General features: G+C 37.2%; 6 protein-coding genes across 7 annotated transcripts in view; 4 read left to right on the forward strand and 2 right to left on the reverse strand.

Annotated features, from left to right (window-relative positions):
• The first annotated feature begins 5760 nt into the window (after positions 1 to 5760).
• On the forward strand, positions 5761 to 30055 carry LOC139118368 (F-box/LRR-repeat protein 18-like). Its single transcript, XM_070681662.1, has 10 exons — positions 5761 to 5881; positions 10560 to 10699; positions 11629 to 12490; positions 13046 to 13199; positions 21785 to 21915; positions 22273 to 22433; positions 23352 to 23594; positions 24719 to 24817; positions 25587 to 25706; positions 26823 to 30055. Exons 2-10 carry the CDS (start codon positions 10560 to 10562, stop codon positions 26989 to 26991), a joined length of 2079 nt encoding a protein of 692 aa, XP_070537763.1. The 5' UTR covers positions 5761 to 5881; the 3' UTR covers positions 26992 to 30055.
• Positions 28354 to 35326, reverse strand: LOC139118369 (metallo-beta-lactamase domain-containing protein 1-like). 2 transcript variants are annotated; one of them, XM_070681663.1, is made up of 5 exons: positions 35146 to 35326; positions 31147 to 31390; positions 30503 to 30666; positions 29808 to 29922; positions 28354 to 29063 (listed from the first exon to the last, which is right to left on the reverse strand). In XM_070681663.1, exons 2-5 carry the CDS (start codon positions 31328 to 31330, stop codon positions 28888 to 28890), a joined length of 639 nt encoding a protein of 212 aa, XP_070537764.1. In that variant the 5' UTR covers positions 31331 to 31390; positions 35146 to 35326; the 3' UTR covers positions 28354 to 28887. The 2 variants fall into 2 exon arrangements, with proteins under 2 accessions (XP_070537764.1, XP_070537765.1); XM_070681664.1 differs by lacking the exon at positions 35146 to 35326 and adding an exon at positions 34390 to 34501.
• A 3795-nt stretch (positions 35327 to 39121) lies between these two features.
• Positions 39122 to 107189, forward strand: LOC139118370 (acyl-coenzyme A thioesterase 9, mitochondrial-like). The gene is given in 14 exon segments (XM_070681665.1): positions 39122 to 39201; positions 43869 to 43972; positions 45612 to 45657; positions 46252 to 46361; positions 46364 to 46444; positions 48046 to 48129; positions 62152 to 62255; positions 62966 to 63042; positions 74923 to 75102; positions 76158 to 76248; positions 81808 to 81893; positions 83059 to 83146; positions 83847 to 83997; positions 106485 to 107189. Coding segments are annotated over 14 exon segments (1317 nt in total). The 5' UTR covers positions 39122 to 39151; the 3' UTR covers positions 106550 to 107189.
• Positions 107190 to 113588: 6399 nt separating this feature from the next.
• On the forward strand, positions 113589 to 127080 carry LOC139118372 (thialysine N-epsilon-acetyltransferase-like). The gene is made up of 5 exons (XM_070681668.1): positions 113589 to 113692; positions 118522 to 118743; positions 119989 to 120186; positions 121541 to 121581; positions 126608 to 127080. The coding sequence occupies exons 2-5, from the start codon at positions 118629 to 118631 to the stop codon at positions 126776 to 126778; spliced, it is 525 nt and encodes a 174-aa protein (XP_070537769.1). The 5' UTR covers positions 113589 to 113692; positions 118522 to 118628; the 3' UTR covers positions 126779 to 127080.
• Positions 127081 to 132342: 5262 nt separating this feature from the next.
• Positions 132343 to 138728, forward strand: LOC139118371 (uncharacterized). Its single transcript, XM_070681667.1, has 5 exons — positions 132343 to 132904; positions 135690 to 135802; positions 136005 to 136180; positions 136891 to 137011; positions 137487 to 138728. The coding sequence occupies exons 1-5, from the start codon at positions 132406 to 132408 to the stop codon at positions 137865 to 137867; spliced, it is 1290 nt and encodes a 429-aa protein (XP_070537768.1). The 5' UTR covers positions 132343 to 132405; the 3' UTR covers positions 137868 to 138728.
• A 5077-nt stretch (positions 138729 to 143805) lies between these two features.
• The window catches only part of LOC139118373 (uncharacterized), an 8016-nt gene continuing 7642 nt past the window's right edge, over positions 143806 to 144179 (reverse strand). Inside the window, exon 3 of the mRNA XM_070681669.1 lies at positions 143806 to 144179. This exon is cut by the window's right edge and continues 255 nt beyond it. Within this exon, the coding sequence (XP_070537770.1) occupies positions 144025 to 144179 (155 nt within the window). The 3' untranslated portion in view covers positions 143806 to 144024.

Genomic DNA, 144179 nt, shown 5'->3' on the forward strand with positions numbered 1-144179 from the left:
AATATCTCGCTATGATTTATCCTCCAGAATTGGAGATTAAAGAAACTACAGAAACGGCCTTTTCTGCTTCATATCTGGACATTTTACTTGAATTTGACTCTAATGGTCACCTTTCTACTAGGCTATATGACAAGAGAGATGATTTCAACTTTAGTATCATCAATTTCCACACCTCATAAGTAATATTCCACTCTCACCAGCTTATGGGGTATACATTTCCCAGCTTATTCGATATGCTAGAGCATGCAGATCATTGGTGATTTTGTAGAGAGACATGGCCATCTCTCTTACAAACTATTAAATCAAGGTTACACCAGAGCAAGACTTGTCTCTACATTCAAACGCTTTTTTGGCAGGTATCGCAAGCTGGTAGATAAATACAATATCTCTCTTCGACAAATGATCACTGATGGCATCGGTGACATTGGGCCTTAGTTAGTAACCACTACCTATCTGACTTATAGATTGATATATGGCGGGTGCCACATGTGGGGCAGGATGCGCTTACTATTTTCGAAACACCTGACATCACTTCTTGGTCTTCTGGCCAGAGGTCCATATATCTTTCTTTCATGAATATGACTTTGTTTGTGTATACCGTCTATTTACTGTCTGTTCTGTGCTGTCTTGTGTCTATGTTTACAACTATTGTCTTGCGAATTCTGACCTACTGTCATTGGATTATGGATTGGTATGATTGCGATTATTATACAACCATTAACTCAACAAGTCATTGACAATGGCATAGTCCCCACTTGTAATAGGAGTATTAGTCTTGATGGGGTAGGGAAATGTGGTCATTAAGAAGTATCATTGGAGAGTAAATGTTGAGATCTATGGGCACATAGGTCTATGTCGTTGTTCCCAATTTGAAACACATGAGGCATGTCTAAGTTATGGTTCTAAATCGGGAAAAAAGATCAGACCTCTAGCAGTATTGGCCAGCCAAGAAATACATATGTGCATAATAAATGAGGTACAAGATGTGACATCTTAAGGTCTAATATCCTATCAAAATTGGAGGGTATAGAACTTGTGGTTACTGAGATATGCATATATATGTATAATCAACAGGTGCCGCCAACTAAGCTGTTCGTGCAAAAAGGTGTTCGTGCGAAGTTTTTCAGCGGGCGGGCAAATTTCAAAACTAATCAGCGGGCGGGGAGAAAAAATCTATATTTACTGTGGGCGGGGAAGAAATTTCACTATTTTCAGTGGGCAGGGAGAAAATTTTTGACAGTGGGCACCAGAAGATACGTAGAGGGAGGGGAAAGCAGCGTGGTTGATAGAACTTGAGGGGAGATTTAGCGCCTAACTTAGAGGGGAGCAATGTTCCAAGCTATACTGCCAGCTGCTCCCACGGTTTGCGTTGATCTGGGTTGCCTAGTAGGCATCTAGTTGGCAATGGGAAATTTCAGTAGTGGGGAGAGGGCAGAGGGGAGCTTGAAATGTTGTGGGGAGTGGGGAGCGGGCAGACTATAGATACTGGAGGGCAGCGGGCATCAAAATTCAGTGGGAGGGCATATTTTCCGTGTATGCCAGTGGGAGGGCAGTTACGAACAGCTCTACTTTCCCCTCCAAATTTTGGGTCAAGGTCAAAAATACGAAAAATCGGTATATCAGCCTTCAAAACATGTTTTGTGATGATTTTGCGAAATTCATGAAATTTACCAGTTGGCGGCACCTGAATCAAGGTCATCGAGGTCACATGACATTTTGAAAAAAATTATATTGCTAATTAATCCCTATATGCCAAAAATCAGACCTCTAGCTCTATTCGCTTGCCCAGAATTAGATGTGTGCATAATTAATGAGGTAAAGCGTGTGTTGTCATAAGGTATCCCATCCTACTAAATACAAAGGACATAGCACTTGTGGTTACTTATTTATTGACATAAACATATATTTTAGGTAAAAGGTCATCGAGGTCACATGACATTTGGTCAGAAAATTTCTCTCCTATAGTTATCCCTATATACCAAAAATCAGACCTCTAGCTCTATTGGCTCGCTCATTAATAAGATATGTGCATAATTAATGAGGTACAATATGTGGCATCATAAGGTGTCCCATCATACCATACATGAAGGGTGTAGCACTTGTGGTTACTGAGTTATGGACAATATAATTGAGGTCAAAGGTCATACCAAAAATCAGACCTCTAGCTCTATTGGCTTGCTCAAAATTCGATATGCGCATAATTAATGAGGTACAATATGTGGCGTCATAAGGTGTCCCATCATACCATATATGAAGGGTGGTAGCACTTGTGGTTACTGAGTTATGGACAAATATGTATATTTGAGGTCAAAGGTCATCAAGGTCACATGACATTTTGTCAAAATATCTGAGATATCTGCGTGAACAGATGGACTCACGGATGGACGAACAGACGGACATGACCCAATCTATAAGCACACTGGACTTCATCCATGGGGACTAAAAATTGTGTCACTGCATCCTTTTTGCAATATGAATACGATGAGAAACTAGATTTTCATTTTTCGTGGCCCTATACATGGGAGTCTATGGAGATCTGCCTTATACATGGGAGTCTATGGACGTGTAAACTAAAAATATGCAAATTTCACCATGATTTGCCCAAATTTGGAAAGGTCACTCCTATGCACTTCCATACCAAGTTTCAAATCAATCGGACTCATGGTTCCAGAGAAGATTTTTTGACCAAAAATGGGAGAAAATTACATAAAAATTCATGAAAAATAGCAAGTCCAACATACTGACCCAAGATGTGCACAATCTTTTCAGGTCAGCCTAAAGTACTTACATGCTAATTTTTCATGTAATCTGCTTAGTGGTTATTGAGTTTTTCAATTTTGACTGTTTTTACATTTTTTCACTCAATTTGCATATTTTTGGCAATGACAACTTCATTTGAACAAAATCTCATCTACAGCCCTCATCCATGTACACACCAAATATCAAGATGAAATGTGCAGCGGTTTTGGAGTTTTTGGTGTTGACGGACAGACATACAGACATACCGACATACATACATACAGAGAGTTTCCTAGCCTATAAGAATAGCTTCCATTGCCATATGTACATATGGCTATGGGAGCTAAAAACAGGGTGGAACCCCCCCCCCCATGAATCCACCGCCCCCCCCCAGGCTGAAGAAACTGACCAGTCCCTAAAGTTTGCCGATCTCCTCGGTGGCGTATCCAAATTTGTTGCTTGCATAGTCGCTGAACACAGAAATTGCATTCCTTGTTGCCATTTTTGTTCGTTTGCTGTTTACTTGCATCAAAATCAAAAATCAAAATCAAAATCAAAATATCGTCTAACTGTGCCGTGATAGCTCTGCATGATGTTTCGCAGCCATAAGTTGCCAACTGCAAAGTACAACGAGCGAACGACAATTTTTTTTGAGCAGAAAGGATGTGCAGTAAGTAAAATGACGTCACCATGTAATATCAAATGCAGAGGGCATCATCACATTCGCAGAGGGCATCATCACGTCTTTTACATGTCACGTGAGTCGTTTTTACCCAATGGCAGTGCACGCTGAATGAGTGAGGTGTAATGCGGGACTGTGGTCACGGGCAATAATTAGTAGGACCGAATTGTAATAGTCGCGCCAGCGGCTTACTGACTACGCATGCGCTTATTCATAATATACTATGCGAGTAACCGGAAGTGTACCCTTCTTTCATGGGCGCCGCCATGTTTTTTTTTTGAGTACTCGTAAATAAACAAAAACAAAACAAATTACTATCATATAACATGCTTTTTATAACATATACCTCTTTTATTAGCCAGTAAATGTTATTATGCACCTTGTCGCTGATACAAAATATCGTTAATATAGATAAAGGGAGAAAACTGTCGTGCATATGAACGGGAGCATACGCAAAGAATGCTGGGATTGAATTATAGAAGAGCGCCCCTTGTGTCAATAATTAGATTCAAAAATTGCCAGTTTTTAGACGGAACGCTATAGTTTTCAGCTTGCATTGCATGATACGTCCGTTGTTTATCGCAATAGGCTGTTATCATTGTTTTGTCCAAAATTTTTACACGCTACAGAAAATCTATACCTGCCCTGCTGCAGGGTTTGACGTCGTGTACGTACGTGAACTGCTTTCATCAGAGGGAAACTGGGCATACCGGTTGTTGTCATATAAACGTTTATGAAGTAACAATTACAGTTTATCATGAATCAATACAAATAACATTGCCAATCTTTAATAACCCCTGGCGCGACACCAAGGGCTGAGCCCTATATAATATTAATCTTTACGGCCCTGATACGGGTTTTGCGGACCGAGGTTGTACGGCGGAAGGGCCCGAGCGTGCCCTCAGGGCCCGTACGCCGTACGACCGAGGTCCGCAAAATCCGTATCTGGGCTGTAAAGGTTTTATCATATACCTTATTGGACGGTTGTGCAAAACATTGAGAGGAGACTATCAAGCACTTGTTTTAAACCAATTTTGATAAGATTCGAACTGTCTTCAATTTGCTTCAAGACTACGAGCGAAGCGCATAGAAACGGGTTCGAATCTCGCGCTGACGTGCTTTCGAATGGAATGTACGTGGATAGCAACGCGCGTAGCAACGACAACGAAAAGTTCGAAAAAGCGCGCACACTACCTTATTTGGGCAAAGTGTGCCTGGGCGTGATACGGCAACTTATTACACACCTGTAAGAGCGCCTTTTCCCATAGGTTTACATGGGTACGTGAATCTAGGTACATGATAATGTGATCTAAATTCAACATAGGTTGCAAATTATAGAACTCCAAAACCAGGCTCCAAAGTAGCTGTGGGTCCATAGCTGTGGTGTTTTCAGACGGGATTCCTGCCTTTTACGGGCTGGTTTTGACTTTTACGATTTTAACCCCGCAAATCATAAAAGTCAAAACCAGCCCGTAAAAGGCAGGAATCCCGTCTGAAAACACCACAGCTATGGACCCACAGCTAGCTCCAAAGCACTGGCGCTCCTTAGCTGGGTCGTCTGCTAAGTAGATCGATTTTCGGATCGATCTATTGATCCCGTAGTCGATATGCCCGCCACTGCAACCTAAATACTCACAGTGGCGGGCATATCGACTACGGGATCAATAGATCGATCCGAAAATCGATCTACTTAGCAGACGACCAAGCTAAGGAGCGCCTGTGCTACAAAGCTTCCAAAGAACAAACGTTGAACAATTCTGATAAGTTGCAATGTTAACAGAAGAGGAAACGCGACATGCACGACAGTTATGCGAGTATTACGACAAAAATCTTCACTTTGATCCGAACAAGTGATGACGCCTACTACAAAAAAAACCAATAATAAATAAATACACAGATAAATAAATAAATAATAGCTAAAACAGTTTGAATGCTGTGCAATATCCCCAAAAAATAATTTTGCAATTTTTGGAGTGCGAAAATCAATACAGAATACCGGATCCAGGCAGGTTGGTGCCCGGGGGTACTCCCGTAGTAAAGGTGTACGACTATATGCCGAATAGGTCACTTTTTCAAGAAAAAATCCCAAACATGGGTCGATCTTTCATCCGAAAAAACCTGAACAGCGGTCGATAACAATGCAAATGTCCCATGCTTTAGGTAAACCCTCACAGGCAACAGAAAAAAGATGAACATTGCCCAAATTTGTAAAGCAAACCCATTAAACAATGGGTCATATTTTTGGAACATACATTAGAAGTTTTCGACCTTGGAGGTACACCCCCTGTATGAAAATATCTGAGTACGCATCTTCAACTCCGGCCGCGTCGCGACGTCGAACTCTGGTACCCCGGAAGTAATGCTGCTCAGAGGTCAAACGAATGCAGACAACTCCATGATACACTCCTGATCCTGAAGTTTTGGAAGCTACATCTTCTTCATTTTGTGCGAACCGTAAAGGTATGACGTAAGTCGCGTCGGAAAGCAATCCAATGCACATTCCCCTTTCCTCGATCTCAAACGTCCTTGACTGGATGGAGCAAAAGACTCCGCACCACGGGCGATTCGATTGTCGCCAGGCTGTAGCTGTAGACTGCAGCTCGAGGTTTTGCCTTGGTATTTGGGTCGGACGGCATGCAAAAACCAGACCCGGATCGAATTTGCCGTCCTACCAAAATACCAAGGCAAAACCTCGAGCGATTGCACTGCAGCTAGTTGGGAGTCCTTTGCTCCAATCCATGCTGGGACTTTGCTGCAGTACTGCACACTGCATACTGTTGTTCAAGGTTTGCCTGGGTATTTAGGGAGCGTTCAGTTATTACGGCCGGGGTGGGCCGGCACAATCCAGGGGGGTACCTTAAATTTGAAAACTGCAAAGAGGGGGGGTCATGTATTTTTCAAACAGCTCAGAGGAGGGGGTCACTTAATTTTCATAAGTATCCATGCATCCTTTCAAAAAGCAGTTTCAGTGTTCAAAAAATTTCGGAATAACGCATTTCAATAACGAATGATTGATACCTAATGGGATCATGGTTTTTTATAAGTTAAATACCATTGCCGCATCCACTCTGAAGTATTATTTTCTTTGCGGGGGCCCCCAGGGTGCGCGTTGCAGAACAGGACATTAGCAATGATTTTTTGATACACATGTTTGATATATAGCAGTGATATCGCAGCAGTACTTGTGGCGTGTATCAAACGCGCTCGGGTTATTGGGGTCATCGCCACAGTCCGGCTGCGAGCCAAACCATAGGCTTCGTTGGCAGTTTACGAGGAGACCGACTGGTGTCCAAGATTTAGCTCACAAAATATTAAAATAGATGAAGCTTGGAATAAATCAAATTATACCTACTGTATCACTGACGATCTACGACTCATCTTCTCCTCCTGCTAACGAACCTGATTGTGACAACATGTATTTTCGACGGTTTTTCGGTGAGCCGTCGATGGTTCCTGCTCGAATTTGAACTTTTGACCTCAACGTATTCAGTGCGTTGTACGCGCAATCGGGCCAACATCGCAGAAACTGAAGACGGCTCACGAGAAAATGGTCAAAATTACGTGTTCTTATTGTCAAGGTAGTTAGCGGGCGTACAGAATGAGTCTCAGATAGTCAATGATAAAGATGATACAAGTTTATTTATATTCAAAAGCTAATATAGTTCATTATTTTGCGAGCTAAATCTACGACACCGGTCGGTGTCGTAGTAAACTTCCAACGAAGCCCATGCGTTGGCTCGCAGCGGGACTGTGGCGATGACCCCAATGACTCGAGCACGTTCGATACACGCCACAAGTACCGCTGCGATATCACAGCTAATGTTTGATCAGATCGGTACTTTGACAAACTCCCCTTCAAAAAAAGGTGTAAAACGATTTCCTTTTGCCATGACCAAGTGTCACTGTCAAGATTACGAAGTGTGAATGACCTACCATGTACATTTTAATCATGGCAAGTACGCAAGTTGCTTGCTAACAATGAACTACGAGCTTCATTTCCATCAAAAACAAAGGGGCGGCGTTTCCAATTGCAGGGGCGGCACATTAGCTTGAGGGGCGGTCACCAAAAACAGAGGGGCGGGCCGCCCCTCAAAAAACCCCCGTGGAGAACCCTGGAAATATTCTGAGAGATGAAAATGATTCGCTGCATGAGTTCAATCTCTGAAGTCATTTAACTGTAAATGTGAACAAAAGTATAATTATTTGTCACATGAACATCTTGACTAGGCAACTTTGAGGCTTGTCTTATCGTAAATCCAGCTCACTGAGGGCAATGAACAATTCCTATTACTTACATATTAGAGGTATAGCGAGTTTTGTCAGGAAAATTATTTAACAGTTACCTGTAGACTACTAGTACCATGAAAAGTGAAATTATACTTTTCGGTGAAATTCCAATATCATAATTGTTGTCAACATCTGAATTTTCAAATACCCTATTTGAATCAAGTATATTTGTATCAATTATCAAACACCTATAAAAGCACAAATTAATTTAGTCTAGCATTGTAAAACAAATTATTCATAGTTTTTTCAGAGACTCCAATGTATAGTGAATCAACGCTTTGGTGAAATTCCAAAATCCAATTTCTTGCACACATATCAACCTTTAACCATCCTAGTCTAACTAAGTACTTTAAAATGAATTATCAAATGTCCATAAATACACGGATTTAGATAGTTTTGAATTGGAAAAAAATTATTCATAGTTTCCCCATAGACTACCATGTATGGTGGATCAACATTTCAGTCAAATTCTAAAATCTAATTTCTTGCACACATATCAATTTGTAACCACCCTAGTCTAATCAAGTACATTAATATTAATAATCGAGAGTATATAAATACACAGATTTACCTATTTTTGTATTTGAAAAAAAATCATAGACTCCCATGCACAGTGGATGTACATTTTCAGTGAAATTCCAAAATCAGATTTCTTGTACAAATAATATGCACCTTTAACCATCATATTCTAATCAAGTACAATTATGTTAATTATTCAATGTCTCTGTATATGCACAAGTATAGCAAGTTTTTCATTGGAAAAAAATTATTCACAATATTATCATAGACTCCCACTTATAGTGGATGAACATTTTTGGTGAAATTCTAAAGTCAAATTTTTTGTCCACATACCAGTTGTAACAACCCTATTCCAATTAAGTACTTTTATGTCAATTATCAAATATCTATGAATGCATAGATATAGTTTTGTATTGAAAAAGTATTACATAGTTTTCTCATAGACTACCATGTATAGTGAATCAACATTATCAACAGCTGATTATCAATTAAATCCAAATATCAAGATTTTGTACGCACACACTTGCGCAAAAATATTGCAATTCACCTGTAATTTCTGTTCAATCCCTTTGAGGGGTAATTTCAAATTATAGCAAGTCAGAAGGGGAAATTTGAACATTAAGGGAGGGTCAGGAGGGTCATTTGAAAAAATCTGAGAATCTTTTTTGGGGGATTCTATCGCTCCCCCCCCAGAGGTGTATGTGTGTGCAGCTTTACTCAAGCAATGTGAGGGGGGGGGGGTCATGAAATTTTTATCATCTTAAAAGGGGGACATCAATTTTTTGGTGCAATGGGTAGGGGGATTCACTTATTTTGACTGATGCGCAGGAAGAATTTGTCGGCCCACCCCCGGCCATAATAACTGAATGCTCCCTTAGGTCAGACGGCATTTTTTTCAATCCGGGTCTGGTTTTGCCGTCCGACCCAAATACTCAGACACACCTCAAGCTACAGTACTGCTGCTAGTTGGGACTCATCAAGAGAACAATGACTCTGAAATCTAAGGAAATCATATTGCATACAGTCCCTGGGCCTGGAAGGACTGTGGTCTATACAAACCACAGGGGACCCCAAAGTCTGGTTGTTGTTGTTGTTGTTGTTTGTATTGTTGTTTATTTATTTATTCAGGTAAACCAAAGCCCATTTACAGGCACTTTTAGAGAATATAAAAAAACAGACGCATAAAAGAAAAAAAAATAAAATGCAAAACATAAAAAGTAACATCACAATCAAAATAAACACATAAATAAAAACAACAGTGCAGGAAAACTAGTAAAAGCACACACTCTGTAGCACACGCTGAAAGGTAGAAGCAGAACTAAATAAATCAATGTTTGGATGAGCTTTAAAAAACATTTACAGTGGTTACACATCTTAAAATGGGGAAAATTGTTTTCTCAGATTAATTCTAGACAAACAACCAAAAAAATGGTCATCTGCAAGCTATACCACTTTACATGTGAAATAAGTTTTTGGCATGGAAGATTTCGTGGGCAATAGCCATTGCAAAGATTACATTATGAGTTTGATGAAAACATGGATGTTAAAAGAGACTTTTTACCTCCATGATGAAAACAACTAGGTTGTAAGTTGCGTTGTTCTTTCCCGCCATGACTGCTATATGCACAAGTACACCAGCTCTTTGACATTTAAACACTTAACCCAATCAGCAGACAGGGAAATCGTTTTCTTTTTTCTCAGTGGGCAACTTAGAAAAGCCAAGGATAGATTTAGCTGTTAGGGTGTCAATGGTCAAGCTTGACACAGTCTGTCTATAGAGGGACAGTGAGCTGGATCACAATAGGGAATCAGGGTGGACTTGTATATCAACAGGAAAGGGCCAGTGGGGAATTCCTACATGGCAAGCAGGAGAGGGAAAGTTATGGGAGGGTGTGTGGAACACCAAGGACCTCTGGAGCCAAAAACTGGCTTGCTGGCTACCCCAGCACACACTTGTGCATGCCATCAGATTGCAATCAAATGTTAACATTACATATATGTCATAAATATACCGGTACAGGTGTATGAAGATGAGAAGTGTATCAACATAGTTTTTCAGTCATATCAAAATCAGCAGTTGATGTTGTGATGAGAAAAGTGGATCAGTATATCTTTGCAAACGTTTGAAAACGACTGTCTGCTGAATTTCAATCAAAAATGTACATTCTCTCTCATTATTTAAATTTAATCGGCCATCATTGGTTTCAGATTGATTTGTTGGATACAAACTTTAATGAGACAAAACCCCTTCCTCCATCCCAAAACTAAAAGTTACATTTGACATCGAACTTTTAACATTTATGAGTTGTTTTGATATTTCAAATTTATCAAGATGGAAGACTATGGACTTGACAAGTTATCAGATGAAATCCTTCTCCACATATTCAAACATCTTGGATATGTTGACGTTCTCGCCATACAGAATGTATGCCAGAAATTCCAACGTTTAGCCAGTGATCGACATGTAGGCAGGTAGGTTGAAGTCTGATACAGTCTTATAATTTAGATATTTATGGAGTCATGACAACCAATACCATGGCAATGGCTATGGATAATTGACTTGCTGATTGCACCAGGCTGCTTGGTATTGTCATGTTTAACAAGATCTGAGTAATGATCACTGTCAAGAGCTGTGCAAGTCTCTCTATTTGTTTTTTTTATCAGAAATTCAATATTGTGCTGTTCCACAAAGAACCATTCCTTTATGGTGGATATGCTAAAAGTACTACCACTGTAGAAGTTTTTGTTTTACACATATATAAATATATGTTTTATTAAATGTTTTTGTTTTGTGTGATACATATACATTGTAACTTACACAACTTCTTGTTTTTATTAGCACAGAATTAATTAAATGATAAATATCATGTGTAAAATGAAATTTTACAAACAATTACTAATTTAAAGATATTTGGAAGAAAGGAATGTGAATAAAATCAGTTCAATGATGTTTGAGAATGTGTAGATGGATATAGACCGGTAGAAGTTTTCAAAAAATGTAAGTTTCCTTGGAAACTGAAGCACTCACATTGACCGTACAATTATATCCCATTCAAAATACTAGTAATTGAATGGAAAAGAAATTGAAACAGCAGTACCAGTATAGAAAAATACTATTTTACATAAACTTTGAGATGAGAAGTAAAAGGAGTTTTGCTGGGTCTCTCTAGCAATACAATACCAGTATAACTAACCCTAACCATAGATAAATGGTCAATACAAAATACTGTGGCCATCGGTCTTTTCCCATGATATCAATAATCAGCAAAGTAGTATAATGATAAGGAAAAGTACTGGTACATCTCTTTGTTGAACAAATAATTCAAAAGATCTTTACAGGTAATTTATTCCAGATACTCATATTAAAGTAGAATGTATATGACACTTTTCTCAAATTTCAGGAAAGTTTATTGTGATTGGTGGAGCAGTGGAACCAATCAGCAGTTACAAAGTTTCCTAAAACACCATTCCAAATCTGTTGAGATTTTGAATATACATCAGTGCTATTGGCTGAAATCTGACATGTTGCGAAACCATCTGATTCAATGTAGCAATCTACTGGAAGCTGACTTGTGTGGAGTGCAGGTTTCACCAAAGATTTTGGCAAATTTCCTATCCCGTGCAACACGGCTTAAAAGCCTAGGATGGCTTGACATGTGTAAAGATGCTGCAATGGCTTCTGCATTTGACAGTTACTTTGATGAAAAGAGCAGGAAAACACTGCAACAATTAAAGAAGTTGGAGTTAGTGTTTGGTGGAGGACTGGAACACCAATCCCTGTTACCTTTGTGTAAAGATCTGGAAACTTTACAAATAGATGCTATCTGGACCAACAAAGATGCCAAGTCATATTTTTTGAAAGTCAAAGAACTGGAAATAAGTGGCTTACGGCAGTTATACATTTCTCGTATATATACAGTGTTATATCGATCACTTGGATGTGTGAATTTGGTTTGCGGGATGGCAAGAAATGGAAAATTGAAAGGACCACTTGATGTTCTTGTGATGGTATCAGGATGCTCTCGTCTAAGTCCAAACTCAGCAAAATCACTAAAACCTTACTTGTCCAGTCTACATACGTTTTATTGTGATATGATACATATTGAAAGTCGGCTCATGAATTCAAAATCCACTTTTCAAAATAAGAAATACATCAAAATTAAGGCTGCAAAAATTGGAGCTGAAGACCTGAGTGATATAGCAGAGTGTAGTCCTGAACTTGAGGGGCTGTCATTGCAGAGATGTGAATCTGCATTGTCATCTGTAAGTTTAACAAAATTGGTTACTTACTGTTATTAAAATAGTTGTTCAATCTCTTGAGATCCGTACTTCCTAGCTCACATTAGAAGATTCCTAGTGACAAATGTTTAATCTTCAGGAGAGAAAAATTCTCTTGGCCATCAAACAAGACTTTTAGACAAGAAGCCATATATTTTTCATCAGTTTTGTGTTATCTAGGCATAACTGTAATGGCAGACAGTTGCCAAATGGTTAAAATAATGTGTAAAAAATATTACAGATGATCATGGCACTCACTTAAATCCTTTGGTGTCATTGTTGTACCATAAGCATGTTACAGAGAAAAAACTGCTTTAATATTCATCCCAGGTTTTCACAGCTCATCATATGTAGTAAGTTTTCAATCACTCTTCAGTGGTTTCCGGGTTTGTACAGTTTTGTCTTAGGTATTGCATTTCTGACATTTGCAACTTTGTTTATCGGTTTACTAAATTACAACCTAATTTGAGACTGACATGTATGTTATACTACCTCTATAATATATATGTGAACATGATGAAACCTTTCTTATCTCTATAGAATGGAGTGTATGATGACAGTGGATTGCACGCCATCAGTGAGCACTGCAAGGGACTGACTAAACTTAACCTTAGTGGTTGTGATTTCAGTCAAATCAAGGGCATGAGTGCAGACAATAGCAAAGATTTGGCTTCAATCATTGGAAATATGAAAGGTAATGTATCATTTCAGGATATGACACCTCACTGTCCTACATCATTCACCATAATAACATATGGTACTACTGTACAGTGAAAATGAGTTCATATTCAACCAACAGGTCATGTGATGGATGAAAAACACCTGAACTGCAGCACCTACTGTCTTAGTATTTGGTGTACAGGTGCACCTAGGGGTGGAGATGTGAATTTGTTCAAATGAACTTGTCAGTGTCAAAAATATGCAAATGAGGGGAAAAAAGGAAAAACCCTGCAAATTGCTAAAACTCTGTAACCGTTGGTCAGATAGGGTTGAAACTTGATGTGCAGGTTCCTTTAGGTATTCTAAATTAGGTGTTTAAAATTTGGGATGAAATTTGCATGTTTCTATTTTTGGGGTAATTTTTTCAGTTTTTAGTCAAAAAATATTTTTCTCTGAGTCCACTCATCTGATTGCTTTGAAAGTTGGTATACATGTTCCTCAGGATGACCTCAGTCAAGTTTATACAAATTGAATTGAAATTTTCATATTTGTAATTTTGGGCAATTTTCCGAATTTTTGATCAAAAATTTTTTTATTCAAAAATTACTAATCTCATAGCTTTGATATTTAGTGTACAGGTTCCTAAGGTTGATCAAAATCAGTTTTATGAATATCGTGAAGATATCTCGAATTTTGTATTTTTGCTGACTTTTTGGTTATTTTTCTCATTTTAAGTAAAACTTCTTCTCTGTAACCGGTAGCCCAATTGCTCTCAAATTTGGATTGGGTGGTTGCAAGGGTGTTACCCTTCTAATTGTTGAAATTACGACAAAATTGGAAATATTACTGTTTTGGGGCAATTTTTGGTCAAAAAATCTTAAAAAATATTTACTTTCTAAAGCCCCTGGACAGACAGCTTTTATATTTGGTGTACAGATGTCCAGATATGTTAGATATGTGGAAATTGTCCTGAAATATACAAATTTGTATTTTTAAGACAATTTTGTCATTTTTAGTCAAGAAAACTTGTTCTCAAAATAACTTGTCTGATAGCTTTGTAATTTGCTACAAAAGTCCAGAGGGATGTTATTAGATAGATTTTCTGCTCAAAGTGTTGGGAAACCCCAAAATTTTTATATTTTAGGTAATTTTCTCAGTTTGTGACCTTAAATGACCTACACCAACCCAGGATATGTTGTGAGAGTTTCGAAGGCTGTGAACATAATTTTGTCATATTTAAGGTGAAGTACTACGAATTACGTCAAAATTAGGTTGTGGTGTCATTTTTTTGAAACTTTGCACAAATATTCTTGGAGGTTGTGCAAGTGCAAAAATGAAATAAAAAATGGGGGTCACCACGCTCGTTTCCATGGAAACGGACGATAAAATGGCGTCGTTAGAAATAAATAAAAATGATATAATTCACTTAAACTAAAGAAAGCAATTATAAAACGCTTAGCAAATGAGTTAATTTTAATAAATACCAAGACTTAAGATCCATATCTATCGAATGTATAGTTTTCATGATGTTTGTAAAGAAATTTAACATAAGTATCGATTACAAAATGACGATATCGAAATTATATCACTACATAATTTTCGAACTTTCTTCCTGTCGCTTTGAATGGTGTCATTTTGACCAAACTTGGCGAATAAAATCCTGATATAATACCATTTAGTTTACACTTTTAATAAAAGGGTGTCACCACGCTACTTTTTACAATATCTCCAGGTGAATGGGTAATATGCGCCATGTAAATTGGAGAGAAATGTTAATTTTTCGCTAATATTGAATAAAAACCAGCTTCCTAGGGGGTCAAAATATGACAAGGTTATAGGTCACATGTATTTCTAAGAGACTGGGTCAAAAAATTAGGTAAAAGCGCTATTTCAACAATGACAGGTGATGTTAAATACATGCGCTACAAAATAACCATTTGCGGCAGGCTGGAGTTAAATCTGCGCAGAAACGTTCTAAAGCGCGTGCGCATCCGAATTTATCGCCCTTTACCTTAATATCAATTTGTAGTAAAATTTGATCCAGAAAACAAAGCTGAGGTTATTTTTTTCATTGTGAACCAATTTTTGCAACTTTTGCATATAAGACACACAAGAACTGATGAGAAATTTTGATCCAGGATAATTCCAGATGTCGTAATCCCCCCACAGTGGAAGGCATTTCACTATCTGTAACTGATTTAAGTGCTGTTTACATTCTAATGATAGCACTCATAGCATTAATTAAAACATCCCCAAGGTTGTTAATATATTTCCTGCCAGCTGGTCTTATGTAACATGATCAACAAAGGGATGGAACATTTGATATTCAGGAGGGGGTAGGGGCTAGAAGATTGATGAGGTAGCATTACTTTTTACCAGATCCCTTGTACATTTTTTCCCACTCTTTATTTTTTCCCCACTCTCCAACCTTTTCTTTTGGTCAAGCTTCTTTGGCTCATTCTTTTGTTGACATTTGCTTATGTATGTAGGATCTGCTTGTCCCACTGCTATAGAAGTTGTTATGCATGTTTCTAAAGTTGACCCCCTAATACCTAAGTTGGAGACCTTATTTGCTTTTGTCATTCTTGTTTTTCTGGTTTAAATATTTCTTGAATTTACCAATTCAAACCGAATGTGAGCACACTGTCCTTGACGGTATTTTTGAATTACCTTACCATTTTAACCCTTTCCCTGCCAGACAGTTTCACTTCCCATCAGTCAACTCAGTGAAAAGTGGTATTGAACCAAAACCATACATATTTCCACCCATTTGGCTTGGTCTATTCAAACAGCTTTAGTCCATAAAAATCAAGTTTGTAGTATCTGCGATTTCAGGGGCCTTCAAATGTTCAATATTCTGTTAAAATGCATCAAATTGGACATAATGTACTCCACTAGTTTTAACAAACTTGACCTCATGGTGAAATGCCAACTTGGGAGGAAAAGGGATACATCAGTCCTACATTCAACACACTTGAGAGGAAAAGGGATACATCAGTCCTACATTCAACACACTGGAGAGGAAAAGGGATACATCAGTCCTACATTCAACACACTTGAGAGGAAAAGTATACATCAGTCCTACATTCAACACACTTGAGAGGAAAAGGGATACATCAGTCCTACATTCAACACACTTGAGAGGAAAAGGGATACATCAGTCCTACATTCAACACACTTGAGAGGAAAAGGGATACATCAGTCCTACATTCAACACACTGGAGAGGAAAAGGGATACATCAGTCCTACATTCAACACACTTGAGAGGAAAAGGGATACATCAGTCCTACATTCAACACACTGGAGAGGAAAAGGGATACATCAGTCCTACATTCAACACACTGGAGAGGAAAAGGGATACATCAGTCCTACATTGATTCAACACACTTGAGCATTACTGGCCAATTTTTCTTCAGATTTCCACTGCCAATATTAAGTGTGCAACGTGCTCCACATGCAGAATGTGAGACAAAATCCTTGCATGAATTCAGCCAAAATCATTGGTCCTTTGAAATTGTTCAAAAGTGAAAATACAGAGGCAACCAAGATAGACACTCTGCTGGGGGAGGGCTTTGAAGTCGTCTTCTTGTCTCTGTTCATCACCTTCTTTGGGTAAGTTCACCTCCACTTCTTTTTCCTTTGATGTTTCATTTGTGGGAATAAAAGCGAGCTTTGGTGTACTTGTTCTCGGCGGTATGTTTGGCGGAATTATGTCCGTTGACATGCTAGCTGCATCATCCAAAGCTTCATCAGTGGCTGCCCCTGTTTCTTTCACTGTTTGCTTCTTTTTGATAGCCTCAGTGTTGGCTATTGACAATCTCAATTTTCTTGTTTGGGCTGCCACCTTTGCCCTTTCTTTGATTCCCTTTGTAAGGGAATAGTATGCGGCTTTGGTGGTCTCATGGAGACCCATGTAAGAAGCTAGAGGTTTGGCCAAATCTGGTCTGAGATCTAATACCTGAGTGACGATGGATTTCCTCGCAATTGTGGCAGTTAACATCTTTCCAGAAACTTTGGAGGTCTTCCATGCAATATTCAGCAATTTAGCAAAGTTGGAAGAATCGTATTTCTGGCCGTTGTACATGTGGAAAAGGTCTTGTTTCTCACTATTTCCAGCCCGTGTTCTTTGCAACACCTTGATGATATAAGTTTTCAATAATAGGTGCAGCATCGGAGTCAGTGCAACTCTTGCTGCACCGGATGTTCTGGCAGTCTTATGTCTCAAAATAGTGGTCATATAGCCTTCCGATGTAGGCGTTGCTCAGCGGACATCTTGTATGGTTATGTTATTGTATACGCCCGATCTTTGGGCATTGTCCAGGCACATCTGCACCAATACTTAGTGACCTCTCATTAGTGTCAGATGAGCCTCTGGAATAATGTTTTGAGATTTGCTAGCTTTATACTTTCCAAACAACTTCATGACAATTCTTGTTTGAGGGCATGTTTCATACAAAAGCATTTCTCTAGCTGTTATCAGTTTTTTAGCTACTATAGACTATAGTCTATAGAAGCTATTGGGATGGGTATCCGTCCGGCGTCCGTCGTCAGTCTGTATGTATGTATGTATGTATGTCCGTTTGTGAGGCGTCCGTCCACTCAAATATCTTGAGAACCGCAGTACTTACTGATTTGATATTTCTTGTGTAGATGAAAAATATGATTTTGAGAAACTGTTTTTTTTAATTTTTTGATATTGTTGAAAATAGGCAAATTAATGCCAAAAAAGGTGTTTTTGGTAAAAAATCTTCTTCTTCATAACCGCTGGTCAGACAGCTTTGTTATTTGGTATACAGGTCCCTAGGGATTACCCAACTTAGATTTGTTCAAATTGTGATGAAATATGCAAATGTGTATTTTTAAGGAATTTTTTTGTCATTTTTGGTCAAAATTTGACTTACATTGTATGTAATTCTTGTACTGTATAAACCCTATCAATTCACCCAGAAAAAAATAATATGATTTTAAATAATTGAATTAATTAGGAAATCATCAAAGCCAAAATAATTTTAGTGTGGAATTATCGGAAAGTTCAACTTATTTTGACAGTTCATAGTGAATTGAGGATTAAAACATGTAAGGCAACTTTCCTGAATCCCAACTTTGATATATTCTGAACCACCATTTATGTTATCTAAAAGAATTGCTCATAATAGTTTGTCATGATAGGTGGTTAAATAAATAGAGATAGAGAAAGTTCTAATTTCCATTTATGGTTGACTTGGTAAGGATAAAATAAAATTACTTTTTGAGGAAAAAAAATAGAGTGGTCAATTAAAAGAGTGGTCAAAGTGATAGGGTTTTTATGGTAAAGCTGGGCTGTAAGATTCCTCATGTGCTATTTATAGCAATTATGCAATCTGTGTAAACAGTGCAATGAAAGTGTTACATGATTCCTTAAAATGCTTTTGATGACCTTGAACTTCTTAAGTTTCAAACATTTGTCTCTTCAGTGTGCTTTCTCTGAGTACGTACAGTCTCAACTTATTCAACAGAACTTACTTGCAATGTTAATTTGAGAGTTAAAATGTGCTTGGTTAATAGGATGAAATTACTGACAAAGATAACCAGCTTAAGATTCTTTATAACCTGACAGATATGCTGTTTTTTTATGAGGTATATCTTGATTTAAGCAAGTCTTGTTTACTTTAATTAGAATGTAATTAACTCTCGTTTATTAGCTACTATAGACTAATATAGTCTATAGAAGGTATTGGGATGGGTATCCGTCCGGCGTGCACCGTCAGTCTGTATGTATGTATGTGTGTATGTTTGTGTGTGCGTGTGTGTGTGTGTGTATGTATGTATGTATGTATGAATGAATGAATGAATGACAGCTTTGTTATTTGGTATACAGGTCCCTAGGGATAACCCAACTTAGATTTGTTAAAATTGTGATGAAATATGCAAATCTGTATTTTTACGGAATTTTTTTTCCATTTTTGGTCAGGCCATCCTGATATGAGCTATCAAAGATATCCACCTTCTTCATCAATACTTGTGTCACAAAAGGTTATTCTCTACATAACACAGCAGAGCTTTGTCAACTGTTGAGTCGCTTGTTTTTTTTGAAAACCACTGGTCAGACAGCTTTAATATTTGGTTTACAAGTCCCTAGGATGACCTTAGTGAGATAATTTCATACAGTCAGGAAATACTTAATTTTGTATCCATGTCTATAGTAGCTTCAGGGACTTTGGCCAGGGCTATGTTTATCTATTTGTAGCATGCCCTTCTATATGGCTTTTTTTCTCCCTCTCTATCCCTTTCCCTCTCTATCTTTTCTTCCTCTTGTATTCCCCTGTTCCCCCACTTTGATGTTCTCTCTCTCTGTTATCATCATTGTCGTCTACAATACGGCCACGTGATGCATCCCATCAGCACATTTGGTCCATTATTGTGTTGTGTCTGGCCGTACAGTGTAGTATCTTTTGAAACTCTGGAGCGCTGTGTGCTATTCTGTGGACTTGCACTGTTTGTCCAATCTCTTGACCTGTGCAGTGCAATTTGCTACCAGACATTTTTATAAACAGGGTCCTCCCCGCCTGCTTTTTAGCCCTTTCAGCCTGAGCCCAATGGTACTCTGCCATTCTCTCCCCTGCTTCCTTGCCTGGAAGGTCATGATATTGCTCAAAGTGCCTTTTCAAATTATAAACTTTCGCAGAACATATTGCTGCGTATGTGCACTGCATTTTTTTCTAGTTTTTTATTCACTTTACCCCCTTCTTCTTTACTAACTTCACACTGTCTTTGGCCAACTTCTTTTTTTAGCAGCCTTGTCGCTGAGGCCAGATGACCCAGCATGCGGGTTTTTATCTGTGCTTACAAGAGGATAGCTCAAAAGGGTCAGTAGTCTGAATCAATGCTGGAATTATCAAGTGAATCTGAAGAGGACATTTTGAGAAGGGGAAAACCAACTTTTCTAAGGAGTTTAGAATGAGAAAGAAAAAACGATGTTTCTGAAGAGTTCAGACAGATTATGGTGTAAATAAATGAATGCAAGTGCACAAACTGTTAATACTTAGCTCAGAAAGGGCTTGGCACTTGTGCCAAATTGTGGTTTGAGACAGACTATATATCCTACGCAAGTAAAAGTCTTACTATGGTTAGGCACACCCGTAATGCATTGTGATTTCAAAGATTGACCTCTAACTGTGAAGCTTGTATACAGGCCAAGAGCAACATTTTGACATAATGCTACCCAAAAGTTGGATGGTTATGTAGTTTTGCGGCTTAATTTCCCCGCATAAGCTGCGGAAGATTGTCTTAGTCGAAAATTTACATATTGGTAAGGGGTTGCCCAACCTGAAAACCAGATGCAAATACTTGTGTCACATCTTTACATAGTAGACATAGATAGAACACAATATCATAGACTTTTGTGAAGATATGTTGTAATAGAACCATCTATTCATCGACAATAGACCGGATGCGAAACATTGGGACGTACACCGTTACGGTAATAATCATATGCCCAGTTGACTCTGCAAAACCATGAAAAATGGGTCTAAACAACAGGGTTTGCAAAATTTAAACGCTAGGTTGTACATACAGAATTGCTCTAAAAAGCCTGCAAGTTTGATAAACAAATAAGAAAAAACAAAAAGGAAATAGCAAAATGAAAATTTTTATCAGGTAGCACATGCCCAATTGATAAAAAATCAATGCCCAAATGACGTAGCACATGCTCAATTGATAAAAAATCAATGCCCATATGACGTAGCACATGCTCAATTGAGGTAAAGCAAATGCCCAATTGAGGTAACAAAAATGCCCAGTTGAGGTAACTCATATGCCCAGTTGAAGTAAAAAAAATGCCCAGTTGACGTAACCGAAATGCCCACTCACCCCTAACCCTAACCCTAATTAGATATATATCAGATCAATATTTGTTGCATGTATCATCAAGTTTGGTGCAGGAATTTCAAAGTTATGTCACTAATAACAAAAGTTCATTAAATATCCAAATGAGCAGATAATTGACATGACACTTACAGTATCATCATAATGTTCTGAGATTGTCATCTGTGAAAAGTTTCATGAAATTTTGTGCAGTATTTCTTGATACATGTCTACACAGTCATTACCGTCTCCATAGGGAAACCATTGTACGGAAAAAAACGATATTGCATAACTTCATTAATATGCAAGCCACACTAACCAAAATCTAGTCATTTCTTGCAAGTAGCATATGGTACCTGTGTACAAAATCTGACTTGAATCTGTTCAGGCGATTTTGAGTTATCGTGTAAACAGACAGACAGACAGACAGACACACACACACACACTCACACACACACACACACACACACACACACACAGACCTCGCTATTACATTAGCTCATGTGTGTAAACACGTGAGCTAACAAATAATAAAATACTGTAGCAAACTCTGTACATATGATAACACATGTTTATCTTTCATAAATCTATTCACTGTCAATCATTTTGTTAATCAATGTAATTCATGCTCAAACATAATGTAGATAATTTGTGTCATTCTTCTTTAAGAGAAGACATCAACACTACAAAATGATTTGTTACCAAATCTGTTCACAATCTAATTTCTTAGTTCTACAAAAATACCATGAGAATTTTCAATATTTTGTAAAATTGCAGGTATGATATCATTGTCTATATCACCACGTATGTTCCTCCAACCTTCATCAATCAGATCGGCTGAAATCTCCAATCAAGGTGTGTTCACTCTGACAGGTCTTACGAAGAAAACGCGTGTTAGCTTGGCAACAGTAAGTAACTATCTTGTTCAATATAATTTCGTACACAGAAGACACTAGCTTCTAGGGACATATATTACTGTACGTATCATGCAAGCTCTGTTCACTTTAAAATTTAGATACTTTCTGTCACTAGATCACATTAGTTTTACAGACAAACTATACTATATAAATCTATTTGCCAGTGTACCATAGGATCTCCTAAAATCACAAAATGCTCTAGTATAGAGAATTCAGGTCTACAAATAATTCTGTGCTATACGTGTGCTAGCCTTATACAGTTTTATATAGAAAATAAATGTGGGAAGAACATACTCAAGATTTAGCTTCAAAAACAGTTTTTAGAGATTCATTCTTTATATTTTACAGGAGTCCTGTACAACAGCTGATATGGATAGTGGATTGCTGTCAGATATAGTGAATGGCTGTCCTGATTTGGAAGAGTTTGAACTGATGTCATTGGTGTATCTAATCAATAGTCATCCATATTACTACTACCAATATGGATTGCCTAATGGACCAAATGACTTGTAAGTTTGGACTTGAAAACAAAATTAGAATTTTATGAATAGGAGCCTCAGGTAGAGAGTAACAAATCTATGGCAAAACACATTATTACATGCCTCTTATATCAAATATGTCAAATATTTCCCCATGGGATTCAATGGTAAATGGTTGATGATGTAGCTAGCTGTATAGTTATTATTTTACTGAAAGTGACTTTGAACTACTTTCAGCTTGACCACTGCAGAATTTAACAATGATCAAATTATATGTTTTACAAAGGAAATACAGTTTTTACAGAATTATCCGTTCAAAAGTTAAAAAAAAACTTCAACTATACGTTCAAAAGTTAAAAAAAAACGTTCAACATTGCGCACCATTTGATGATTCGTTGCATTGTTTTATGGATTTTCATTTGATGTGTAAATACAGCATGTTATTGTCATGGGTTGATAAACCCAAATTATTGGAGTGAGAACTATGTACTAAGAGACATGTAATAAAATAGCCCAAACAAGGGACTATGTACCTTTGAGGCAAGAGACCATTTGTGTTCCTGACTTCTGGCAAATGGTCACCTGCCCTCACACACATAGTCCTTTATTTGGGCTGTAATATATAGTACTACAAAGGATTGGCACTCAGTGCTGTCTCAGACTTATGCTAACATGTACATATTAATATAAATATCCTATCAGAAGAACACTGTAAATCTTTCCAATCAGATGTACACTGTAGTTTATTGCTATTTATTTATTGCTAATCTGTCAAACTACTAAAAGACCCCTCAGACTGTTTTTTTAGCTAGAAAGTGATTGAAATAGTTGTTGAATGATATTAATTGTTATGAAATTATAATTTTTATCAGTTCTTTGATGTTAAATTTTAAATATTTTACAATAATTTGTCACTAATATCCTACTTTTGTGGAACAACATTGACAGGAAGCCTGACAGCAATATCCGTGACGATGATTTAGCATCCATTTCAAGATGGCAAAAACTTTGTAAACTAACTTTGGCCTGGTTGCCTGGTATCAAACATGGAAGAAGTCTGGTTACCATAGCTACCAACTGCGAACAACTGACTTCTCTATCTCTGGCTGCTATTGGTTCATCAGCTTTCTGCGTTTACTCAAAAGCACTGACTGAAGCCCTTCCACATTGTCACAACTTAAAGGATATGAGGTATGTATAGTGTGTAGACTGACTTTGTTACTGATAGCAGGTAATTATTTGCCATTGTATGATTTGGCAACTGGTCTGCTTTCCCTTGTTAAAGATAAGTATAAATGAATGAAAGCTTTTGTATTTGATGTATTAATGTATCGTGCATATGGGCACTGAATTGTGTGCGTGTAAACAACAATGGACTGTGAACAAATAATGTGAAAGTAATATTATGCAATTTATGTAGCATGTTCAACATGAAATGCACCAAAAATAAAACAATTAAAATAAAATTACTTTTATTTGGTTGAGGAGGGTTTTTGAATGTGGTTTTTAGATGCTGAAGCCTGAGTACATATTATTACAGGGTTTCTATACGCTGGGTTTTGCTACTTTCTTTTACAGATATATAATATAAAACAGAAATGCATTGTTTTAATAAAGACAGACATAGAGACAAAGACCTTACAGTTTTCAAGGGCAGACTAGTATTCAAACTTCTTTGAAGATTTTTTTAGTGAATGGTTAGTTTGCCATTGATTTGTTATTTGAGCTACATTACACCGTAAAGATTCATACACCAAGTAGAAAACCGCAAGTAAACTCCGTGTAGTGTTCCAATTTCTTGAGAAAAACAATGAGAGCCTTTGATCAGTATTTAAGCTTGTACAGTCACTGAATCTACCATGTGCTATAGTATCAGCCATCATATCTGTACTATCAGTTATGATTGAGTCTTCCAGTAAGGGATATTCCATCTTCAATGAATTGATTCAAGTTCAGCTAAGATGTGGCATTGCATCCTTTCTTGATTACAATGATGGCTATACTCTCTTACTGTAGATGTTTAAAACTTGTTATAGGGGACTGCAGTGCTCGGTAGGAATTAGTGTCAAACACCATTGAAAGTTCCTTGCTGTTCTCCATTTAAACTTTTCAAAGGATATTGATAGGGACATACAAACCTTGGTATATGAATCACCATGGCAGCTACTGTAAGCGATTACCATTGTTTGTACTTAGTACAATATAGATATTTTGATGATATGTTTCTAGAGACTGACTGACTGACTGTATTGAAATAATAAATTTCTTGTTCATATAACATCTTATACTAACATGATCTGTCATCTCTTTTACAGACTTGAACAAAGGGATTTCAATGCTACAGCAATATTTTGGTCTGCTCTAACCCAGTGTCATAAACTCCAAAGACTGTGTCTTATTAGTCCCAGAGGAAGGTAAAGTATCATACATGCGTCTAGTTCCAAAAAATCACAGCAATTAGTGCAATCAACTACAATGGATCATATTTCAAACGAAATGATGTAGTGTTTTATTCAATATACATGAAAGTGAGTATTGCTGTTTTGATCCATGATCCAGATGGCTGACTTAGTCATCACAAAATGTTAGAAAGTCCACAACCTGCAGACTTATACTTTGTATAATCATTTCAAGAAGTGCATGTACAACTAATGGTACCTGGTTCACAGAGACTAACCAATGAGTGTTTTTATAAATTATCAGCTGCATACTCTGAACAAAGCTCATAATTAAATCAACTTTTAAAGTGTGAAACCAAGTTTGAAGATGTGGTAAGCCTTTTAAGTTAGGTGCAACGAACCGAATTCCTAAAATTATACTAAACATTTGGTCACCAAGATTCAGCACTGATACCCATATTAGCAACAGACTGAATATACAGTATCTACAATATTGAAATATCAATCTCTTTTAAACTTTGGCCAGTGTGATTGCATCAATATACCAATGAAAACCTTAATGAATTGACCAGGGAAGTATATGGTATTATTCACCAGTCGATGACTGTAGACAAAAACACAGCTGTATGCTATCACAGTGCATTGATCATATATGCTATGCATTTGACACAATGTGTGTACCAACACAGTAGTCTGTATTATTTATGATTCAAATTGTTTTATTAATACTTTGTATCAGTACATTTTAAAGACTGAATCTTGAATGATTTGTATTTAATTGCAGCATTCAATTTAGAGGTCTTGAAGATCTCTTCCTTGCTTGTAAAGAGTTTGTTGTGTGTTACTTAAAGTGTAATGAAACTGCCACAGAATGTAAGACTGTTGAGACAAGAATTAGAACAAGGTTTGTAGTGTTATTTTTCATATTAACTCTGTGACAGATAAACTTTGATTTTTTGTATTTTGACAAATGTAATCAGACCTTGCTTTTTGAGTGTGTTGTGGTTGCAAGTGAGTCCCTGTATCATTCTGAAGGCTTGTTTGTATTTCCACAATTATTCATTTTTTTACCTGTCCGAGCAGATTTCAAGAAAAGCTTGCTTACTTGCTCAGACCACGGTTCCCATGCTCAGACCTTGCTCATACTTCACCTTGATTATGATTACAAGAATAGAAGAATAAAATGTCTATTGTATCCATGGTGTAACAACATTCTGGTCATGTCAAGATGTACATTGTTCCTTTGCATGTGTTACCCTGTCAGATATTAAGCAATTTTATATCTAACTAGAGATTCTTTAATACACATGTAAATATTGGTATATATCTTCTCTTATGTCTGTTTGTTTGTTTCTGTGTGTGTATATTTGTGTATGCAGGCTGTATGTATCTTGGAGATAATGTCACAAAATTTCATTCACAGACTAGTGTGACTAGTTTTAGAGATCCTATGAAAAATCTCATTTGTACTATTTGAAGAGAATAAATTACTGAATTGTATTTACAAATCTAGTAAGCATAATGTATATGTATCTGTGACTTTGGTGAGGCTCTAGATCGTCTTCCGTGATGTGACAGTCTTCCAGCCAGTGATTGATCCCTAGTCTAGCACCTTTAACAAAAAGACAAGGACAGAAAAAAAGAAATCTGAGACACACTTTTCAAGTTCATTAAACTATTTCATGCACATGGGTGCAAACTAATCCCCTAACATCTCATATCAAACCTTTTCTCCTAGGCATTTTGAAAATTATAACTGATGACACACAAAATACAACGTGATGTAAATTCCATATACTGCCATAGGCTTGAAAATCCCGGCTCTTCTCAAACAATCCCATTCAAACAGTGCATTTTATGTACCCGGTAACATTGAATTTTGTGAAGTGATGTCTGACCAGTAACCTGTACTCGGTTAAATTTCATTCATTATTTAGGAAAATGTCATAATACGTCTCATAAAACAGGAATACAGGGTTGTTTTATCTATTCATCACGTCTGTTTTTTTACATATAACAGATACTCTGAGAAAAGTCCTGCTCTGAGTTTAGCTATCCTGCCTGCTATTGCTGACGATGCTGATTTCTATCAACGCATTCCAAAAATCCACCTGGAAGGATTTGTTTTGTTTCAAAGCAGAGTGATGGAGTCACCAGCCCCTTCCATTATACACCCAGTCTACCATTAATAAAGGGATGGAAGGGATGGACAATTCATGGCATTCACAGTACTGCATCAACAAAGTTAATCAGGAAAGTGAAAAAAATAACAGTAAATATGGAAGTGTTTGGTGTTGAAATTGTGTAGAATTTAACAACAAACTAGTATTGGAGACATTGGGGAAGTGAACATCAGCTCTTCTGAATAATAAGACAGCATTTGAAGCAGTCTGGTTATCTGCATGCTTGTACATGTATGTATCAAGATTAGCATACTGGGCAGCATAGTACACTTATATTACACTCAGATCAAGTATTTATAAAATGTATATACTTTTCCTATCAACAAACCCAAAGTCTGTCAAGTAAGTCATTGGTGGAAATGTTTTCACAAATCTTTTGCCTTTGGTTTAACCAACTTTAATGTTTCACCTTGTGATAAATTAGTATGGTAAGTAATGTACATTCAGGGAGTTTTCCATCATCTGAAAGGAAATTTCTTTTTTTGAGCCACTCATTCTCCAGATCTCACATTATTGTTCAAGTTCTAAGTATTTTTATTTGAATTGTAATTAAGTGATTCACACTGCATTTATGAAATTATTTTAGGTAAAAAAAATCAGAAAAACTTTTGCAGTCATGGTGATATGTGATTTGTATGTACTGTATACAGTGATTTACTGTTGAAAGGAACCACAACTACAGTGTAGTAATTTCACACATATTTTGATGCACAGAAAGAAATGGATTTTTACCCTTGGTTGATATGAAAAGATAAGCAGAGTCACTGCTCCAACTTTTACTGCTTTTCATTCCTCTTGTGAAATCAGAAATTCCAGAATTCCAGTAATACAGTGTCCTTTGAATTTTATTCTGTTGAATTATTTTTGAAACATGTATCATATGCAACATTTACAAGAAACTAAGTAAGATCATTTTCCCCAGGGTAATTATTTGTGTTGTGGTGAATACTTGTATGAGGGGAGTGTAAACTTTTCCCTGGTTACGTAAGTCATTAAATTACCCTGACAATGGAAAGAGTACTTATATTGTATATTGATCAATCTCTGAACATTTCGCTGAAAAAGAATTTGGTTTATTTAAAACTGAGCAGAACTATTGACACATATCGATTTGCCTTTACAGGAGCTTGCACCTAGCTGTATAAAAATAAGTTTCTGGCATAATGAATCAAAATTGCAGTAATAAAACAGATATTAAAGTATTGAAGAAAATTTCAATATTTGTACAATCAGATCCAGCCCTAATGAGGATTGCTGTGAAAGCTGTTCATGACCAGAGTTCACATTATCACCAATCTTGATAATTCAATGTCACAGAAATATTCCAATGTGATGTGGTGGAAAGAATCACTATCAGAAGTAGACAGAAATGTTTGAACTCAAGATATTTATTTTGTTAATACATACATGTAAGAGATAGTATTAAATACAACCAGCCATTAGCAATACCAGAATAGATAAATAGATACAATATATCAGGTGTTGTGTCTGGCCCTTCAAACTTACATTTTAACAATTATAACATTTACGTGATTTCAAAAAAATTTACAAGATTCGCATAATGTTATATTTCAGTACATTCTGCATTGTCTTACAGTCATTTTATAGGTGGCAGTTGACTGCTGTATTTAATCGTAAACATATATTTACAAAACAAAGTACTGTTACACCAATTCTGTATTGCAGGCCCTATATGCATTTAATGTCTTATTCTATATATCTCTATGTTTGTAGCTCAGCAGCTGCGACTGCAGCATAAAAACATGCACAGTTAATTTATCTCCATTTGTTTACTTCTCAATGAATTCCGGCCTTTTCATTGGTCACTACATGGTACAGGCTGTCTAAGCCTATCACAGTAGAGAGATCCAAGGATGCCATTGATGCGTGAAAAAAACAAGTTTATGTATTTTGTGTTTTGGTTTCCGTTACTTGGAACATTTTGCCATGACCTGGAATTATGACATCTGCAATTTTCAGAACTTTTTTCCTGTTTGCTTCTTGCAATTCAATATTTTCACTGACTTCCTGCCAGATGGATGGATCTTTCAAGTCATCCATACATTCAAACAAATCACCTGTAATAAAATGTATGAAGTCAGTCAATAATTTCCATCAGTTTTGTAAAAGTTAACATTTTCTCAAGCAGCTTCACTTTGTTTGTCCATGTTTGTTTCTGCAACAACTGGGGTAAAAATCTGTATTGGTAAAGTATATACAAACATTGAATATCATGTGTGAATTCACTGGTGTTGGTTGTGAAGGAATGACCATAGAAGTTTGCAGAAAGCTTGAAACACCTATAAAAATATACATGGTCAGAAAGATTGAGTTATGGTGTAACACCTGAACATCAACCACACCAAAGGATAATTTTAAAAATACTAGTAAACTGATCATATTAAAAGAATATTATGTTCCCTTAGCTGGTCAAAATGATGGAATAAATTTTAGGTCATCAGAAGTTTACCATCAGCCAAGGGTAAAACCACCAATTGCTAGTGCCTGAGAATCTCAGAAGAACAGAGTATAATGTGAAGTGGTTTTTTTGAGACAGACAACATAATTGAGCCAAGGTTGTAAAAAAGGGGGCATTCTGCACAAACTTAACATTTACATAAATAAAATATGACTATATATACAAAAGAGGAGCAGCATTGTTTAGTTCATTTATTTATGTATTTATTTTGATATGGAATGCCAGTAAACAACAGCAGAAAGTTAGGTAAAGCACTGCTTCAAAGCAGCAAGAGAATCTGTTTTCTTAATTCAAAGGGTAAATATATTTCTTGTAACAACCACAATAAATTTTGATAACTTGCCTGCAATGACAACTGTTCCTAGCTTGGTACTCTTTACAATGACACTGACATCACTGTGTGTATGCCCTGGTGTTGGTATAACACTGACATACTCATCAATCTCATAGTTACTGCCCTGTAAAGTAAGAGAGTGCCATACAGAATACATATAAATGTAAGATTGCCATACAGAATACATATACTGTAAATGTTAGAGATTGCCATTTAGAATAAATACAAATGCTCTGCCATTTTATTTTTATCTACAATGGATTGGGTCTGTGATTGTGTTGTCTAGCTGTACGGAATGGGTTCTGTTCTTGGGATTTCAAAACACTAATTCTCTTCAAGCTTTAGTGTGATAACGGATCTACAATTAACAAATAAGATTTTACATGGGTAATTGGATTTGTCAATCTAATGCTACATCTTGTTAGAATGGTTTGGCAAATTACAAACATTTGAAAAATGACTTCATGTTTTTTTGGCAGAACAAATAGAAAACATAATTAAAAGTCATAATTAGCCATCAAAAGATAACACATGAAACTTCCAGTGTCTGAGCATACTTTGACTTTTTAAGTCAACACTTTTATCGAATAATGATGAAAGTATTTCAGAATTTACTACTTCTGCAGCATTCAAATTGATATCCAGCTTTAACAAATGAATTGAACATAATTATGAATTAAATATCTAATTATTTTACGACTTACATCTTTAAATGGATGTGTTGCATATTTATCTCCATTACAAATATCAAAGCCTACAATGTGAGTTGCTTGTTTAAACAGATTAAGGTTTCCAATGTGATCTACATGGCCATGAGTTGCAATCACATAGTCTATATTACTCGGAGTCAATCCATGTTTACTCAAACCTGAAACAAATGATATTACCATGGTGATGAACTCTTCCTGTTCTTTGAAATTATAAATTAACAGATGCACTTTTACATAATGAAAATTTAATAAAATTCATGGAAAACTGAATAATTCAACATTACAATTGTTTGATATTTCTTATTTCCTTTCCACGTTTTCCTGACTTCTGTGTAGCATTGTGAATTCCAAATTCCAGACAACATTGTATCTTTGGAGGGGACTGAACTCACTCATTCTTAAGAACAAAATGTAAATTAGAAACATCAATGGTGACAAGAAAGACGTTTCACATTAAATTTGAAGTTAATGATTAACAATGAAATGTATCATTATTCATCCTAAGGGAAGTTGATACTGATCATGAGTTTAAATAAGGTCCGTACATGTCACCATCAAAAACATCTTCAGTGCACACATTTCGGCAAATACATGTAAGACATTTTTCAGATTTGATAGATTCCATGAGTGCTATTTACCTTTAATGATGTCATCACCATCCCATGGATTTCCAGTATCCACCATAATATTATGTGGGCCTAGTACTAATGAGATTGTACCATTTGCAACCTGGTCTCCATTCTCCAAACAGTGGGAATATCCTTCTTTCAGCACAACAACCTGGTAGACATGGCAACTGGCTCCACTATCCTCCTCTGCCATCACTCCTCTACCATGTACTGATCATTGACTATAGCACACTGGCATGTTACAACATTGCACCTGTAAAATAAACTTAGTGTGATCAGAGCAGTTTTCAAGATGACATACATTTCAAAGGCTAGAAACATCTGTACTTTTCACTTAGTAGCAGCTTCAATCACAGTTTGTTTGTGTGTGTACAAACCATTAACTTCTCAGTATCCCAAGAGTTCCACAAAAGACTTTTGGTGAGAGATCTTTCTCTCACATTGGCCCTGCATTTTGGAACAAAACTTCCTTCTGACCTTTGCCACTCCAACTCTACCCTTTCCTTCCACCATTCCCTAAAGACTTTCTCTTTAAACAATGGTTCAGCGAGTCTCCAGTTCCAGTGTTTCAACATTTCCTCTTACATAGTGTACATTTGTCACTTTTGCGTGCAGAGTTGTGTTCTCAGAGATTAGGTGCATTACAAGTGTACTTTATTATTATTATTATTATTATTATTAATTTTTGCCTTTACCCCCTAAATTTTGTAGAGCAGCAACTGAGTATAGAAGTACTGTATCACACTGCAAATATTTCCATAGTGGTAGTACCCTGCCTTTTGTATCAAGTTTTTATATTTATTTCACAGAATATTAAGTCCTTTTTCCGACACATAGACTATCTTTTATTTACAATTTCAGTGGATCTGAGACACTGAATGGGTACTAAAAACTACTTGACCAATAGTCTTTCTCTAACTTTAAATTGAAGAATTCACTCTACTACTGACAGGGGCCTAGGGCAATTAAATGAGAATCCCTAATCATCTGTGTACAAAAGATACAATAGCGCATTACCTCTGATAAAATTTTCATTATTTGCTCCATAACATTTTTTCCTCTTCTCTTCCCTGAATTACATTGAGAGGAAAATGCTTGAAAATGTGATGTATCACAAATGCAATGTATTGTGGACAGTCCATTATTCTGACTAAAATTCAATTATCACCAATAATATTAGAAATTTCACTTTCAAAGGCTGTATTGACAAATCAAGTGTGAGACAGTTTGTGACTGTGATAGTATATAAGAAAATGAAGATTTCAAACAGAATAAAACTCAATGAAAACCATCAAAATTTTCAGCCGACGAGATTTCAGGAAAGATTGAGTTGTGAGAAAATTTATTAACACTCATGACGTACAGTTTTGCAGTGTAGACCAGGCTGAGCTGTCTTTGCTTACGGTACAGTTAACTTTTTACCTCTATGGTGTGTACGTATAATGTCGGAATCTTGGCTGTTGGCTACGTCGCTTCTGTGCTCGAGAAATTATTCCTCAACATTGATTAAATTTTGAAACCTTTACCACCATGACAGCCGATCCCACACCATACTCATAGCATAGCACAGCCCTGCATACCGTGCTGTGTGTTCCGGTCTACCACCACACGCCGGGAAAACACAGCACATAGTACGCAGGGCTAAGCATAGCATAGGACCATTATAAATCACAGTTCAGTCCCATTGCCGTGCCGTTTTTATCCCTTGCCAATTTCGTCCCCGCACATGTGCATACTATCCAACATGGTTTCTATTCATAAAACGGCCCCAGACATCTAGGCCCACATCTGAAGCCACTTTCTTCTATCATATGTCAGCTGTTTTGACTTTTAGTTGAGAAGCATTCTGATAATAGCCTGGCAAATCGTGTACTTGTACCGAAATTCCTGCAGATGAAACAGTATTGGTCGATAATGGGGCGCAAACTGGCAAGATCGATCTACTTCTCAGGCATAGGTACACAGTCACGTCTATGGGGCATAGACGCTGAGCGGAATAGACAGACCACAGGTGACTGTGATCAAACACGAACAAAGAGAACGAAAAAATAGTATAGGCGATGTGTAGAGCCGCTTTCCCTTTATTACATTATTAACCGTTTGGTTGGCAACAGCACCGAAATCGGCAGCTATAGCAGTTCTATGTTCCAAGTAAATTACCCCAATTGATGCACTTCCCCAAACTTATAATACATTTTCAACTTGTTTAGACACTTAACAGGGATCACCGGATAGATAATACGAAAGAAATTTTAGCGTGAACTTGAATTTTGAGTCAAGTGTCAAGATCAGTAACAGAACAGAAATCGGCAGATATAGCTGCTGATCTGGGGTCCAGACACTTCGCACCAAAACCAGTTCGCCCCACACAACTTCGTCCCAAAACCATTTTGCACCAAAACCACCTCGTCCCAAGTACTACCTCGTCCAATGCTACTTCGCCCCAAGTACCACCTCGTACTAAAACCACTTCACTAAAGTATAGTTCCATCAACTCTTCCTAAAACAGGCTAAAACATCGATGCTATAAATCATAACGTTGTTTTTACCTACAACTGGCTACCACGAACCATTTATTCTTCCATGAAACCATACGGTATATTAGAAAAAAAAGAAACACGCAAACTACTAATGGTACATATCAGGTACCATGCGCGGTATTGCACGATGCGATGTCATTTTCTCGAAATGTGTACAATTTCAAGATTTCAGTCCTGGGATGATAGAAAGGTGATTAAAACTTCACTGGCAGTGGTTGGTTATTTTCAGCTTTTAACGGTTAGCGATAAATTGGGGAGTGAAGTGGCATTGTTTTGGGGGCGCAATGGTTTTGGGCGACGTGATTTTTGGGGCAAAGAGGTTTTGGTACGAGGTTGTTTTGGTGCGAAGTGGTTTTGGTGCGAAATGGTATGGGACGAGATGGTATGGTGCGAAGTGGTTTTGGTGCGAAGTGTCTGGGAACCGCTGATCTGATCCCAGTGAAGCCCTATTGGATAGTCAGCACATCCGCGGGGACGAAATCGGCAAGGGATAAAAACGGCAAGGTACTGTAATGGAGTGACTGTGTGTTTAAATTGTCAGATGATTGAAATCACAGGCATTCGACTCAATGCAAGGAAACCGTCACTGATGCAGCCAGTACCAGAATTTTCTTACTGGTTGCAAGAGTGCATTGAGTCAAATGCCTAGTGATTGAAATATTTGTTTCCACTTCACTTGTATCAAAAGCTGACATATTTGAGCTACAGTCACCTGAGGTCTATTCCGATCTGCGTCTATATATATGCGCCCCGTGTGTAGGGGTCCAGACACTTCGCACCAAAACCAGTTCGCCCCACACAACTTCGTCCCAAAACCATTTCGTACAAAACCACCTCGTCCCAAGTACTACTTCGCCCAACCCCACTTCGCCCCAAGTACCACATCGTACTAAAACCACTTCGCCCAAAGTATAGTACCGTCAACTCGTCCTGAAACAACGATGTTACGACGTATCGCAAGGTTGTTTTTACCTTCAACTTGGAAGCATTAATGTGTTAGGACATTTATTGTTGCATGAAACCATAAACGATAGAATAAGAAATAGAAACACGCAAATGCTACAACTCAGGTGCCTTGCGCGGAATTGCACGATGTCAATTTCGCGAAATGCGTACACTTTCAAGATTTCAGTCCCAGGATGACAGAAAGGTGGTTATTTTCAGCTTTAGCAGTTAGCGATAAGTTTCGGGCAAAGTGGTTTGGGGACATGACTTTGGGGCGAAGTGGTTTTGGTACGAGGTTGTTTTGGTGCGAAGTGGTTTTGGTGCGAAATGGTATGGGACGAGATGGTATGGTGCGAAGTGGTTTTGGTGCGAAGTGTCTGGGAATATATATGCGCCCCGTGTGTACATATGCCTGAGAAGGAAGATCTTCTTCTCAGGCATATGTGCACACCGTCGTCTACGGGGCGAATATCCATATAGACGCAGAGCGGAATAGACCACAGGTGATTTGAGCATACCATACCGGCAATTTTGGGGTGAAAACTCTGAAAATTCCACTCAACCACACTCAAACAGTGATCACAAATGCGCGCGGACTTGTTCGGAGCTCCGAGTGCAGTGCAGCTGGCAGATCGATAGTAGAAGCTCGAAGTTCTGACCCTAAATGACCTGTAAATGATCGAAAAGATATCATCTTGCAGAGCGCCCTCTGGAGTTACAGATAGGCTTGGAAAACTGCAATCTCCAGGCAGAGTCATCTTATCGCGTATTACCCACAATTCCTGATGTGTTCGATTCGGCGATAAGTATTAGCGTACGCGCGATAAGAACTCTGGTTCGAGAGTGGGAAAACTGGTCTGTGAAAGATTATCCTGTTCAGAGACGATGCTGAAGTTATTTTCGTATTCGTTTTCGTATTCGTTTTCGTATTCGTATTCGTATTCGTATTGGAGTCACTGACAAAATTTTTTATTTTTAGTCCAAATTTCGTACGTATTATATAAAAGTTCTGTCTTTACAGAACTTAAAGTGCTTTTTATATGACAATATATCAATACTTCAATATTTGAGAATGTAAGTTGAAAAAGATCCAATCTTTTTAGGCCCTAGATTGAAGATATCGTTGCTATAATTAGAGGAGAGATTTTAAAAACCAAACGGCCAGTACACAGGCACTCCTTAGCTGGGTAGTCTGTTGAATAGATCGATGTTCGGTTCGATCTATCGATCCCGTAGTCGATATGCGCGCCATTGTAACCAAAATACTCACTAGGTTATAGTGGCGGGCATACTGACCACGGGATCGATAGATCGAGCCGAAAATCGATCTATTTAGCAGACTACCAAGCTATAAGCGCCTGTGGGCCAGTAGTAGTCTTTGGAGGAAAGATTTTTTAAACAAACATCATTTTCGTATTCGTATTCGTATTCGTTTTCGTATTAACTTTATCATATTATACTGTTGACATCATTAGTATCGATAATGGAAATTTAGCTGACCCGCCAAATTTGACGAGTTGTAAACTTAAAAGGTAATTTTCTTGTTTTAAACTGATATCTCTGAGAAAGTGATCGTCATAACGACAATGAATGCAGGGCTCAACGTTATCGCATGCCCCTAAGTCGATGACATGCTATATTTAGACTGCTGTCGCAAAGAAAATATCATCTCATATGATGTGGGAAAGCGTCATAAAAGAAAACGAGATGAATAAAATGGTATCATAGGCCTATGTCCTGATCGTACATTTGTTTCCCTAATAAAGATTAAATTAATGTGTGAGCTGTTGTCAGAGTCTTTATTTCAGTACGGCCACCGTCTCTTTTTCTTCCTTGCGTTTGCGTCAACTGTCATTGCCAGAACATGTTGATCAACTTGCGTTATGATAAGATACACCAGAATGCATGGAAATTAATTTGTATCGCGAAATATCGAGAAATACCTGTATTCTATGATAAATAGACTTCAGCTAGTCTAGTAGCTCTCGCAACTGGCTCGATCGGTTTCCGTCATTTGTTACTGTGCGATCCAGTTTTAGTGTTACGCAGTTTGCCCCGCTCTACAACTCCGTTCTGCAGGTCACTCCGAAAACTTTCAGCAGTACTATTTTGGGGGACCAATTAAGCCGCTAGCCGTAGAGAGCTCCTTTTTTCAACAAAAACTCTGAATAGAAATGCAGCAACTATCAACTTTCGATAGATATTTTGTAGGCAAGAGAACAAAACTCAAAGGTATATGCGCATTTAATCCTAGCTGTGATATCGCAGCGGTACTTGTGGCGTGTATCGAACTCGCTCGGGTCATTGAGGTCATCGCCACAGTCCCATCCATGGTCTATTCTCTACTACCTCCACGGTTCTACAAAATTGCAGTCGCTACCCGGCAGATTTGCCATGATATTTCAACAAAGTTGCTTGCTATTTAGATCTAGCTGAAAACAAAACCTTTATGAAACAGGATAATCCAGTCCAAGCTTGATGAAATCGATGCTTTGATCTGCTTTCCAAAAGGACGATTTCCGGAAATGGTCTAGCCGGTTACATGCCACTATTATTAACGCAGATATTCATTACGCACGTGAACGCATGAAACATGTTGCAGTTACTGGTTTCTTGTTTTCCCTTGTCAGCTATATTTTGATGACATTTTATGCTGGGATTATGATTGGTTCATTTGAAATGATGTGACAGCACTAAAACTGCTTCTGATACTTGATTGGATTGTAGTAAAATTTATCATTAAATTCATGGGATATTTTGACAGATCATTCAAGATAACATCAGCAGACACATTGGCAGCGCTGTGCAGAGGAGAGAACGCGCTCAAACCTTTGAGTAACTCCGCTCAACGGCTATGCTTATTCAATGCGTATTTTGGGGTCGTGGCCTTTCAGGACAATGCTCCGTGAACACTGAGCGAATATATGTTGTATTTGATCACGTATACGGTATGGAGAAATGTCTTGAAAAAAATTCAGTCGCAATCTCATAAAATTTGGTCACCTATGCGACTGAAAATGGTCGCTACTTTGAGCCCTCATTGAATGTAATACCACAGGGAACTTAGTAATCTTGTTGTTGTTGTTGTTGTTGTTGTTGTTATTGTTGTTGTTGATGGTGATGATGATGATGATGACGATAATAAAAAATATTAAAAAACAATGTGTCATTCCTTGCTGTTGTTTGTCGATGTTGTAGATAATTGTAAAAGAAAACTGTAATCGTGACCAAAAAACGACGTAGGTCGCCCAACGTCACTCCTGTCCTATTATACATAGGACGGGAGTGACGTTGGGCGACCTACGTCGTTTTTTGGTCACGATTACAGTTTTCTTTTACAATTATCTACAACATCGACAAACAACAGCAAGGAATGACACATTGTTTTTTAATATTTTTTATTATCGTCATCATCATCATCATCACCATCAACAACAACAACAACAACAACAACAACAACAACAACAACAACAACAAGATTACTAAGTTCCCTGTGGTAATACATGAATTATCGGTCGGTCCGGTTTTATGTATAATATTGCTCACATCTTTACTCTGAAAGATGAACTACCTATTGTCATTGATTTATGTTACTTTCTCCCCTGTAGCAGCACGTACAACTTAGTCGTAACTTGCAATTTTGTAATTTTTGCCTTACCGCACTCCCTGAGTTTTGTAAAGTATTGTATTGTATTGTTATTATAATTTATTTCAGGTCTACGTAGAGCCATATCAAAATCAAGTAAAATACTTGAAATACAAATTGTAAATGGATATGATCATTCTAAAGTGAGTCCAAAAGGATGACCGGATATAACAATTTTCACATTTTTTTATTCAGATGGTTGTCCTAGACAAGTCCCCCGTTCATCATAGCTTTCAACAGTCACCCGTTTTGCAGCGCCTCACAAAATCTGCCCTCCCCGCAAAACAATGGTACAGTCCAGGGCAGCTAGCGCTCCTTTGCATCCGCTCTCACGAGTCCCATTCATTACTTGGCACTGACCACCTGATTTCGGGGTGCATCCAGCTGCCCGTCAAGAGACATTGGCAGGCGAAGATGCTGCCTTACCAGATCCCAACCGATTTTAAGTATTTTTTTTCAAATAAAATGAAGTGAACAAAATTCTTTAAAATCTACAAATGCAAATTTATGTAAATTTAACCAAATTTGGCAGATGAAATTACGAATCAATTATCACAATATTTAAACCTCAGTAAATATCGTATATTGCACGTTTCATACCTGAAACCTGGACTAAAAATAACAATTTCTGTCAGTGACTCCAATACGAATACGAATACGAAACGAATACGAAAACGAATACGAAAATAACTTCAGCATCGTTGTTCAGAGTGATTTATCTATGTGATTTGCATTGGGTCAAAAGTTGGAGGCCTCCCTTTTGGTATTTTGGAATTTTCAAGGCCCTCCTCCCTTGCCATGCTTGAACATCCTGTTTGTTTTCGTGTCCCCCATTTTCTCTCCTCCCCATTGTTAAGAATGGCTTGTACCTAAAAAGGTTTCGATGACCTTTAACCTTAATCTCAGAGAAATCAACATGGCGACAATCACAAGGTAAGCTAGCTTGCAGGATGATCCGTTTAGGCCGAGGCTATTGCCACGCGCGTGTCAATAGCCAGGTTGTCTATTGCCACGCGCGTGGCAATAGACAACCTGGCTATTGCCACGCCATGGTTTTGAACGATAATTCAGAAATTCTCTCAATGGTTCACGTCCTGAATCCATATTTTTTTGCTGATAATTCGGTAAATCAAACGTAATCTGTTGCTCGGCATCAGAAGTATGACCGACCGTCACGTCTAATGAAACGCGCAACCATGGATGTATTTTTTACATCCATGGCGCAACGGACTACATCCATTGATCTCTGAGTATTCATCATCGTTTGTCATCAGCGATCTTTGCCTCGCACATGTTTTCAGGGAAAAAGAACGATTCGCAAAGTTTTTGGGACTAGTCTTTATTGTCGTTGCCAACCTATAGAGCTCGACCATTCACTTCATGTAGCTACGCGTAGTATGGCTTCAATCGGCTTCAATCATGCTTGGCATAACTTGTGTTACATGGAAAATGAGACTAAACTTTTTCTCTAACAAATGTCAACCAGTTGTCCACCCCGTTTCTTACCAAATCAAAAAATTAAAACAAGGAGTCACTATAAAAACTTTCGTGCCACAGAAAAAATTCGAAATTAAACATTCACTGGGGCCTCCATTCGAAAGTTCTGACGTTGCGTATACAGCATGCACTTCATATGCACTTAGTTCGTTGACGTGATGACGTTGCTGACAGATAGGTCACGTGGTCAAAGGTCATGGACAGACCATGGAGGTAGTAGGAGGTCAGGTTGGTTTTCCTCGCCCCCGAAATAAGGGACTGGTCAGTTTCTTCGGCCTGGGGGGGGGGGGCGGTGGATTATTTTTTGCCGACGTCAAAAAGTGGCTGACCCCCCCCTATTCCAAATTTTGAAAACAGGGTGACCCCCCCTATTCCAATTTCTAAAACAGGGTGAACCCCACCCCCCCCCCCCCCCCCCCCCCGGGCGCGACAAGGTAAAACAAAAGATGGACATAAATTATATATATATATATATATATATATATATATATATATATATATATATATATATATATATATATATTATATATATATATATATGTATTATATTTTACATTTTACATATATTTATATTTTAAATAGTCATTCTATGTTTTAGTGAAATTGTTGACCTGTCAGTTGTAAGATAGGAATTTCAAAGTGTCAATCTTAAAGTTTAAATACAGTACATTTTGAATGAGCTGTATTTTGAATGAGCTGTGAATGTATTTCACACTTTCTCTGCTTAACCAGATGTCCTGAACTGTTGTACAGAAATGGATGTCAATCATTAATATCAAAGAGGAAAAAGCAGTGAATCAAAAACTTTGATGGGTGTTTAGACTTGCCAACCATCCAATTCAATCTACTGAGGAGCCATAGAGAGCTTTTTAGCCAAATCTGATGTGTACAGTGTCTGAGAGGACCTTTTCTTGTGTAACATTGAAACCATAAAAGCACAGCTAATAATGACAAAAACTGCCTTTTTTAACTGTTATTTTGTTCATAAAAAAGCATCTTCTACAGAAAACCTATGAAACAAAGGAAAATAATTGCATCAATGAGAAGGAAAGATATCTTGTCATTTTTCTATCTCTAAAATAAGTCACTGTATCAAATATATATTGTGAAATATTTGTGCATGTTGCTTTCTCATACTGAATTCTCACAGAGAGAACAGAAAAGTATCAGGAATTTGTCATCCTTTTCATATGAAATGCAGATTTCATAATGGTACACTTTCACTTAGCAAACATCAAGATATCTCTGAAAGTATGGCGCCCGAAGGGCGCGCCAAAAAATATGAAACATCCTGATATCTCTGATATATATGCCTTGTATATTAAAGTCATGCACCTGAAGGGCATGCTGAAAGATGTATGATATATTGAAGTAATGAGCTTGAAGAGCACGCTGAAAAATATTGAACATACAGATATCTCTGATGTATGTATGCTTGATATGTTAAAGTTGGGCGTGCTGAAAAATATGACTGATTATTAAAGTTACGCGCCCGAAGGGCGCGCCGAAAAATACAACTGAATGATGAATTTTGTGGCTGACACTATCATTTTAGGCAATGATGAGCCTGTGTCAAAATTCAAAAACACACTGACCCCCCCCTATTGGCATATCAAAAACATGGTGACCCCCCCTATCACCAAAGTCAAAAACAGGGTGACCCCCCCCCCCCCCCCCCATGAATCCACCGCCCCCCCCAGGCTGAAGAAACTGACCAGTCCCTAATTTCTCTTGGGTTAAAATGAGTAATTTTGAGTTGCTTTCCAGACAAGTTCTTTTTAAATGGTTTCTTTTGTCATGATGCATGAATGAGCATGCAGTATACTGTCAATCGCAGGACTTGCATTGATCACAGAGACTGCCCACCGACCGCGTCGTCCCCAAGCTTCGTCGACCGTCAGACCAACTGCCCGAGCGCAAGGTGAATCGTGGCAGAAATATACAATTACACTTACTTGAGCTAATTTTTACACAGACTGGGAAAAGTTACTTCAACAGTTGACAAAATCTGTCTCCGAAAAAATCTTAGCGTGTCAATAGCCACCTTGGCTATTGCCACGCGCGTGGCAATAGCCAACTTGGCTATTGCCACGCGCGTGGTAATAGACACTCCGAAAAAGGCCTTAATTTTGATCGCAGGATTGAGATTGGAGATCCAGAAATGGATATTGTCCTTGTTGCTTTGCCTTCACACTACTGCAACGACAGTCTTGATTGTGGCATGGTCACTAATGAATGAATTCATCTGTTATATTGGATTGCAAACATGGCCTGTAGAATGGTTCCCAGACACTTCGCACCAAAACCACTTCGCACCATACCATTTCGCACCAAAACCACTTCGCACCAAAACAACCTTGTACCAAAACCACTTCGCCCCAAAAGTCACGTCCCCAAACCACTTTGCCCGAAACTTATCGCTAACTGGTAAAGCTGAAAATAACCACCTTTCTGTCATCCTGGGACTGAAATCTTGAAAGTGTACGCATTTCGCGAAATTGACATCGTGCAATTCCGCGCAAGGCACCTGAGTTGTAGCATTTGCGTGTTTCTATTTTCTTATTCTATCGTTTATGGTTTCATGCGACAATAAATGGTTCGTGGCAGCCAAAATGTCCTAACACATTAATGCTTTCAAGTTGAAGGTAAAAACAACCTTATGATACGTCGTAACATCGTTGTTTCGAAGGAGTTGACGGTACTATACTTTGGGCGAAGTGGTTTAGTACGATGTGGTACTTGGGGCGAAGTGGGGTTGGGCGAAGTAGTACTTGGGACGAGGTAGTTTTTGGTACGAAATGGTTTTGGGACGAAGTTGTGTTGGGCGAACTGGTTTTGGTGCGAAGTGTCTGGACCCCTGTAGAATCAACAATCAACTTCGTAGAATCCTACGCAACAATGTTGACTTCAAGTTCAAGTTCAAGGGCAAAGTTAGCCCGGATACTTGCACTGGGAGCTTCATAGACTCTTATTCATACAACTGTATGATGAATAGCAACTGTAAGGGAGAATATATTAATAATAGAGTTATGTCCTCCGGACTGGCTCATGTATGTACCTCCATGATAATACAGTCCTACTAATTACTGCCCGTCACTGCCCGTCACTGCCCGTCAGGAAATTAGCCTTCCAATTACTGTAATCAGTCGATATTTCAATACCAAAAACCACTTATATAATAGAAAGCTACAAAATGAGAATCTGTTTACCTCCGAATGCCTGAGTCCTGTCTCAGAACTAACGTGAATATTGGAGCGCTAAGTTCTCTACTCGACGGGCAGTGATGATAGGCAGTGTTCGGACATCGATTACGATCAGCGTTGCCACTCGTTCGCAAATCAACATTTTCTGGATCTTGGAATATTATTTCGTTCGTTTTTACAAAGAGTAGTGGTCTTTGGTATTGAGATATCAACTGATTACAGTCGTTGAAAGGTAAATTTCCCGACGGCAGTGACGGGCAGTGGTCGGACGTCGACGGGCAGTATGTATGGCCAATGCCTTGGTGATGCATGTACGATCACACGATTAGCGTTGCTACTCGTTCGAAAATCAACATTTTCTGGATCTTGGAATATTATTTCGTTCGTTTTGACAAAGAGTAGTGGTCTTTGGTATTGAATATCGACTGATTACAGTAATTGGAAGCTAATTTCCTGACGGGCAGTGACGGGCAGTGACGGGCAGTAAGTAGTAGGACCCCCATGATAATACAGATATGTCATACCTCAAGATCATTGCAACTCTGCTGTCCAAATTATATCACAATGTCTGACGAAAACTTAATTAAGTTTTGCTCCAAAATCTCCCACTCCCCTGAAATGTAATTGTTGAATGTTGATCACAGGCTATGTTGAACTGTGTATGCACTTTTTGTTGCTCTTACTTGTACTAAAAACAAATGTGTTTCCCTGCAGGAGAACGCATGACATTTTATTCGAGAGAACTTTCACCAACATTACTATTTACACCATACAAATCATTTGAATTTCAATGGTGAATCCAATGCCCTTTCATAATGGGTGATCAGTTGATTTCAGAAGCAGCCAGTAACTGACAATTAGTGTCCATATCATTGATTATCGTTCTCTCTTTCTTTACAGATACTTCTCACAGATTTTATTGAGAAAAAATACTTGTTGGCTTTTCCAAACACATAGTATTTGTAGTAGTGCTTTTGTTGATAGACTACCAACACTATATGAAAGTGAGTTACTCTTTGATTTGTTTTAAAATTTGGGTGATTGATACTATCAATGACTCATCTTATACATGAGGACAAGGATGTCTGACCATACCAAGTAAATCTTGCTCTCATAGCTTTATGATGATAGCAGTTCAAAACAACCTGAATGAAGTCTCTGTTTGGTACAAAATCACACACATAAAATGAATTCGTTGAGTGTGTGCAGACCCAAAGTTTTCTTGCTTCTATTGCAGTACAAGCAACAAGAAGTGTAACATTGATCATCTTATATCCCACATTTGAAAGACTGTAGGTCCCTGTAAGATGCTATTATTCATTCAATAATACAGTGGAATTTGATTGAGTGTCCGGTTTGCCTTGCAGAGCTCGACAAGTCTACATGTTGCTTATCATTAGAAAAGTAAACATTTGCAACAAATTGAGTCTTCGTCTTTGGTTGGTGTTAGATTACAGCGCACGGCAAACGTTTCCCATACACTGTCTCGTCATGATCACTGCAGTCGTTTCAGCATGTCACTCACAACAAGCATAACACTGCACTACATGCACATCACCAGTTTTCTTTTAGGTGTTTACTTTTAAATTGGGAACTTTATGAAGAAACAAGTAAATTCTTTTTAAAAAAACTTTTCTTCTCCTCTCGATGTCAGCAATCACGACAACAGTTCCTTCAGCATGCAGTCTGTAGCATTGCCAGTGCAGTCAAGTTTGACACGATACAACACTGAATACTGTCAACCAGAAAATGCTAAACACTCCTGCATGAAACTTTAATGCTGCTTTCTCTTTTGTCTCAGCTAAATGAAACTTTCTCATTGACACTTCTCTGAGCTACAAACTAGACTTGCAGAAAAGTGTTGATTTTGCACATGCAAGTGCAATTCAATCAACACGGTACATTTTGTGCCATTGAATATAAACACACCCAGTGTTTCTGAAATATTCACTGTATTTTGACACTTAATTTCCCGGACGGCATCATACACGGCAACGGGTTAGCATGGAGGGGACGGTGATATCTCTCTGCCTTCAAAATATTCTTTAGCCTACCTTGCTGAAGAAATAGAATGTTCTACTATAATAAAACGCCCAGAGTCAGTCCGGTTGATGTTGAGGACTTTCCTCGAGATATAGATCCGACACTCGAAAAATATGCCAGTGAGTTTTGTCTGAGTTGTATTTCCCAAATCAAAGTACACAAATAGCTGAAAGAAAACTTTGATGATGTGCTATAGCTATAGTGCGGTGTCAAGCTTGTTGTGCATGAGTGGCATGCTGAAACGACTGTCGTGATTGTAGACTAGACAGTGTATGGGAAACGTTCGCCGCGCGCGCTGTAATCTAACATCAAAAACTCAATTTGTTGCAAATGTTTACTTTTCTAATGATAAGCAACATGTAGACTTGTCGAGCTCTGCAAGGCAAAACGGACATTCGATCAAATTCCATTATATACCGTACAAATTCAAGTGATCCAAAGGTTGTTTTAAGTTATCATGAAAGAAATGTAATTGAGCCCATAAATTCATGTTTAACTGGCCATCAGAAGTTAAAGATTTTTATATAGTGTTTCTTGTGATTGTCCATTGACTAATGAAATTCTTAGCCCAATAAAATCTCTTGCTTCTTAAATCTTCAGTTAGAAAAAAGTTAGAAGAATTGGTTGGAAGAAAAGAACCCTGGAGGTAAACATTTATGTTTATATATGATGATAATTTTACCGTACATTTGCATTTTCTTGAATTGTTTTAATGTTTACATCATCAAATAGTACCTTGAGACCAGCTCAAAAACATGTAGCACAGTTCTGTGGCTATTATCTTGATTCTTGAGTTGGTGAAAGTGTTCCTGACATTATTTATTCAACCGTGACACACAGATGGAGGACAGTGTCAATAGGATTGAAAGATTGAAACACATGAAGCAAAGTCAACATTGCCTTCTTGCCATGGAAAAGCAGCACTGTAAACTTGATTGGTAAAAATACAGTCAAAGTGGAGTAAGCTTGGATTCTCCATTGTACAGTATTGATCAAATAAAAACTACTACAGATGTCTTTCTGAGTCAAGCTCACAAAATAAATGTCATTACGGCCATACTGCTCACAACAATTTTAGTATGTACTCTTTTTGAAGCAAACCAACAGATGCATATATCAGGCCAGGATTACTTTAAGTTGAAAATTCAAAGAAGTTGATAGTCTACACACTGAGTGACTTTTGATATCTTTGTGTAGAGTGTACATACATCATCCAACTTGATTTATTATTTGTTTTCAGGGAAGGGGATGATGGCTTTGATTTACTGAAACCACCACAGTCTCAAACAGATCTTCCTGTCAAACACATGAAAGATAGTTACCAAGAGGGTATTATACCTCTGGGAAGTAATGAAAACTGAGGGCAAAGTTCATAACTATCCACAATTTAGTTAGATTTGGAAGACTTCTAGAAAATTTAGATACATTTGCTGGTAAGTGTTTTAACATGAATTTCTGGTCCATGACAAAACATAAAGTTCTCCTGAAATGTTCTGGATGGGTATGATTTTGGTTATTTAATTAACAGGTTTTCAAAGGTTATCAGTAGGTTCCAAGGGATGACTTAATTTTGACATGTGAAAAATCATCAAGAAGTTTGTCCATGTAAATTTTTAGAGAAATTTTCTCAATTTTTGGTCAAAATAGTTTCATAAAATGCTATTCCTACGTACAGCTTTAAATTTAATTTAAAAGCTCATAGGGCTGACTGCTATCAGTTTTGTGCAAATGATGATAAAAATTGCACAATACTTATTTATTTACTTACTTAAATATTAATAAAAGCCTGTTGATGTTATTTCCATATTTACGTACCTTGAACTGGTTCATTGCAGAAAAAAATGTAGTGAATTTGTATTGCTTTTGATCATCATGGCCATATCACATAGGGGCGTAGGGCCATGAAAGTTATACTTTTACCTTGGCCTTGACTAAAACTAAGTTACCACTGGTTATGATAAAAAACTAATAGTGTCCATGTGGTGAGAGTTGTGTGGATCTGAGTGAGTTGGCTTTTAGAGAGAACTCCAGTTTGAGTAATGTTTCGTAGAGTCATTCCTTATAAGATGTTCATGCATTTGAAGGGATATAGCAATCATCATGAAGGACAGGTAAAAAGAAAGTAACTCAGCATTGTCAGATGCAGCTTTGTATATGTTGTTTGTATAACTTCAAAGGTTGCTATTCACTTATGGTTTTATTACTTGATGGTCAGGTTTATGAAGAGATGGACAATTATATTGTGAGAAGGGGTTGTCCAGACCAAACTAAAAATATCTTAAAGGTGTGAAAGTAGCCTTGTTGCTTTTTATATAAGCAATTTTCAATTCCAGAAACTGCATGTAATATGATATTCAAATCAAAAACAATCTAAACTATTCTCACATTAAGGCAGGCAAAAAATATTAGCAGGTCCAGTCATCATATTGACCACCTCCCACCTAAAACATGATGGTGTATTCCTTACCGTAATACCTCCACTGCTGACTGATTAGGTTAAGTGAGACCGTCAAATAACTACAGGATCTATCATTGTTTTCCTGTCCAATAAAAGGTTTGACTTACACTTAGATATAGTGTACTATTGTTCTTAGAACGTTAACATAAAATCCTGTCACACAAAAAGTGACTTTTACAGTACAATTTGTTGTGTATTGCATCAGTAAACAGTCCCATACTGGAGAATTCTTTTTGACAATTTCACTGCTAAAACCTTCATAAATTCTTGGGACCTTAAATACAAAGTTGCTACCTGAGTAAGTCAAAATCTAAGGTGGTTGGCCATATTTTCAATATGGTGGATTTCAGGTATAAAATACACATAAAATAACAGAAGTCAAAGTAAAATTTTAGGTTATACAGGAATTTCATACCAGAAATGTCTAAAAAGTTGAAATGAAACAAATAGAAGTCATATGATAGACCCTCTTATTTCAGGGTTGATGGTCTGATTGCTATACAATTTGAAATAATTAAAAAACAATGAATAAGTGGAAATGATAAGAGTTGTTGTACTGGTTTATTTTTTTTACAGTGTGGACTTGCTATCAACATAACAAGAGAGAGGAATGGCGTAAACCACCAATTGTCATTGTCACAGCACTTGTTGACAGAATAGGTAATGTAACTTACAATTGATAATGTGTGTGCAATGTATTTGAAATGTAATATAATCTCTATGCCTACAAGATTGAAAAAAGAGCAATTCCAGTGTTAACATGGAGGCACCTGTGCGCATTTTAACTACTAACTGTCATTGATTACGTGAAATCAAAGAACAAGAACGCAGTTGTAAACTGAACAAAAATATTGCCAAAATTATCAAAGTTAATACAGCTACTGCCTACGGGTAGTGTCACTATCAGATACTACCCTGCTACTGCAGTGTCACTGTCACTGCATACCTGAGCAGTGACAGAGACAGCTCTGAGACTGATGTACATGGTAGTTGAAGAAGAGTTTTGGTCAAATGACACTCATGACAGTGAAACTCACTTGTACACAAATCAGGCCAGAGAGCAACACATGGAAGAAAACATAGAAATGCTTGAATTCTGGCTTATGAGAATAATCAAATATTAAAGAAAAAAGATGGGGTCACCATGCTTGATTTTCTAAATTTTCACACTCTTATAATATATTATAAAATGATACAGAAGTAAACTTTGAATAGTAAAGACTAAAAGAAAAATATGTGACCAAATGGAATTATTTATTTTTTAACCAAATTTGCAATTATCACACCCAAAATTTCAGAGATTAAAACATTTATTTGATGGAATATTTTAACCTTCCGGTATTGTCAATTTTGAGTAGCATCTAATTCATATAGGTCTTGTAGTTTTGAAACAATTTTTTGGTAGGTCACTGTGCAATACGGCAATTAGCCAGAATTCACAATTTTCCTACTCTCTCATGATTGCATTTTGTGTGCTCTTCAACAGGAGCAATTGACCTGGCCAGAGTTGGCATAACTCAAGTTGGCTTTTAGACCAATAAATCTAAAAAATTAACTGATGCATTTAAAGAACTTGCCTTGGGAATATGACTATACAAAGTGCTAATACAGGTAGTGTTGAACACCTGTGAACAGAACGGCGCAATACATGTTTATTTTTTCTGCGCTCACATCCTTTACAAATATGCGGGCCTGTGATAGTTGGGGGGGACTTGAAAAAATTTTACCATATAGAGGGGGGGCATTTGAAAATTTTTTAGGGTACTTCAGGGGTTTCATTAAGAGCCGGCAGCCGGCGAAATTGACCGGTTACTCTCACGATTTCGCCGGCTACTTTTTCAGAAAATTTGAACTCTTTTATAGCTAAAATATTTTTTACCGTCTGAAATGATACGGACAAGTTTCACAAGCTGTGTAATCAAACTTTTCAACGGCTTTTATGTGAAACAAAATTTAGAAGACGAGCGACTACTACGATCGCCTTGTACTACGATGCAGCACGGTCTTGCGTATACTGCCTCAATAAAAATCGGAATTGCAACGGATGATTCTATTGGCTATCTGAATTGCTGATTCCTATGTGGTGACCTTTATATACGCCAATGAAAATGTGCATACTACACCTGTCAGCCGTCGTTAGCTCAACTCAAAATCAATCAATCAATCAATCAATCTTTATTTACTCGACACATACTAACAGAGAGTATGGTATGGTACATCAAGATGTGTTACAAATGTAAGTGAACAATACAGAGAAAGAAAAACAACCATTCATCTCTGTAATACGAAAACATGCACTAATTACATTCATTGGAGCTGCTTGAGCTCAGTGTAAACATGTGCTCTTTAAGAAAACAGTAAAAGTCTGAACGACAAATGAACAAAAGTTACCAGGACATTTTTCAGCCCGGAGCTGCTGGAGGGTTCAGCATACATTTGTATTCTTTAGAAATACAGCTAGATCAAGAACATTTTGTTCCATTAACTTTTTGACAACTTCTTCTTTTTCTAAGAGACTATAACATTTACAAAAATCTGTACCACTACTTTGTCCCAATAAAATTCTTTCTGAAGTATGATTTTTAAATGAAAATAATAAATGAAACTCATCATCAATCTCATTATAATCACATCTCTGACAGATTCTTTCACTCAAAGGTAATCTAGGTTTACTTTTTCTTCCCATTTCAATACCCAAGTTATGGTCACTCAATCTGAATTTGGACAAATGTTTATGGAGTGTAAAGTCAGACAAGCAATCTAAGTAATTTTCGAAGACAAACTCAGTTTTGAAAATTCTATATGTACGTAATTTGTTACCATTACCATTTTTTCTTACATCATCAAACAGATTTCTCCTCCATGAACCCAAATATTCACTTGTAAGATTTTCTTTTATTTTCTTCTTCAGTTGACAATATGATTTCACTCCCAATGAACTGAAAACATGCATATGATTAAAATCCCCCAAATTGCGATTAATAAATTTCACCCAAGAAGATTGAATTTTTCTGTTTTCTGTGAGTGCCTTTTTAAGAATGTGATTTGAAGGCAAACTGTTCAGTCTACACCAATATCTTATAACAGACATATAAAGTGAGATCTTCAATGGTAGTCTACCCAACTCAGCTCTTATGCCTTCCAAAGGAGTACGTTTACTGACTCCTAGAATAAATCTGTAAAACGACATACAAAGACTTTCAAGACAATTATCAGTACTAGTGATTTCTGTTGCCCAAATTTCAGAAGCATATGAAAGAATTGGAACAATCAATGTGTCAAAAAGTTTTAAGCAAAGTCTACGATTTAACATTCTTTCACATAAAATTGACCCTTTTATGCTGAATAAAGCTTTCATTGCTTTGTTTTTAAGATTATTCTGGTTTTGTTTGAATTTCCATTTGGTGTAAGAAGAACACCAACATATGTAAAATGTTTCACTGTTTCAATCAAATTGTTTTCAAAATAAAATTGCACATTGTTTATGAAATGATTACTCTTGTTAAATACCATGATTGTTTTTGTCTTATCTACAAAATGGCCGATGAACAAATGAAGACGGAAGCGATCGCAAGGTCAAGCTTCGATGTACGATCTTCGATTTTGAAGTGCGCCGAGAAACAAGAGAAGGATAATTAAAGCTGCAAGCAGCGTTGGCGGGGCCCAAGCGATTAACAGGGTTTCCAGTTCGTGCAGTGATTTTATTATGTGCAAAATTTCAGCTTGAAAACAGTCAAGTCCTTGTAAAGAAGAATTTTGAACATCATCTCATATTTACTGTCTGTTTCAATCGTAATCGTATGTTTTATGCAAAATACAATATGGCGGCAAAACCACGTGACCGATCAAATTGCCTTTCACAAACTTGAAAGAGCTCTCACTAAGAATGACAAAAGTGGAATTTCATTGCCATAAGTGTTGTGGTTCTGGAGAATAAGATTTTAGAGATAAATTGCGATTTTCGCAAAATCAAATGTGGAGTCTGCATCTGAGCACGGTGAGCTACCAAAAATGTCTTTCATATATGAATTAGATGCTACTCAAAATGACAATACTGGAAGGCTGAAATATTGCATCAAATTAATGTATTCATCTTTGAAATTTTGAGTGTAATAATTGCAAATTTTGTTGTAATTCCATTTAGTCATATATTTTTTCATTTCATCTTTAGTGTTCAAAGTTTTACTTTTGTATAATTTTATGACAAGAATGTGAAAATTTAGAAAATCAAGCATGGTGACTCCATCTTTTGTTTGTAATATTGATTATTCTCATATGCCAGAATTCAAAAATTTTTCCATGTGTTCTTCCTTGTATTGCTTTCTGGCCTGATCTTGTTTAGGTATAATGTTTCACTGTCATGAGCGTCACCCGTCATTTGACACACACTATTCTTCAACCACCATGTACATCAGAGTCAGAGCTCTCTCTGTCACTGCTCACGTGTGCAGTAACAGTGACACTACTGTACCAGTAACAGGGCAGTATCTGATAGTGACAGTTGCCCATATGCAGTAGCGGTATTATCTTTGATAATTTTGACAATATTTATGTTCAGTTTATACAACTGCGTTCGTGTTCTACTCTCTACAGCATGTTGAACTGTCCAGTATTCAGCTTGCTCACAGCCAGTGTATGTGTACCATGCACCAATGCTGACAACTGACTGTCAGTCTGGACTCTAATTAAACTATCACCTAATACATATTTATATATACTGGCTTTGTCGAGAAACTGAACATTATGTGTTTGAGCATGCTGTAGGGAGACAGCAAGAAACTGTAGTTGATATATTGGATAGAAATATTGCAAAAATCATCAACGGTTGGAGCTTGTGCCCTGTTACTAGGCTCAAGTCTGATTTTTATACGACAAATCACAAATGTTTAGATTTTTTTCAAGATAAAAGTCATGGAATGTGACAAAATGGTTGTAGATTCTGTTAAATTATTACCAACATTACAACATTTGAATGACATAAAAATGGTATTCATTGTTCATTTAATTACCTACAAAAACTTGGAATCGGAAAATGTAAAACATAAAAGGAAACCAAAACATTTTCAAGTGCCCCCTACAGGTGGGGCAATATTTCAAGTTCCCTCTCTACTACCCTCAAAATTTTCGAATCACTGTTCCTTAATTTCTCCAGCCCCCCCTAACCGTTTTTTTTATGTGAACGCAGCCTTGGTAACAAACCTGCAATCGCTATCAGTGCTGTACTGTACATGTCGCGCTTTAACAGCACGAAACCTGCTTCATCACACCAGTTTTTCAAACGAACTAGATATCCATTTTCATACCAGTTCAAAAGTAAAATACTCATAGACTTGAGATATTTGTGCATGTTAGACTTTCGATACATTCGCTTTACGCTTGAATTTAGCATGGAGCTTTGGTAGCTCCATGGATTTTAGCAAGCGATGCTCCACAGCGCGCACAACGTATCGATGACACTTGGGTCAGGGGTCATCACAAAAAAAATCAGTGCGTATTCACGGCCAGCTTGAACCATGCCATGGATCGCGGAAATCATGGATCATAAATCCAAATGTTCATGTCTATTACTTAAACAGAACCCTAAAATATGAAATACGTAATGTTTTGATATTGAGAACCATCTTTTTGTTTCACTGACGATCAAGTTTAATGCTCAAATATCGCGACAAGAATTGCGCATTTGCACGATATGAATGCGGAAGTACGTTGACTCGCAGACGAGCGAGCGCCTTCTCTGAAAATCTGTTTCCGATATCACGTCACAATACACTGAAGATCTCGCGAATTCAACGGAAGCCAATCAACACAAGTTCCTAACGTCAGTAAAGATATTGTCTTGTTGCCAGCAATACACCACCAACATTTTCGCCGTTCAGGAGTGCCTTACTCGCTCTACTTTGTAAAATAAGTCGTATGCTTTTGCCGTTACCCAACTTTCCAAATTCACGTTAGACTTTCTGCAATAGTAGTTGGAGATTTTGTTCAATATATCGTGCGTGGTGGAAACCGCAATTATCCATAATCACACAGTCACCTACAGCCAAACACCCTTTTATTAAAAGTGTAAACTAAATGGTATTATGTCAGGATTTTATTCGCCAAGTTTGGTCAAAATGACACCATTCAAAGCGACAGGAAGAAAGTTAGAAAAATATGTAGTGATATAATGTCATTAAAGCTCCATGCAAAATTCAAGCCTAAAGCGAATGTATCGAAAGTCTAACATGCAAAAATATCTCAAGTCTATGAGTATTTTACTTTTGAACTGGTATGAAAATGGAGCTGCCTTCTAGCTGCATCGTAAACTGTGATTTGTGAATGCTTTAGTGGGGTGAAGGCGATGTGAGACACCTGAGTGTGGTGAACGCGATAGCGGGCGGGATGAGCGCTACACAAAGGAGTTTATCCCGGAATCCCGAGGACACCGCGACATTGCACTTTTTATATGATATCCAATATTTACGGCTACTAGATTATACAATATCGAAGTTAGATTGGCTCGGCTAGATCTATAGGGTGGTGAAATATCCGATATATATCGGATATTTACCCGTAATTTGACAGAATTCAGTATCGCCTAGTATCAAGGTTAGAGTCAGTTCCTGGAATCATGGATGTAAAAAATAGCATGCTGGAATTAAGTCGGGTTTTACCAGAACAGTAAGGCGGTGAAATTTCCGATATATATCGGATAATTACCCGCGATTTGACAAAATCTAGTATCGTTTAGTATCGAAATTACAGTCAGTCCATGAAGTCGGTTTTATGAAAACATGTACATGTAAGGTGGTGAAATGTCCGATATATATCGAATCCCCGACTGAAACTAACTCACTACTGCACAGACTCAGATAACGCATTCCATTGCTAGGAAACCTGGCCTGCGCTGCCTAATTCCAAATAGGTTCGTATGGATATAGGAGAGACACCAAAGAAACTACGATTTTAAAAAATTATTTTAATTTTTAACATTTCACCGACTTCAATCAACTCTAGGCGCATCGTACCGTGCATTTGTAATGCATTTGCATTGTTCGGATGTCTCGAAACTACCGAAAGCGTACAATGACCGGACTATAAAAACGGGGGGGATCTTGAAACTTTTTCGCGCATGCTCATTTAAGCTTTTGTCAAATTCCAACGCTATCAACTCACTATGTTGGTTGCATGCCAAAGAAGTCTGCCGTCAGTCATCGGCCGACGTACGACAAAGCGACAAATTATTTTGTTCAAAGAGTAGACAATTAAATGACAAAACATGTCGATAATATGGCTGATATAAGGATTATTTTTGATTCATTAGTAACAGTGATGGAACCGGCATAATTTACGATGGTGGACATGGTTTTCTCTCGCCTGCGCGATTGCGCAAATCGCGCATTTCCGAGCCATTGTCTGCCCTGGTAAAGTTACTGACAGTGCGGAAGTCGCGCACAAAACAAAGCAGGCAAAGACGCCGAAGGAAGTGGATGTTTACTGAGTGTTTCCACTATAATAAGTTGTGCAAACAAACATAAGATGCCAGGTCGCACCTATTTAGACCTAGAACTATGGCAAGAGCGTCAAGTTCGATATTGGATATAAACCCGCGATTCGACAGAATCTAGTATCGTTCGGTATCGAAGTTAGAGTCAGTCCTTGGAAGTCGGGTTTGACCGGAAATGCAAGGTCACGATATATATCGGATATTTAACCGGGATTTGACAGAATCTAGTATCGTCTAGTATCTATATTTGAGTCCCCAAATCGCCAATAAATATCTAGTAAATATCGGCGACTTCACAGACCGTGCGTGCCGAAGCACAGAGCAAGTCATTCTAGTATTGTGTAGGCCTACTATCGATATCAGAGTCCCCAAATTGCCGATAAACATCCAATTAAATATCGACGATTTCACAGATCTGGCGTACCGAAGCACAGGGCAAGTCATTCTACTATTGTCCAGTATCGATATCAGAGTCCCCAAATCCCTGATAAATATCGGGTAAATTTCGGCGATCTCTTAGACCGGGCATGCAACTGCACAAAGCAATTACAGTGAAATTCGATCAAGCTGCAGAACTTCATTTAACAAGGTGCTGTTTCAATAGATATGTATCAGCGATTTTTACGACATTAACGGCTGGACTTGATGTGGTCTTGTTTACATTTTTAATCAGCTACATGCTCTCAGTTACACAACACACCAGGGCCACTCCATGCATGTCAGATAGAGAAACATAAACAAATCACCACACCTTGCAATGTCATGTATCTGTCTTTTTTATCATGATGAACAAGTGAGCGTGCATTCAGACACCTACATAAAAATACCCGAATAGCTTCATTTATGGTCCTTGACACTCACATATCAGCTGTGCATAGACCCCAGTAATTGTGCCATTCAGTCGATCACACCGGTCGGCCACCCCTTAAAGCTAGTGGCACACTCCTCTAAGTACTGCCGTCGCAGTATACTCGACAACGTCACCTGGCGTACAAAGCTGGTCGCAAAAGTTGGGTTCGTGTGACTGCTAGCTGAATTTGACAGCGGGCATTGCAATCTGTCGTGCCGTCTTTGACTTTCAAGTGTACAATATAACATACATCACTGATTGGTCTTCTGATTGACGAGGTTTTAAACTGCAGCCTTATGAACATTGGGGCGACTTAACCGATCCAAATGCCTTTCGCAAACTTGAAAGTGCTCGCACTATGAAAGATATGAGTAAAATTTCAGTTGAATGTGTGTATTGTTCTGGAGAAGAAGATTTTTAAGATTAAATTGTGATTTAAACAAAATCCAATATGGCGGCCAAATTACGTGACTGATCAAAATGCCTTTCACAAACTTAAAGGACTACCACTAGGGAAAATAAGTGTAAAATTTTAGTTCAATCAGTGTATTTGTTCTGGAGGAGAAGATTTTTAAACATTAAATTACGATTTTCCACAAAATCCAATATGGCGGCGAAACCATGAGACCGATCCAAATGCCTTTCGCACACTTGAAAGAGATCACACTATCGATGATAGATGTTGAAGCTTTTTGCAAACATGAAAGATATCAATGTAAGGGTGACATGAGTAAAATTTCATATTAATCAGTGTTTTGGTTTTGGAGAAGAAGATTTTTAAAGATAAATTACGATTTTTTGCAAAATTCAATATGGCGGCCAAACCACATGACCAATCCAAACGCCTTTTGCAAACTTGAAAGAGATCACACTTTAGATGATAGATGTAAAATTTTAGTTCAATCGGTGTGTTAGTTCTTGAGAAGAAGATTTTTAAAGATTAAATTGTGATTTCACAAAATCCAATATGGCGGCCAAACCACGTGACCGATCGAAATGCCTTTTGCAAACTTGAAAGAGATTACTGTAAGCATGACATGAGTAAAATTCCAGCGTAATCAGTGTTTTGGTTCTGGAGAAGAAGATTTTTAAAGATTAAATTACGATTTTTTGCGCAATCCAATATGGCGGCCAAACCACGTGACCAATCGAAACGCTTTTCGCAAACTTGAAATAGATCACACTGTAGATGACATTTATTAAATTTTAGTTCAATTGGTGAATATGTTCTGGAGAAGAAGATTTTTAAAGATTAAATTGTGATTTCAAAAAAGCCAATATTGCGGCCAAACCACGTGACCAATCGAAATGTCTTTTGCAAACTTTAAAGAGATCACTGTAAGAATGACATGATTTAAATTTGAGCTTAATCGATGTTTCGGTTCTGGAGAAGAAGATTTTTAAAGATTAAATGACTATTTTAGAAAATCCAATATGGCGGCCAAGGTCACGTGACCGCATGCGATTTTATTTGCAAATTCTAAAGACCTTAGGTCATGCTTACTATACAAAAAATTTCAAATCGACTAGACCCCTAGGTCTTCTGGACAAGCCATTTTTAGGTTTTTGGAAAATCCAATATGGCCGCCAGGTCACGTGACCAATCAAAATTTCAAGGGTCAGGTGCACGAGTACTAATTGATACCTACTAGCCCTGCAAATTTGAGAAGTTTTTGTTCAGCCGTTTAAGAGATCTAGGTCGACAAAGAATCGGCAGAAGAAGAAGAAAAAGAGGAAGAAGAGGAAGTAGTAGAACTTGAGCAATAACAATAGGGTCCCAGCCGGTCGGCTTGGGCCCCTAATTACGTGGATTTAAACTGTTTTCGAAGGCATTGACCTGATTTTTTTTCACACGAAAAATTTCCTGATTACAGTTCGAATTTTAGTAAGCCGACGTGCGTTGCACTGCAGTAGGCGTAAATTGAAGGTATATAACCAGCTGGACGTATGATATGTACTGCTTTTCGGTCTATCCACGCAAATAAGAATCCGCCCAGAGAGGTTAAAATGCGATCAGACATCTAAATTCACTTCAAAAGCGATCGTCAGGTTAAATCCAAATGTGAGCTTCTGAACGTAGAAATTTTCATATCCTATATCAAGGTTCTTACTTTGCATACCCATATAGTCAAATAATCTTGAGGGTCTTTGTTTCTGTTTGCGAAATATAGTTACGATTGTCTTTTTTATCATTATTGTTATATAAATTATCCTTTTTGCCTCCCGAGTGGTATAAAAGTTCTTCATCTACAGATTTTTATACCAAACCTGAGGGCTCTTAATTTTAAGCATAACATTACACATTAATGAAATATTTTTCATTTACTGTGCTTAAAATATGAGTGTTTCATCCAGAATGGCAACAACAAGGGGGATTTTCCCCTTTACCAGAAAATTTCGGGAGTATTTCACTAGTTCATGTGTTCTACTTGTACCTCTAAGGTGTGACTGGCACCATTTCATTGGGGGTGGGGGAGTGGTCCCCCTTGACAAATTAATTGGGGTGTCAACATTTCAATAGAGGGGGAATCCCCTATCCCCTATCTAGATGTAACACTGTATAATACCATCTACATATCAAATTTATATCATTAATAATAGTGAATTATTATAGTTTACCTCCTAAAAGCATAGAGGCTCTAAAGACTTCAGTTTAATTGTTCAAAATATCGTCAACATTACCACATTTTATCATTTTTAATTATGAATTATCATATTTAGGCCTAATATCCCAGGAAAATGGCTTTTATGATATGAACACGTATTGCCCTGGAACACACTGCTGACAATGTTCCTGAAAACACTAGAAATTCAGGTGACTGTGGGCTGTAAAAAGTAAATTTTAGCTCATTTTTCAGGGTTTCCGGCCTTCGGCCGGGAGGGGTAACACCCCCTCCCGGACCCTCTCCCGACGACGACCGCTTTGTGGTCATGGCAGCTGCAAGCCGCCTACTTTTCCATTCTGGCCCCCTACTTCAAAAGTTATTGAAACCCCTGGTACTTAGGGGGGATCTGAAAAAAAATAAGATTTCAATCGAGATTCCGCCAGCACCCCCCCCCCCCCAAATTGTTATTTGTGAACGCAGCCTTACATTGCTGACATACATCCATTGTTATTTTTGAAAACGATTTACTACCAGGCCTTCTATTTTTACAGTACTTAGTAGTGACACTGGAATTAAGAAGTATACCAGTATTAGATTACCTAAAATATGTAGAGAACATGGTGGGAATGTTAACATGAGTGTCAACTCCTTACTCTGTACCTGGTCTCCAATCACACCTGTTTTATTTATGTCTCCAACTATATGGAGTAGTTCTCACATAAACTATTTGTTTGTGAAGTTTTTATTGAATCAGATGTATTTTCATGGAAAGAATCATGTCAAAATATCTACATTGAGACTACATCATTTAAGGGCCAAAAGCTTTAACTTTTTTAATTTTTTCATTAATTTTGTTCTGTATGTTCTACTCCCCAAAGCATGTGTAGATGCTGAGTATTTAGCTTGTCAACTCAGCCTGTGCAAGTATACACTGCATTATTATGTTGATAAGTGAATTCAACTCTGGACTAGAAATCAAATGTTAACAATTAGAGTGTATACTACATATATTCTCACATTGTTAACAAGCTTACTGATGGGTGTTTCAACTTGATTTTGGAAATAAAGGAAGAACTTGCTGTTAACAATAACATACAAACTATTATGGAAAATCATTGAAAGTTCAGCTACTAACCCTTAAATAATATTACAATATACTCTTAATTCAATTGTGAATTAATACGCTGATTGGCATGATTTATCTGCCTGTAGGAAGTTGCGTTGAACATAGACAATTATTCAGTATCGTTGTCATTCATAGGAAGGAAATTCATTGAAAAAACTGGAAAACTTTCCAAGAATAACAAAGTGGCCATGGTTTAATTCAGTCTCACCTGCTAGACCTAACAACTGTGTTCGGAATACTTAATACTGCACATGCAGGACTGTGCTTGTGGCAAAGTTCAAACTTACACAACAAGAGTTGGATGGATATCTCTGCATGTTAATGTAGCTTCAGCCATTTGAAAAGAAAACATTAAATGAATTTGATAAAATCAAAGCATTTATTGACCTCAATCCATATTCAGCAGTATTGCACAGTTTTCCTGACATTAAATCTGTTATGATCAAGATTTGTTGCCTCTATGTACAGTGGTGAATTGCCAGCTATAATTTTATGTCATAAATGTACAGGATAAGTATTTTTCTTCTTTATTTGGCTCAGGGAAACCATGAATTGCATGCTGGTTATTCATATCAGGTGTTTTGATTCAATTGTATCAACCAGTGTGGTTGCCAAGCAGCCATTTTGAATGAATAATGTACAGAGACACATACCAATGCCTCAACTGATAGATGGATAACACTATGTATTCACGTTTTGTTAACCCTTCTCCTGCCAGACAGTATCACTTCCCCATCAGCCAAGTCTGTTAAAAGCGGTATTGAGCCAAAACATAACATATTTTCACCACTTGGCTTGGTCTGTTATAGCATCTTTAGTCCAAAAAAATCAAGTTTAAAGTATCTATGTTTTTAGCAGCCTTCAAATTCACACTATTAAGTTAAAATGCACCGTATGGAATATTTTGTGTTTCATTAAATTTAACCATCTTGACCTGGTGCTGAAATATGGACTTGGCAGGAAAAGGGTTAATTTGAGGTGCCACTCAGGCAAACTGACTGTCTGAGTTTGACTCATTGAACATTTTTTAACAAAGATATCAGCAGGATAAATTTCTTGAATGATGTATCTGAAGCTACAGAAAATAATCACACTAAGTCTTGTAAGCATTCATTAAAAGTAATTGTATGTGAAAAGAAAATTTTACAATAGAATAGATCAGTTGACAATGATATCTCCCGCTTAACAATTCAAATTTTGGATTTTACCATACATATTCCTTTCATGGTTGCATAACAACAAAAATTCATTTGTGACATTGTCTTCATGTGATTTTTGTGTTTTCTTTTGAGGACCACAATGGAAATAAGTTTTTAACTTTTTGTGCAATCCTCGGCAAGTAATATTCAGTGGCGTTTCCTTTAATTGTAACATTTTAATTGTGCTTGGTGTTTTTTCATTTGTATTTCTGTGTATTTACTTTAACATTTTGTATTTTATCGTTTTTCTGAATATTTGCCTATAAAAATCAAATCAAATCAAGTTGCCATCTCCTAAGACATATGTAATGGAGAGTCCCTTCACATGGGATATAGTGTAGAACACCATAGAATGTCATTGATGGATAATAAGGCATTATCACATGCACAAGCCAAGTTTGTCGTCTCCGAACAAAAAATACGGGATTTATTCTCTGGTCGTTCTACGTCACGACAACCCGCGTCTATGTCATCAATTTTGGTGCGTCGGACCTTTTTTGTCGATCTTCGGTGTGCTCGTAAATATGTAAACAAACAGCATGGTGGCCGACGTTTCTCCCACGATCAAAAGTCAAGAATGAAATCGATATTTTCACAGACTACGACATTACTAATCCGAACAATGTAAACACAAGAGTGTACCGCCTGTATATTCCGAAGGAATTACGTGAATAATTTGCGGAAACAATGAACTCGAAGCTGGTCGCGTATACCGTGGGTTCCGTACGCATTGCAAACAGGGTCAGGCGCGACGTACACAGTGTTCGCGCCGTCGAGATTCAGTCCGGCGATATTTGTTCCCGAAAAATAGCGTATCTTCGTCTGTGATAAATTTCTAGGACTATGCTATCTTTGAAATAGAGTATAACTTTGCGGAAGGTAGCCTACATGTAGACCGAGAGCTGTCATTTGCTCCACATATGAACGACCGTGAGCGCAAATGCACACGACGGACGACTGGAAATGATTGACAACTTGTGCACGGCGTACTGATATTTATTCCTAAAGTAGTTCAAAAGTTTAAACGCGGAATCGTCATGGAAAACTTATTTTATTTTGCAAAAAATAACGAATTATTGGCTTGTGCATGTGATAAGTATATTATTCCCTAATATTTTTCTTCATTCAGCTCGGAAAATACTCGTGACGTAATGACCGTGTCACCACTCGTCTTCGACTCGTGGTGACACGGTCATTACGTCACTCGTATTTTCCTTCGCTGAACGAAGAAAAATATTAGGGAATAATATCTAAATATATAAATGTCTTATCTTGTCGTATTTGATAAGGTAGCCACTGTGGTACAGATTGTCAATTTGGACATTTATTAGCTTGGCATAAGAATTGCACTTCAAAGCCAGTAGATGCCAGCAGTTCTGTTGTGTAATTTACCTGATTCCCATTCTGTACTGCAGATTTACAATCCAAATTAATTGTACCAAACAAAGACATCAAAGTGACTGGATATGTATCATGGGCAGGTGCCACTTCAATGGAAGTTACAATGAATGTCTTGCAGGTAATGAATTTTGATGTTTTTACAGTCAGGATAGTTTGAATTCAAAAAATGCTTAAGGTGTAATAATTTAAAAAAGTGTTTCAATTACTTCTGTTTAACATTGAAATGATCACTTTTTGTCTTTATTTCACAGTGTATAAACTTTCACAATACAATTGAACTTGATAAATGTATATGTGTGTATGCCATTATATTGAATTCAGTGTCAAACCACAGTACAATCTTTCTACTCAAGCAAACATGTCACGTAGCGTTGTGCTTCTCCTGAAAAAGCTGCAGGCAATCTGAAATACAAATGGCTAATTTTAGAACAAGATGCTATCAAAGAACAATGATAAAATCTCCTTGCAAGTAATGTTACAAGTTTCCATTAACGGCAAAGGTCTAAATGACTGCAAGTACTATAATAATGCAATGAGTGGCCAGCTCAGTCAGTTACAATGTATGCAATGAGTGGCCGGCCATACATCAATCAGTTGTGCATGTCTTGGATACATGTAAATGTCGAACAAACTATTTTAATGTTTTCTACTGCAAATGCTGCATAAATTGATTAAACCGTGAAGATTTCAAGATGTTCTGCATATCACTGTCAATTTTTGAGAATTCCCATAAAAAATTTGTTGTCATATTATGATGATAATTTCTTAAATAGGGCTGCTGCATATTTATCTGTAGAGAAAACATGAGCTGTCTTTGTCATTTTTTAGGTTGCGGATGATGGTTGTTGGTCACAGATTATGGATGCAAATTTTGTAATGGTATCAAGGGATCCCAAAAATGAAAGGTATTGTGGTAGTTTCATTATCCATCTGATAAGAGTAGCATTTCAGAAAATGTTGTCTTGTTCACCTTATTTTTTCATTAATTTTTATGAAACTAAATGTTAAATGGTTAAATATTAAAACTAATGTTAAATCATTGTATTATGAGCAGTTCTTTCAGTCTTAGTAGTATGTTGAAAGTCTAATGTATCTGCTATTTCATATAGAAGAATGGAACAAAGTATAGACACATACATGTAGGTACTGTACCAGGTCCACAGGGAAGTTCTCATCTATATTCACTTTATGGCAAAATTGTCTATTTTTTAGAAGTTTTTATCAAAATACATTCTGCAAATTAGTTAAATGCTTAATTCATTTTATGAGTCTGTTCTACAAGATGTGTCTGCATAATTTGTCCTCATCTCCACAAATAAATTCCAGTAAACTCTTTACTTTCTGGTTTTCATGATTTTTTTTTCATTCGATGAAAAAGCGAAATAAAAATCTACTTTAGCTTTTATATGTTATATGTTCATCAACAAACTCCCCCTAGTCTCAGCAAATATTTTTGTAATTTTTGAACTCAAGTCCTTTTTAGAATGTTTCTAAAGATCATCATCATCATCACAAATAAATTGTTGCTCAGATAGATACTACGATATTTCACAAATGTGGAAGTGAAGGAAAATGCTTAAATTGGTCAAAATGCTTAAAAGATGGCTGACTTGAGTGCTGTAAATTTTAATATAAATATGCCTTGCATAGATTTTTGACCTTTCCTCTGTTTATCAATAACGAGCATTGTATTTATTTATTTCAGTGTAGCAAAATGTAACACGTATCATTCTATATGTTTTCTATATTTATTTTCACTTCTTCAAATGGTTTTCAAACAGCCTGCAATTGTTGTTGAATTGATAAGATTGTCCTTGACTTCTCAAAAGTAGAAATGATGCAGCTAAAATCAGTGACTGCACAAATAGAAATTTTATACAACAAGACAGTAAATAGTACATGGCAGTAATAAGTTCTGTGTAAAAATTCATTGTTATTGTTAGATGGGCTTCATCCTGTTCTTTCCTGTAAGCCTATCAACATATATAAAGTGTCAAAAGATTGCTCTGTTCAAATTGGATGGATACAGTCAAATAGCAAACTGTCATGTGACATCTCAATTTCCTCATCTGCAAACCATTACGTCCCTTAAATGTCTCAATGAATTGTTGGTGACCAAATGTGTCACTCTGATGGTTTTAAAATGGGCAGTGTGTCAGTCTGATGGTTTTGAATGGACACTGTGTCAATCTGGTGGTTTTAAAATGGACACTGTGTCAATCCAGCAGTTTTGACATGGGCAATGCGTCAATCTGATGGTTTTGAAATGGGTAGTGTGTCAATCAAGCAGTTTTGAAATGGGTAGTGTGTCAATGTGGTGGTTTTGAAATGGAACTGTGTCTATCTGGTGGTTTTAAAATGGACACTCTGTCAATCTGGCAGTTTTGAATATCTGCTGAATGATTACGATTAGTCACTCAACTCAAAGTGTTCCCTTGAGATTTAAGAAAATTTTACATCTTTACATTTTGACCCCGGGCAGTCTAAACTCTCTGAGTAAGATGGCATACTTATTCATGAAATCTAGCAAATTATTACATTGACTGCACTCATAAGAAATGGCATGAAGCTAGACTTATAAGATTGGGTTACACCTGATGAGAATTATGGTCAGAATTTTAATTCTTTTGGTTCAGAAAAAAAAGATTTGTTGAGAGGCAAGCGAAAAATTGTTGTTCTGCAAATGTATTCACAGTGATAGCAAAGGCAGGGATCAAATGGCAAACCTGAAGATCAGTAAGCCTATCTTCCTTTATTAATATTATATAGGGCTCAGCCCTTGGTGTCGTGCCAGGGGTTTAGATTAGAAATATTATTAGTATTGCTTCATGATTAGTAATAGTAAAGGATAAATTTGAATTAAATTGTTACTTGCTAGATACGTTTGTACCAGTACGACCACTATGCCCAGTTTACTATCTGATGAAAACAGTTCACGTACACGATGTCAGACCCTACAGGTATAGATTTTCTGTTCAATGTGTAAAACTATTGGACAAAAATTGGCAATTTTTAACACGATAACTGCCTATTGTGTTTATCAAGGAATATATTGTGCCATCATCGTTGCAATAATAACTGCACTACTCTGCAACTTCGACTTGCAAGCTGAAAACTAGAGTTCCGTCTTAAAACTGGAAATTTTTGCATCTAGTTATTGACACAGAAGGCGCTATTCTAAAATTCAATCCCAGCATTCTTTGCGTATGCCCTCATTCATATGCACGACACTTTTCTCTCTTTTTCTATTTTTTAGGCATGATAGTAACAATATTTTGTATCAGTGACAAAGTGGATAATAATACTTTGTGCTTAATTAAAGAGACATATTTTATTTCTGGAATGTTCTAAAATAATACTTTGCACAATTCGTATTTGCTCATTTACGAGCACTCAAAACAACTTGGTAGCGCCTATGAAAGCCGGGTACACTTCCGGTTACTTGAATAGTATATTATGAATCTGTGCATGCGTAGTCAGTAAGCCACTGGCGCGACTATTAATCAGTGATTGCATAAAGACTCTTTCCATTATCAATGAATCCAAACATACCTGCTAGGATAGTGTTGAATTCTACTGTAGCTTACTCCATAGGATAGGGTGGATTGTACCGTAGTTACCCCCTAAGATAGTGTTGAATTGTATTGTAGCTTACCCCCTAGGATAGTGTTGAATTGTACTGTAGCTTACCACTTGGGTAGTGTTGAATATTACTGTAGCTTAGCATGGGCCTTATTGGCTTTTGAAGTCTTGCTGAACAAAATTTTTAAAAGAAATTTCTCCTGTAATGTTATATAATTCAGTGTTTTGGTTAAAAAGAATATACGTGTACATCTAAATGGAGAGAAACACGTTTCATGGTTTCTAACAAACTTATTCACTGAAATGGAAAGGAATAGCAAAAACATGGTCAATATTAAAAGCCCCAAAAAATTGCTCTACAGAAGTATTTTCAAAAACTGAAAGTAGAAATAGGCATGTCTAGAAAAACATGCTTTAAATCACACTGGTCTTAGGCAAGTAGTGTTATTAAAAACTATTTGAAATAATGAAAACTATTGAGAATAATTTTGCATGAATATTGAGGACTATCCAAATCTAGTTCAAGCATATTCACAAACAAAACATGATTAGGCTTGACCCATAAAAACTTTCCTCTCTACAATGAAATTGATAAAAGTTACCTAAAAAATTTGCAGTTCTCAAGATTTAACAATAACCATGGATACATCTGTGTATCTTACATTTACCATCTCATGACTGATTGTGATGGTAGAGTTGGAGAAGAAGAAATGACATTTGAAACGTCAGATCGTGACTTACCTGTCTATAAGTTTTTGTGAATACAGTGAAAGTGAGAGACCCACCACAAACACTGTTTGCCCTGCAAAGATGGTATTTATAGATGTCAGAAATGTATAAGAATGCATGTAAACACCCATTTACTTGTCCAGTACCATGATATATGTAAAGACATGCATTTTAAATTTTCTCAGGCAGTGTGTATACTGAATTAAAGTTAGGAGCTGGATAGTTATGCTTTGTAAACACAGCCATTTAGGCAGCACTTAAGGGACCGTTCAGTTTTTACGGCCTGGGGGTGGTGGGGGGGGGGTGGGTGGGTGGGGGTGGCAGCAAAATCTTATCGCTTGTGTTCAAAAAAATATAGTCCCCCCTGCATTTTTCGTGAAAAAAAGATGACCCCCCCTTTGTCAGACGGAAAATTTGATGACCCCCCCCCCCCCCCAAAACCGCTGAAAAATAACCAAAACCAATATGTCACATTTACCCGCCACGGTTTAGATTTAAACTCAGGTATGCGGTGCACTTTATTCGTATAGCAGAGATGCCAGTTGTTACGTGCAGAGAAAACGAACAAAAGGGTGAACTCAGCAGTTAACGTTTAAACAAAATTTATTACGAAAAAAAACTAATTGCTAAGTCAGGGATAGAGTACAAGCGTTAAAAGTGTACAGACTACTTATCTCAGCTGGGACGGCAAAGCTCCAGTCTCAGAGTTGTAACAGTCAGTCGGATGAATGAACAGTCCTTTGGCTTGCAGGCTTGAAGCTGCACAAAGTCCACAGTATAAATCCAGCGTTGACAGTGAAGGTCTTGAAAAGTCTTGAGAATGACTACTGCTGGAGTTTAGTAACACACAAGAGACACGATCCCAAAAGTCTGACTGGAAGCTGTGCGCGTCCCTTTTATAAAGGCATATAAGAACAATCTAGAACTTTTATTGACATGCTAATTACTGTTCTAAAATTATCTCCCTTACACAACTAATCAACTTTCCAGAACATTCCAAACATGACTAATTGAATTCAAGGTTGTGAGGTCATCAAGGGCAGTGACCTTGAGAATGTTCTAGACTAATTGAACTCAGGTCATGATGAGTGTGGGGGAAATGACCTACATAACACACCCCCTCTTCAAAAAAAGAAAATTTTTCAAAGAAAAATCTTCTTTTACAAATGTAATCTTGAAAAGGATTTAAGTACTCAAATTTTGTTTTACTCTAAAGTAAAATTTCTTGAAAGTGAACAACAATAAACTCTAAATACGAGAGAGACAGTCTGCAATTAAATTGTCTCTGCCTTTGATATGTCTAATATCAAGATTAAACTCCTGTAACATTAAACTCCATCTTAGCAATCTCTGATTTTTGCCTTTAAATTTCTGCAGAAAAACAAGAGGGTTGTGATCAATATAAACCACTATTGGCTGATTTGAAGAAGTAACATAAACTTCAAAATGCTGTAAAGCTAATATCAAAGATAAACACTCTTTTTCAATTGTAGAGTAGTTTCTCTGGGATTTGTTAAATTTGCGTGAAAAATAGCAAACAGGATGATCTACACCATGACTATCCTCTTGCAATAAAACAGCACCAGCAGCCGTATCACTAGCATCTACAGCTAATTTGAATGGCAAAGTGAAATCTGGTGCAGACAACACTGGAGCACTTTGCAGTATGGCTTTAAGTGTATCAAATGCCTGTTGGCATTGCTCTGACCAAACAAACTTTACTTTCTTTTTAAGTAAGTTAGTCAAAGGCTCAGTAATTGTGGAGAAATTTGGACAGAATTTTCTGTAGTAACCAGCCATACCGAGAAAGCGCATCAGTTGTCGTTTGCAGTTTGGTATGGGAAAACTTGAAATGGCACTGATTTTGGCATCAACAGGTTTTACCTCACCCTGTCCTACAGTATGTCCGGGTAAGTTACCCTTGCCCATACAAACTCAGATTTGGCAAGGTTGACAGTCAACATTGCTTTACTCAGTCTCTCAAAGAACTTCCGCATGAGCTTGATGTGTTCCTCCCAGGTGTCACTATACAGGACGACGTCGTCAACGTAGGCTGCACACCCGTCTAGCCCGGATATGACGTCGTTGATCATCCGTTGGAACGTTGCCGGAGAGTTCTTCATTCCGAATGGCATCACCTTGTACTGGAACAATCCGTCTGGTGTAACAAAGGCGGATATTTCACGAGCACGATCCGTCAGAGGGACTTGCCAAAATCCCTTCAGTAGGTCAAATTTTGTCACATACTTGGCTTTTCCCACTCGGTCGATGCAGTCATCAATCCTCGGGATTGGGAAAGTGTCTGTCTTTGTTAAAGTGTTGACCTTCCTAAAGTCCGTGCACATACGATAACTGTGGTCTGATTTGGGAACAAGTATGCACGGCGAACTCCAGTTACTTTTACTGGGTTCAATAAAGTCATTGTCCAGCAGGTATTTGACTTCTTCCTGGAGATATTTCGCTTTTGTTGGATTCAGTCTGTATGGATGTTGTTTTACAGGCGTACTGTCCCCAACATCAACGTCGTGATAGATGACGTTTGTCATCGTTGGAACATCTTGAAACAGGTGTTTATATTCATGGAGCAGTTCTTTCACCTGTTGTTGTTGTTCTGGCTGGAGGTGTGCCAACTTTGTAGACCCCAGCTTCTCCAGGATTTCTGAGTTCTGAAGCTTGACCGAGCCCAGCTTTGAGTTTAGAGTATTTTCACTCAAGTCAGTTTCAGTATCACTATCTTCATAATGGTTTGAACTGACTGCACTGACAGGCTTTGTTTTAGTAGGATTATCCCTATCCAAATATGGCTTAAGCATATTTATGTGACATAGCTGTTTTTGTTTTCGCCTGTCAGGTGTTATTATGATGTAATTTAAATCACTCAATTTCTTATCAATTAGATATGGCCCAAAGTAACGAGCATGGAATGGTTTTCCAGGAATTGGAAGTAGAACAAGAACCTTTTGACCTGGTTCAAACTTCCGTTTTGAGGTGTTTTTATCGTATTTGATTTTCATTGACTGCTGAGATGACTCAAGATTTTCTCTGGCTAATTCACATGCTTTAGAGAGTTTTGTACGAAAATCTGACACATATTGCAAAATATTCAGACAATCATCATCGTCTGATAGGAATTTCTCTTTAACGAGCTTGAGTGGGCCACGGACTGTATGTCCAAATACAAGCTCAAATGGGCTAAAACCAAGAGACTCCTGAATTGACTCTCTAACAGCAAAGAGCAGAAAATGAATTCCTTCATCCCACTGCTTCTCTGTGTCAAAACAGTAGGTCCTAATCATGTTTTCAAAGTTTGATGAAATCGCTCAAGAGCACCCTGACTTTCTGGATGATAGGCGGATGACCTATACTGTTTAATGCCTAGCTGATCCATTACTTGTTGAAAAATACCAGACATAAAGTTGGAGCCTTGATCGGACTGGACACATTAGGGAGGCCAAATAAAGTGAAAAATTTGACTAAAGCTCTCACTATAGTCTTTGTCTTTATATTTCTCAGTGGTATGGCTTCGGGAACCGAGTTGATGTACACATTATTGTCAGCATGTACTCATTTCCTGATCTTGTTTTTGGTGGGGCCCAACACAGTCTATTAGTATCCTACTAAATGGTTCTTGAAATGCAGGAATTGGCTGTAAAGGGGCCTTTGGAATGGTCTGATTTGGCTTTCCTACCATTTGACATGTGTGACAAGTTTTACAGAAATGTGCTACATCCTGCCTGAGATTAGGCCAATAAAAGTGACTGAGAATTTTATGATAAGTTTTCCTGACTCCTAAGTGACCAGCCCAGGGCGTTTCATGGGCCAGGCGCAATATTTCAGCACGGTAGGGCTTTGGAACCACAATTTGATGTTTTATAGCCCAATCGTCATCAACCAAAACATCTGGAGGTCTCCATTTACGCATGAGAATACCAGACTTTGTATAATAGGAAACAGAGCTATCTGAAGTTTTACCTTCATCATCTACCCTGTCAAACAAAGACAAAATATCTGGGTCTTTGTGTTGTTCTGCAATGAGATTTGATCTAGAAAATGTCTGACTTTGGTCAGCAGAAGTTTTACTGGAAGTTTCAAATCCACGAGGGATAACGGAATGATCCGTGTCAAACACCTGACTGAGAAAGGTGTCATTTAAGTCAACATCTGTGACATTATTTTTGAGAGTATTTTGATTCTCAGAAGTTTTCTTTGACATGGCTCGAGTAATGGCACATGAAGGAAATAAATCGGGTATCTCTTGTTCAATTGGCTCTGGATCCTGATCTAAACTAGGATTATCAGTCACAAGTGGATTAGTAATGACCTTGTCCCCAGCAAGGTCATTCCAAGAAGAAGGTGAATCCCTTCAAAAGGCAAAAAAGGCCTAATACCTAAAGTCACAGGTCCAGAAACAAAGTCCGAAGACAAATAGACATTATGGAGAGGAACAGGAATAAAGTCATTGCAATCTACCCCCTTAATAAGAACTTTAGAACCTGAAAATGACTTTTCAGAAAACGGCAGGGTATCTGCCAACAAAAGAGACTGGGAAGCCCCGGTATCTCTTAAATTTTGACAGGGGTAGCGGAAGAGAAATCACTAGAAAGTGATATAAAACCATCATGAATAAATGGTTCGAAAATACCCATAATGCTATCTTGAGAAGAATTGACCTTGACCTCATTAATTGGGGATAAGAGGGGTTTAACCTCAGAAAATGTGTTACACATTATTAGACTCTGATTGAGTTGATGAAGAAATAAAGCCGGTGGGCTTAGATCCACTTTGACCACTTTGACCTTCACGTTTTCTTTTCAACTTGAAACACTCTGACATTAAATGGCCGTCTTTCTTGCAATAATTACAAGAAAGTGTACCGAACTGTTTGTCAGAAGGAGATTGAGACTTGGGATCTGATGATGTGGAAGTGTTACTTGAATTTTGTGAACTGTTGTCATTTGATTTCCTACTCTCCTTTGAAAAATTCTTGGATGAAAAGGAGGAGTTAAATTTGCCTGCATTGTTTCTGTAGGAAAAGGACTGGATGGTTTGCTGAGAAATGAAGATTTGTGAGTCAATGAGTAATCATCGGCCAAACGTGCAGCAACCTCTAATGTATCTGCCTTTTGTTCATTGATAAATGTCTTGATGTCACTCCGGATGCACCTTTTAATTCCTCAATCAAAACAAGCTGTCGTAATTTGTCATAATTCTGACTGACCTTTTCCGAAGAACACCAACGATCAAACAGTTGTTCTTTTGTTCGAGCAAATTCAACATAAGTTTGATCCTTCACCTTCTCACAATCCCTAAATTTCTGACGGTAAGCTTCAGGCACCAACTCATAGCCCTTGAGAATTAATTCCTTCACAGAATCATAATCTGAAGCCTGCTCTACTGACAATTGAATGTAAATTTCTCTGGCTTTACCCACCAAAGCACTCTGCAAAAGCATAGACCAGGACTCCTTAGGCCAATTCAGACTCTGAGCAATTTTCTCAAAATGAAGGAAACATTTATCAACATCCTTTTCTTGGAAAGGGGGGACTAACCTGAAATGCTTAGTGATGTCAAAACCGTGTTGAAGGGAAGGATTTTCCTGACTGTCCGAGCTCTAAACGTTTCATTTCTAATCTTTCCTGCCTATCTTTCTCTCTCTGTCTTTCTTCCATTTCTAACTGCATTTGTATTTTTTCTTTTTCTATTTGTAATTCTAGTTTCTTGATCTCCAAATTTGTCTGCATTTCTAATTCTAATTTTCTGAGTTCAGAGGTAGACTCGGGCTCATAATCTTTCAGGGTGGATTCCTCAAATTGGCCTAAATCAACTAGATGTTTGGCAATACGGTACTGTATTTCCCTCTTGCGCATAGATCTTTTGACTTCTACTTTAAGGAAATTGGCCAGTGTTATGAGGTCGTCTTTTCTGAGGGAATCAAATCTGTCCTGATCAAGGTCATCCATTTCCTCTGGTTTAAATTCCGCCATGATTAAATTTCGCTGAGTTCACAGTATACAGTAGTTTTAAAAAGGCTGGCAAAATGTTGTCAAACGGCTCAAATGTTCGTCTCCCGGACAGCCCCCAATTTGTTACGTGCAGAGAAAACGAACAAAAGGGTGAACTCAGCAGTTAACGTTTAAACAAAATTTATTACGAAAAAAAACTAATTGCTAAGTCAGGGATAGAGTACAAGCGTTAAAAGTGTACAGACTACTTATCTCAGCTGGGACGGCAAAGCTCCAGTCTCAGAGTTGTAACAGTCAGTCGGATGAATGAACAGTCCTTTGGCTTGCAGGCTTGAAGCTGCACAAAGTCCACAGTATAAATCCAGCGTTGACAGTGAAGGTCTTGAAAAGTCTTGAGAATGACTACTGCTGGAGTTTAGTAACACACAAGAGACACGATCCCAAAAGTCTGACTGGAAGCTGTGCGCGTCCCTTTTATAAAGGCATATAAGAACAATCTAGAACTTTTATTGACATGCTAATTACTGTTCTAAAATTATCTCCCTTACACAACTAATCAACTTTCCAGAACATTCCAAACATGACTAATTGAATTCAAGGTTGTGAGGTCATCAAGGGCAGTGACCTTGAGAATGTTCTAGACTAATTGAACTCAGGTCATGATGAGTGTGGGGGAAATGACCTACATAACACAGTGCACAAACTTCTCAGCCACATCCACGCAAACGTCTGTTAATTAGGATGACTGTAAGGCAATTTTTAACTTCATTTCCATAGACAACTTATGTCCATGGACATTGTATAAAGTAAACTTTATTGGAGTGTTCGCCAAAGGCAGCCCTCAGGTTAAGAGGGTCATGGGCCATTACGTAAAGTCAACTTTATTCTAGTGGGCCACCAAAGGTGGCCCGCCGGTAAAGAGGGTCGATCATGGCCATTGCATAAAGTAAACTTTATTGGACAGGGCCACTGAAGGCGTTAAGATGGTAATGGGGTATTACATAAAGTCAATTTATTGTAGTGGGCCGCCGGAGGCGGCCCGCCGGTAAAGAGGGTCAATCATGGCCATTGCATGAAGTAAACCTAATTTGAGTGGGCCGCCAAAGGCGTCTGCCCGTTAAGAGGGTCATGGGTAATACATAAAGTATATTTATTGTATTGGGCCGCCGAAGGCGGCCCGCCGTAAAGAGGGTCGATCATGGCCATGGCATAAAGTGAACTTTGTTGTTGGTATTTGTTTTGAAAATGTGGTGACCCCCCCCTTTCCTACCAGTGAAAAAGCGATGACCCCCCCCTGCCCCTTTGCGGATTCCAAAATTACGATGACCCCCCTGGGTTTTGCCCTGCCCCCCCCCTAAAAAAACTGAACGGTCCCTTAGGAGTACTTTTGAAACTTTTAAAGTGGCACTCACACTTGGTAACATTTTTAAAGCACATTTTTTTAATGCCAACGGTCGATATTTGACGAGATGACTGCGTGCGGATCGCGAGATATCGATAAAAACATGTCTTCAAAAAGTAAAAGTTTGATTTCCGGTGGCCCACCTAAATTCAGCTTCTGAACATCGAACGTTCGGCACTGGGGCCATTGTCAACTAAGTTATGGAGTACGAGTCTATGCTGACGCTGCTGTACGCCACATTACCTCTGGCGTTGGTGATCGATCATGGCCTGTGGGAGAAAGCTGAGTCTTACTGACTTGGCGTATAAACGAAAAACAATTTTTGCTGATTCCACCAGAATTGGCAAAGGTGACTAGCACAGTTACGTGCGGTTGATACATAGCAACCGCCGCGTGATATGCATAGACGCATGCCACGCGCGCATACCACGCACGCGGCGTACTGTGTGGCAGACGACAAAATGTAGTCATAGGAAGCGGTTAATATTTGACATGTAAAAACTGATGTTTATGTGGTATTGGTTAAAAATATAATACAACCGATTTAGAATAATGAAAACGACAAAACTAAGGAGAAGTTTTAAAAACTTACCCGAGGTAAAGGCATAATGCTGTATATAAAGTCTTTGCAGTGGAAAGTAAATTAATTGCGTCGTTCGAACTTATTGTAGACTCCCTAGAATGTCGTCAATCAGCACAACAACAAACCTTCGGGGGATTTCGAGTCAAAATTAGAACGATCGTAAACTTCGGGATGTGAAAAATACGCTCGGGAAATGACATGTTTTTATCGATATCTCGCGATCCGCGCGCAGTCGCCAAGTCAAATATCGACCGTTGGCATTAAAAAAATGTGTTTTAAAAATGTTACAAAGTGGGAGTGCCTCTTTAAAGTATAGCACAAACACAGACTTACTTCAGTGTGTGGGCATGTGGATAGATTTCTAAGCTGACACCAGTGGTTTTCTTCCTATCATATTGTTTGAACTCAAAACTAGTAGGTTTAGTGAAGGAGTGGAGATCTCTTGAACAGTTATTTTACTTTTATAAGAATATCATTAAAAAAAATAATGTTCTGATAATAAATTTCTACTTTGTTTTTGGTGAAGGAAAGCATTTGTATGTCCCCTTGAGGCGGAGACTGAGGAAGAAAGAAAGCTGTTTAAACAGGGAGAAGATAGCAAACAAAGAAGAATGCAAGAATCTGCTGAATCATTATTGAAGACGCCTCCAAACAGTGAAGAAACTAAACTTATACATCAATTGTTTCTAGAAACACTTGATCCAACGTGAGTAAAGAAAGTCTTGTTTGACAGTGTTTCTTCAAGTCGTTCTTCTTGCGTTCAGATTTATTAGAACTCTTTTTGTGGCATGAAGTGAAAGATACACACTGTTATTTTTAAGAGAATTAAAGAGAAACGATGCAAGGTTACATGCAATTCAAATACATGTACCTGCATGTCTATAAACAGTTATTCTTTAGAGGATGATACACAAAGAAATCTGCTTTCTGTGTCGACTGCCATGAGTGATGTGAGCCAGGCTTCAGCCCATGCCTTACACAATATTGTGATAAAATTGGAAACAATTTGGAAAGACTTTGAATCTTCCAACTCTTAATCACTTATCCATCTTTAAAACCCAATAATGTAACCATCTTTAAACCCAATAATGTAACAGTCAAAATGGGTGATGTATGTATCAGAAGCCTGCATGTTCATCCTTTTGTTGTTCTTCTCATGTTTTTAATGCTGGAGACGAACCAATATACCCATTCAGATAGACTTACATGAGGTAGATGGTATTTTAGAGTTGTTTTATTTGGAAACTAGCCATAGTAAGTCTGATCCCAAGACTGTATAAACCAACTTTCGCTATCAAGAATGCAAACTTTTAGTGTAAGCAATGATTGCAAATGCACCATTACTGAATGCTATCAATCAGAAATGAGCATTCTTATTTCATGGTGTGATTAATTCTTTCCTCAGGCTGCCATGATTCACAAGATGACATAGCTAGGCTTACAGCAAACGCCTCACCTAGCCCAAGTGTTAGGGCATCAACTGGGCCCAGAGCCAACATAAAATGTTTGCACACACAACTTATGCATGGTCACAAATTTTATGTCCGCTCCACACCCACCCCTCAAATCCGACATAAATTAGGCAGCCTCAGGGCTGACATAGCATGTCGGCCCCTAGGCTTTGACAACATTGGATTTGCTAGTAGACTTAAAACCATGGCTGACTCAGAAGCAACATAAACTCTGCAGTATGAACACAGCATTAGAGCCACCTTTTGATGGATTGTTCTGAAATGAAATGTTTTTGTACGTATATTGTAGGTCAGTTACATTTAAAGCCAGAGTAAAACCAGATGGCGCAGTGTGGATGGAAGAAACAAAGTTGAAAAACATGATTATATGTCATCCTGAGGTGGGTGATATCTCAAATACAATTCATCAATCTTAAATTTATTGCCCTCATCATCTTTTAACTCTTTCTACAAGACTCCATAGACAAATCATAGAAATAAATACAACTTGGGAGAAAGAGGATTCCACCTTCCTGATTCCTATTTCAACTTGAAAACATTCAAATATGTCAGTGTCACATGATTATTACATGCCATGTCACAAATGATACATTGCATTCAGAATGTATTTGAACATAGCCAGTGATAACCAGCTTAGTATTGACCATCAGTGAAAAAGTAGCTCAATTTTTTGTAAGAGTGCCTTCAACAGCATACTCCGAGTTCCAAATCCGAGTCGGACTTACAAGTCCGAGTACTCGGACTTGCATACTCCGAGTAAAACTGCTTACTCGGACTTGTATACTCCGAGTACATGGCCTACTCGGACTGGTATACACCGAGTACATGACCTACTCGGAGTTGAATACGCCGAGTTACACTTGCTTATAGAAAAACAATGCTAGAAAAACACAGGAAATATTCGATCTTGCGATAAAAATTTGCAAACAGCGTATCCAGTACATGAACTTCCAGTCGCTCAGAGAAAGAGTTATTACAAACGCGAGTTGTAACAGAGATCTAACGCGATCTGTCTGATCTCTGTATCTTGTACAACACGCTCGAGTCATTGTCGTTGTCAAGTGTTGTATTTGGGCGACCGTTTGTGTTAGAGCCCAAAATATAACACAGCTACCGTCACGCAAATCATGAGTTTGTCTTGTCTTTTCGTTTCATCACCGGATCAGATCCTGATTCGATGCATGACTTGAATTGGGCACAACCACAGGTGTCCGGAGTTGCCAGTGTACATGCATACATGTAGAGAGAAAAGGGAAGGTTTGACACGATTTTGCCCGCCGGAATCCTGTAGACAATAAAAATCCACGTATATCAACGCATGCAGTCAAAAAACTACCTTCCTCCGACAGATAAATACCTTTGACGTTTAATGTCCAACCCTGAGACGTGTTAATCGTTATTTAGTCTCTCTTTTGGCCCAAAATTCCTGGTTACGTACATCCTCAGGCTGTTACGTACGTCAGCCATTTTGAATGGGACAAATTACCCATGTTTCAGCGCGCATAAGTGATGAACTCGTGACCTTTGCACGATCAAAATAAACGTAACAATGGTAAACTTTCCCATGACTTGAGTTTGTGCAAAACGCAAAGCTAGACGTTGTGTGCACCAATACTTGTAGCCCGTTTGATAGTGGATTTAAATTTAGCGGTTGCGGGGTCACGGGTTCATGTCGAATGCTAATGACCCGCACTGCACTATGGGAAAGAATCTGGTTATTAAAATGGCTGCCGTACGTAACAGCCTGATGAACGGGGTTACCAGAGAGTTTTGGGCCAATATTGAGACTAAATGCTAGTTTGCCCACTTGAAACTTGAGCGTTAAAGGCAAGAGGTATTTTGCTATCGGCGTAGACCTTTTATTTGACTCTAAACTCCTTATTTGTTTGGATTCACGGTCCGGCGGGCAAAATCGTGTCAAACCTTCCCATTCTCTTTATGCATGTACACCCGGCAACTCCGGACACCTGTGGGCACAACAAGTGAACAAAGTTTCACGATCACCCCGATGCATTACGGCGAGTTATTAGAATACGGACGCCATTATCGAATAACCTGTCGACCTGTGACGTCATGGCCTTGGGTTGCTTGCGTGGCGAGGCCATGATAGACTTGCCCAAGCATTGTAGGCATATTTATGTCTTGCTAAAACAATTAAACTAATAATTTTTCAAAATAAAATGAACACAGTGCGCTCATGCATGGTGTGAACAGAGTGCGAGTGACCACTTGGTCGTAAATAATAACCTGACTTGACCTGTGATGTCATGCTTTGATTTCGCTAATGGACTGTGCGATATCGAACTGAGCATGCTACTACCCACAGGTTATCGTAAAGTTGCTTGGATAGTCGTTCGGAGGCGGGCGGCCGCAGGTCGCCGTTTACTTGGAAAAAAAGACTTTTTCCAAGTAAACGGCGACCTGCGGCCGCCCGCCTCCGAACGACTATCCAAGCAACTTTACGATAACCTGTGCTACTACCTCCATATCGAACTGAGTAACTGGCTGGACTTGCCTGAAGTTTATTGCTTTTACTGTAAATGATACGTCTAAGTCATCTTTCAAAAAAGTTCGCTGCCGGCCATGACAGCAGCTTTATTCTGAGGGTAAAATCACAGTCCCTCCTTGTGGAGGGACTGTGGTCCAGACCATGGTTAAACATGTACATTGCGCAACAGATTACAAGACATCGTGAAAATGAAATTCTTTTTTTCAAAAGAGCAGATTTTCGACATATCGATCCGCGCTAGCCGTAAACTCTGTGAGTAATAAAATACCTGTTTTCGACAGATCGTTTCTTGTCCGGCATGGCAAAATATGCATTTATAGGAACACGTATTACTCGGCGTATTCAACTCCGAGTAGGCCATGTACTCGGAGTATACAAGTCCGAGTAAGCAGTTTTACTCGGAGTATGCAAGTCCGAGTACTCGGACTTGCAAGTCTGACTCGGTTTTGGAACTCGGAGTGTATGGTTTGAGATACTCCTACATACCTGCAATTTTTTGTATGCTATTCATAGTAATTTACACACACACAGAATACATTGTGAATAAAATAGAACTTCAGAGGGAAGACTGTAATTATTAGTTATAGTTTCATTTCTAATGTTGAAAACAAGTATATGTTCTCCTTCATCTTGATGTATGTCTAAATACAAATTATTCATTCCACAAACATCATGAATTGTGTACTCTATGCAGTGTCATGGGTGACAAATGTATTCTTCTTTGCACTAAAACTTAGTTGTCACCAATAACATGAGACTTAAAGGGAAACCTAAGTCCAGCGACATTGACCGTTTATCCCTTCCAAAATCACCCTTGAATAAAATGCAGCTCAAATTTGCAACATAATTGCACGCGCCGACGACTACGGAGCGACGAAAAGAGACATTGAAGTAGACGACATTTATGGAAATGAGCTCGGAATCCCATGGGCGCGAAAAGGCTCATGGGAGAAGCGAGCGTGACGTCATCGGTGATACACGAACGTGTGTGACCGCTTACCAAAGCATTGGAGTCTATGACTGCAGGAGTGCAGTTCTGCACGTTACGACTCTTTAATGCTCAGTAGCATAAAAATGATTAACTGTTGTTCAGTTGAGTGCAAAAATCACTCAAGGAAGAACAAACGGAGTCAGCTTTTATCGTCGTCCAACAGAACTGCTTTTTCGAAGACAGTGACTAAAGAAAGTCGGGCGAGTTTTAAAATCTCAAAAGATACAAAGTTATGTTCTACTTCTTTCAGGATGATTGTTTTATAAGGGATTTCGGGACTCTGATACCGATACAAGACGATACTACACAATGCGGTTCGTATCTTGACATGCTGAGTCAGCCTACTATCGCCGGTTTTAACCAGATAAATGTTAATATTGGCGATTTCGGGACTCTAAAATCCGAAGACGAAACTACACAAAGCGTCTCTCATCTCGACAGCCCGGATCTGCGAAATCGCCCTTATATACCCGATAAATATAGGCAATTTCGTGACTATACCTGGTAATATTGATATTACAACAAGATACTAGAATGACTTCTTGCCTATTCTCGACCGCGGAGTGACGTCAGTAGGTGAAACACATACGAGCGAGGTGAATGAGAGATCAGACGATACAGAATAGCGAATGATACAGAAATTGTGTGGAAAAAGCAGAACTAAAAGTTATGTCATTTATGTATATTGAAACTTTGAATATTTCTATGGTGGTTGAAAAATTCGAACTTCAAACGGCGCTATGACGCAAAAATGACGTAAGAATCCGCAAGTACCCGGATGGCCCGCGGTCGAGAATGATGTGTCTCGATCGGCACGCCGGGTCTGAGAAATCGCCGATATTATATTTACCCAATAAATATCAATTGCGCCGGGACTCCTTGGCTAATATCGATATCGATACCAGACGATACTAGATTTACGTGCACTGTGTGGTGTCGGCACGCTGGGTCTGCGTAATCACGGATATTTATCCGATAAATATCGGCGACTTTGGACATTAACTCTGATACTAGACGATACTTTGTCAAAATGTGGGTAAATATCCTATGTATATCGGAGATTTCACCACGTGCCTAACAGTTCTGACCACCCGACCACCTCTGTCCGACTCTTAGTTCATAGCATCCATGGCCGGTAGTCAAGAATACTGTATGTTTTACATTATTAGAATTATTCATGCACGAAATACATTTTTTACATGTACAGGATTTTTTTCATTAAATTTCCACACAAACTTTCATACACTACAATCGGAACTTCGTCGAGAGGGCCGATCGGATATCACCGTGAGTTGGGGAGCGCCTTGCACGAATTACATTCTTTACATGTAATACATTTTTACTTGGCGATCGGGACTTGAACAGAGGAAATATCGGACATCATCGAGAGTTTGGCTGGTCTTGTATGAAATACATTCTTTACAACAATATAGACGATACTTTTGTTTTTAATAGCGGGCAAATATCCATTATATCGGAGATTTCATCACTTTGTAGAACTGAGTTCGACACCAACTTCGAAAAAAAAAGACGACACTATACATTTGTCAAATTGCCAATAAATATTTTCCGATATATATATCGAAGATTTCGCAACCTTAAAGATCTGGCCAAGCTCGACTTACGTATCATTCACGAACCAAAAATTAATTTTAAGCGACTGATAAAGAAAACTCTGTTTTAGAAACGTAGCGCTGAAGGATCGCAGGGTCACTCAGTGTCTCCAATCCAGTTCGGGGTCAGTACAAGCACAGTGACTCCCTCCGCGGCATTATGAACGATGTGTGGAAATGCTTTCCCATTATTATATATCTTGGTTCAAATTAGTATGGTTTGATTTCAGTCGGGGAAAAGTAATACTCAATGTCAGAAATATCGCTGTCCGAACTCTCCAGAGTCGTCTTACGAACGCGCTGAACTGTTCACGGTACTCCTCCAGCTGCAAGCTGCAATCGTCTGTATCGCCGATGACGTCACGCACGCTTCTCCCATGAGCCCTTTCGCGCCCATGGGATTCCAAGCTCATTTCCATAAATGTCGTCTACTTCAACTTCTCTTTTCGTCGCTCCGTAGTCGTCAGCGCGTGCAATTATGTTGCAAAGTTGAGCTGCATTTTATTCAAGGGTGATTTTGGAAGGGATAAACGGTCAATGTCGCTAGACTTAGGTTTCCCTTTAACATACATATATTTGTACATGTATATGTATTGACAAGTTGAATGTTTGCCATTTGGAATTGATTTGAATTGAAAAGAAAATGAAACTTTATTGTAGAGACAAAACAAAAAAGTGCAAAACATATCAAAGTTACAGTTGATTGAGCTTTCATTGTTTTTAAACCAATTTGAAAACCTATAATCATGGTCAGTTTTCTGAAAAATGTGACCAAAGATAAATCATGTTTGACATAATGGACAATACCTTTGGTATCTTGTTTCAGGAGAGAAATTTATACAACAAAGTGTTTGGTGGTTTTCTCATGAGACAAGCATTTGAACTTGCATGGGCCACTGCATATGTACATTGGTAAGTAGTCAGTGTCATTATTTGAACTGGCTTGGGCCACTGCATATGTATATTGGTAAGTAGTCAGTGTCATTATTTGAACTAGCATGGGCCACTGCATATGTACATTGGTAAGTAGTCAGTTTCATTATTTGAACTGGCATGGGCCACTGCATATGTATATTGGTAAGTAGTCAGTGTCATATTTGAACTGGCTTGGGCCACTGCATATGTATATTGGTAAGTAGTCAGTGTCATTATTTGAACTAGCATGGGCCACTGCATATGTACATTGGTAAGTAGTCAGTTTCATTATTTGAACTGGCATGGGCCACTGCATATGTATATTGGTAAGTAGTCAGTGTCATTATTTGAACTAGCATGGGCCACTGCATATGTACATTGGTAAGTAGTCAGTGTCATTATTTGAACTGGCTTGGGCCACTGCATATGTACATTGGTAAGTAGTCAGTTTCATTATTTGAACTAGCATGGGCCACTGCATATGTACATTGGTAAGTAGTCAGTTTCATTATTTGACCTGGCATGGGCCACTGCATATGTATATTGGTAAGTAGTCAGTTTCATTATTTGAACTAGCATGGGCCACTGCATATGTACATCGGTAAGTAGTCAGTGTCATTATTTGAACTAGCATGGGCCACTGCATATGTACATTGGTAAGTAGTCAGTTTCATTATTTGAACTGGCATGGGCCACTGCATATGTACATTGGTAAGTAGTCAGTTTCATTATTTGACCTGGCATGGGCCACTGCATATGTACATTGGTAAGTAGTCAGTTTCATTATTTGAACTGGCATGGGCCACTGCATATGTACATTGGTAAGTAGTCAGTTTCATTATTTGACCTGGCATGGGCCACTGCATATGTATATTGGTAAGTAGTCAGTTTCATTATTTGACCTGGCATGGGCCACTGCATATGTATATTGGTAAGTAGTCAGTTTCATTATTTGAACTAGCATGGGCCACTGCATATGTACATTGGTAAGTAGTCAGTTTCATTATTTGAACTGGCATGGGCCACTGCATATGTACATCGGTAAGTAGTCAGTTTCATTATTTGAACTGGCTTGGGCCACTGCGCATGTATGTAGTATGGTAAGATTACAATAGCGTTCACAGCAAAAAGTTAAATAGCTTCCACACTTGCTTGATTTCAGTAAATCCCGTCCATATGTTATAGCAGTTGATGATATCTTATTCCGTAAACCAGTGGCAGTTGGATCTCTACTGTATCTGTCAGCTCAGGTATGGAAAATACACTTCAATGTACATGTGTATTCTAGATGAGCTTCAAGAAGACCATACTGTGGTATGTGTATCAGTCAATAAACAAACAAAATTTGATCCCCATGATGTATTTACGCAGCTGTATTCAGGGATAACACAAAATGTAGCAGGATTCCCAAACCATTTATCCTAGGAAATGTGTAACTTTGTGAAAACATTGCATACAGTTCATGCAGGAAGAAGTATCAGTGTAGCTTCGCTGTCCACACACCTTCACCTATGTCAAACTTAGTGGATGATGTTGATGATCTCATCCAAATGTTTTCCAATGATTCATGAATTTAGTTGTTAAGTATTTTTGTGAATGCTCTAGTTGTTTACATTCAAAAATTCTCTCTGTGGATCCACTTGCCTAGGTGCTTTGAAATTTGTGTCACAGGTTCCGTGACATGAATTCATGCACACTTTTACAAATTTATTTTCAGTGCAATGGGAGTTTGGTAAAAAATCTCTCAGAAATCACTTAATCCCGGATCAGTATTACAAGTTCACAAGATTGTTGCAGTGAAGAACCACTCAAATTATGACAAAATACCCAATGCTTGATTATTCCTTCATGTTTGATTCTATTGCATGGATCCCTGGTAGTGAAGGCCTCTATCAAAGTTGGCCATGGAAAATACAATGCATTGATGCCATTGTTTATACTTTTTTCCAGGTAGCATATACTGATGGTAATTTTCTCCAGGTTAGAGTTCATGCAGAAGTGTTTGACCCAAGAACAGGTCAACGTGACACAACAAATGATTTCCACTTTACATTTGATAAGGAAAGCCCAGTAGCACCAGTGATGCCGCGGACATACCCAGGTAAGGCATTTCTATCATACAGAAATGATCAATGCGATGCTTTGTTGATATTTTATTACACTTTTCAAGTATAACATTCACTAACTTATGTATGCTGGCCTCAAAACAGAGATGGTCTGTTATGAGAGTGATTTTTCAAATTTTTGTTACTGTATTAATTGTTTTGATACCACATGACAAACTTCCATTCATTAGATGAAAAACAAGAGACAGACCCACATTCAGAATGTGGATCATGCTATTTTCTGCATGTATTTGTTTTGTACCCAAATAAAATCAACAACAACTGATTAAGAAAATGATTGCAATTCCAGACCTCCAATGTGTTGACAGCTGTAAATTGTAAATTGTAAACACATGCTAATTAGTTGAGAGCTGTAAATCATAAACACATTCTGGTGAGTTGTAACCATGAATACAGTAATAAACTGTAAACAAATTCTGGTGAGTTGTAAACATGAATATAGTAACAAACTGTAAACACGTGCTGGTGAGTTGTAAATAGGATGACAGTAATAAACTGTAAACACATGCTGGTGAGTTGTAAATAGGATGACAGTAATAAACTGTAAACACGTGCTGATGAGTTGTAAATAGGATGACAGTAATAAACTGTAAACATGTGCTGATGAGTTGTAAATAGGATGACAGTAATAAACTGTAAACATGTGCTGATGAGTTGTAAATAGGATGACATAATAAACTGTAAACACATGCTGGTGAGTTGTAAACATGAATACAGTAATAAACTGTAAACACGTGCTGGTGACTTGTAAATAGGATGACAGTAATAAACTGTACAACACGTGCTGGTGACTTGTAAATAGGATGACAGTAATAAAACTGTAAACACGTGCTGGTGAGTTGTAAATAGGATGACATAATAAACTGTAAACACGTGCTGATGAGTTGTAAATAGGATGACAGTAATAAACTGTAAACACGTGCTGATGAGTTGTAAATAGGATGACATATTAAACTGTAAACACGTGCTGATGAGTTGTAAATAGGATGACAGTAATAAACTGTAAACACGTGCTGATGAGTTGTAAACATGAATACAGTAATAAACTGTAAACACATGCTGGTGAGTTGTAAATAGGATGACAGTAATAAACTGTAAACACGTGCTGATGAGTTGTAAACATGAATACAGTAATAAACTGTAAACACATGCTGGTGAGTTGTAAATAGGATGACATAATAAACTGTGAACACATACTCAGAGTTCGCGTTTACGCAAAAATCGTGCGTATTTACGCATTGAAATTGACTCTCTACGCAATTTTTTCATCGTTATGCGTTTTCTATACGCAAAGGATAACACCGAAAGCACTCCCCACGACTGAGCTTAGGCGACAACCAGACGAAATTTGTTGCAACACATTTCTGTCAATCACTCATTTTGTGTGGAAAGTTTCGAATTCTCTGGGCGTTGTCTGAAAAATCGACATCGTAGTCCACACGTTATCACGTTAGGCACGTTATCATGTCAGCTGTGCCTATGAATTACGTTGCTAATTTTCAGGCGAGCGATAGTTTCTGAAAGTGAGTGATTGACAGAAATGTTGCGACAAATTATATAAATGCCAACCATGCACGATCATCGCGTCTCGCTGTTCCCAAATTTTGATCAAGCACACATGCAGCATGGCGTCGAAGCAGACAAATCTGTTTTAATTTCTTTCAACTTTGCTCTACGAGTCCGTGAAAAAATGATTCATTGGTAGAGCTCGTCGGAATCCCGATAAATTTTGAACACTGCAGAAGTGTCTGGATGGTAACTGGTCTTTCAGGCACCAAGTCGTTTCGGCCCAAGTCGTTTCGGCCTCTCAATTTCCAGTCCAAAGTCACTTCGGCACCGCAACCAAAGACGTTTCGGCATCTGTGTTTCGATTTTTTTTTCAAACTATTTAGTAATTGACTGATCCGTCATATTCGTAAGCGTGACCTTTGCGTTCTGACCAGTAAGTTCCAGTACTTTATGTGCATTTTGTGTGAATTTTGCCGTGCTGTTTCCTCACCGCTTTCAAACTTTTTCCGTGTCGGCGACTATTGATATCGATAAACTTGTGTCACAGATTTGAAAATGATATGAAGTTTTTTCTTACGGTCTCTTCCCGTGTTCTCACAAAGATTAAGCATGTACGTGAATGTTAGTTGACACTATACTTTTTAGTACTTTGATTTGTAACATTACGCTCCAGCACTAGTTCCCACAGGTAGCCTTCAGCGGTGTCGAAACGTCTTGGGTTGCGGTGCCGAAACGACTCAGACTTGGGGCCTGAAATTGGAAGGCCGAAACGTCTTGGGCCGAAACGACTTGGTGCCGAAACGTCCAGAAACCGTCTGGATAAGCTGCCATAACTCTAACTTTTGGGTTGCCCGATGTGTTGTGACGGTTGCATGTATACCCTTCGCTGTTACGTTTCAACATTGTTCAAGTTGTTCGCTAAACTGTTTTCATTAAAAGAATGTTACATCGTACAACCCGAATATGTAGTTGTAGGTTTATTCAACGGCACATTGCATTTTGCTGTCGGTTTTTTCATCAATTGAGTGCGGAAGTGAAATTACGCACTCAAATCCAGCCATTACGCAATTTTAGCGGACTAATGCGTATGCCGTACGCGAGGAGAAAAAGGTCACCGCGAACACTGATGCTGATGAGTTGTAAATAGGATGACAGTAATAAACTGTAAACACGTGCTGATGAGTTGTAAATAGGATGACAGTAATAAACTGTAAACACATGCTGGTGAGTTGTAAATAGGATGACATAATAAACTGTAAACACGTGCTGATGAGTTGTAAATAGGATGACAGTAATAAACTGTAAACACATGCTGGTGAGTTGTAAACATGAATACAGTAATAAACTGTAAACACATGCTGGTGAGTTGTAAATAGGATGACAGTAATAAACTGTAAACACATGCTGGTGAGTTGTAAATAGGATGACAGTAATAAACTGTAAACACATGCTGGTGAGTTGTAAACATGAATACAGTAATAAACTGTAAACACGTGCTGATGAGTTGTAAATAGGATGACAGTAATAAACTGTAAACACATGCTGGTGAGTTGTAAACATGAATACAGTAATAAACTGTAAACACGTGCTGATGAGTTGTAAATAGGATGACAGTAATAAACTGTAAACACGTGCTGGTGAGTTGTAAATAGGATGACAGTAATAAACTGTAAACACGTGCTGATGAGTTGTAAATAGGATGACAGTAATAAACTGTAAACACGTGCTGGTGAGTTGTAAATAGGATGACAGTAATAAACTGTAAACACTTGCTGGTGAGTTGTAAATAGGATGACAGTAATAACTGTAAACACATGCTGGTGAGTTGTAAATAGGATGACATAATAAACTGTAAACACGTGCTGATGAGTTGTAAATAGGATGACAGTAATAAACTGTAAACACATGCTGGTGAGTTGTAAATAGGATGACATAATAAACTGTAAACACGTGCTGATGAGTTGTAAATAGGATGACAGTAATAAACTGTAAACACATGCTGGTGACTTGTAAATAGGATGACAGTAATAAACTGTAAACACATGCTGGTGAGTTGTAAATAGGATGACAGTAATAAACTGTAAACACATGCTGGTGAGTTGTAAATAGGATGACATAATAACTGTAAACACGTGCTGATGAGTTGTAAACATGAATACAGTAATAAACTGTAAACACATGCTGGTGAGTTGTAAATAGGATGACATAATAAACTGTAAACACGTGCTGATGAGTTGTAAATAGGATGACTTAATAAACTGTAAACACATGCTGGTGAGTTGTGAACATGAATACAGTAACAAACTGTAAACACATGCTGGTGAGTTGTAAATAGGATGACAGTAATAAACTGTAAACACATGCTGGTGAGTTGTAAATAGGATGACAGTAATAAACTGTAAACACATGCTGGTGAGTTGTAAATAGGATGACAGTAATAAACTGTAAACACGTGCTGGTGAGTTGTAAATAGGATGACAGTAATAAACTGTAAACACATGCTGGTGAGTTGTAAATAGGATGACAGTAATAAACTGTAAACACATGCTGGTGAGTTGTAAATAGGATGACATAATAAACTGTAAACACGTGCTGATGAGTTGTAAATAGGATGACAGTAATAAACTGTAAACACATGCTGGTGAGTTGTAAATAGGATGACATAATAAACTGTAAACACGTGCTGATGAATTGTAAATAGGATGACAGTAATAAACTGTAAACACGTGCTGGTGACTTGTAAATAGGATGACAGTAATAAACTGTAAACACATGCTGGTGAGTTGTAAATAGGATGACAGTAATAAACTGTAAACACATGCTGGTGAGTTGTAAATAGGATGACAGTAATAAACTGTAAACACATGCTGGTGAGTTGTAAATAGGATGACAAAATAAACTGTAAACACATGCTGGTGAGTTGTAAATAGGATGACATAATAAACTGTAAACACGTGCTGATGAGTTGTAAATAGGATGACAGTAATAAACTGTAAACACATGCTGGTGAGTTGTAAACATGAATACAGTAATAAACTGTAAACACGTGCTGATGAGTTGTAATAGGATGACAGTAATACACTGTAAACACGTGCTGATGAGTTGTAAATAGGATGACAGTAATAAACTGTAAACACATGCTGGTGAGTTGTAAATAGGATGACAGTAATAAACTGTAAACACGTGCTGGTGAGTTGTAAACATGAATACAGTAATAAACTGTAAACATGTGCTGATGAGTTGTAAATAGGATGACAGTAATAAACTGTAACACATGCTGGTTAGTTGTAAACATGATATACAGTAATAAACTGTAAACACGTGCTGATAAGTTGTAAATAGGATGACAGTAATAAACTGTAAACACGTGCTGATGAGTTGTAAATAGGATGACAGTAATAAACTGTAAACACGTGCTGGTGAGTTGTAAATAGGATGACATAATAAACTGTAAACACGTGCTGATGAGTTGTAAATAGGATGACAGTAATAAACTGTAAACACATGCTGGTGAGTTGTAAATAGGATGACAGTAATAAACTGTAAACACATGCTGGTGAGTTGTAAATAGGATGACAGTAATAAACTGTAAACACATGCTGGTGAGTTGTAAATAGGATGACAGTAATAAACTATAAACACATGCTGGTGAGTTGTAAACATGAATACAGTAATAAACTGTAAACACGTGCTGATGAGTTGTAAATAGGATGACAGTAATAAACTGTAAACACATGCTGGTGAGTTGTAAACATGAATACAGTAATAAACTGTAAACACGTGCTGATGAGTTGTAAATAGGATGACAGTAATAAACTGTAAACACGTGCTGGTGAGTTGTAAATAGGATGACAGTAATAAACTGTAAACACGTGCTGATGAGTTGTAAATAGGATGACAGTAATAAACTGTAAACACGTGCTGGTGAGTTGTAAATAGGATGACAGTAATAAACTGTAAACACGTGCTGGTGAGTTGTAAATAGGATGACAGTAATAAACTGTAAACACGTGCTGGTGACTTGTAAATAGGATGACAGTAATAAACTGTAAACACGTGCTGGTGAGTTGTAAATAGGATGACAGTAATAAACTGTAAACACGTGCTGATGAGTTGTAAATAGGATGACAGTGATAAACTGTAAACACGTGCTGATGAGTTGTAAATCGGATGACATATTAAACTGTAAACACGTGCTGATGAGTTGTAAATAGGATGACAGTAATAAACTGTATACACGTGCTGATGAGTTGTAAACATGAATACAGTAACAAACTGTAAACACATGCTGGTGAGTTGTAAATAGGATGACAGTAATAAACTGTAAACACATGCTGGTGAGTTGTAAATAGGATGACAGTAATAAACTGTAAACACATGCTGGTGAGTTGTAAATAGGATGACAGTAATAAACTGTAAACACGTGCTGGTGAGTTGTAAATAGGATGACAGTAATAAACTGTAAACACATGCTGGTGAGTTGTAAATAGGATGACATATAAACTGTAAACACGTGCTGATGAGTTGTAAATAGGATGACAGTAATAAACTGTAAACACATGCTGGTGAGTTGTGAACATGAATACAGTAACAAACTGTAAACAAATGCTGGTGAGTTGTAAATAGGATGACAGTAATAAACTGTAAACACAAGCTGGTGAGTTGTAAATAGGATGACAGTAATAACTGTAAACACATGCTGGTGAGTTGTAAATAGGATGACAGTAATAAACTGTAAACACATGCTGGTGAGTTGTAAACATGATACAGTAATAAACTGTAAACACGTGCTGATGAGTTGTAAATAGGATGACAGTAATAAACGTAAACACATGCTGGTGAGTTGTAAACATGAATACAGTAATAAACTGTAAACACGTGCTGATGAGTTGTAAATAGGATGACAGTAATAAACTGTAAACACGTGCTGGTGAGTTGTAAATAGGATGACAGTAATAAACTGTAAACACGTGCTGTGAGTTGTAAATAGGATGACAGTAATAAACTGTAAACACATGCTGGTGAGTTGTAAATAGGATGACAGTAATAAACTGTAAACACATGCTGGTGAGTTGTAAATAGGATGACAGTAATAAACTGTAAACACATGCTGGTGAGTTGTAAATAGGATGACAGTAATAAACTGTAAACACATGCTGGTGAGTTGTAAATAGGATGACAGTAATAAACTGTAAACACATGCTGGTGAGTTGTAAATAGGATGACAGTAATAAACTGTAAACACATGCTGGTGAGTTGTAAATAGGATGACAGTAATAAACTGTAAACACATGCTGGTGAGTTGTAAATAGGATGACATAATAAACTGTAAACACAGTGCTGATGAGTTGTAAATAGGATGACAGTAATAAACTGTAAACACATGCTGGTGAGTTGTAACATGAATACAGTAATAAACTGTAAACACATGCTGGTGAGTTGTAAATAGGATGACATAATAAACTGTAAACACGTGCTGATGAGTTGTAAATAGGATGACAGTAATAAACTGTAAACACATGCTGGTGAGTTGTAAATAGGATGATATAATGAACTGTAAACACGTGCTGATGAGTTGTAAATAGGATGACAGTAATAAACTGTAAACACGTGCTGGTGACTTGTAAATAGGATGACATAATAAACTGTAAACACATGCTGGTGAGTTGTAAATAGGATGACAGTAATAAACTGTAAACACATGCTGGTGAGTTGTAAATAGGATGACAGTAATAAACTGTAAACACATGCTGGTGAGTTGTAAATAGGATGACATAATAACTGTAAACACGTGCTGATGAGTTGTAAATAGGATGACAGTAATAAACTGTAAACACATGCTGGTGAGTTGTAAATAGGATGACAGTAATAAACTGTAAACACATGCTGGTGAGTTGTAATAGGATGACAGTAATAAACTGTAAACACATGCTGGTGAGTTGTAAATAGGATGACAGTAATAAACTATAAACACATGCTGGTGAGTTGTAAACATGAATACAGTAATAAACTGTAAACACGTGCTGATGAGTTGTAAATAGGATGACAGTAATAAACTGTAAACACATGCTGGTGAGTTGTAACATGAATACAGTAATAAACTGTAAACACGTGCTGATGAGTTGTAAATAGGATGACAGTAATAAACTGTAAACACGTGCTGGTGAGTTGTAATAGGATGACAGTAATAAACTGTAAACACGTGCTGATGAGTTGTAAATAGGATGACAGTAATAAACTGTAAACACGTGCTGGTGAGTTGTAAACATGAATACAGTAATAAACTGTAAACACGTGCTGGTGACTTGTAAATAGGATGACAGAAATAAACTGTAAACACGTGCTGGTGACTTGTAAATAGGATGACAGTAATAAACTGTAAACACGTGCTGGTGAGTTGTAAATAGGATGACATAATAAACTGTAAACACGTGCTGATGAGTTGTAAATAGGATGACAGTGATAAACTGTAAACACGTGCTGATGAGTTGTAAATCGGATGACATATTAAACTGTAAACACGTGCTGATGAGTTGTAAATAGGATGACAGTAATAAACTGTATACACGTGCTGATGAGTTGTAAACATAATACAGTAATAAACTGTAAACACATGCTGGTGAGTTGTAAATAGGATGACAGTAATAAACTGTAAACACATGCTGGTGAGTTGTAAATAGGATGACATAATAAACTGTAAACACATGCTGATGAGTTGTAAATAGGATGACAGTAATAAACTGTAAACACGTGCTGGTGAGTTGTAAATAGGATGACAGTAATAAACTGTAAACACATGCTGGTGAGTTGTAAATAGGATGACATAATAAACTGTAAACACGTGCTGATGAGTTGTAAATAGGATGACAGTAATAAACTGTAAAAACATGCTGGTGAGTTGTAAACATGAATACAGTAATAAACTGTAAACACATGCTGGTGAGTTGTAAATAGGATGACAGTAATAATCTGTAAACACAAGCTGGTGAGTTGTAAATAGGATGACAGTAATAAACTGTAAACACATGCTGGTGAGTTGTAAATAGGATGACAGTAATAAACTGTAAACACATGCTGGTGAGTTGTAAACATGAATACAGTAATAAACTGTAAACACGTGCTGATGAGTTGTAAATAGGATGACAGTATAAACTGTAAACACATGCTGGTGAGTTGTAAACATGAATACAGTAATAAACTGTAAACACGTGCTGATGAGTTGTAAATAGGATGACAGTAATAAACTGTAAACACGTGCTGGTGAGTTGTAAATAGGATGACAGTAATAAACTGTAAACACGTGCTGATGAGTTGTAAATAGGATGACAGTAATAAACTGTAACACGTGCTGGTGAGTTGTAAATAGGATGACAGTAATAAACTGTAAACACATGCTGGTGAGTTGTAAATAGGATGACAGTAATAAACTGTAAACACATGCTGGTGAGTTGTAAATAGGATGACAGTAATAAACTGTAAACACATGCTGGTGAGTTGTAAATAGGATGACAGTAATAAACTGTAAACACATGCTGGTGAGTTGTAAATAGGATGACAGTAATAAACTGTAAACACATGCTGGTGAGTTGTAAATAGGATGACAGTAATAAACTGTAAACACATGCTGGTGAGTTGTAAATAGGATGACATATAAACTGTAAACCGTGCTGATGAGTTGTAAATAGGATGACAGTAATAAACTGTAAACACATGCTGGTGAGTTGTAAACATGAATACAGTAATAAACTGTAAACACATGCTGGTGAGTTGTAAATAGGATGACATAATAAACTGTAAACACGTGCTGATGAGTTGTAAATAGGATGACAGTAATAAACTGTAAACACATGCTGGTGAGTTGTAATAGGATGATATAATGAACTGTAAACACGTGCTGATGAGTTGTAAATAGGATGACAGTAATAAACTGTAAACACGTGCTGGTGACTTGTAAATAGGATGACATAATAAACTGTAAACACATGCTGGTGAGTTGTAAATAGGATGACAGTAATAAACTGTAAACACATGCTGGTGAGTTGTAAATAGGATGACATAATAAACTGTAAACACGTGCTGATGAGTTGTAAACATGAATACAGTAATAAACTGTAAACACGTGCTGGTGAGTTGTAAATAGGATGACATAATAAACTGTAAACACGTGCTGATGAGTTGTAAATAGGATGACATAATAAACTGTAAACACATGCTGGTGAGTTGTAAACATGAATACAGTAATAAACTGTAAACACATGCTGGTGAGTTGTAAATAGGATGACAGTAATAAACTGTAAACACGTGCTGGTGAGTTGTAAATAGGATGACAGAATAAACTGTAAAACACGTGCTGATGAGTTGTAAATAGGATGACAGTAATAAACTGTAAACACGTGCTGGTGAGTTGTAAATAGGATGACAGTAATAAACTGTAAACCATGCTGGTGAGTTGTAAATAGGATGACAGTAATAAACTGTAAACACATGCTGGTGAGTTGTAAATAGGATGACATAATAAACTGTAAACACGTGCTGATGAGTTGTAAATAGGATGACAGTAATAAACTGTAAACACGTGCTGGTGACTTGTAATAGGATGACAGTAATAAACTGTAAACACATGCTGGTGAGTTGTAAATAGGATGACAGTAATAAACTGTAAACACATGCTGGTGAGTTGTAAATAGGATGACATAATAAACTGTAAACACGTGCTGATGAGTTGTAAATAGGATGACAGTAATAAACTGTAAACACATGCTGGTGAGTTGTAAATAGGATGACATAATAAACTGTAAACACGTGCTGGATGAATTGTAAATAGGATGACAGTAATAAACTGTAAACACGTGCTGGTGACTTGTAAATAGGATGACAGTAATAAACTGTAAACACATGCTGGTGAGTTGTAAATAGGATGACAGTAATAAACTGTAAACACATGCTGGTGAGTTGTAAATAGGATGACAGTAATAAACTGTAAACACATGCTGGTGAGTTGTAAATAGGATGACAAAATAAACTGTAAACACATGCTGGTGAGTTGTAAATAGGATGACATAATAAACTGTAAACACGTGCTGATGAGTTGTAAATAGGATGACAGTAATAAACTGTAAACACATGCTGGTGAGTTGTAAACATGAATACAGTAATAAACTGTAAACACGTGCTGATGAGTTGTAAATAGGATGACAGTAATAAACTGTAAACACGTGCTGATGAGTTGTAAATAGGATGACAGTAATAAACTGTAAACACATGCTGGTGAGTTGTAAATAGGATGACAGTAATAAACTGTAAACACGTGCTGGTGAGTTGTAAACATGAATACAGTAATAAACTGTAAACATGTGCTGATGAGTTGTAAATAGGATGACAGTAATAAACTGTAAACACATGCTGGTTAGTTGTAAACATGAATACAGTAATAAACTGTAAACACGTGCTGATAAGTTGTAAATAGGATGACAGTAATAAACTGTAAACACGTGCTGATGAGTTGTAAATAGGATGACAGTAATAAACTGTAAACACGTGCTGGTGAGTTGTAAATAGGATGACAGTAATAAACTGTAAACACATACTGGTGAGTTGTAAATAGGATGACAGTAATAAACTGTAAACACATGCTGGTGAGTTGTAAATAGGATGACATAATAAACTGTAAACACGTGCTGATGAGTTGTAAATAGGATGACAGTAATAAACTGTAAACACATGCTGGTGAGTTGTAAATAGGATGACAGTAATAAACTGTAAACACATGCTGGTGAGTTGTAAATAGGATGACAGTAATAAACTGTAAACACATGCTGGTGAGTTGTAAATAGGATGACAGTAATAAACTGTAAACACATGCTGGTGAGTTGTAAACATGAATACAGTAATAAACTGTAAACACGTGCTGATGAGTTGTAAATAGGATGACAGTAATAAACTGTAAACACATGCTGGTGAGTTGTAAACATGAATACAGTAATAAACTGTAAACACGTGCTGATGAGTTGTAAATAGGATGACAGTAATAAACTGTAAACACGTGCTGGTGAGTTGTAAATAGGATGACAGTTAAACTGTAAACACGTGCTGATGAGTTGTAAATAGGATGACAGTAATAAACTGTAAACACGTGCTGGTGAGTTGTAAACATGAATACAGTAATAAACTGTAAACACGTGCTGGTGACTTGTAAATAGGATGACAGAAATAAACTGTAAACACGTGCTGGTGACTTGTAAATAGGATGACAGTAATAAACTGTAAACACGTGCTGGTGAGTTGTAAATAGGATGACATAATAAACTGTAAACACGTGCTGATGAGTTGTAAATAGGATGACAGTGATAAACTGTAAACACGTGCTGATGAGTTGTAAATCGGATGACATATTAAACTGTAAACACGTGCTGATGAGTTGTAAATAGGATGACAGTAATAAACTGTATACACGTGCTGATGAGTTGTAAACATGAATACAGTAATAAACTGTAAACACATGCTGGTGAGTTTGTTACGTGCAGAGAAAACGAACAAAAGGGTGAACTCAGCAGTTAACGTTTAAACAAAATTTATTACGAAAATAAAACTAATTGCTAAGTTAGGATAGAGTACAAGCTTTAAAAGTGTACAGACTACTTATCTCAGCTGGGACGGCAAAGCTCCAGTCTCAGAGTTGTAACAGTCAGTCGAATGAATGAACAGTCCTTTGGCTTGCAGGCTTGAAGCTGCACAAAGTCCACAGTATAAATCCAGCGTTGACAGTGAAGGTCTTGAAAAGTCTTGAGAATGCTACTGCTGGAGTTTAGTAACACACAAGAGACACGATCCCAAAAGTCTGACTGGAAGCTGAGCACGTCCCTTTTATAAAGGCATATGAGAACAATCTAGAACTTTTATTGACATGCTAATTACTGTTCTAAAATTATCTCCCTTACACAACTAATCAACTTTCCAGAACATTCCAAACATGACTAATTGAATTCAAGGTTGTAGGTCATCAGGGGCAGTGACCTTGAGAATGTTCTAGACTAATTGAACTCAGGTCATGATGAGTGTGGGGGAAATGACCTACATAACACACCCCCTCTTCAAAAAAAGAAAATTTTTCAAAGAAAATCTTTCTTTTACAAATGTAATCTTGAAAAGGATTTAAGTACTCAAATTTTGTTTTACTCTAAAGTAAAGTTTCTTGAAAGTGAACAACAATAAAATTTCTTGAAAGTGAACAACAATAAACTCTAAATACGAGAGAGACAGTCTGCAATTAAATTGTCTCTGCCTTTGATATGTCTAATGTCAAGATTAAACTCCTGTAACATTAAACTCCATCTTAGCAATCTCTGATTTTGCCTTTAAATTTCTGCAGAAAAAAAAGAGGGTTGTGATCAATATAAACCACTATTGGCTGATTTGAAGAAGTAACATAAACTTCAAAATGCTGTAAAGCTAATATCAAAGATAAACACTCTTTTTCGATTGTAGAGTAGTTTCTCTGGGATTTGTTAAATTTGCGTGAAAAATAGCAAACAGGATGATCTATACCATGACTATCCTCTTGCAATAAAACAGCACCAGCAGCCGTATCACTAGCATCTACAGCTAATTTGAATGGCAAATGAAATCTGGTGCAGACAACACTGGGGCACTTTGCAGTATGGCTTTAAGTGTATCAAATGCCTGTTGGCATTGCTCTGACCAAACAAACTTTACTTTCTTTTTAAGTAAGTTAGTCAAAGGCTCAGTAATTGTGGAGAAATTTGGACAGAATTTTCTGTAGTAACCAGCCATACCGAGAAAGCGCATCAGTTGTCGTTTGCAGTTTGGTATGGGAAAACTTGAAATGGCACTGATTTTGGCATCAACAGGTTTTACCTCACCCTGTCCTACAGTATGTCCAAGGTAAGTCACCCTCGCCCAACCAAACTCAGATTTGGCAAGGTTGACAGTCAACATTGCTTTGCTCAGTCTCTCAAAGAACTTCCGCATGAGCTTGATGTGTTCCTCCCAGGTGTCACTATACAGGACGACGTCGTCAACGTAGGCTGCACACCCGTCTAGCCCGGATATGACGTCGTTGATCATCCGTTGGAACGTTGCCGGAGAGTTCTTCATTCCGAATGGCATCACCTTGTACTGGAACAATCCGTCTGGTGTAACAAAGGCGGATATTTCACGAGCACGATCCGTCAGAGGGACTTGCCAAAATCCCTTCAGTAGGTCAAATTTGTCACATACTTGGCTTTTCCCACTCGGTCGATGCAGTCATCAATCCTCGGGATTGGGAAAGTGTCTGTCTTTGTTAAAGTGTTGACCTTCCTAAAGTCCGTGCACATACGATAACTGTGGTCTGATTTGGGAACAAGTATGCACGGCGAACTCCAGTTACTTTTACTGGGTTCAATAAAGTCATTGTCCAGCAGGTATTTGACTTCTTCCTGATATTTCGCTTTTGTTGGATTCAGTCTGTATGGATGTTGTTTTACAGGCTTACTGTCCCCAACATCAACGTCGTGATAGATGACGTTCGTCCTCGTTGGAACATCTTGAAACAGGTGTTTATATTCGTGGAGCAGTTCTTTCACCTGTTGTTGTTGTTCTGGCTGGAGGTGTGCCAACTTTGTAGACTCCAGCTTCTCCAGATTTCTGAGTTCTGAAGCTTGACCGAGCCCAGCTTTGAGTTTAGAGTATTTTCACTCAAGTCAGTTTCAGTATCACTATCTTCATAATGGCTTGAACTGACTGCACTGACAGGCTGAGTTATAGTAGGATTATCCCTATCCAAATATGGCTTAAGCATATTTATGTGACATAGCTGTTTTTGTTTACGCCTGTCAGGTGTTATTATGATGTAATTAAATCACTCAATTTCTTATCAATTAGATATGGCCCAAAGTAACGAGCATGGAGTGGTTTGCCAGGAATTGGAAGTAGAACAAGAACTTTTTGACCTGGTTCAAACTTCCGTTTTGAGGTGCTTTTATCATATTTGGTTTTCATTGACTGCTGAGATGACTCAAGATTTTCTCTGGCTAATTCACAGCTTTAGAGAGTTTTGTACGAAAATCTGACACATATTGCAAAATATTCAGACAATCATCATCGTCTGATAGGAATTTCTCTTTAACGAGCTTGAGTGGGCCACGGACTGTATGTCCAAATACAAGCTCAAATGGGCTAAAACCAAGAGACTCTTGAATTGACTCTCTAACAGCAAAGAGCAAAAAATGAATTCCTTCATCCCACTGCTTCTCTGTGTCAAAACAGTAGGTCCTAATCATGTTTTTCAAAGTTTGATGAAATCGCTCAAGGGCACCCTGACTTTCTGGATGATAGGCGGATGACCTATACTGTTTAATGCCTAGCTGATCCATTACTTGTTGAAAAATTCCAGACATAAAGTTGGAGCCTTGATCGGACTGGACACATTTAGGGAGGCCAAATAAAGTGAAAAATTTGACTAAAGCTTTCACTATAGTCTTTGTCTTTATATTTCTCAGTGGTATGGCTTCTGGGAACCGAGTTGATGTACACATAATTGTCAACATGTACTCATTTCCTGATCTTGTTTTTGGTAGGGGCCCAACACAGTCTATTAGTATCCTAGTAAATGGTTCTTGAAATGCAGGAATTGGCTGTAAAGGGGCCTTTGGAATGGTCTGATTTGGCTTTCCTACCACTTGACATGTGTGACAAGTTTTACAGAAATGTGCTACATCCTGCCTGAGATTAGGCCAATAAAAGTGACTGAGAATTTTGTGATAAGTTTTCCTGACTCCCAAATGACCAGCCCAGGTGTTTCATGGGCCAGGCGCAATATTTTCAGCACGATAGGGCTTTGGAACCACAATTTGATGTTTTATAGCCCAATCGTCATCAACCAAAACATCTGGAGGTCTCCATTTACGCATGAGAATACCAGATTTTGTATAATAGGAAACAGAGCTATCCGAAGTTTTACCTTCATCATCTACCCTGTCAAACAAAGACAAAATATCTGGGTCTTTGTGTTGTTCTGCAATGAGATTTGATCTAGAAAATGTCTGACTTTGGTCAGCAGAAGTTTTACTGGAAGTTTCAAATCCACGAGGGATAACGGAATGATCCGTGTCAAACACCTGACTGAGAAAGGTGTCATTTAAGTCAACATCTGTGACATTATTTTTGAGAGTATTTTGATTCTCGGAAGTTTTCTTTGACATGGCTCGAGTAATAGCACATGAAGGAAATAAATCAGGTATCTCTTGTTCAATTGGCTCTGGATCCTGATCTAAACTAGGATTATCAGTCACAAGTGGATTAGTAATGACCTTGTCCCCAGCAAGGTCGTTTCCAAGAAGAAGGTGAATCCCTTCAAAAGGCAAAAAAGGCCTAATACCTAAAGTCACAGGTCAAGAAACAAAGTCCGAAGACAAATAGACATTATGGAGAGGAACAGGAATGTAGTCATTACAATCTACCCCCTTAATAAGAACTTTAGAACCTGAAAATGACTTTTCAGAAAACGGCAGGGTATCTGCCAACAAAAGAGACTGGGAAGCCCCGGTATCTCTTAAAATTTTGACAGGGGTAGCGGAAGAGAAATCACTAGAAAGTGATAAAACCATCATGAATAAATGGTTTGAAAATACCCATAATGCTATCTTGAAAAGAATTGACCTTGACCTCATTAATTGGGGATAAGAGGGGTTTAACCTCAGAAAATGTGTTGCACACATTATTAGACTCTAATTGAGTTGATGAAGAAATAAGCCGGTGGCCTTAGATCCATTTTGACCTCTCTGACCTTCACGTTTTCTTTTCAGTTTGAGACTATCTGACATTAAGTGGCCGTCTTTCTAACACTAATGACAAGAAAGTGTACCGAACTGTTTTCAGAAGGAGATTGAGACTTGGGATCTGATGATGTGGGAGTGTTACTTGAACTCTGTGAACTGTTGTCATTTGATTTCCTACTTTCCTTTGAGAAATTCTTGGATGAAAAGGAGGAGTTAAATTTACCTGCATTGTTTCTGTATGAAAAGGACTGGGATGGTTTGCTGAGAAATGAAGATTTGTGGGTCAATGAATAATCATCGGCCAAACGTGCAGCAACCTCTAATGTATCTGCCTTTTGTTCATTGATAAACGTCTTGATGTCACTCCGGATGCACCTTTTAAATTCCTCAATCAAAACAAGTTGTCGTAATTTGTCATAATTCTGACTGACCTTTTCAGAAGAACACCAACGATCAAACAGTTGTTCTTTTGTTCGAGCAAATTCAACATAAGTTTGATCCTTCACCTTCTCACAATCCCTAAATTTCTGACGGTAAGCTTCAGGCACCAACTCATAGCCCTTGAGAATTAATTCCTTCACAGAATCATAATCTGAAGCCTGCTCTACTGACAACTGAATGTAAATTTCTCTGGCTTTACCCACCAAAGCACTCTGCAAAAGCATAGACCAGGACTCCTTAGGCCAATTCAGACTCTGAGCAATTTTCTCAAAATGAAGGAAATATTTATCAACATCCTTTTCTTGGAAAGGGGGAACTAACCTGAAATGCTTAGTGATGTCAAACTTGTCTGAAGGGAAGATATTTTCCTGACTGTCCAAGCTCTAAACGTCTCATTTCTAACTGTAGTCGATGTTCTTCCAATTCTCTCTCCTTTTCTCTCTGTCTTTCTTCCATTTGTAATTCTTTCTCTCTCATTTGTAATTCTAGTTTCTTGATCTCCAAATTTGTCTGCATTTCTAATTCTAATTTTCTGAGTTCAGAGGTAGACTCGGGCTCATAATCTTTCAGGGTGGATTCCTCAAATTGGCCTAAATCAACTAGATGTTTGGCAATACGGTACTGTATTTCCCTCTTGCGCATAGATCTTTTGACTTCTACTTTAAGGAAATTGGCCAGTGTTATGAGGTTGTCTTTTCTGAGGGAATTAAATGTGTCCTGATCAAGGTCATCCATAAATTCGTCTGGCTTGAATTCCGCCATGATTGAATTTTGCTGAGTTCACAGTATACAGTAGTTTTGAAAAGGCAGACAAAATGTGTGTCAAACGGCTCAAAATATTCGATCCCGGACAAGCCCCCAATTTGTTACGTGCAGAGAAAACGAACAAAAGGGTGAACTCAGCAGTTAACGTTTAAAACAAAATTTATTACGAAAATAAAACTAATTGCTAAGTTAGGGATAGAGTACAAGCTTTAAAAGTGTACAGACTACTTATCTCAGCTGGGACGGCAAAGCTCCAGTCTCAGAGTTGTAACAGTCATCGAATGAATGAACAGTCCTTTGGCTTGCAGGCTTGAAGCTGCACAAAGTCCACAGTATAAATCCAGCGTTGACAGTGAAGGTCTTGAAAAGTCTTGAGAATGACTACTGCTGGAGTTTAGTAACACACAAGAGACACGATCCCAAAAGTCTGACTGGAAGCTGAGCACGTCCCTTTTATAAAGGCATATGAGAACAATCTAGAACTTTTATTGACATGCTAATTACTGTTCTAAAATTATCTCCCTTACACAACTAATCAACTTTCCAGAACATTCCAAACATGACTAATTGAATTCAAGTTGTTAGGTCATCAGGGGCAGTGACCTTGAGAATGTTCTAGACTAATTGAACTCAGGTCATGATGAGTGTGGGGGAAATGACCTACATAACAAGTTGTAAATAGGATGACAGTAATAAACTGTAAACACATGCTGGTGAGTTGTAATAGGATGACATAATAAACTGTAAACACGTGCTGATGAGTTGTAAATAGGATGACAGTAATAAACTGTAAACACATGCTGGTGAGTTGTAAACATGAATACAGTAATAAACTGTAAACACATGCTGGTGAGTTGTAAATAGGATGACAGTAATAAACTGTAAACACAAGCTGGTGAGTTGTAAATAGGATGACAGTAATAAACTGTAAACACATGCTGGTGAGTTGTAAATAGGATGACAGTAATAAACTGTAAACACATGCTGGTGAGTTGTAAACATGAATACAGTAATAAACTGTAAACACGTGCTGATGAGTTGTAAATAGGATGACAGTAATAAACTGTAAACACATGCTGGTGAGTTGTAAACATGAATACAGTAATAAACTGTAAACACGTGCTGATGAGTTGTAAATAGGATGACAGTAATAAACTGTAAACACGTGCTGGTGAGTTGTAAATAGGATGACAGTAAAAACTGTAAACACGTGCTGATGAGTTGTAAATAGGATGACAGTAATAAACTGTAAACACGTGCTGGTGAGTTGTAAATAGGATGACAGTAATAAACTGTAAACACATGCTGGTGAGTTGTAAATAGGATGACAGTAATAAACTGTAAACACATGCTGGTGAGTTGTAAATAGGATGACAGTAATAAACTGTAAACACATGCTGGTGAGTTGTAAATAGGATGACAGTAATAAACTGTAAACACATGCTGGTGAGTTGTAAATAGGATGACAGTAATAAACTGTAAACACATGCTGGTGAGTTGTAAATAGGATGACAGTAATAAACTGTAAACACATGCTGGTGAGTTGTAAATAGGATGACAGTAATAAACTGTAAACACATGCTGGTGAGTTGTAAATAGGATGACAGTAATAAACTGTAAACACATGCTGGTGAGTTGTGAACATGAATACAGTAACAAACTGTAAACACATGCTGGTGAGTTGTAAATAGGATGACATAATAAACTGTAAACACGTGCTGATGAGTTGTAAATAGGATGACAGTAATAAACTGTAAACACATGCTGGTGAGTTGTAAATAGGATGATATAATGAACTGTAAACACGTGCTGATGAGTTGTAAATAGGATGACAGTAATAACTGTAAACACGTGCTGGTGACTTGTAAATAGGATGACATAATAAACTGTAAACACATGCTGGTGAGTTGTAAATAGGATGACAGTAATAAACTGTAACAACATGCTGGTGAGTTGTAAATAGGATGACATAATAAACTGTAAACACGTGCTGATGAGTTGTAAACATGAATACAGTAATAAACTGTAAACACGTGCTGGTGAGTTGTAAATAGGATGACATAATAAACTGTAAACACGTGCTGATGAGTTGTAAATAGGATGACATAATAAACTGTAAACACATGCTGGTGAGTTGTAAACATGAATACAGTAATAAACTGTAAACACATGCTGGTGAGTTGTAAATAGGATGACAGTAATAAACTGTAAACACGTGCTGGTGAGTTGTAATAGGATGACAGTAATAAACTGTAAACACGTGCTGATGAGTTGTAAATAGGATGACAGTAATAAACTGTAAACACGTGCTGGTGAGTTGTAAATAGGATGACAGTAATAAACTGTAAACACATGCTGGTGAGTTGTAAATAGGATGACAGTAATAAACTGTAAACACATGCTGGTGAGTTGTAAATAGGATGACATAATAAACTGTAAACACGTGCTGATGAGTTGTAAATAGGATGACAGTAATAACTGTAAACACATGCTGGTGAGTTGTAAATAGGATGACATAATAAACTGTAAACACGTGCTGATGAGTTGTAAATAGGATGACAGTAATAAACTGTAAACACGTGCGTGACTTGTAAATAGGATGACAGTAATAAACTGTAAACACATGCTGGTGAGTTGTAAATAGGATGACAGTAATAAACTGTAAACACATGCTGGTGAGTTGTAAATAGGATGACAGTAATAAACTGTAAACACATGCTGGTGAGTTGTAAATAGGATGACAGTAATAAACTGTAAACACGTGCTGATGAGTTGTAAATAGGATGACAGTAATAAACTGTAAACACATGCTGTGTGTTGTAAACATGAATACAGTAATAAACTGTAAACACGTGCTGGTGACTTGTAAATAGGATGACAGTAATAAACTGTAAACACGTGCTGATGAGTTGTAAATAGGATGACAGTAATAAACTGTAAACACATGCTGGTGAGTTGTAATAGGATGACAGTAATAAACTGTAAACACCGTGCTGGTGAGTTGTAAACATGAATACAGTAATAAACTGTAAACACGTGCTGATGAGTTGTAAATAGGATGACAGTAATAAACTGTAAACACATGCTGGTGAGTTGTAAACATGAATACAGTAATAAACTGTAAACACGTGCTGATGAGTTGTAAATAGGATGACAGTAATAAACTGTAAACACGTGCTGGTGAGTTGTAAATAGGATGACAGTATAAACTGTAAACACGTGCTGATGAGTTGTAAATAGGATGACAGTAATAAACTGTAAACACGTGCTGGTGAGTTGTAAATAGGATGACAGTAATAAACTGTAAACACATGCTGGTGAGTTGTAAATAGGATGACAGTAATAAACTGTAAACACATGCTGGTGAGTTGTAAATAGGATGACATAATAAACTGTAAACACGTGCTGATGAGTTGTAAATAGGATGACAGTAATAAACTGTAAACACATGCTGGTGAGTTGTAAATAGGATGACATAATAAACTGTAAACACGTGCTGATGAGTTGTAAATAGGATGACAGTAATAAACTGTAAACACGTGCTGGTGACTTGTAAATAGGATGACAGTAATAAACTGTAAACACATGCTGGTGAGTTGTAAATAGGATGACAGTAATAAACTGTAAACACATGCTGGTGAGTTGTAAATAGGATGACATAATAAACTGTAAACACGTGCTGATGAGTTGTAAATAGGATGGCAGTAATAAACTGTAAACACTTGCTGGTGAGTTGTAAACATGAATACAGTAATAAACTGTAAACACGTGCTGGTGAGTTGTAAATAGGATGACAGTAATAAACTGTAAACACGTGCTGGTGAGTTGTAAATAGGATGACATAATAAACTGTAAACACGTGCTGATGAGTTGTAAATAGGATGACATAATAAACTGTAAACACATGCTGATGAGTTGTAAACATGAATACAGTAATAAACTGTAAACACGTGGTGGTGAGTTGTAAATAGGATGACATAATAAACTGTAAACACGTGCTGATGAGTTGTAAATAGGATGACAGTAATAAACTGTAAACACGTGCTGGTGAGTTGTAAACATGAATACAGTAATAAACTGTAAACACGTGCTGGTGAGTTGTAAATAGGATGACAGTAATAAACTGTAAACACGTGCTGGTGAGTTGTAAATAGGATGACAGTAATAAACTGTAAACACGTGCTGATGAGTTGTAAATAGGATGACAGTAATAAACTGTAAACACGTGCTGGTGAGTTGTAAATAGGATGACAGTAATAAACTGTAAACACATGCTGGAGAGTTGTAAATAGGATGACAGTAATAAACTGTAAACACATGCTGGTGAGTTGTAAATAGGATGACATAATAAACTGTAAACACGTGCTGATGAGTTGTAAATAGGATGACAGTAATAAACTGTAAACACATGCTGGTGAGTTGTAAATAGGATGACATAATAACTGTAAACACGTGCTGATGAGTTGTAAATAGGATGACAGTAATAAACTGTAAACACGTGCTGGTGAGTTGTAAATAGGATGACAGTAATAAACTGTAAACACATGCTGGTGAGTTGTAAATAGGATGACAGTAATAAACTGTAAACACGTGCTGGTGAGTTGTAAATAGGATGACAGTAATAAACTGTAAACACGTGCTGATGAGTTGTAAATAGGATGACATAATAAACTGTAAACACATGCTGGTGAGTTGTAAACATGAATACAGTAAAAACTCTAAATACATGCTAATGTTGCAAGTTGTAAAGAGTAAACCTTTGAACACAGTACTGCCAGGTTACAACTTACATATTGAATTTATAACTTTACATGATGTAAGTTCAAGATTTACTGAAGAACATTAATGATTTTGTTTTCACAAAAATCATTGAAAACTGCAACAGCTGTGTCTCCCAGTGCACAACTTCTGAAGGTATAGAATTGTCACTCACTTTGACTGACCACCACAAAATATGGATTATTTTTCAGAGGCAATGTTGTACTTAGATGGGAAGAGACATCTCAGAGAAGCTAGAGAACACAGGATATCATGAAGATATTGATAGGAAAATGTCAAAACAACTGTAAAGTGAATAGAACAAATAATCACCACTTTACCTCACAAAAATCAGCTGTTTCAATGAGGGAAATCAAATTCATCTGTTTCAATGAGGAAATCTACACAAACCTCTTTGGTACATGAATTTTCATCAGCTATTTGTTGAATGAATCTATTGAATGATGTAAGCATTGTGTGAGAAAGTTCAGTTTTCGAGAGTCTCTGTACAGTTTTTACCTCTCTGCACAGATTATCATGTAATATTTTATTACACATTTTTGCATTAGGTTTTTATTAAAAATGAATGTGCAGCAAGTTGCATGATAATTCACAACATGTTCATATTTGTAATTTTCTTGGTCTGTAATCAAATGTTGACATAGTTCATCATATGTTATCTGTTGCTTAAATGTAAAATAAAATATTTCCCATTATGCTGTGAGACATACAGTTTGGTTGTCATACTTTGTTATATGTAAAATAAAATATTTCCCATTATACTGTGAGACATACAGTTTTTTTTGTCGTACTTTGTTATATGTAAAATAAAATATTTCCCATTATGCTGTGAGACATACAGTTTTGTTGTCTTACTTTGTTATATGTAAAATAAAACATTTACCATTATGCTGTGAGACATACAGTTTTGTTGTCGTACTTTGTTATACCACTACTGATATTTTGCACAAATGAATCATTTTCCAAGACTTGCTTTCAATGAAAGGTCTGGGTGTGAAAAGTCTTTTGAAGGAATTGTCTCTCCTGTATACCTGATGACAAGAGAGTTTAAATATTCAAAAATATCGAGATACAGTTTCATTTCAAATTTTATGTCAAATATCAGTGTCACATGGTTGCCTCTCATTGTCAATGATCTATCCCTTAGCTACTTTTAGTTTCAGGATTTACATAAAATTATATAAAATTCACAAGTTTTAGTGTACATGCCCCAAGGTAAACCCACTATTTCATCCTTGTTACTTTTTTAACCATTCTTGACATAATTACATGCAGTGTCAAGGCAAAAAGAAAAGGCATCCATATTTGGGCGATCATTTGTGTTGGAGCCCACAATATAACACTACATGTTGAGAATAATATGATAAACATTTCTAGATTATTAAAAAAATCAAACACTGATGATGAATCTATAAATTGGTAATTGGGACGTATAGATTCAAAACAACATTTGATAGACATGGTTACCATGGTAATAGGGACATATAGGTTCAAAACAACATTTGATAGACATGGTTACCATGAAAGCCTTAGCTCGGTCAGCACCTTTGATCAGTGTATGATCATGATATGGTTTCAATACCATACAGGTAAAATAGTTTAATTGCTGTGAAATAGCTATGCTTAGGGGAGAACCATTTGATTTCTGGGGGGGGGGATATGGAGGATTTTGAAAAAAAAAAATTTGTCACCAGGTGAGAGAGAAGAAAAAAAAATTGATCCTGTCATGGCCTGAAAAAAAAAAAATTGTCATAACAGACAGAAGAGAAAAAATATTGTCACAATGCACCAGAAATAAGCAAAATTTGGAAACCTTATTCTCATGTATTCTTTGCCAGCGCGCCGCCATAGGTTGCGCAAATGTTTTTACCACAAGCAATTCTTATGTTTCTTTTCCCAGCACTTATGATATAAGCATGCACTACATAGGTCTACTTTACACCTCAGTACACTCAATGTTTTCCTTCTCTTTTCTGACCCAAGAAATCATATTTCAGGATTTCTGTTGCAATATCTCAATGGCATAGGCACTATCTAAAGGGGACTATTTGACTTCTGTAAATTGTGAAAATTTAAAACACGAGACAGGAGTCAATAAACTAGTGTTAAAATCAATATATTATTCTCTCAATATAAATTTGTTAGAAAGATGTACCTTGACAATGAAAAATTGAGGAAAAACAAATATAATGAAATACAATGTGTGAGCCTTGTTTTTCTGACCACAAACACTGGATCGCAAACATACCATATTCAGGCTTTTCATTAGAAGCTGGCAGCTGGAGAAATGACACGAGAAGGTCATAGATTTTCCGTTCCTGTATATTTATTTGTCTTCAGTCTCTGGCAAACAGAACTGTTTTTCACAAATTGTATTGTCATTGTTTGGTTGTTGAATATTGTGACTCAAAACTGATCATGCAAAAAAAGTAAAAAATATCAGTGTTCAATGTCATTTTCAAACAATTTTACCGAGTGCAAAATAAACTGAAACTCCTCTCAGATTGCACCATTAAACACATCAATTTCTAAAAATTTCCAATACGAGAGGGGGAACCCCCTATCGTGCTCTCCCCCTAGGGGTATTCTAACAGTTTCACTTAGTGAACAAATTAAAACATAGGGCCAAAGTCCCTGAAGCTACTATAGACATGGATACAAAATTAAGTATTTCCTGACTGTATGAAATTATCTCACTAAGGTCATCCTAGAACCTGTAAACCAAATATTAAAGCTGTCTGACCAGCGGTTTTGAAAAAACAAGCGACTCAACAGTTGACAGAGCTCTGCTGTGTTATGTAGAGAATAACCTTTTGTGACACATGTATTGATGAAGAAGGTGGATATCTTTGATAGCTCATTTCAGGATGGCCTGACCAAAAATGGAAAAAAATTCCGTAAAAATACAGATTTGCATATTTCATCACAATTTTAACAAATCTTAAGTTGGGTTATCCCTAGGGACCTGTATACCAAATAACAAAGCTGTCTGACCAGTGGTTATAAAGAAGATTTTTTACCAAAAACGCCTTTTTGGTGCTAATTTGCATATTTTCAACAATATCAAAAATTAATAAAAAGAGTTTCTCAAAATCATATATTTTTTCCACACAACAAATATCAAATCAGTAAGTACTGCAGTTCTCAAGATATTTGAGTGGACGGACGCCTCACAAACGGACATACATACATACATACATACATACATACTGACAGTGCACGCCGGACAGATACCCATCCCAATAGCTTCTATAGACTATATTAGTCTATAGTAGCTAATAAACGTATGGTAAATACATTCTAATTAAAGTAAACAAGACTTGCTTAAATCAGATTTTCGTCATAAAAAACAGCATATCTGTCAGGTTATAAAGAATCTTAAGCTGGTTATCTTTTTATCAGTATTTTCATCCTAATAACCAAGCACATTTTAACTTTCAAATTAACATTGTAAGTAAGTTCTGTTGAATAAGTTGAGACTGTACGTACTGTACACACTGAAGAGACAAATGTTTGAAACTTAAGAAGTTCAAGGTCATCAAAAGCATCATGTAACACTTCATTGCACTGTTTACACAGATTGCATAATTGCTATAAATAGCACATGAGGAATCTTACAGCCCAGCTTTACCATAAAACCCCTATCACTTTGACCACTCTTTTAATTGACCACTCTATTTTTTTCCTCAAAAAGTAATTTTATTTTATCCTTACCAAGTCAACCATAAATGGAAATTAGAACTTTCTCTATCTCTATTTATTTGACCACCCTATCATGACAAACTATTTTGAGCAATTTCTTTTAGATGACATACAGGGCACAATAAATGACGGTTCAGAATATGTCAAAGTTGGGATTCAGGAAAGTTGCCTTTACATGTTTTAATCCTCCAAGATGGTAAGCATTTCACTATGAACTGTCAAAAAAAGTTGAACTTTCTGATAATTCTACACTAAAATTATTTTGGCTTTGATGATTTCCTAATTAATTCAATTATTTAAAATCGTATTAATTATTTTTTTCTGGGTGAATTGATAGGGTTTATACAGTACAAGAATTACATACAATGTAAGTCTAATTTTGATCAAAAATGACCCAAAAAAATCCTTAAAAATACAGATTTGCATATTTCATCACAATTTGAACAAATCTAAGTTGGGTTGTCCCTAGGGACCTGTATACCAAATAACAAAGCTGTCTGACCAGCGGTTATGAAGGAGAAGATTTTTTACCAAAAACGCCTTTTTTGGCATTAATTTGCCTATTTTCAACAATATCAAAAAATTAAAAAAAATAGTTTCTCAAAATCATATTTTTCATCTACACAACAAATATCAAATCAGTAAGTACTGCGGTTCTCAAGATATTTGAGTGGACGGACGCCTCACAAACGGACATACATACATACATACATACAGACTGACGACGGACGCCGGACGGATACCCATCCCAATAGCTTCTATAGACTATAGTCTATAGTAGCTAAAAACCTCTCAGATTGCACCAGACTGCACCATTGCACACATCAATATCTTAAAAATTTCCATGCAAGATAGGGGAAAGCCCCTGTGACACTTTCCCCCTAAGCCTCTCTCATGTTCTCCCCACTGTACTTTCAAATTCTGCCCGGTCAGATATCCTAGTGAAAACCTTGTCATAATACCCATCCAAATTAAACAATATACTATATGGTTAGATACTGCGTGATCTTTTATATCTTTATTTTATTGTGACTTTGAATTTCATTTTGATGTGTTCACCTTTTCGAACCATCATGAGATAGCTGATAATAGTCTAGTAGGGTACATCAGGATTTGAAGGGTCTTTACTGTTGCTGTATTTTGTAAATTTTATAATTACATGTATTGGTATTTAACTTTTCTAAGTGGAGAATGGTCAAAATTTCGGAGTTAGAGAGGAAGGTTACTCAAATTCATCATGGTTGGTGAAGGGGGAGGGTCACTCGAAATTTCCGAGTTTCAGGCCGTCAATAATGACGGCTCCCTTATATACAACGCATTACAAACTTGATGACCAATAAAAAAAAAAAATTTGCACTGCTACTCCATTGGAAAAAAAATTGATGCAGGTCTGACAGTAGAAAAAAAAATTGCTGTCACTCTGACAGGAAAAAAAATTTGCTCCCATACCCTCTTCCTCCATACCCCCCCCCCAGAAATCAAATGGTTCCCCCTTATTGTCACAGGAAATCAACAGCAGGATTGAAAACATGTCCTAAGGGACTGGTCAGTTTCTTCAGCCTGGGGGGGGCCGGTGGATTCATGGGGGGGGGTCACCCTGTTTTTGACTTGGTGATAGGGGGGGTCACCATGCTTTGAAATGCCCAATAGGGGGGGTCAGTGTGTTTTTGAATTTTGACACAGGCTCATCATTGCCTAAAATGCTAGTGTCAGCCACAAAATTCATCATTCAGTTGTATTTTTCGGCGTGCCCTTCGGGCGCGTAACTTTAATAATCAGTCATATTTTCAGCACGCCCAACTTTAAAATATCAAACATACATACATCAGAGATATCTGTATGTTCAATATTTTTCAGCGTGCTCTTCAAGCTCATTACTTAATATATCATACATCTTTCAGCATGCCCTTCAGGTGCATGACTTTAATATACAAGGCATATATATCAGAGATATCAGGATGTTTCATATTTTTTGGCGCGCCCTTCAGGCGTCATACTTTCAGAGATATCTTGATGTTTGCTAAGTGAAAGTGTACCATTATGAAATCTGCATTTCATATGAAAAGGATGACAAATTCCTGATACTTTTCTGTTCTGTCTGTGAGAATTCAGTATGAGAAAGCAACATGCACAAATATTTCACAATATATATTTGATACAGTGACTTATTTTAGAGATAGAAAAATGACAAGATATCTTTCCTTCTCATTGATGCAATTATTTTCCTTTGTTTCATAGGTTTTCTGCAGAAAGATGCATTTTTATGAACAAAATAACAGTTAAAAAAGGCAGTTTTTGTCATTATTAGCTGTGCTTTTATGGTTTCAATGTTACACAAGAAAGGTCCTCTCAGACACTGTACACATCAGATTTGGCTAAAAAAGCTCTCTATGGCTCCTCAGTAGATTTAATTGGATGGTTGGCAAGTCTTAACACCCATCAAAGTTTTTGATTCACTGCTTTTTCCTCTTTGATATTAAGATTGACATCCATTTCTGTACAACAGTTCAGGACATCTGGTTAAGCAGAGAAAGTGTGAAATACATTCACAGCTCATTCAAAATACAGCTCATTCAAAATGTACTGTATTTAAACTTTAAGATTGACACTTTGAAATTCCTATCTTACAACTGAAATGTCAACAATTTCACTAAAACATAGAATGACTATTTAAAATATAAATATATGAAAATGTAAAATATAATATATATATATATATATATATATATATATATATATATATTATATATATATATATATATATATATATAATTTATGTCCATCTTTTGTTTTACCTTTGTCGCGCCCGGGGGGGGGGGGGGGGGGGTCACCCTGTTTTAGAAATTTGGAATAGGGGGGTCACCCTGTTTTCAAAATTTGGAATAGGGGGGGTCAGCCACTTTTTGACGTCGGCAAAAAATAATCCACCGGCCCCCCAGGCCGAAGAAACTGACCAGTCCCAATCAGGGGATAAAATGATCATAGACCCAGATCAGGAGACAAACTCCTTATATTGAAACAACTTTGACAAAAAAGGTAGACATGTTTGTCATCAAACTTTAGGGTGAATTTGCCATTTTTCCCAATTTATTCAATATTGGTGGTATCATCAGTGGAAAAAGAGATACAGTAACCTGTTTTATCATAAGTGTATTTTAGTCACATGAATCCAGTCCATTTGTACATTATACTTACATCAAATGAATTATGTCAAGGATAGTTACACATCAATGACAAAAACTCCCAATCAGGAGATTTTATACAAGAGAAAATTGTTGTCGGGTATTCTTTCCACAGCTCTCCCGTTGGAACAAATTGCCCTTTTTGGTCTCGAGTGCCTTACTGACATAACCATGTCCTATAGAAGTTGTTCGTGTTGATTATTGTACTTCTCCATTGTGACCTTTCAATTGATTTAACACGCTTTCAAGGAGTTTTGTTGAACCATGGATGTACAAAAATATCCATGGTCTAACCATCGCACACACAACCACGGCCCCAACAATACACCGTTCAGAGCAAATACTGGAGTGCTTCGCAGGCCCTGGTTTTGTCCATGAGGGCGTTTTCCACCAACCGTGGTTCTAGTCATTCCAAAGCGAGGCTTTGGGAATTTCCTGAGCAGACTGCCAAGCGTGTCCACAGTTGCTAATGAGTTACAGGTGTTCGTTGTTGTAACAGATATTTCATAAATCAGGTGAGTCATAGACGTTGAGAACTCCGTATTTGCATTGCAATTCTTTTCAATCGCACTATGAAGGACAGCGCTCTAGAAATATACACTATGCCGATGATCGATCACTCGGCATCTCGATTGATATCCGCTTTTTCGCGTTCACCGTATCGCGTCTAGAATGCTCGGCAGCATGCAGCATAGGAATGAGTATGCCGTCGGGCATGCTTATACGTCGTTTACCGTAATGTAAAAGCATCTGCAATGCCGATGTAGACCTAGTTTTGAACATCGTTCGAACAACACAAATCACGCTCAATCAATATTCCCAAACACTCGTATACTATATAGGCTCTCGTCCGCCGTGTAGGATTTGGATCAACTCACAACAGCTCAGTCCCGTATTATTTTGTGATATTCAATAACAACCATATGACAGTTGAAGAGAGGTACTTCTGCGTGCTTTATTCAAATTATTGAATGGTCAAATGGTCAGACCGTACTAATGCGTAATTTATGTATGTCTAATTGCTTTGTTAAATAATTTCAGTAGGAATATCAATTGATATTCGATCAGCTGATCGATTAGTTTAATGGATTTAATATTATTATTCAATCAGGTAAATTCACTATTTTTACACAAATTACAGTAAATGCAATCATCGAGAAGTGAATGTACAGTGAACGAATTCAAGGATACTGGCCATGGGTTGGCTGGATATATACATATCCAGATTTTGCCATCCAACCCTCAACCCCAGCAAAACCTGGAGCGCCAGCTGTGCTGCAGCTATTAGTCCATAATGATTGTCTTGATCTGCAATTTCCAATCAGCAATTTAATAACAACCTGTTCTCCAAAACAGTAGATACAATCACAATAACAAAGGTTGTATTGTGGGTGTGTTCAATTGCATGCATATTATAATCATTTATTTCTCATGGTGGTGTTGGGGATGGACACTTCTCATAGGATGTTGGAGGGGACATATGACTCAAATAACACAAAACTATGACTTATTAAACTTGTGTTATATTAGACCATGATATTAAACCAAAATTATGAGCAGGTTCATTGTAGCCAAACTGCAGTTTCTTGTCCACACACTGCATTTGATGTGAAGGTTACTGGTATTATGTAAACTCTAAACATGACAGTTAATTTCCTCTTTGGTGAAATAGAGGATGAAACCATGGAGATGAGTGAATCAAAGGAACAAAATGGGGAATCAAATATGTTTTAGCAAAAAATATAATATCAGTGTCGAAAGTTGCATAATTGCATTCCATTTTCACCATTTACTAGAGATATGTTTTTGTCTGTACGAAAATTTAGTGATACTTCAGAGCATGTCAATGATTATGCTGCAACCATAGACCCTCTTGCTCTGGGGTCTATGCTGCAATGCATGTTCTCTCCAGCTTGGATAATCAGAGTTGTGCTGAATTTACATAATAATGATAATTTGTATATTCTTTTGTTGTGAAAATGAATTATTTAGTATGGTTTATCAAAATGATAATAGATTGCTCACAAAACAGAAGGGTGGCCCATCCTTCCAAAATTCCTTGTGGAGAACCCGGCTAACTGTCTGTAGTTTGTAAATTTCCCCATAAATACTATGCTAACTTAGTTAAATTCTGAACACAACCATACCAGTCCTTTTTTATTCCTCAGCTAACAATTCTGACTTGCATTCTGTACAGACCTGTCATCAAGTGTTAATCCATGTTGTATTCTATTAACCTTTCAGTTCAGTATTTGTTCATATCAATACTTTATTGCAATTGCAGTAAATCAGTAAGAATATTAAATTATCACAGTAAGCATGCATAGTTGTTTTGAAATGATGAATGCTACAGAATTAACCGAATTCTGTTAATCTTGAAATTTACAGAATTTAATTTACATGATAAAACGGTAGATACTTTTATGGTTTATTTCAGTGAGGAGCAATTGACTTTGAAGTGTATCAATAAAAATGTACATTTCAACTAGCTGTGATTACAAGACAGGTGAAATGGTTGTTATGTAACTAGCTGTCTGTGTGAAAAGGGAAAAGGTAGAGTGACTATCTTCAGGAATTGAATATCAAAATAAAGTGGTGATCTGACTTTATGTTGGAAGCCATGGAATTCAAGGCATTGAGTTGTTAGCTGTCGTGTGAGAGTTCAACCACTGTACAAATCAAGTGGCATCCTACTAATGGCAAAAACATCATAAATCTGTCTGAATGTGAAATCCAAATTGATTTATTGAATGCTGCTGGTGGTTCTGTGAGTGAAATAAAGTGTATTTTGAGCTGACTTGGCAATTGTGAATAATCTCATAGCAAATATCCAGATCTCTGAAAGCTATCAACTTGATTTTAATTAAAGTAACAACACCCAATATATTAATGTATGACAGTGATTAAAAATGTATAATTGGCATTTTACAATTGGCAATGGATAATGTGTTCTTTTATAGATGGGAATTGTAGATAGAAAAACAAAACCTGTGCATCTCTTTGTGTTACCAGTGTAGTGCTGCAATGTTTTATTCTGTACAAAACATATGAACAACCAAAAAAATACATGATATTTGTCAACAAATTCAGTTTTATAGGGAACACCAAAACATTTCACTGTTTTGAATGCATAGGATATTTTCAACAAATTACAAATAGACATTTTAACGTATTAATTTTTCCATCTACATAAATTTAAACATACATTGACTAAACAAGAATAAGATCTGGATTTTGTAGTGTCTGTGTGTCTACCTGTTGCGATTCGGTTGCCACCTACAGTAAAATGTATGTGGCATTTTTCAGAGAGGAATGGCGTAATACTCCCTGTGAAGCCATCATAACTAAGATATATGGCAAAGTAAAACCCTATAATGTAGTGTGTATATCCCTGCAGTGTTCATGTTACCTATGTGTAGAATCTGAAATATGATTGATATCAGTAATCCTGGAAGGGTCATAAAGATGATTTTTACCTGATATATTTCATTTTTTATCTCCATCAAAGTGAGACCACCAGTAGTGACACAAATCAGTCCATACAATATAGTCATCATTTACTGCTGTGTTTGATAGTAACAGCCAGCACAAGCGTTGTATGGCAGTTTGTAGGAGAGACCCTATCGCCTAGCTACCAGGTGATCATAGGCTGTACTCAACTTTACAACAGCAGCTTGAAAAATAATAACTTTAAAATATCATTATCTGTAGGAAAAATCATTTTAAATTACCATAAAACAGGCATGCCTAATGAATCCCATGTTGGAAGTCGATCAAGACAATTGTGTAATAACACTATTTGCATTGGTTACAGTGCTGTACTTGCATGTACTTAGTATGTTTCACAATTAATTTATGTTGTGGTATCATATTCTCCTTGGGAAAAAACTCATGAAAAGATATGTGTTAAATGTGTAATTTTAAAAAGTTTCAAATACAGAATCAGCAACATTTATACAACTTGATCACTGCCATCTTGGTTTCTCATTAGTAAAGTGATTTCTGTTTGGTTGTTGTGAGAATTAACATTACTTGCATGCTGCAAATGCAACCATTGGTTTGGTTTGGTTTCATATCTGAATATGTTGTCACTGTCCATGTTGGTAAAATAATGCCTTGTATAATAAAATTTTACATACATTTAAGTTCATACATTTTTCTCCAGCAACCTTTAATTTTTTTCCAGTATGCACAAATATAGGTTGTATTAAACTATTTATAGGAATCACAGAGTTTGTGCAAAATATTTCAGCATCACATAGAGTATACTGTATGCAAAACATCTATTCAAGCACCTGTAAGCTTGGTTTCTGCATTGAAACATTAGCATAGAGTTTGAAATTTGGCACTTTATGACCCTTGGCTTCTTTTCAATTGTGAAAATTGTACATTGTATACTGCACAATACCTTGTCTTGCATCATTAATGTAGCACTGATGTATCCAGTTCCATGTATCCTGTGAAGATTATAGTGACAATCAGTAAATAGGAAACATGTTCTGATAATAACGTAGTGTATTACACTTTACATATATCAAACTTTATCTGTAGTCTTGTATTTTTGTGAAATACTGATGAAACAGGAAATTCTCTAAACCTTGCCTTAAGCAAAGTGTTTTATTTCCAACTTTAACACTTTGAGCAGAATCATCTACTTTTATGTCACTCAGGGTGTAATTAAGCCAAATGAATAGTACAGTACAGAATAGTACCATATTTTGCCTTGACATGTACTTGTGTTTAACTACCATTCTGCTGTGTTGCTTCTCAGGCTTCCTATTAAAAGTACTTTATGCAAGTGTTCCTGTTGTGACAAGCATTCATTGCCCTGGCTTGGCTGAAATGCTATCTGCCCAGAATGCCATTCAAATCTAACCTCTCAGGCTTACAATGACAACTGGCATGGTTATATGTTTAACTAAGAATTCCACCAGTGGGTCTTAGCATTGTAAACAAAATACTCAAATTGAAAATTAGTTGGCTCAGAGAACTTGACAAAATTATTCCAGCAGGAACATAGAAATTATCCTTTTTCGTTTTGTTGTTCCTTGTATCAATTATTTGTCATGGTTCGACCTTCTACTCCCTAAAGCATTTTGAACTATCCAGTATATTTAGGGACAGATGATACTGTGTTCCCTCAATTGTTATTGTTGACATGTGAATTCATGTCTTGACAGAAATTCATTGACATTGATAGCAGTTGGACAGAAGAAGTTGTAACTTTGGCATTTTCTATGCTGTAATACTGTATGTTTTGTTTTCAAACATTATTTTTCATCATGGACCAGTATATCCATATGCTATTTCAAATAGTCAGAATTTGTTTTTCTTTCCTACCCAGCTGATGCCCAAGTAACACTTCCAAGTGATAGAGTTCTACAGTAGGATACCGGCAAAACAATAGGCTGGCAATTGGAGAACAGTCTTTGTCTCCTCAGTCTAACAAAAATGGCTTTCCGTGTCAGAGAAGCTAGACCCCAAGATTGTGGTGATATAGTACGACTCATCAAGGAGTTAGCCTCCTATGAGAAATCAACAGATCAAGTACACATGACAGAACACGGTGAGTCAATGGATTGTCTTCTATCCAAGCAAAGATTTTAGAATACAGACTAGGCAGTGAACTTACAGTCCCCAAAACTGAATTGTTGCCCATGACAGTTTTACCTGTTTACTACACATAACAAGCAAGATAAGTTTTATTCATTCTTTAAAAGATAAGCAGAATTACAGGTATATACATGGATGGCATTTTTCAATGCTGCTGTTTTTGACTTAAAGTGGAAAACACAGTTTAGTCTCAGACTTACTAATCTAACATTTTTCATCATCTCTTGGCTGTCTCTTCAACATATTAATCTCATCTTTCAGCTGTACCATTGCTTAATATGGAGTCATGGTCAACGACACTGCAAGACCATAACACACAAAATCAAAGTTATTGTAATTTCTTTTCAACTTGCAAAACAGGCAACACACCTTGATTTATATGCATCATCAGTTTTTAGATGCCATATCAGGATGCAGTCTTCATGTGAATAGCAACTCATAAACAGTGTAATGTGGTGTGCTGTAAAAATATGAAAAGATTAACTGGACATAGAGGGCGCTGTTTCCTGTAGCCACACATAAAACCATCACTCCACTTTTGACAAACTGAACAAATATTTCCTTTATCAAATTATCATGAAAATGCTTTTGTTGAAAAAAACTGTAAGACTATGTTTCAAGAAGTGATATGCAACTATTTTATGACCGTATGGTACATCTATGCTGCTATTGGAATTACATTTCCCTCCTTGTCTGCTTGTACACATTATGCTATTATCCAATGCATACTTTTGGAGATTGAAATTTTATGAGAATTTGCCTTGATTCAAAACAAGCATGATGGGAGACAGCAAAACTTCTTGGTAGTTCCTTAATCATTTACAATTGTGCCTAAATCTTGCTGAAGTACAACTAAGTCTTTTTGAATCTATGAATATGTAAGAAAACATTTGATGATAATGTTCTAGAGTAGTGAAGATTATAGAATGGTCACTGAATTTGCATATTAAACAAAAAAGAAAGAATTTTGATCTGTTATGTAGATGAAACTACTCTTTGAAAATTCAGAAATTAAATTAATTTGAAATACTGATAATGTGTATTATACAAAATGTATGTGCTGATGACCACTAAAGGCATTTTATGCTCTGTTGTGATACTTTTGCACTTAATGCATTGGAAAGCACATACAGAGTATATGAAACACAATTTGAAGCTGAATTCATCTATTGACATATTTCTCATTTTCACATGACAGTTTTGAAGAGGGATGGATTCGGTGATGAGAAGTTCTATCACTGTTTTGTTGCTGATGCAGAGGTACCATTGGAGACAGATGATAGTGATGACAACCATCTTAAAGTTATTGCGTATGCATTATTCTTTTATGCATACAGTACCTGGGATGGTAGAATGATGTATTTGGAAGATATCTATGTAACGCCGGAATTCAGAGGTATTGTTTGCAGGCTGTATTCCTTTGTTTCTAGTAATATTACATGATATTCAAGTCCCTTTCAGACTTGTTGTTCATAACTGTGCTATAAGTTAAGTCCCTGATTTTTACATTGTGAGTGCTGATTGATATTTTTAGGCCAGGGTTGGTGACAGTTGATCTGGCCAAATATTTTATCAGGTTTTGATAATAATGAAAGGATCAATCTGTAAATCATTGTGCAATCCCATCCAAATCTGTATTAATATCTACAACTGCGCTGTACTTATACCAAAATGAAAGCCAAACTTACATGAAGTTGCAGTCAATATTATGAGCTGAAAATTTGGAAAAGCTGAGCTTGAATTGGAGAACATGGTACAGATATCTGTGGTTCACACCTGGTTCATAATGCCACACGTTACAAATTATGTACAGACATTCTAGACTCCAATAAGCAATGATGGATGACAGTCCAAACAATGAAATCAATCAGTTGATAAGTTGTACATCACTCTCGTCATTTGTACAAAGGATACTCATCAAAGGATCAGCTTCAAAAAAAACCCAGTACTTTTGTGAAAGTCTTTTTCTTTGACTGGTTTTTGACTCCCAAAAAAGTTTATGCCTGACTATTAAGTTGTTTGTTCTTTCTGTCAAGTCAGATCTTGGAAACACAACATCTATATCATCAGATTATGTTTCACTGCTTGTCAAATGGTGTCCGGGGCAAAAAATCTTGGCAATCGTTTGTCATCTTGTGTTCAACTCAGTATGTCTCTCATGCTGTGTATTTAGACTGAACATGGGTTTCTTTTTTACCTCCATGGAGTTAAAGATCCAGGCATGTATGGGTGTCCACCAACTCCATCTCTTGTTTGGGTTGAGTTGGCTGAGATTCTGAATGTTTCAGTCAATACTGTGTAGTAGTAATTTTCAACTAACTCTTCTTTTGTTTGATGATGCTAGCATTCCTCAGTACACGTGGTCAGGCTGTCTATTTGGGATTTTTGAAGGGCATAACAAACAGTATTTATGTGAAAACTTAGAATTTACTGGGTGGTTCTTTAAATGATTGTTACTTTTCATCCTAACCAGAGTTGAACCATTTGCCTTCAGCGGTTGTTGAAGTTACCACCATATTGTGAGAAACACTGGGCGTTTCTCATTGGTTTTTCTGTGTTCAAATAAAATGCAACACCGTTATCACCACCATGCAATTGTTTGTTTTCTAAAAGCTTTAGAGGCTTTATGATAGAGTTGTATATCGAACATCTTGTAATCACAAGGCCAAATCTAGCTAAGTTTCTGTACTTACATTTGTATGTTTTATTTTACAATTAATGTAAAACATATTTTGTATTACTGCCTCCAGGTAAAGGTATAGGAACAGCATTAATCAAGAGAATACTAGAGGTAAGGAACTATTGTTTATATATTTTTTTGGTTGCAGAGATCTTGAAAGAACAAAGTCCTTACATGTTAAAAGTGTATTTTGCTATTTCTTGTGTGGAAGTTTTATATATTCTACTGATAGTCGTTGCCAATGTACAAGTGTCAGACCTTATGTTTTGAGGAGAGCAATTACTCCTCTCACCTACCACTTGCAGAAACAAAAATCCACAAGAGCTATTCTCCATTCACGTAGACCCCAATCAACCTGTACACCAGCAAGTAATAATAATTAATCATTTCTGTGTGTATACATGTAGTGTAAGGTTACCATGGAAAATTACTGGTTTGTTTGGCATAAATGAGTTGTTGAGCATGTGAAATCTTACAGGTTCATGCTTTATTTTTTAAATCAAATTTTTATAACCTTGTCTTTGTTAAAACATGAAGGGAATGTCTCCTCGGAATTCAAAACATAATGTTAATCAAAAGTCTGATCATTTTCACTCGCCTTACTCTTTTCAAGGGAGTTGTTGAATCACTTACCTAGCACTTGCTTAGATGATTTCAGGAAAGGAAATTTTAGCTCTCCTGCCATTTTCAAAAGATATACCATGATGTCTGTCACACATGTATGTCTTGAGTGTTCTGTCAGTGCTATACTGCCACAGTACTGCCAAACACTCCATAGAGGCCTGAGGGTCCACCTTCACAGCTTGAAAACCACACACAGATTGCAGGACATCCTTACAAGAGGGTCTGATCATAACTGTAAATAAGAGCTTGAGAAATAACCTCTATCACAGGGCCTGGAACTTCTAAGCTATGACAGATTTCAGAATTATATCAACAGAACTGAATCAGATAGGATAGTGCAGGACTGTGGTGAAATTTCTGACTGCATCCAATGCTGTGAACTCATGACTGAAACATGGATGTGTGTAAAGAGCTGTGTCCGATAGAGAGTCTGCAGTACCTGTGACAGGGTCTTAAAATCACCAGATTTCAAAACAGTTATACACTGGCAGGAATCAGGTCTAACATTTATAGTACAGCTCTGTATATGTATATGATCTTGTAGATATCATTACTGATACAGGCAGAAATTTCAGACCCTGTCACATCACTGCACCCACATCACAGTATACACTACTGCATATTGTACTGAGACAGGCAGAAATTTCCGATCCTGTTACATCACTGTGATCACAGCAATGGATGCAGTCATACCCTCACAGAGCTGGATACAGATCTGTGTATTGGCCCCCTGGTACAGCCAGGCATTGACATCTCTGCTGACACTTGTACCACAGTGTTGTATCAGAGCCTGTGACGGGCAGAAATTCTCTGCTGTGTGTAAGTCAGCTCACTTCTTTCGGCTAATGAAGACATTTTATGATTATTTTCATTGCACCTCAAATGCTGAGGTTAATCTGAATGTCATCACACTTGTTTACTTGTAATGTAATTGGTATGGAAATTTGTTCAAAAGTTGCTGTTTCATGTGTAGATAATTCTGAATTAGCAGTGAAAGTTATCAGAAGTGCAGGCAATAACGAGTAGTGGGCAATACTACTGTAAAACATGGTCCCTCCACAAAAAAGCAAACCCTGAAGGATTTTGTTATTTCAATTTGATGTCTTTCTGGCCTTCAAATAGTATATATTTAGAGAGAGTCATTCCATCTTACTGGTTTCAATATTCACAAAGTGATAAACCATCCAAGTGATAGGTATACCACAAGATTTTCACAAGTTCACAACATACATATATATATATATATATATATATATATATATATATATAGGAGTGATAAAGAGTACATATGCTGGTATGGAGTGACTGTACTCGTCCTGGAGGTGGTTTCAGCTATTTTAGTACAATATTGTTTATTCAAATGTGCAACATCACAGAGGTATATTGTCTTCTCTGGGGGCATGTTTCAATTGTGCTTTAGTGCGAATGTAACACCGTTATTTTCATGTTGTGGCCAATCAGATTACTGTGATGTGTTATATTTCATGCATTGACATGAAAAGTGAATAATGCATTGACTATAGTTGTGATGCAGGAATCGAAGGGTACACATGTTATCAGTACTGGTACGTTGGTAAGTACATGTAGGGCTCAATGACACATGGAACATCCAACCAATCATTTCATTCCATTCTACACAATAGCATGATTAACACATCGTTTGCAATAATTTCAGTAGGTAAAAACTGTACCTCACAACTTAACCACTTCTGTATTTACTGGTTGTTCATTGTGTAATTCTCTGCCAGAGGGCGCTATATAAAAACCACTCAACAGAGCTTCATCCACTGAGGTTATGAAGCATGTCAGCATGTAACTCATTATAACCTGATATTTGTGCTTGCATGTGTAATCTTTAATAACACCACACTCCTGTAGCAAAATGGGTCTCATAAATGAGACTTGCACATAGATATACATTGATGTATACAGATGAATGTATTTGGATGAGGAGAAAAACATGTAGACTGGGTATTTCTGTTCAAACACTTACTAGTATGCACCGGTCAACTCCAATTTACTCATACAAGAATCATATGTATTAAAAGTTTTCTTTGAATTTCTTTCATCCTGGTATCCTTAGTGTTGTCTGTCAGTCTCTTGAGTTTTCACATTTATTGAACTTTGAATGAGACTTTTGTATATAAGTCTGGGCAGAATGATGATCAGTTGAACAATTTGAATGGTGTAAGTATTTTTACGAAGTAAAAGGATGTTAAAAAGACCACTGCAGTGGTTTATATATTTTTAAAGGCGTTTTGGTTGTGCATAGTTTTACAGTGTTTTGGTTTTTTTAATAGAGCACGTGGAAATACTCTCAATTTGATTTGTCAAAACTGCCCTAATAAGTAATGCCTCTGCTATGGCAGACAGTTTGTAAAAGCCACATTCAAAGTCATCAGTAGTGATGTAACCAGTAGAAGATTTTGCTTGTTCATAGAAGTTTACTTTCAGCAGTAATATCTCTGTTTGTATAGGTTAGTGCATCATGGGTATTTATTTTATCACCAGCATTCAAAGTGACGACCAATTAGACATTGCTCAGCATTAGTCCAGATAATACATTCGGGGATTTGTTCAACAAATTACTGGTGCATCAGCTTGAATGTGAATTGTATGGAAAATTGCATGGTTTCATTGATGTCAAAGCTCAGGTGGAAGTGGTTTTCTGCCATAAATGCAGGATGAAGTTTGTCCCGTTCAATGTGTTTTCTCCGGTGCTGTTTGCAGGCATCAAAGGGAAACTGAAAAATTACAAAAGTTAGACCCCACTGAGAGGATCACAGAGATAATACTGCAAGTGTTTTACATATAGTGTATTATTGTTTGGCATATTGTTAGTTTTTTAGCTCATATTTGGTATGTATATACTACCAAAGATTTTATATGGTGAGTCGGTGGCGTCTGTATGTCTGTGTGTATGTATGTATGTATGTATGTATGTATGTGCGGATGTATGTGCGGATGTATGTCCGTCACACGCAAAAGCTCCCGAACCGCCACACCTACCAACTCAGTATTTGATGTACAGGTAGACCCAGGGGTTGAGATTTGGCGTTGTTCAAATGAACATGTCAGTGTCAAAAATATGCAAATGAGGTAAGAAAAAGGGGAAATCCTGCAAATGTGCAGGAGTGGTGGCATTAAATGAAACAGCCCAATCTGAGTCAGAGCTTCTATGATCTCTAACCTATTTGTATGCGGTGTATCTGTAGTATTATGTGTAGGAGTGGTGGCAGTAAATGAAGCAGATAATGAGTCATTTCCTGTCATTGTTCATGAACATGCATATTGCTAAAGTTTACCTCCAGTACCTAAAGTTTCAGACCTTATTTACTTTTGTCATTTTTGTTTTTCTGGTTTAAATATTTTTTGAATGGACCGATTCAAACCAAAATGAGCGCACTGTCCTTGATGGTATTTTTTTGTTTTCTTCTTGAATCATGTTGAAATGGTCAGAATTTTTTTTCTGTTTGTTAATACTGCTTCACATGTTATGTGCCTCTACTATAGCGCACAGTTTGTAAAGTCATCAGTAACAATGTAACTAGTGGCAGATTTTGCTGGTTCATAAAAAATTTAAAAATATTCATCGCCACGTCTGTAGCATTTCCTCAAAAATCTGAGGATCAATAGTTTTTTTCTTTCTGGCCTTATTTGTATAGCACACTGCAAGATTTTTTAACATCTTGATGTTTTGACTGTTCAACGTTGCTGACTTTTAACTTGCATTTCCACATCTCGTTGAGGGCTCACATATAGAATTAATGTATTCAGATGAAATTTATCTGTCTTGTTGTTCCATTAGCTGTGACTCTTAATGTATCTCCCATTATTTTTGTTGTTTGTAAAATGCAGTTTCTAGTTTTATTCCTAAGATCATGTAGATTTTAGTACTGTTCAACTAGTCAAATGTGGTGTGTGTGTGTATCTGTATCTGTGTATGTGTGTGTGTATGTGTGTGTGATATAATCCAATGATATTTGGGCACACAGTCCACAACAATGAGATGCAAATGATATGCGGTTAAGGTCTCCTCGACTAACTTTCAGCTGGTTGCTCACTTTCTACTATTTATATAGAATTTTATACAAAGTCACAGACTTATTCTACCTGCAACTTAAAACTGATAGTGATTTTGTAGCTCATTCTTTACTATTTTTCATAGTATTTGGTGGCCGGTATCAGACACTTCGTGTTCGTGTCGGCTACATGGACGATCTGCCGATATTTGTCAACATGTGAAATTCAGTGTAGACAAATTCATTTTATCAACAATAAAATTGCTGATTGTGGCCAATGCATCATTTTTGCTAGCTTGCTTATATCAGGAAATGATTTAGCAGCAGTTAACGCTTTACGGAGCTACATCAGTGTCAGGTTGATCAGGAATTTTATTTGTCAAGTTCAGACAATCAGCTAACAGTGTTTTAGCTACACAATTTATCCTCCTGCGAATCAGATTAGTTTTGTGTATTTTCTGTAATATGACATTGTGTGTTTTACTGATTAGGTTGGACTGGAGAAGGAATGTCAAAGAATTCACCTGGCAGTGCTTGATTGGAATACATCAGCTGCTGAATTTTACAAATCCAAAGGATTTCAGGACATAACGGAAAGAGATGGCTGGCATGCATTACAACTGAATAGAGAGAAAATGGAAGACTTTGTCAAGAACCACTAAGCAGAGAATTTGGAGTACTGTCAGTGCTTGATGTGGCTACTTATAATTGGATTTTTCATTCGCTTTCTGATGACACACAAGTTGTCAAATTTAGTCAGCCATTTTTTACTCCCACCGGACAAGTTTTAAAAAAACCCAGATTGTTAACTGTGTGTCATTTGTGTACATATGTCTTTCATCCATGCATATCTTCATTTGTCAGACATTGTAGACTGAATTCAGTCAGTATTGATGTAATTAATGTTGTTCCAGTGTCAGATTTATGAAATACTTGATTAAATCTACCCTGGTGTATATCCTCATTTGTTTATCATCTGTCTGCTTCTGCAAAACAAATCAGATCATCCAGACTTGCTCCAAGTCTGTGGGCATATATCGAAACAGAATAAATTGAAGGAATAAACTTCAGACTGTTGCGTTAGTGGTAGGCTGTCGCATAGATCATAAGGTGAACGCTTGGCCAACGAGTAACTGCTGCCGAAAAAAGCCAAGTGACTTGGGCCCAGTCTACAGATAATCAGCTCACTTTGAAATGGTCAGCTGGGGAAAACTTTCAAACTTGCAGTTTTTCCCTAGGCTCAAGAATTTCTTTCATTGTTGCATGTCTGTATGAGATGCACCAAACTGTGTCCACATTTAATATTTAACAAAGATGGTAGTATCATAGCCAAATGGGTAAACGTCCAACACAGACCTACATCTACCAAAGAACCTAAAGCAACAGGGTATGTACATGTAGTTTTGTACCCCGTAAACCAAATTTCAAAGATCAAAGAAGGGATATGTGAAAAGGACATTATTTAACCTGCAGTGACAAACATAGAAATAATTATAACACACCACATGCGCATTCTGTATCGCGATTCGCCAGAATACGTCACGTGACAAGAAAATAGATACATCTAGTCCCTACTGAACTGACAAAAGTGACGTCAGGGTATTTTTTGAAAAGCTATTTCCCTAGGGAAATAGTATTTTTGACCAAATTTGGAAAAGTGCCCGATCACGTGACCATACGGTCATCTGCAGTTTTCAAACAATGGTGGGTGACTAGAACGTGATGTGCGCCTTGGATGAGAGATGAAGCTCTCTCTAAAACAGATTGATCTTCTATTCCAACAGTGTAGGAACTTTAGCAGCTCAATGACGAAAAAGATTCAAGTGCAACCAAGGATGTTGCTAGGTATTCTTAGAATAATTTTGAAAGAAAGTGGCACCATACTGTAAAAACTATAACATAATACAATATGATCATGTGGTGTGCTATCAAACACCTATAACCTGGTCTTTATTCAGGCTATAGCACCCGTTTATTACCCCTCGTGGCCGTGTGTTACCAGAAACACTTCGCTATACCCCCTCGGCCTACTGCCTCGGGGAATAGCAATGTGTTTCTGGTAATGCACGGCCCCTTTGGGTAATAAACATGTGCTGAACAAATTGACATGTCAACATCTATACAGGTGTAAGACTTGTACTTTATAGCTTGACCCAATATGATTAAAATCAGATGTAGAGTACGGCGACGTCTATTATGACTTGCACGGTATTCTCTTGTCGCCTCTCACTACGACAGCAAGAGAATACCGCGTAAGTTCTGTAACCTCCACAAATGTAATAATCTCCACAAATGTAATATCAACCACAATTGTAATAAAATGCACCCATAAATGTAATATCGCCCATAAATGTAACAAAAATCAACCATAAATGTAATAAAAACACCAACCACAAATGTAATAAATGGTAACCATAAATGTAATAAAAAAAACACCCATAAATGTAATACTTATCAACCATAAATGTAATAAATCTATTTTGTTGTTGCAATTGAGGAATTAGCCCTTAAATATTGATCTATGTAATAAGGAAAACAACTCCACACATTCATATCTTGATTGTTTGCGTTTTAGTGTGTTTGTAAATATATTTTAAAGTGTATTTTACGTTTCACTGTTTTGTGTATAGAACTGATTGGCCACGGCGAGACACAGCTGTAATATGAATGTCAGTGCAGTCTCTACTCCAGCATGAGAATGGGGAAGACTGTATAACACTACGATCCTTAACGCCGTTTTTTCTAAAATTGCCATACTTTCTTAATCAATTGCCTCAGTTCATCTTCAGTGGATAAATTGTGTGGAATAATCGATAGATTGTCTGTATTCCTATTCCCACTTGAAGTTTGTTCCTTCACTAGGGATGCCAGGATGTCTAATTTTGTTCTACTGTATTCAAGGTATTGCTTTTACTAGATTGAAATATATGTTCTCGTCACCATGTTTTGTGTCGTAAGTTTCTGTTATAAGGTTTTATATTTCTCTGTTATTTGTTCTGAGTCATCTGTCATAAACTTTGTGTGGTATCACTGGTTGACGAGTTATTTTAACGCTTCCTTATTATGTAATTATCAGTGTCTAGAACTGCTGTTCCTCTTCCATTATCTAACAGTTTGATCAGACTACCTTGCCATTTTCTGATAGCGTTCTCAAAGTATTCTATTCTGTGTTTCGGAAAGAAAACCTAGTTTCAGGTAAGTATGCAATAACATTACACTATTCTTATTAAAGTTATTATTTACTCAGGGCATTGATAAACAAATGATCACATATGCAAGTTCAAGTTTATTACATTTATGGTTGAGTTTTATTACATTTATGGTTAATTTGTTTATTACATTTGTGGTTGCGGGTTACATTAATGGTTGACTATTTTATTACATTTGTGGTTGATTTTATTACAATTGTGGTTGATATTACATTTGTGGAGATTATTACATTTGTGGAGGTTACAAGTACAATGTATAGACGTCGCCATACCCTACATCTGATTTTAATCAGATCGAGCTTGACCCAGCTGAATTAGGGGAACAAGTTTACTATCTTTAGATGATGTTTTTTGTTTATCTATATATTTATGTCATCCTGTATAGTTGTAAAAAATGACCACCTTCAACTCACAAACAATCAGTAAATTAGCTCCAGTGTGCATACATAGAGCTAATTATAGATTTCACTAAAATATTAACATTATGTGTCATAGATAAGTAATCCCCTAGGGACTTGTGTACCAAATTGCAAGGTAGCTTTAAGTGGAATTTTTACAAAAATGGCAAACATAGCCCTATAGTACAAAACTCCATGATTCTTCACAATTTTCAAATACCTGACTCAGGCTATCACTTAGGATACCCTGAGTCAGTGATGAACACTATCCTATGCTGAGCAAACTTTTTTCTCTGAATAGGAAAATTGTTTAGTGTGGAGTATCACCCCTTTGCTGTATCAATCACAGAATTTGAGTATATACTTGATGCTTAATACAAAATGCCAGCCAACTTTTCAAAGCATGGAAAATACACTATGCATAAAAAAGTGTTTTGAGTAGTACAGTGGCGTTCCACATTAAGTGGGTACAAACAAAAGGTCATGGATTCAGGTAATTGGCTGTAATCAGCAAGTGCAGCCCAATGAGCTGTTATGCAAAAAGGTGTTTGTGTGCAGGTTTTCAGTGAACGGGCAAATTTGAAAACATAATCAGCGGGTGGGGAGAAAAAGTCCATTTTTACAATCATTGTTAGGAAGAAATTTCAGTTTTTACAGTGAGCAGGGAAAACCTGGCAGAATTTCTATTTCTGTAAAATAGGTTGACGGAGAGGAATGCAGTGATTTGACAGAACTTCAGGGAGGATTAAACGGGAAGTTACAGGACTGTGGGCGCACAATAGGGGGTTACTGATGACGCAGCCATTTGCATACACTTGGCGGGAGTTTTTGAATTCTCATAGCATCGATTTGACCGTATGAGAAATTTGAATAATCATGATGACATATGCAAAGAGGGGTCAAATGGTTGTACAGGGAACACATTTTGAAACATATGTGTTCTCCGACAAAAAAACGGAACATATTTTACAGTTTATTTTTGATTCAAGATTAGTCACTATATATTCACAGACATCATATGCAAGATTCAATGACAATGAAGGCCAGCAACATGGCAAAATTTTGGGATTCTGGGACAAAACACAGCGCGTCCGACCAGTAGCGTGGCTATTTTACATTTGCGTAGATTTACGATAATCCAGCTTTTATAGGGGAAGCTCTTTATAGTGTAAGTTACAGGGGAGCAATGTTCAGAGGTTGAAATGATAACTTTAAGAGTCTGGTAGCTTTACACTGAACATGGATGTATATTACATCCATGCACTGGATGAACACACTCTGGGTGATAGATAATTAGTTGTAAAATGAAATGTACATTTTGGAATTTGTATGTCTAGTGGGCAATTGGGAACTTTCAGTGGCAGGGAGAGGGCAATGGGGAGCATGAACTGTTGTTGTCAGCGGGCAGACCGTAGCACACAAATTTTCTTTGAAACAAATTTTGTCGGATATAAAAAGCAAAATTTTGTTGGATAAAAAAACCAAAATTTTGGTGGATGACAAAAAACAAATTTCCCGTTATTATTTTAATCCTCTGACAGAGAGAAAATTCATCTCTCTGATTAAATCACTAGATCCAAATAAAATTCAGCATCTAGCAGCATTTACATTCCATGCTATGAAATTAAGAAATGAGACTACTTAACAGTACTGAGATTGTTGAATACGTGTTTGTACTATTTACCTGTCAATTTACATACTTTCCTTCATGTAATGTTAGAGTGTAGTGGGCCGATGGCCTTAAATCACTGAATAAAGACACATGTCAAAACAAATTTGTTGAATAAAAAACACAACTTTTGTCCGATAAAAAACACAAATTTAGTCGGATAAAAAGCAAAAGGTGTGCTGCTAATACTGGCAAGCCTCTGTAGAAAGTAACTGGATGAATTGTGTCATTTTAGTATTCCTCTACCTCTATACATTTGCAGTCTTTCAAATCTTTAGTCAGTTTGTAGCTCATACTTTTAACCCATTACCTAGAACAAACTTAATCAGTGGTACTTTGGTTTTCCTACAAACTGAGACCTAAATGAGTTATTTTTCTCCATCAGTAAGGGATGCTTCAGTTTTCTTCCCAACCTGCCAGTTTCCTGAAGCAGATGCAGTTTGCCAATAGTTCCATTTTAACACATGCTGCTTTACATTTCATTCTTCTTTCCTTATTCTGCTTTTCATTTCATACAACGAAAAGTAACCTAACAAAAAGAACTAGTGAATATTGGCGAATATTTCAGCATGCGTGTGTGCACCAAAATAAATTCCTTCAAGAGGGGAAGACCCAAAAATGCTAGAATTCACTGAATTGAAAAGACAAATCCAGGTGAAGCAGGGAGAAAACAATAATGCTCCAGAGTCAATATCTTCCAAGCCCCCTGAATATCAAATGGTCCACCCCTTATGCCCAGCCCTCATTGGCAGTATTAAAACAGGGGAAATGTGCATAAACTTCGATTTCTTTCGTTTTTGGGTGTAATGATGTAATTTTGTTGACGTCGTCTGCTATTTAATTTACTCCCCAGGGAACATGGGGGCCGCCCTGTCGATGCCTCCGAGCTGCAAAGTGATGACGTCACTTAGGGCGCGTAATTTGAATGCACTTCAAGGTCAAAGTTCACGAGCTGCTGATTCTCGGACATCAACACAGTACGGTCGCACCATAGATATTGCCATCTACTGTCTATGGCTGCACGTTGCTGGATCATGGCTGAGCTCTGTGGAAGTGCTGAGGGTATGGAGTCACTCTTGTGCGTGCAGGATATGGAAAATATGTCATTGGAAGATAGGCAAAGCTGGGAGGGCGAAGGCGATCTTGAACGGAACGTATCACAACCAGAATACGATACTCGAGATGGAGAGTGCACCGAATACAAGAAAGGTGTGTGTCTGCAAGGCGCACAGTGTGACAGCAAACACCTACACGTAGTTTTTCCTTCGGCATACAAGTGGGATTTCACTCATATGGACCGATTGCATTTTGTTTCTCACGAAATGCCGGCAGTTACAACCGAAGTAAATGAAACTATATACATTTGGTTAATGTGTCACCCTCTCATTGCTGCCGATGATGGCGCTGACACACTGGCTTTGCCAGCTTTTCCAATCACGGAGGAAGTGCAAGAAACTCTTGCTGAATCTGGCATTGAGGAAAGAAAGTACCGAGAAGTGTTATCACAACGTGGTGAGTACTACATCGACCTTTAAAATCGTTTGTTCCTAACGTAAACATTGGAGGGCGAAAGACTGCGCGTAATTGTGTCTTTCTAAGGGAACCGTTACTGGTGTGCGGCCGGGGGGGGGGGGGGTCACAAGAAATTGAAAGTTCCATGGTTTGCTCAAAATGTGAAGAGAAAGAAGGGGGCTTACTCAATTTTTGGTGCGAAATATTTCAAAACACCTCTAAGATTGCACCATTGCACACATCAAATTTCTCACAATTTTCAATGTCAGAGGGAGGACAACCCCCTTTCGTCCTCTCCCCTAAGGGTGTTCTAACAGTTTTACTTTTAAAAACATTGAAAAATCACCTCTCATATTGTACCAGACTGCACCATTGCACACATCACTTTCTCAAAATTTTCCACAGAGGGGGACATCCCCTTTGGCACTTCCCCTCAGCCTCTTGCATGTTCTCGCCCTGTACCTTCAAATTCTGCCCTGTCAGATATGATGTCCCTATTCACGGTTACAGTATTGTAACTAAATATAGCTGTACATGGGTGACATCAGACAACGCTGCTTGAAATGCAGACAAATTTTATCAATGTTGCATGCGTGGCTGATTTTGCAGCTTGTACTCTGAGACATGAATGTCTTTTAATATCTATTGTTACACTGGCAGTCCCCTACTAAGATGTATTTTTTCGTTCTTGCATGCGTAATTTTCAAAAACATAATCTAAAAATGTGGACAGATATTTATTTTTGCATATTAAAGACAAACCATGATGTCAACTGTGAACTTAAATAGTACTTTTCAATGTTGGATACTGGTTATAGGATGAGCTTTTATATCTACATTTTGTTGTGACTTTAAATTTCATTTTGTTGGGTTCACCTTTTTCAACAGTTATGAGATAGCCCCGATGATGATCTAGCAGCGTACACCAGAGGTTACTCAAATTCATCATGGTTGGCAGGGGGGGGGGAAGGGGAGGTTACTTGAAATTTCAGAGTTTCCAATGAAATTCCTCTGACCTCCCCCCTTGCCGAAGATAATCAGAGCTCCCTAAACTGTCTTTCCAAATGCTTCCATCTGGTGTTTCAAAGTAATGTCTTATCAAAGATTGCATGAAAACCCCTCATACTTCACATTTCCAAAAAGCAGAAAATCTAAAGTTTGGTATGTTAGCATGCTGCAATAGTTTACTCAAAGGATGCATGAAGGTGGTACATAATTGGGTAGAAAACCTCAATTTTGCTATTAGTGATAAAATTTGTTTTAAGTCAAAGCTTATCTAATTTGAAATTTATATAAGAAAAAAAATGATAATGTTGTTTTGCATCATCTATGCTCATTCTTAAATGGCAGGGATTAAAGACTGGCATTCAAAAAGTGACTAAAATCAAAGTCATTTACTTAATTTTTGATGAGATTTTTCTTTGTCGCCCAATATTGTAGCTTATGGTTTTGATAAAGATATGAGACTTGTTCATGAGTAAACTGTATGCAATAATGAGGTGGTCTTTAGGGGCTTGCCCCCATAGAAGGTAATGTTTTTCCGGACAACCAAAGCTTCATGAACATGTAGGGTGATGCTAAGGACATTTCCATCATAGAACAAAATTGACACTGCTGTTTTGAAAAAGTCTGGAAAATGTGATAGAGACACTCAGGATCAAGAAGAGGTGGTTAATGGAAGTCTGTTGTCTACGATTAACTAAGCTTGCAACATGATTAATATCCTGTGATTTGCATATGCAATTATATGGACAGATGTCATATATATTATTTGGCATATGTTAACAGTCATTCATCTATTCACATGTGATGTGTTGTTGTGCCTTTAATATGAGTAGCTTTTGACATGTTGAAGTATCGTTGTTTGGCAATTGTTAAAATTTTCCATTCCTCAAAAATGTTCAACAGTTCAAAAGTATTTATAGAGATGGAAGTTTATTTTCTTTGACTTGTTGTGTGGATTCAGACCTTTGAGTAAATAGCCAATCAGCTTTCAGTATTCATAGACTGGATCACATCAAGTCTGTGATGTTTTGGTTTCACGCCCAAAATGGGTACTTTCTCACTTTCTAGGTGTTACTGTTCACTATTTTGGTTTAGATGAGTTCCTGTTATGTAGTCATAGTTATACTGACTCAGAACCCATGAACATCCCCACTCCATACAGTAGTACCTGGATATGAACAAATTTTATGTTTGCATGGAAAATACAGTGAGACATATCCACGGTGAAACCTGTCCATTATTGGCACCTTTCTTCTCAGTAAGAGACGTAGCAAATGGTGTAAAGACAAGCGTTTGTTAAAATAAATATGTTCATGTTTTAGACATGCCAATGAGGTCAACAAAACTGAAACTGCCAGCTAGATTTGGCTAATATTTGGTTCATACCCTGCACAAACTTTGCAAAATGATCATTTTGTCGAGGTATCTACCAAAAGAACTTTTTGTCATTTTCAGTCAAAAAATCTCTCCTTTTGAACTGCTTGTCTGATAGCTCTGAAATTTCAAGTGTAAATGCAACACAGAAGCAAATGCTGTTGACTTAGTGGTGGTCTTGTATTTGTCAAGATAAGTTTTGTTAAAAATTGCCAAAACCAAGCATTGAAGCATATGTTATTGCTCATTACATTATGCTTTTACAGGTCAGTAAACTAGTAACAAGGTAGAACTCTAGAGTTATAATGTACATGTATAAAGATATTGTTACAAAGCAGATGTGAAAGTATTAGTCCTTTCGGTTCCAGTGTCTTCAATGTAACAGTAATTTTACTTTTCCTTTGCAGTTCGGGAAGCAATCAATCCAGACAATGTCATGACACTGTTTACAGCATTTGATGAAAAGTATGATGTGAAAAACACCGCGATAAAGTTACTTTACAAAGCTGCCCGCAATTCAGTGAGTATAAGATAAATGTTATTTCTGCAGCTACATGAAAATAGAAAGGCCACCTCCATAAACTGGTAACTTTTTCTTTGTCCATTGGGTGACAATTGGACAGAGGATTGACTGTTGTACTGTATACATTTTTTAGCTCATGATAAGATCACTTATACATATACTGACTTACCAGTGAAATTTGTACTTCTGTATTTTATAGGATCTGCCTGATAAGGAAAGAAAGTACAACCCAAGATACAGGCAGTGTTTGGTGAGATGGGTGACCATGGTGGAAGAGTACAGAAATGAAGAACTAAGTGAAGCATCCCTAAACCCTGTTGTTTTTGAACTTGTTGAAGCGGCTGCATTTGAAACATCCTGTGTAGTAACTATAAAGTAAGTGTCACATTTACTTTGCTTTTAAGATTTAGGAAGTTGTCTGACTATATTCTTGTGACAATGATTGTGACAGTCATTTTACAGAAAATTATCAAAATGAAGGGTTTGTAAAACTGATACTTTCCCAAATGTTAAATTAAGCCTTTGATTTTACTCTGCAAAAAGTCAAATCAAGATTGCATCTTGCTATATCGTTTCATGATTTTGATAAACAAAGTATGTTTCTTTTAAAATTCTGTATTACTTTTCCAACCATTGTAAGGAAATTGACTCAAGCACCCTTTTCAAATATCGCTTAGGATAGCTAATCAATATATGTGCCAAAGGCAATGAATCATCCACTTGGGATACCTAGACAATGTGCCAGCCCCTGACAATAAACCTTTCACTTGGGATACCTGGACAATGTGCCAGCCCCTGGCAATAAACCTTTCACTTGGGATACCTGGACAATGTGCCAGCCCCTGACAATAAACCTTTCACTTGGGATACCCAGACAATGTGCCAGCCCCTGACAATGAACCTTTCACTTGGGATACCTTGATAATGGTGCCGGCCCCTGGCAATGAACCTTTCACTGTTGACTATCAATGGCAATCACAATCTTGTTTCCAAAGCTCTTTTCCATTCCTGTAGTGATATGTCTAGTGTAGATGTATTTATACTTTCCTTTAATTTTGCATGTGGCTTCTTTTTTGATTTACCAGTATGACGGAGAATACCAAACGCAAAATTAGTGTGTGTGATACCACTGTCAACGTTCAGAGTAACATTGAGGTTCGGTCAGTTAATGGTGATGGTGTCCTACAAGTCTTAATATGTGCAGAAGTAAGTGTGTTCAAGCAAACTTCATTTTTAGCTCAGACACTACCATATTCCTTCAAGTATACATGTAAGCTCCTGCTTGATTATAAGCCCCTTCCCCTCTTTCAGTTTCAGCTAGTTTTGAAAATACTTTACATTCATTTGTAAGCCCCTTCCTGGGGCAGATTGCCATCCTGGGTCACAAACCCATCTTCTTCAAAACCATTGATCAGGCAGGTCTTACATTTGGTACCAAGTTCCCTGGTAACTCAGCTACATTCAGATTTCCATCTCTTCTACAGTCATATTAAGTCAAATATTTTAGCTGAACTGTATTAACCTCAGGTCACGTGTTTATTATTTGTTCATGTATAAGAGCCATGTCTTTACTAGTAACAGTGATAGCTTCATTTCTTTCACACCTCATTGTATTTACACTTTTACAGTTTATAACCATGTCCTTCATTACCTAATCATGTGTATTTTTTTCACTCCACAGAATAAACATTTTCCATCTTCAGCCAAAATGAATAGAATTCTGCCACAGATAGCATGTGATGCTTTAGCTATCGCTGACAAGTCACCATTTGGAAATGGAAATTACAAGACTGTCTACCAGGTGTCCATATCTGTGTCTCACGCAAAACAAAATGCAAAAATGCAATTTCATGTCTCCCTTCTCAAGACATATGTATGTACTAAAACGTTAAAACAAATGTCTACATGTCCAATTATCAACCCACTAGAGCCATCATACATGACTTACACACATTTAGATTGTCCTCAGGTAGACTCACCAGAGTTTCTAACACTGACCTATAGGGCAATAAAAGCTGTACTCTTAGCATTCAGTGGTGTTCCAGTGGATCAGTACATGTAGCTCAGAGGGACTTGGATATTGCTAGTGTGTTCAGACTCATTGTCAGATTTGCATGAATGAATTTCATCAGACACAGCATTTACCTCTTCAGTTTTGTTGATTTGTTGTTCAGTGGTGTTCACAATGTTATGTTGAATATCTCAGCTATTAGCATTTCACTACCAGTGTCCACCATGTATAACCCCTAGTTGTGCAAGACAAAACAACAAATATCCTGGGAGACGGGCTTATACACAAACCACCCACTGCATTCTGATCAAGGTTTTAATTTTTATAACAATTTATGCAGATCATAAAACAAACAAAACAAAACAAAAATGTGGAACGAAAACAGTAAAAAAAGTTGCAGAAATCATCAATATGGCTGTTCAAAGACAATGTGATAGGCGTGAGAACAATTATTCTGGGACTGCAATGTTATTGAGCGCCGTCTTAGCACGTCATTGTGGCTAAAGCTTGTCTCAACATAAACCAAAGCACAGTATACAAGTTACAATTTTACCATCAAAACTTCAGATTTGCTTTCATTAAAAAGTGTAGTTTGCAGGAAATACCTTTCATAAATGAAAATATTTCTCTCTTTTTATGTAAAACAGTGGTGTTCTTGGTCATTTTCTATTGAGATAAAGACATTGTGATGCATGTAAGTTATTTTTTTGGCATTTATTTGATTAAAAGCTGACTGAGGAAACTATGGTATTGACATTTTCTATCAGTGTACCAAACCATGACCAAATATTAGAAAGCATATGGGAAAAACAGATGAATCCACAGATATGGGTTGTGTCTGTGTTTTTGCTTGTGTAACTTAATTTATCACTTCACTCGCATATTAAATAAAGCATGTCTTTCAAAAAAGTACACACATTTGGAAGAAGTTTAGGTGGTCTCAAAAGGTTGTTTTTAGCTACTATAGACTATAGTCTATAGAAGCTATTGGGATGGGTATCCGTCCGGCGTCCGTCGTCAGTCTGTATGTATGTATGTATGTATGTATGTATGTATGTATGTATGTATGTCCGTTTGTGAGGCGTCCGTCCACTCAAATATCTTGAGAACCGCAGTACTTACTGATTTGATATTTGTTGTGTAGATGAAAAATACGATTTTGAGAAACTATTTTTTTTAATTTTTTGATATTGTTGAAAATAGGCAAATTAATGCCAAAAAAGGTGTTTTTGGTAAAAAATTTTCTTCTTCATAACCGCTGGTCAGACAGCTTTGTTATTTGGTATACAGGTCCCTAGGGGTAACCCAACTTAGACTTGTTCAAATTGTGATGAAATATGCAAATCTGTATTTTTAAGGAATTTTTTGTCATTTTTGGTCAAACTTTGACTTACATTGTATGTAATTCTTGTACTGTATAAACCCTATCAATTCACCCAGAAAAATAATTAATATGATTTTAAATAATTGAATTAATTAGGAAATCATCAAAGCCAAAATAATTTTAGTGTAGAATTATCAGAAAGTTCAACATTTTTGACAGTTCATAGTGAAATGCTTACCATCTTGGAGGATTAAAACATGTAAAGGCAACTTTCCTGAATCCCAACTTTGACATATTCTGAACCGTCATTTATTGTGCCCTGTATGTTATCTAAAAGAAATTGCTCAAAATAGTCAATAGAGATAGAGATAGAGATAGAGAAATTCTAATTTCCATTTATGGTTGACTTGGTAAGGATAAAATAAAATTACTTTTTGAGGAAAAAAATAGAGTGGTCAATTAAAAGAGTGGTCAAAGTGATAGGGTTTTTATGGTAAAGCTGGGCTGTATAAAGATTCCTCATGTGCTATTTATAGCAATTATGCAATCTGTGTAAACAGTGCAATGAAAGTGTAACATGATTCCTTATAATGCTTTTGATGACCTTGAACTTCTCAAGTTTCAAACCTTTGTCTCTTCTGTGTGCTTTCTCTGAGTATGTACAGTCTCAAGTTATTAAACAGAACTCACAATGTTAATCAAAGATATCCACCTTCTTCATCAATACATGTGTCACAAAAGGTTATTCTCTACATAACTCAACTGAGCTCTGTCAACTGTTGAGTTGCTTGTTCTTTCAAAACCGCTGGTCAGACAGCTTTAATATTTAGTTTACTGTCCGTAGGATTACCTTAGTGAGATAATTTCATACAGTAAGGAAATACTTAATTTTGTATCCATGTCTATAGTAGCTTCAGGGACTTTGGCCCTGTTTTTAATGTTTTTACATTTGTTTTTGTCGACCAAAAGTTAATATTTTCAGTAGTTGTATAAATCTTGTAACCAATGATTTTGTACATTCCAAAGCAATGTATGGCCATGTAGGTGAGCACCAAATTTGAACAAAATTCCATGTCATGTGTTTGAGAAACCACATATGGCTACTCAAACTCTGGCAATGTGCAACCTCTTGGAAGCTTGTAGCTGATTGGTTGGCTGAATACCTTTGACATTAATGAATCATTTCAAAACAGCTACTCAGCTACACAATAGTCTTAGTTTTTGACTCCTTAGGTTGCTGTGAATAGTTACCATCCACCAACTAACAATAATCTTCTCAGCTGTTGCAAATTAGCCTCAAAGTGAAAGTGAAAAATGAACTGTACAAAACGTGAATAATCTTGTATTTTACAGTTGCTATTTGTTGGAGCTGAGTCAGCAGTTGCATTGTTGGTCAATGATAGCTGTGTGATTAAAAGTCAATGTGTCACTGCTTTGATAGCTTGGTAGCAGTTCCATTGTAGGATCCATGTTATCTTGCATGTTAATGTTATATTAACTTCTCAGTCCCAGCCATTCATCAGGTGTCATAATGATGACGTAATGGTTCCACTCCAGAATAAAACACATGTGATGTCTTCTACAGACTCATTACGCCCAAGAGATCACATGATGGCAGTACAAACAAATTCATGTGTGCAAAAACATATGAAAATACATTAATTTTTGTGTGTATATGTGCATGTGTTTTTCAATTCTGGGTTTAACATATTGAAACACAGGGTATTTCACTGAAGTTTTGTGTTATTTGCCAATTTTTGGACACCGTGGTGCGAAGCACCAAAGGTGTCCTATATCGCCACAATGTCTGTGTGTGTGTCCGTCTGTCCGTCCGTCGCGTCCGTAGACAGATTTTGTTCCACTCATAACTTAAGAACCTTAGGTCCAATGTCATGCAATTTGGTATTTGGTATTATCATGATGAGACTTAGATCTGATTAGATTTTGGTGGGTGTGGCTTATTAATTAATTGCTCATTTGCATATTTTATGACTTTTTCGTCCACGCAGATATCTCAGAGATGCCTGGAGCGATTTCGTTCAAACTTGGTAAAAGGATAGTACTCTACGTCATACAGATGCACGTTGATTTGTTTACAATGTGATCAAATTTGGCCGTGTTAGAGGACTTTTTAGTTTTCGCCTCCATAGACTCCCCTGTATAAGGCAATCCATAGACTCCCATGTATAAGGCAGTCCATAGACTCCCATGTATAAGGCAGTCCATAGACTCCCATGTATAAGGCAGTCCATAGACTCCCATGTATAAGGCAGTCCATAGACTCCCATGTATAAGGCAGTCCATAGACTCCCATGTATAAGGCAGTCCATAGACTCCCATGTATAAGGCCAAGAAAAATAAAAATTTAGTTTCTCATCGTATTCATATTGCAAAAAGGATACAGTGACACAGTTTTTAGTCCCCACAGATAAAGTCCAGGGGGCTCATAGATTGGGTCATGTCCATGTGAGTCCATCTGTTCACGCAGATATCTCAGACGCTTTGACAAAATGCCACGTGACCTTTGACCTCAAATATACATATTTGTGCATAACTCGGTAACCACAAGTGCTAAACCTTTCATATATGGTATGATGGGACACCCTATGATGCCACATATTGTACCTCATTAATTATGTGCATATCTAATTTTGAGCAAGCCAATAGAGCTAGAGGTCTGATTTTTGGTATATAGGGATAACTTAGCAATACAATTTTTTGACAAAATGTCATGTGACCTTGGTGACCTTTGACTCAAATATACATATTTGTCCATAACTCAGTAATCACTAATGCTACACCCTTCATATTTGGTATGATGGGACACCTTATGACGCCACATATTGTTCCTCATTAATTATGTGCATATCTAATTTTGAGCGAGCCAATAGAGGTAAATGTATGATTTTTAGTATATAGGGACAGACTATAGGATAGAAATTTTTTGACAAAATGTCATGTGACCTCGATAACCTTTTACCTAAAATACACGATTATGTCAATAAATAAGTAACCACAAGTGCTATGTCCTTTATATTTAGTAGGATGGGAGACCTTATGACAACACATGCTTTACCTCGTTAATTATGCCCATTTATAATTGTGGGCAAGCCAATAGAGCTAGAGGTCTGAATTTTGGCATATATGGATTAATTAGCAATACAATGGGGTTTTTTTTTCAAAATGTCACGTGACCTTGATGACCTTTGACCTTGAATATGCATATATATGCATAACTCAGTAACCACAAGTTCTTTACGCTTCAATTTGATAGGATAGTAGACCTTAAGATGTCACATCTTGTACCTCATTTATTATGCACATATGTATTTCTTGGCTGGCCAATACAGCTAGAGGTCTGATCTTTTTTCCCGATTTAGAACCATAACTTAGACATGCCTCTTGTTTCAAAATGGGAACAATGACATCGACCTGAACATATACACTCCAGTGATACTTCTTAATGACCTCATTTCCCTGCCCCATCAAGACTAATACTCCTATTACAAGTGGGGACTATGTCAATGTCAATGACTTGTTACTTCTATACAGAATATTATCTTACATAGTGAGTCTCTGAATATTATTCTGAATTGTATTCCAAAGCACATTCTGAAAGGACTCTTCTGGAATATACAGAATTTATCTCACATAGTGAGTGTCTGAATGTTATTCTGAATTGTATTCCTAAGCACATTCTGAAAGTAACTCTTCTGAAAATTTCACATTCTTTGCCACTGCACCATCTCCCTAATACATACTGATGACCACGGTGTCCACTCAAGTCTCACTTTGATTGTTATGTGACATTGAGGTACAGCTTGTTTGAGAGAACCGCAAACTTCCCAATCAAAACTGGTAGCCATCACAATAGTTTACTACACATCAGTTGTGGAGATGCAAAAGTTACTAGAGTTGTGAGAGTATTGCTAGCAGGGAGAAATGTTAAAGTTTACTGAGTACAAACATAGACCCTGAAGAAGACTAGGGTTTATGGTACAAATGAGAGTGTAAATAATATTCTGAGATTAAACAATGAAAGACCTATTTCATGAACAGACTTTAAATTGCTCTTCATCCAAAGTGAGCATTGGTTACAGTTTTATGAGATATCTACTATAAGGCTAGTCCTATCAACCGAATCATACATCATGTTTAGCTCAATCAACAGTCTCTTGAATCCATGTATAAACTGCTATAATTTGCTCATGTTGCAATGAATCATTTGAAAATCTTGTTAATGAATTGCGGTAAGCACACTCCACCAACCTGTAGTTGATTAGCACAGCCATGGTGATGTTAAATGCAAACAAGTACAAATTTACTGTTCACTTGCCATGTGTTTGCAAAGTTATATCTGATTGGACAATTGTCATTATTTACAGCAGCTTAGGGAGTTTATTCGTATTATTCAATTATAATGGTAAGATTCTGCCAATCAATTAGATAACCGCTTCCAAATGGCTACAAGTCGGCCCCAAATTTGTGAAATTGGCTGCTTGGTAGATCTAATGGATGAAACTTCATGATATGTATCCATACGCCACCTCATGATAGTGCAAGAAATTCCAGTAAATGTTGCATAGAAATATGAGTGGATGAAGATATTTAGCATACAGGAAGCGAAGATGCTGCTGTTGCTAAAGACGGACAAGGAAACTCCAGTGCTTTTCAAAATGCTTTTAATTAATGATAAAAGATATCTATTACATTTATTTTTGAGTGCTAATGTTACTGGAACAAATACATAAAAAAGTGTACATTCTGAACATATAGCAGTGCTGTGATAATTATCAGCATTAAAAATCCAAAACTTTCTCAAATTATGCTAATTATAATGTCCGTCGGCGTTCAAAGTTATGAGACATGTTTTCAGAGTCTGTCTTACGCAGGAATCATCAGAACTCCATTGAAAGTATTGTAATTAAAGTCATTACCATATAAGGCAAAGCCATCAGATGGGCCAAGCAGTAACCAGACTTCATCGCCAACTTTAAGAGTTAACATAATACTCTGGGTCTGCATCACTTTACGGTTAC

Source organism: Ptychodera flava, chromosome 19 (genome assembly GCF_041260155.1).
Source record: "Ptychodera flava strain L36383 chromosome 19, AS_Pfla_20210202, whole genome shotgun sequence".
Lineage (NCBI taxonomy): Eukaryota > Metazoa > Hemichordata > Enteropneusta > Ptychoderidae > Ptychodera > Ptychodera flava.

Excerpts from the sequence above, each read along its gene's own strand:
- LOC139118372 (XM_070681668.1), top strand. The coding sequence starts at position 118,629 with ATGGCTTTCCGTGTCAGAGAAGCTAGACCCCAAGATTGTGGTGATATA. Across the intron at positions 118,744-119,988 it reads AGTACACATGACAGAACACG|TTTTGAAGAGGGATGGATTC; the intron begins GTGAGTCAATGG and ends TTCACATGACAG. Across the intron at positions 121,582-126,607 it reads TAATCAAGAGAATACTAGAG|GTTGGACTGGAGAAGGAATG; the intron begins GTAAGGAACTAT and ends TTTACTGATTAG.
- LOC139118368 (XM_070681662.1), top strand. The coding sequence starts at position 10,560 with ATGGAAGACTATGGACTTGACAAGTTATCAGATGAAATCCTTCTCCAC. Across the intron at positions 10,700-11,628 it reads AGTGATCGACATGTAGGCAG|GAAAGTTTATTGTGATTGGT; the intron begins GTAGGTTGAAGT and ends CTCAAATTTCAG. Across the intron at positions 23,595-24,718 it reads CACAACTTAAAGGATATGAG|ACTTGAACAAAGGGATTTCA; the intron begins GTATGTATAGTG and ends TCTCTTTTACAG.
- LOC139118371 (XM_070681667.1), top strand. The coding sequence starts at position 132,406 with ATGGCTGCACGTTGCTGGATCATGGCTGAGCTCTGTGGAAGTGCTGAG. Across the intron at positions 132,905-135,689 it reads AGAAGTGTTATCACAACGTG|TTCGGGAAGCAATCAATCCA; the intron begins GTGAGTACTACA and ends TTTCCTTTGCAG. Across the intron at positions 135,803-136,004 it reads ACAAAGCTGCCCGCAATTCA|GATCTGCCTGATAAGGAAAG; the intron begins GTGAGTATAAGA and ends TGTATTTTATAG.
- LOC139118369 (XM_070681663.1), bottom strand. The coding sequence starts at position 31,330 with ATGGCAGAGGAGGATAGTGGAGCCAGTTGCCATGTCTACCAGGTTGTT. Across the intron at positions 29,923-30,502 it reads CAACACATCCATTTAAAGAT|GGCAGTAACTATGAGATTGA; the intron begins GTAAGTCGTAAA and ends CTTACTTTACAG. Across the intron at positions 29,064-29,807 it reads AGGAACAGTTGTCATTGCAG|GTGATTTGTTTGAATGTATG; the intron begins GCAAGTTATCAA and ends ATTTTATTACAG.